This window comes from Anguilla anguilla, chromosome 2 (assembly GCF_013347855.1).
Source record: "Anguilla anguilla isolate fAngAng1 chromosome 2, fAngAng1.pri, whole genome shotgun sequence".
Classification (NCBI taxonomy): domain Eukaryota; kingdom Metazoa; phylum Chordata; class Actinopteri; order Anguilliformes; family Anguillidae; genus Anguilla; species Anguilla anguilla.
In genome coordinates, this window is record NC_049202.1 from 37751672 (window position 1) to 37873567 (window position 121896).

The 121896-nt window shown below is 46.7% G+C and overlaps 6 protein-coding genes and 3 non-coding genes across 16 annotated transcripts; 2 read left to right on the plus strand and 7 right to left on the minus strand.

The window, feature by feature from the left end:
- Positions 1-5477: 5477 nt before the first annotated feature.
- On the minus strand, positions 5478-12307 carry LOC118217587 (P43 5S RNA-binding protein-like). 2 transcript variants are annotated; one of them, XM_035399491.1, is made up of 9 exons: positions 12099-12307; positions 11586-11686; positions 11411-11507; positions 11058-11146; positions 9932-10005; positions 9312-9395; positions 8657-8886; positions 7355-7408; positions 5478-5974 (listed from the first exon to the last, which is right to left on the minus strand). In XM_035399491.1, exons 1-9 carry the CDS (start codon positions 12231-12233, stop codon positions 5705-5707), a joined length of 1134 nt encoding a protein of 377 aa, XP_035255382.1. In that variant the 5' UTR covers positions 12234-12307; the 3' UTR covers positions 5478-5704. The 2 variants fall into 2 exon arrangements, with proteins under 2 accessions (XP_035255382.1, XP_035255376.1); XM_035399485.1 differs by having other exon boundaries at positions 5478-5977.
- A 9335-nt stretch (positions 12308-21642) lies between these two features.
- On the minus strand, positions 21643-31567 carry LOC118221506 (alpha-2,8-sialyltransferase 8F-like). The gene is made up of 7 exons (XM_035406631.1): positions 31040-31567; positions 29284-29373; positions 28622-28708; positions 27126-27270; positions 24821-24933; positions 24523-24615; positions 21643-24327 (listed from the first exon to the last, which is right to left on the minus strand). Exons 1-7 carry the CDS (start codon positions 31123-31125, stop codon positions 23853-23855), a joined length of 1089 nt encoding a protein of 362 aa, XP_035262522.1. The 5' UTR covers positions 31126-31567; the 3' UTR covers positions 21643-23852.
- Positions 31568-38077: 6510 nt separating this feature from the next.
- LOC118221507 (60S ribosomal protein L19) lies at positions 38078-41853 on the minus strand. The gene is made up of 6 exons (XM_035406632.1): positions 41800-41853; positions 40575-40681; positions 39885-40007; positions 39353-39473; positions 38747-38857; positions 38078-38256 (listed from the first exon to the last, which is right to left on the minus strand). The coding sequence occupies exons 1-6, from the start codon at positions 41802-41804 to the stop codon at positions 38133-38135; spliced, it is 591 nt and encodes a 196-aa protein (XP_035262523.1). The 5' UTR covers positions 41805-41853; the 3' UTR covers positions 38078-38132.
- Positions 41854-44180: 2327 nt separating this feature from the next.
- LOC118221569 (voltage-dependent L-type calcium channel subunit beta-1-like) lies at positions 44181-93952 on the plus strand. 7 transcript variants are annotated; one of them, XM_035406765.1, is made up of 15 exons: positions 44181-44441; positions 49502-49588; positions 73873-73992; positions 74800-74922; positions 75315-75451; positions 77396-77472; positions 79239-79399; positions 81878-81958; positions 82862-82920; positions 83121-83230; positions 85562-85570; positions 89378-89529; positions 89970-90065; positions 90697-90882; positions 93298-93952. In XM_035406765.1, the coding sequence occupies exons 1-15, from the start codon at positions 44355-44357 to the stop codon at positions 93829-93831; spliced, it is 2019 nt and encodes a 672-aa protein (XP_035262656.1). In that variant the 5' UTR covers positions 44181-44354; the 3' UTR covers positions 93832-93952. The 7 variants fall into 7 exon arrangements, with proteins under 7 accessions (XP_035262656.1, XP_035262658.1, XP_035262657.1 ...); XM_035406767.1 differs by lacking the exon at positions 79239-79399 and adding an exon at positions 80033-80061; XM_035406766.1 differs by lacking the exon at positions 85562-85570.
- A 7225-nt stretch (positions 93953-101177) lies between these two features.
- Positions 101178-106341, plus strand: LOC118219683 (ADP-ribosylation factor-like protein 5B). The gene is made up of 6 exons (XM_035403017.1): positions 101178-101694; positions 103019-103079; positions 103270-103417; positions 104805-104888; positions 105347-105498; positions 105591-106341. Exons 1-6 carry the CDS (start codon positions 101649-101651, stop codon positions 105637-105639), a joined length of 540 nt encoding a protein of 179 aa, XP_035258908.1. The 5' UTR covers positions 101178-101648; the 3' UTR covers positions 105640-106341.
- Positions 106342-107440: 1099 nt separating this feature from the next.
- trnac-gca lies at positions 107441-107512 on the minus strand. Its single transcript has one exon. It is a non-coding gene; the product is annotated as a tRNA-Cys (tRNA).
- A 3760-nt stretch (positions 107513-111272) lies between these two features.
- On the minus strand, positions 111273-113218 carry LOC118220362 (dickkopf-related protein 3-like). The gene is made up of 3 exons (XM_035404230.1): positions 113045-113218; positions 112083-112257; positions 111273-111478 (listed from the first exon to the last, which is right to left on the minus strand). The coding sequence occupies exons 1-3, from the start codon at positions 113216-113218 to the stop codon at positions 111273-111275; spliced, it is 555 nt and encodes a 184-aa protein (XP_035260121.1).
- Positions 113219-120041: 6823 nt separating this feature from the next.
- trnac-gca lies at positions 120042-120113 on the minus strand. The gene has a single exon. It is a non-coding gene; the product is annotated as a tRNA-Cys (tRNA).
- Positions 120114-120743: 630 nt separating this feature from the next.
- Positions 120744-120815, minus strand: trnac-gca. Its single transcript has one exon. It is a non-coding gene; the product is annotated as a tRNA-Cys (tRNA).
- Between the last annotated feature and the right edge of the window lie 1081 nt (positions 120816-121896).

Genomic DNA, 121896 nt, shown 5'->3' on the forward strand with positions numbered 1-121896 from the left:
GTCACAATTATCCATACCTAAATAATGAAACTTAAAAAAAAAAAACTGAACTAACATGATATTTTAATGGTACACTCAATCCCATGGCTTCCTGTTTCACTGGGGTACAAAGATGAGGAAACAACACATACATAAAATCCGCACACTTGCCTTCTATTGAGTGTACAAGTCCTATACAAGTTGATGACAACTTGTATGCTCAATAGCCTTATATTTCTTAATGCAATCCAGGTTAAGCACTTCACTCCAAGGCACAGCAGCAGGGCTTCCTTTTTTATTCAAACCTGCAACCCTCTGATCATTCCCTAAACTGCTCCCCACACTTAAATTGGCTGTTGCAGCGAATTAAACACTGTACAGAGAAATCGTCCGACGTTGAGTTCCACATTTTTGCTCTGACACTCATAAGAGAGGGAGATGAAACTGTGCAGGGCTCTCTGTGTGTAAGCTGCTGCAGGTCAGCAGTGAGTGCTTAGCACTGATAGTCTGAGTGGAGGTTTGCAGCTTTCAGATGAAATCCAACAAAACGGCAGTTCTGTGGTCCTCCAGAGGAGGTGGGACAGGTTGGGGCGGGGTGGGAGCAGATGCCTCTCCTGTCAGGGTAAAATAAATGAGCAGTGCGGGAGACAGCTCTGGCCCCGAGCCTCGCCAGGAGTCTCAGGGCTCAGTCAGCCGTGCCTCAAAACCACCGTGTTATTGGAAAAGATTTTAAATGCCCCCAGGTCAGCTGAAATAGCGGATAATTGCAACAAGCAGGCCACGCACCTGCCAGCGACGACCAATAATTGAGAGAAATCAGCATTTTTGTGAGATTAAATATCTTGGCAAGAAAACGGACAGACAAGAAAATGGACAGAGTGAAGAAGAAATGGTTCGCTCTCTATTAAGGGCTGAACTGCAGATAACCATGGTGATTACAGCGCCCACCCACCACCCCCACCTGCCCCACCCTCCACTCAAACCAACCTGAATCTGCAAATGCCCACAGAGAACCACCTTATAACAATAAATCATTCATTGCCAAAACACTCCCCACAACTGCTTAGTTCAGTGAGGTTTTATGCTGGCTATTGTGTTTTCTTTTGCTGAGATGCACTTATTGCTTGAGCACTCTGCTCCTACCGCGATTATTTGCACACACCTACTGTGCGTACGCGTTCATACTCACGTACAGAGCCGTGCAAAGGCAGTTCACTAAGTGTACACTTCGTCCATCCAACCAAAAGCTTTTCTAGGATTTGTACGTTTTCTATTTAGCCTTTTTTTTCAGAGGAACTTGAATTAATCCCGATGACCAGTTAAATAAATCCATTAACGTGAACAGCCAAGTCAAGGACAGTTTTCTTTTAAAGACGAAACTCGGCGTCCTTTCCTTTATCCCTGGACTCCACTGAAAGGCAATAAACGCTGCCTGAAAGAACATGGGCTAACATGAATGACGCAAGGGAGCCACGAGGACAACAGTCCCGTTCTCAGCTTTGTGAGACGGGATTTAATTGTCAACAAACAGGAGCTGCAGTTTTTTATCATCTGGATTCAGGAGGGTGGTAGCTGGGGACCTTAAACTGAGGACAGGAAGCTCGACAGAAAAGAACGACACCGAGAATAATAACGGCAATAAAATACGCGCTGACAGGCTGAAGCCGCACGTCCGAGAGGATAGTGCAGCTCTGCGGTAGCTTCCAAATGTCAAACGCTGTCTAATCCCATTAGAGCACCAGAGAGCGGCGGCGAGCGAAAACAGTTGCCTTCGATGAAACTGCAAAATCAAACACCAGGAATCTTAACTTTTCTTAGCCCGGTTTTACACCTCTCAGCAAGTTTTAGCCTGTGGGTCTTCTGTCTGATATGCCCGATGAATTCATCAATATGAAACGGCCGAACCATGCAGAGACACAAAAATAATCACTAGGGTTTTCAGTCAAAATAGTCTCTTTGAAATGAGCTGGTCTGTCAATCCAGAGCCTGAATACGAAGGAAATATACTTCAAAGAATCTGAGATTGCTTCTCACACTGATAGACAAGACAACACATCAATCCACGTCACCCCAAGGATATCCTATTGGGCTCATTGAATTATTAATGTAATTTCCATAGACCATGTTTTTTTTTTTTACTTTTTAATACTTAAACACTCATTGATGTGCATGCTTGTTATGTTTACAGTATCTTTTGACAAATGAATTAACACCAGATAACAGTTGAGCTTTGGGATAGGCACCCCTGCAGTCAGGAAGTCAAGTGGACTAGTCACCAAATTACTTTTAATGAAATATATTAGCCACATTCAATCTTCACATTTTTCCAATGACCTCAATCATCAATACAATTGACCCAATTCAAAATATTTTTGGCATGCAAAATGTGGTACTGAAATTGTAAAGTTTGCATTATAAATATGACCTTAACCCTTACTGGCAAATGTTTATTTACATTTTGTTTTCCTTCCATAGGTACTATTTGTGAATTGTTGGTGAAGTGTTTTGTGTAGCACAGTTATGTTACTGCACATATGTTTTGAGTGTCATTACTCTGATTCTTCACACCTGTTCACAATGCGGACATGTGGCGAAGAGCCAGAGACGCTGATTAGCAAGGGGTACAGCCAAACGGGAGAGGAACACTTCATCATTCACGACATCATCATCCATGCCACGCCATGACGCTGCACTTGGCACCGTCAATGAGCAGATGCTTGAAGGGTGCTGGCACTAGCATCAAACAGACCCACGAGCGCCAACTATGGTCTGAACATGGAGACAGAAGGGGGGGGGGGGGGGGACAGTGTTCAGATGAGTGAATGTCAAGGTGAAGAAAAGGGAATGGAAGTTGCACACGTCTGCAGGGCCACCCAAACGAGAACACACACCTGCCGAGGAGCAGCAGGCCCAGCACATGGTACTGCTAAGCAGGTCAAACACCAGGTGTCAGACATACGCGTACAGAGTCTAATGCAGTAACAAGCGGGGGGGAGGAGTATGATTCGTGGTACTGTTGTGCAACCACACGTGTTTTGGTGGCTCCTGTCCGAACCACCGTGACTCAGGAAATCGAGTGTGGTGACGCACATTCGGTAAAATACGCTGCTTCATAGCTCTTCTTTTGCAATTTAAAAAAAGGCTGTATTCACTGAACCATGAAAGCATTTGAGATGCGGTCAAAAACTGTACCGCCTCCCACTTTCAGAATGATTTACGAACAGCTGGTGATATTTTATCTATTTCCCAGTGCGGTCATCGATGTGCACTGAACGTCGAAGGTGGTGCTACTCAGGGGAATAGCTATTTAGGTATGTTTTTTCTCACAGGTTTTCTTTTAACAGGTAGGTAAGCATAAAAGTACAAAAATGAACAATGAACTTAAATCATTATTCTTTTCTTAAATTTGATAGCACAGCATCTCTGAGGTAACATCATAACTGTAATGTCACAAGCCCCCATGCAGGTAAAATAGTGCACAATCTCCAACAAGAAGAAAATAAAAATCCCAATGGAGTATGAGTATAACCGAAACAAGGAAACTAGCAAAAAAAATCTGACTGCAGTCTCAGGATTTTGGATCAAAATGCATGTTTGCTTACTGACAAATCATTTGAGCCTGCTATGCAAACACCAAATTACAGTACCTTTGACATTTATACTTTTCTAAAAGGCTGTCAGAGCCGGATTCTACAGTCCGTGCAAGGCCTGTGCAAGGAATGTGAATGACTAACCAAAACCCCCTCAAGTATTCTTTCTCCACAATGGGAATGAAAGGCCAAATTTCACAGCTTCGCTTTGCAATTAAATGAGGGATAGAACAGGAGGGCCTCAATTTCACTTCAAGGAGTGAAATATCAGGGCACGGCATCTTTACACAAATTTAGCGGAGGTGTTGAGTGGCCACTAGGCCACCTTGTCCAATTCACCTTGTGGGGAAAAAACGGAACCTTAGGCCCACGACTCCTCAGCGAACCACCGCCGCCAGCGCCGCGTTCACTGTTATTACCCAGGAGCCCTGGGCAAACAGGCAACAGCGACAATTGAAATTGACAGTTACCAGGCGCGGCAAACCGGGCGGATTATTTGATCAGTCACAGATGAGGGGCAGCGAGGCTAAACAAGGCCGGTCTCGGGTCACGCCGCACACACACACACACGCGCGCGCACGCCACAGCTACGAGTGTGACTGGCGGGGGGGGGGGGGGGGGGGGGTTAGTTAGGATGATTCCAAGGGCCCTGACTGACAGGGACCCATAGAAAATATTAGAACATAATATTAGATTTTCTGGGGTGGAGGGGACCCAATGAGAGTTCTTTTCATGGGGCCCAGAATCCCTGGCGGCGCCCCTGGTGACTGGGACTGCAGCCTGTGTGCCAGAGTCGGGGAAAACAGAGTGTGTATGGCTTAGAGAACTTAAACCAAACGGGGCAGGCCTCAATGTGAACTTAACCTGGAAGCGGAATGAAGGGAGCACAGCAGTCCCTGGCACAGCCGCATTTCGCGTCGCGTTAGCCAGCGTGCGGCGTTCCAAATTCTGATGTCAACATTTTTTAAGTTTGGGATGTAAAATGAAGGAGTGCTGCATTCTCAACTACTTGGTCAGAGCCACACCTCCTTTTGCGTTGACTGAGCACTATCCCCTATTGTTCCATTTAGTGGCTATTCAGGACTATGTGCAGGTTTGCAGTTAGAAGCACTTTTTGTGGAATCGGTATTGTGTCAACCTCAGATTGCTGACTTGGGCTTCTACCACACAAAATCAAGGCGAAGCGTGCTTCAATAACAAGGAGGCAGCACTTGATTTAGCCGGCCAAGACAACACCATATGCAGAATTCCAACATCGGAAGCAAGCAGATTCACTGTTTTTGCATTAATGATGCGGCTTAAAGCGTGACTTGACACATTTATTGCAATGAGCTCTAGGGGTTTGGCCATTGCAAAAGCCACCTTTAAAATGTCCAGAACAAAAAAAAAACGTAAGTACTTCCACCCTGGTGTTTCATCCAATTGTTTAATAAGGGACAGGGAAGTTGCCCAAGGTGAAAACCCCATCCTCCGATCACAATAGTAATTACACTGCACTAAAGTCGGGCATGAAGAAAGAAGGAAAAAAAATAATAAATAAACTGCGTGAGTCCAGTTCTCCGACCCCTGCCTCTCCGCAAACTGCAGAATGTAGGCGCTTGGCAACCATTTCTACCGCAGTGCACACTCCACATCCTGCTGGTACTGGATTAGCTTGACTCTGCATTTCTATTTCGATTTAATGACTTGGAAAGCCATTGGGATTATAGCTCTGGAGGCCAAGAACTGTGAAGCCAAGGCAGAGTTATACACACAACACAGCTGCTTCGGCTGCCCCTTTAACTACAGCACAGAAACTATTCAGACCGACGCGTGTTCACACGCCCAAAACAAGCGCCTCCAATGAGTGAATGGCTAAAGATCCTCAAAACATACACAAGCCAAAAGACTGAGAATGACCACAAGAAATGAAATGCTGTACATTCTTTTAATATATTCACTTAACAAATGACCAAGCAAGGAATCTTACTCAAATTGACACAAATTGATTTGATACAGAAATGCTGTACAGCAAATTAAACAGATTTTCATCCTTGCAATTGTAAAACAAACTCAAGTCCTTTTCAAATGTACCTTACATTAACAAATGATAGTCCAAAAGGTACATTTATAGAATGAATGTGGCCATTTTGAGTTTAACACGTGGGCAGAGGGATCAGCGCTTCGGACCGCAGCGGGCGGGGCGGCTTGAGGCTGAAGAGGTCGCGCAGGTTGACCTCGGGGTCCACGTGGCGCGGGATCTTGCGCTCGTTGAAGAGGCAGGAGAGGTTCGCCTCCAGCTTCCCCCGGCGAGGGAAACTCATCTGCTGGGTGAAGAGGCGCCGCAGGTCGTCCTCCACCAGGGGGGGCTGGTGCCGCCTCTCCAGGCGCTTCTGCCAACTCTTACTGGACCGCTGCCGTTTCTGCTGCTGGGACCAATCACAACTTAGCATTTCTCCGCAGTAATGGCAACCGAGCCCATTGCCTACAACTTGCACGAAGGGCCATTACAGCAACTGCCAAGTTCAGTTCATTCAAAGCACACATATACACTTTAGGACCCAATCGGTATTGCAGACCACGGCACATTTGAACTGCAGCCTCAATCTCTGGACAGCACACAACAGCACAGGAAAACCATTTTTAAAAAGTACAAGTCAACTGAAAAATACCCAGTACCTACAGTAAATGCAATGGGTTTTAGAGTACTGTGGACTCCAGTGCAAAAAACAGTTTGATTCAATTGGTACTTAAAAAAAAAACAAAGGATCAGTTGTCGGTGGCAACCATTTCAAACGGAATGCTTTGGAAGGAGTTTGCAGCGACATTCACAGCTGATGTGAGACTTTAAAACTGCAAGCTTATCTTAAACACTTTAACCGTGTACCCACCTTTTTCCCTGAGAGAAAGCAGGTCAAATTAGTGCACAAGGACTTGCAAAGGAACAGAACACCATTTACTGATGCAATCGACAAAAAATGGACTCTATGGGACCTTTAAGCTGCGGGGAAATTAAGAGTTGCCCTCAGCATATTGCCAAAGAGCCTTTAAGGAAAGCACTGGGAATAAGCACAACGTGCTGAAGAATCTTCTGGAACAGCACATTGAGCAGTGGGGTATGTACACCGGGACGAATCTACCATATCTGAACACCCAGTCACCACCTCCCTGCAGTGGATTAGGGATTAAGGATCAAGGACCCAAACCCAATTTTCAGATCATTCCAGAGGCCAATCAAAACATTGAATTAAAGCTGAAATGTTGAAATTTGGTCATGTAGTCTGGGGTGTGAAAGGCCTCTCCCAGGCAGACTATTGCCGTCCTACGTTGCCCACAACTCCTGCAGGAAGAGAAACCGCTGTAGGCCCACGGGTGATTGAGAAACCATTCAGCTGTGCTCGGGGGTCGACGGACCGCAGCTGGGGCACGGGTTCGGGTGCGGCGTCAGCCCCCCGACACGATTTAGCGCCATGCTCCGCTTGACCCGCAGACGTGTCCGATTTTGAAGGCGCACGCCATCGCGACCTTTCGCGAAATGCTAGCTTGTATGACACCGCATCGCGCTGGGTCATTACCTTTCAAAAAAAAAAAAAAAAAAAAAAAAATCCAGTTTCCACACGTCACGGACTGAGGCCACAGGGACCCAGAGCCGCTACTGCAAGCTGAAAGCGGGGAACCAAAATACACTGTAACCCCACAGGCCGACGTCCTCTCAAACTTCCCTTTCAATAGCTTCACGGCCCGCTTGCTCACCGAGCATTAGACCCGCCTTCATAAAAGATGCAGGACACTACTGTACTACTTACCTTTAACTTTCCTGCATCTGGACCGTGGTGCAGAATGTGCCTGTGCAGACTCTCCTGGGAGGGGGCAGGAGAGGAGAGCATTCTTGAAAGTGCTTTTGACAACATTCAGAAGGAGTTTTAAAACTCGTCAATAGAGTTCGTCCGCGTAAGGTCATGACTAGATGACAAAAATCAACATCAAATCCCACATGCAACATAATGGCATCTAATCAATAAGGAATGCCGCTACAAAAGCATGTGTGGTACTGAATCGCAGGAAACGGGGGAGTCAATGTTGTCTTCATGACTGAGAACAGTACGAATGAATCAGTCACAGGCATTGTGCCCTTTCAATGAGATCCTTTCACTAATTTGAAAGTGTAACCAAGGCCAAGTGATCAAGTCATCATAAAAGCACTTGGGATCAGCAATAACTGCTTTTGCTGTCCTTTCAAGGTGGAATGACCAGAAGCCAAACTTTTAATGTGCTTGTCCAAAGACCAGAGAGATTTACAGTTCAGCTCAATTCACCAGATACCTGCAGTATCACAAACCGCTGAAGTCAGCAATTTTACCTGAGCAAATGGTATTAACTCAAAGCCAATCAGAGCAGTGATGAAAAACTGCTCATATTCAATGTTGCATAAATTACAGTTGCACACAGAGCCAATATTGTATCCTGCTAAAGAAAAATGCCTTCCATATGTACAACCTGAACACACGACTTGGCCAAGGAGAGAAAGGCAAGAACAGAAGTGGTAGACCTGAATGAATCATGTTCTTAAACATACAAGATCAATACCCATAACACTGGCACAACTCTGTGGATTAGAAAAAGCACATTTTAATGAAGAATTACTACAGTGGTTTGTTCCCATTTTGCTTGCCAATTGGCAAATAAGCATTCCACTTGTGTAGGCCATTCAGTGCCCATGGGGATATTACCACATTTAACAGAAAAGCTGGGTCAGCCAAATACACCCAGTTTCAAAGGAACATGCTTTCTAGCAAGATACAGAGTAGAACAGGTGATTCTGAGTAAGCAAGCCTAACTTAGCCATTTAGCTTCAGGACAAAAATGGCTGCAAGGCTGTGATAAACGTGAGCTACCACACAACCAGGCTTGTCCATCGCAAACTAATTACGCTCTGGACTGAAGAACTTGACTCAGATCCAGCTGTGTGTATGGACACCGTGCAAACAAACGTAACAATGCACAAGCCATTCTGGATAAGTGGGCCTGCTAAACGCCAGTAGCGCAATCCAATGCAATCCAATGCAAAGCAAAGCAAAGCGGACGGCGCTCTGAGGACGGCCTCTCACCTGCATGGCAAAGGTGCGGGTGCAGCCGGGGAAGTAGCAGCGGTGCTTGAGCAGCTGCAGGTGCACCTTGCGGATGTGATGCTGCAGGTTGAAGGTGGTGGAGAAGCAGGCCTGGCATCCGTCGCTGGGGCACATGAGCACGGGCTTCTGCGCGGCGTGGGAGCGCCTGTGGGACCGCAGGGCTGCCCGGTTCTTGAACTTTTTCGGGCACTCTTTACAAGTGTGAGTGGCTGTGAAAGGAAGGGGGTACAACTTAGTGAATAATGCATGCAAGAAGCTCTAAATATGGAGGGGGAGGGGGGGAGGTAAGATGTGCAGGAGAGTGATGAGATTTCAGTACAAATCGTTCCCCTTGATCCCCTTCAGGTACGTGAACATTACATTTAACTACAATAGGACCCATGTAGGCGCAATAACTCCATTAGAAATGTTACCCTCGGTCCCAGTAAAACTTGAGGAACAGAACGGGAGACTAGCCAGGCAACAAGGCCTGTAGGCTTAATTGCTCTTTAAATAAAAGAGCCGTCTGATTGCCTGTCGATGCTAGAAGGGACAAAAGCTGGCCCGGTTCCTGCAATTCCCATCCGAATCTCAGTAAGGAACCGTGCCCTCCGGGCTTGCGTGCATGTGATCGGGTGCAGGGTGCCGCCATTACCGCTGGGGTGCTCCAGAAGGTGCTCCTGCAGTTTCCCCCAGGTGCGTGCCACCATCTGGCAGCCAGGCTGAGGACAGGGGTACCCTGCAGAGGAGAGAACAAACCAGCGTCAAAGGCAAGCCAACCACTTCACTGGCATTGCACAAAGACCACAGCGAGTGCAGACCATCAGCATTTGATTTTGAAGATTTAAAGAATGTCTAGCAGTGGTATCCACTCCAAGAGGCAAGCACGTGTGTAGCCACAGGCACCCCATTCTAATTCATTTGTCTCCAATTCCACCTTTTATTAACTAGCCTGGAACTACATATCCCAGCTGTATAGCCATCTGTTGAAGGAAAAACAGCTTCAATATTTAGGTATTCCATCACTGTCGTATACTATAAGACAATGGTACTAGCCATGGTGATAGACAGCCAGAAGGTCTATCAGTTAAGTCTATCAATACACCACAGGCCATATTTCTCTCCAGGACCAAGGCTGAAGACCACTTTCCACAAGAAAAGCAGGGTAACAAGTCTGGTTTCAAACAATACCACAAAGTCAACGTTCAAGTCAACTGGTAAATATTGGCCCCTTGCCTGATGTGCCAGGCCCAGCAAAGCCACCAAACTCCTCACCTGCATGGGTCTTCTCATGGGATCGGCGAGCCGCAGCAGTCTCAAACTTTGCTCCACACCCTTCCTTCAGGCACCTAAAAAGACAGATACTCAGACGAGCCAGATCACATAGCAACCATTTCACAACCAAGCACACATTTCAACCTTAAACTGGACTCATTTACTCAATTCAAGTGGTGTTCATTAAGTCCATCCCCTCAAACGGAACACCGATTCCCTCACTCTGGGCCTGCCTTCCACGTTGAATGTCAAATCTGAAACTATTCAGAAGAAAGTGAAGCCTCTTTCCGCAAAGTTAGCAAATCCAAATAGGGCAGCTATCAGCCTGAAAACCATCGAAAAGGCCAAATTCAGATTTAATTAGACTGTCACGAGTGAAAGTACTTCAAGTGAAACTGCTGCTAGCAGGTCAAATGAGGGTGCTGAAGAGGTGAGATAAGGTATAGTCCTGCCACAGGTGCTCTATCTCCAAGCCACAGGCATTACCACTCCAGTAAGCACCTTAAAACACCATTGGACAGACACTGTGCTTTCCCTCAACACTCTCACCCGCGTGGACAATGATCCAACATCCCTGCAGTCTTAAGACACTCAAGGTCCTGAACAATCACATAAGCCCGCAGCCAAGCAACTAGAGGAACAAGTAAAAACACTTTCTGGAAGATTGATTCAGACCAAAGCAGTAAAATAGAGGGCTTTGTTCATTTGATTACTTGGGTTAACAAAAACTCAAGCAGGCTGTAATTCTCTAATCTCAGCTGGGGCACTTTCTGCAGTAAGTTAAATTCCTCTGAAATGGTACCAATTTTTCACTCCTGAAAGCACCATCAACATAATGCTTACCTACTTTAAAAGCACCCTGGGTTGCGGAGATATTATATTACCTGGCTAAAAAAAAAAAAATACAGTTGCAAAACCAATCTCACAATTAAAATTTAATACGAACTCATTCGGTCAGATAAGAAAAAAAGCATGCCCTCTCATTCTTTAAGAGTCACTAATAAGGGAAATTGATCGGCTTAAACGGTTCATAAAAATCAGATCCAGAAATTAATAACAGGGAACCAGCCTACAGGAATGTGCGAACCTTCCCATTAGAGTTCCCCACAGGCCTCTTCCCACTCACTTGAAATTAGAAGCAATGCCGTGTGTAGCCAGGTGCGTCTTGTAAGCCTTGCGTTTCCGAAACGTCAGAGCGCAGTCTTGGAAATGACACTAGACAGGAGTGAACAAATAGAAAATTCTTAAATTGTTCTTCGAATCACTTTCAGGCAAAATTTAATGTTTAAAATCTCAGCACAACCGAATGTGTAACACAACCAATCTGGCCAACAGAAATGTTCACGGCACATTCGACAATCCGTGCAGATAACACCGTATTCTTATAGGTTATAAGCAAAAGCATAATATGCTACCAAGAGCTAAATGTTGAAAGGCGAGGAACAAAGTGCGGCCGAATACATCTCAAATTAGTCAAACCTTGAAGTACTTGTCCTTGTCATCGTGGTTATATCGGACGTGCCTCTTCAGGTTATCCTTACTGAAGAAACGTCTGGCACAATTCAGGTAGGTACATCTGTTGAAATTGAAGAAAATTCACATTAAAATATCTAAATAAATGCAGACGATAATCTAATGAAGATATGTAGCCTACCTGAGCGTTTTCTCCCCACGGTGGCTGAGTTTATGCCGGGTCAGATGGGATTTCCTGGAGAAACGGCGGCTACAACCTTGCTCCTGGCATTGTAGAGGCCGCTTAAAGATTAAAGACATTATTACAGATGAATGAAATGACATCAGCCCAGCTATCTCGTGTACCAGCATATTACTCACTATGTGCCATTCTAGTGGAAGAAAAACATATGGATATTTTAAATTATATTTCGTATCCTTTTAACGCAGCAATAAGTGGAAAATTTGTCATTAGGTGTAGCGTACGTATACAGAAGGCAAATGTCCATTGTTGCCCACCCAGAACCAGCAGTCATTGAAAGCGAATGCCATAGCAGGTCGTCATTAATCATTACATTTATTTAGCAGACGCTTTTATCCAAAGCGACGTTCAAAAGTTCATATCACGGCCATTGGAACAATTACAAAACACAGGTTAGTTGACACCACGGCGTGTAATACAAAGACGAATTAAGCTTTTTAAAAATTTATTTACCGCGCCAGTGTGTATGGTTTCGTGTTCTTTCAAACGCCATTCTCTGACGAAGGTTGCTGCGCAGTCTGGGTGAACGCAGTTGAACAGTTGTAAACTTGGAATGGCATCAGTCTTCGCGTAATTCCCATTATCCATTTGGAGGTTGTCACAAATTTAGCCCTTCTACCTCAGCAAATACACTATCCTTCTTAAAAGGAAATTCGCCGTCAACTGACTCATTTTTATACCTTTTTGGGTGGGCCGGGTCGTTAAATCCAGATGAAGCCACCTGTGCGTAATTAAAGTACTTAGTCCGTACCATGAGAATAGATTTTTTATTTATTTATTTTTTATTATGAATGTGCATTTGTCAAGTCTTCATCATAGCACTGATAGTTGTCACTGTGGGTCTAATGACAACAAATGTAACGAGCCAGTGTTTGACTGGCTGAACTTGTACGTACGCTCTCGCACCCTTATAAAAGTGACAAGTCAAAATAGTGTAGAATTCAGAAGCATTTTAAAACATAACTGGCTTCAGGTGGTCAGCATCGACCTGGAGTCCTGCACAGGATGAACGAAGGATCACACACATGCTTTTTTTCTTATAAACACATCTAGTGTAAAGCTAAAGGAGTAATGAACAATTACAAACAAGGGTCCTGTATTGGGTTGCCAAGGTGGTGAAAACACCCCCAAACAAAATGATATAATTTGTATTTCAAAGGAGCCACAACCAAAACGTTGTAAAGCCAAAACAAATGTAAATGCCATTTGTTTTGGTAAAAGGTAACTAATAAAAGGACTACACTTGTCTCACACATTGTTACGTTCAGAGTAAGGACCCACACGCAGACCAGGGAAATCCAAGAAAACGTTGTCTTTATTCCGTGCGAAGTTCGAAGCCAGGTGATCAGAGATAGTGCGGTACAGAATCGAGTTTCCAGAAGAAAAGTAAAAAGACAGGCAAAAAGTCAAAAACCAGGAGATCAGAGATAGCGAAGGTACAAAGGGGCAGGCAAAAGAGAAGTCAAAGAAAAGCGAAGGTCGAACCAGATCAAACAAAACCAAAAGGGGCAGGCAAACTCGAAGTCGGGCAAAGGGGTGTCGCAAGAATCTCAAAATACAAAGGCTTACAAATAATCGGCACAATGAATCTGATCAACGTTCTGACAAGAAACAAGTGGAAAAGACTGACATTTATACACTGGGGAAGATAACAATCAAGGAGGGGTTAAGTGAGTGAGGGCGGAGTAACAAACAACATCCAGGTGAAGAACATTAGGATAACTAATTAAATGACAGGGGACTGACAAAACGCGGACTGGAATCACATAGACAACAATGATAACAGACGGCCTGGGTTTAGCAGGTAAAACACGTGCAGAGAGAGAGAGGTGCAGTTAGAGCAAGAGACAGGTGCAGGCAATTGCAGAACTCAGCGTTAGAGCAGGCTAGAAAGAAAAGGGGCGGAGCTACAGCGCAGCATGGAAAAGGGGAGACTGGTTAATGTATTAGTATAGTGATCTAAACTATCAAAAACCCAAAACTAGTGTGTGTTAGTCCATTAGTAATATTCACATGTTAGTATATTAGTGAGGTTAGTACTTTACAATCTATAAGTTAGTAGGAATTAGTAGAAATTAGTAAAACTAGAAATCAGCAGGAAGAAAGTAAAGCGAGACTGGAAAGAAGGGGGGAAACCACGAAAACCCGGAACCACCCGAATAGTGAAATCACACAAGTACAGGGGAGTGAAGCAGCTCAGGGAACACAGACACAGAGACAGTACTGGGGAGACAAGTGACCGGAAATACAGACTACAACAGTACCCCCCCCCCTAGGAAACGCCTCTTGGCGTTTTCACCGGTGGCACAGGGTGTTTAACATGAAAGTCCTTAACAATCTGCTTATCCAAAATGAAGCGAGAGGGGATCCAGCTTCTTTCCTCGGGGCCGTAGCCTTCCCAGTCCACCAGGTACTGAAGGCCGCGACCCCGACGACGAACATCCAGCAGTTTGTTCACGGTGTAGGCATCACCACCATCAATGAGTCGGGGGGGAGGGGGGGGCTCAGGGGCAGGGCAGAGGGGATGGGTAACAACGGGTTTTAAGCGGGAAACATGAAAAGTGGGGTGAATTCTGCGCATGGTGGAGGGTAACTTTAATATAACAGCAGTGGGGCTGAGGATTTTAACAATAGGAAAGGGGCCAATAAAACGAGGAGCTAATTTCTGGGACTCAACATGTAGGGGAATGTCTCTGGTGGTGAGCCAAACACGCTGTCCAACTCTGTAGGAGGGGGCTTTAGAGCGGCGGCGATCGGCCGTCACCTTCATCCTGGCGCTGGCGCGAAGCAAGTTGAAGCGAGCGGTCTTCCATGTCCTTCTGCAGCGCCGGATGAAGGCTTCCGCTGAGGGGACCCCCACCTCCTCCTCCTGACTAGGGAACAGAGGCGGCTGGTACCCTAGGCAGCACTCGAATGGAGAAAGTTTGGAAGAGGAGGTGTGAGAGTTTATGGCATACTCTGCCCAGGGTAGCTGATAAAACCATGAGGAGGGATTCTTGGAGCAGAGGCATCTAAGGACGGTTTCAATAACTTGATTGGCCCGCTCGGTCTGGCCATTGGTCTGGGGGTGAAATCCTGAGGATAGACTAATGGAGGAACCCAACAGTGAGCAGAAAGCTTTCCAGAAACGTGCAGTGAACTGGGGGCCTCTATCGGAAACTATGTTAGTGGGGATGCCGTGTAGTCTAATAACGTGATGAATGAGTAAGTTGGCGGTTTCTTTAGCAGAGGGAAGCTTGGTGAGGGGAACGAAGTGAACAGCTTTAGAGAACCTATCAACTATGGTGAGGATAGTGGTGAAAGTGTTGGATGGGGGTAGGCCTGTGATGAAATCTAACGCTATGTGAGACCAGGGGCGGTGTGGGATGGGTAGGGGTTGTAACAGACCTGAGGGTGGGTGGTGAGAGGGTTTGTTCTGGGCACAGACCAAGCAGGCAGCCACAAAGTCCAAGATCTCTTGTTTCATGGAGGGCCACCAAAAGCGTCTCTGAATAAAGGTCCTGGTTCTGGTGGCCCCCGGGTGGCATGAAAGTTGCGAAGCGTGGCCCCAAAGGAGAACTTGAGAGCGGACTTGGGCAGGAACGTAGAGACGATCCGCTGGGCAATTACTTGGACCAGCCTCATCCTCCTGGGCCTTACGAACCCTCTCCTCGATGTCCAAGTGGATGGCATTGATGAAACAGCTCCGCGGGAGGATGGTGTCAGGTGAGGGATCCTTGGTGGGTGGTTCAAACCGGCGGGAGAGGGCGTCAGGTTTGGTATTCTTCGACCCAGGGCGGTAAGCAAGGGTAAAGTCAAATCTGGAGAAGAAGAGTGCCCATCGGGCCTGGCGAGAGTTGAGGCGTTTGGCTGTGTGAAGGTACTCCAGGTTCTTGTGATCAGTCCACACCAGAAAAGGTGTTTGAGAGCCCTCCAGCCAGTGGCGCCACTCTCCCAAAGCCATCCTCACCGCCAACAGCTCACGGTTCCCAATGTCGTAGTTCTGTTCCGTGGGTGTCAGGCGGTGAGAAAAGTAGGCACAGGGATGGATCTTATTGTCTCTGGGTGAACGCTGAGAGAGAACGGCTCCCACCCCAATGTTGGAGGCATCAACCTCTACGATGAACTGGGCAGCAGAGTCAGGATGAACAAGGATGGGTGCAGAGGTGAAGTGGTTCTTGAGGGCTCGGAAGGCTGTTTCAGCCTGGGCGTTCCACTGGAATCGGGTCTTAATGGATGTGAGGGCGGTGAGTGGGGCTGCCAGAGAACTGTAATTACGGATGAAACGACGGTAGAAATTAGCGAAGCCCAGGAAACGTTGCAGTTCCCGACGACAGTCTGGCTGAGGCCATTCCACAACCGCCCGGATCTTCTGGGGGTCCATCTGAATGCTGCCGGCGGAGATGATGTACCCCAGGAAAGAAGTGGTGTTACAGCTAAACTCACATTTCTCCGCCTTGACGAATAAGCGGTTCTCCAAAAGTCTCTGGAGCACCTTGCGGACCTGGATGATATGTTCCTCCTTAGTTTTGGAAAAGATCAGGATATCATCCAGGTATACGAAAACAAACTTATTTATCCAATCCCTCAGAACATCATTGACCAGTGTCTGGAAAACAGCTGGTGCGTTTGTGAGCCCGAAGGGCATCACCAGATACTCCCAGTGTCCGGTAGGGGTGTTGAAGGCTGTCTTCCATTCGTCGCCCTCTCGAATGCGCACCAGGTGATAGGCGTTGCGCAGGTCCAGCTTGGTGAATATCGTGGCTCCTTGCAGGAGTTCGAAGGCGGAAGCCATGAGGGGAAGTGGGTAACGGTTCTTGACCGTAATGTCATTGAGGGCACGGTAGTCGACGCACGGCCGGAGTGAGCCATCCTTCTTCCCCACGAAGAAGAATCCGGCCCCCGCTGGTGAGGATGAAGGACGGATGATGCCGGCAGTCACGGACTCCTGGAGGTATTTGTTCATTGCTTCCGTCTCCGGCCGAGACAGGGAGAACAATCGACCTCTGGTGGGAGTGGTGCCGGGCTTCAGGTCAATGGCGCAGTCGTAGGGGCGGTGAGGAGGCAGAGAGGTGGCTCGGGATTTGCTGAAGACCTCTTTAAGGTCCAGGTACTCGGGAGGAACCGCCGACAGATCCGTCGGCTTCTCGGGATGAGGTGACTCGGGAACAGAAGAATGGGCCTCTCGCAGACAAGATGCTAAACAGAATGGGCTCCAGCCCAAAATCTTGTGCGAGTTCCATTCCAAGGTGGGGTTGTGCTTCTCAAGCCAGGGGTGCCCGAGAATGATGGGTGAGTGGGGAGATTCAATGATGTGGAGCCGAAGCTCTTCTTGATGGTTACCGGAGAGCCGAACCTTGAGTGGAACGCTGGTGTGGGTGATGTTTGCCAACTTCTGACCATTGAGCGAGTTGGCCACTAGGGGGCATGATACCTTCTCCAAGGGGATTCCCCATCTCTCGGCGGCCCCAGCGTCCAGGAAGTTCTCCTCGGCCCCGGAGTCGATGAGAGCGGTGGTCCCTTTGGTTCGTCCCCCCCACTCAATGGTGACAGGCAGGCAAGTCCGGTGTTTTGAGGAGGATTCAGTCGGAATCATGCCCACTAGTGCTCCTCGATACACTAGCGGGCGTTGTCTTTTAACGGGCAGGCTGCGACATAGTGACCTGGTTTCCCACAGTAGAGGCAGGACCTGGTGTGCATCCTTCTATCCCTCTCCTCCTGGGTCAGGCGAGCACGGTTGACTTGCATGGGTTCCGGGTCCGGCATCATGACTGGAGGAGGTTTGGGGTTGGTAGGGGATGCAGCAGTGGTCCTGGACCTCTCAGTGACTGCTCGGTTGTAGACACCTTGACTGCGAGCCCGTTGGCGCTCCTGGATGCGTGAATCCACGCGGATAGCCAGGGCAATGAGATCGTTGAAGTCCTCGGGTAGGTCCCGAGTCAGCAGCTCGTCCTTCACGCGCTCAGACAGGCCATTGAGGAAGGTGTCGTATTGAGCCTTCTTCTCCCAGCCACTGGCGGTAGCCAGAGTACGAAAATCGATGGCGAAGTCCGACACCGTCATACCACCTTGGCGCATGTGCAGGAGTTCTTGCGCCGCATCGTGGCCGTGCTTGGAGCGGTCAAAGACCCGTTTCATCTCTTCTGCGAGCAGCGTGGAGGTCTGCACGCAGGGAAGCCCCTCCTCCCAGGCAGCCGTTCCCCACTTCCTAGCTCGCCCGGTGAGTTGCGTGATTATGTAGGCAACTCGGGCCTGCTCAGTGGGGAAGGTAGCTGGCTGTAGCTGGAAGATCAGCCGGCACTGGGTAAGGAATGGGCGGCAGCCACCAGGTTCTCCGTCGTACTTCTCCGGAGGAGGAAGGTGGGGTTCACGAGCACGTGCAGGTGGGATGTCAGGCGTAGCGGGAGCCGCAGGTTGCTGGGGAGCGAAGCCAGGCGAGGAGGCCCGGAGTGCAGATGTCAGCTCTGCCACGCAGGAGGTTAGAGTCTGCAGCTGGTGAGAGACCGACTCCAAGTGGGACTGGTGGCGTCCCAACATGGCTCCCTGCTGCCCAAGTACAAATTGTACCTGGGCAGGGTCCGCTGGGTCCATCCTGGTCAGAACGTACTGTTACGTTCAGAGTAAGGACCCACACGCAGACCAGGGAAATCCAAGAAAACGTTGTCTTTATTCCGTGCGAAGTTCGAAGCCAGGTGATCAGAGATAGTGCGGTACAGAATCGAGTTTCCAGAAGAAAAGTAAAAAGACAGGCAAAAAGTCAAAAACCAGGAGATCAGAGATAGCAAAGGTACAAAGGGGCAGGCAAAAGAGAAGTCAAAGAAAAGCGAAGGTCGAACCAGATCAAACAAAACCAAAAGGGGCAGGCAAACTCGAAGTCGGGCAAAGGGGTGTCGCAAGAATCTCAAAATACAAAGGCTTACAAATAATCGGCACAATGAATCTGATCAACGTTCTGACAAGAAACAAGTGGAAAAGACTGACATTTATACACTGGGGAAGATAACAATCAAGGAGGGGTTAAGTGAGTGAGGGCGGAGTAACAAACAACATCCAGGTGAAGAACATTAGGATAACTAATTAAATGACAGGGGACTGACAAAACGCGGACTGGAATCACATAGACAACAATGATAACAGACGGCCTGGGTTTAGCAGGTAAAACACGTGCAGAGAGAGAGAGGTGCAGTTAGAGCAAGAGACAGGTGCAGGCAATTGCAGAACTCAGCGTTAGAGCAGGCTAGAAAGAAAAGGGGCGGAGCTACAGCGCAGCATGGAAAAGGGGAGACTGGTTAATGTATTAGTATAGTGATCTAAACTATCAAAAACCCAAAACTAGTGTGTGTTAGTCCATTAGTAATATTCACATGTTAGTATATTAGTGAGGTTAGTACTTTACAATCTATAAGTTAGTAGGAATTAGTAGAAATTAGTAAAACTAGAAATCAGCAGGAAGAAAGTAAAGCGAGACTGGAAAGAAGGGGGGAAACCACGAAAACCCGGAACCACCCGAATAGTGAAATCACACAAGTACAGGGGAGTGAAGCAGCTCAGGGAACACAGACACAGAGACAGTACTGGGGAGACAAGTGACCGGAAATACAGACTACAACACACATATATACAGATATGGCTACTGCTGCTTATAATCCATCTTTCTGTTTATCTCAGCTGCATGCTTCTTTAAAAAAAAATATTAGGAAACAAAATGCCAGCTGGCTTGTCAGACCTACAAATCATCCTGAAAAATCTATAGCTGACATTGCTGGGTATAGGGTAGGGTGTCCAATCTTATCCAAAAATGGCCGTTGTGGTTGCAGGTTTTCTTTTTTTTTAACCCAGCACCATAACACCTGATTCAATTAATTAACTAATCATGGCCTTCAAACAAGACCTTGATAAGTAGACTATGTGTGTCTTGTAGTGCTGGGTTAAAACAAAAACCTTGGTTTTCATTCCAACAATAGTTGCAACCCCAGAATTTTGACTAATTTTCTAATTAGGCGCTTTTCGTGTTTAGAGGGATTATTTTCCCTCGTAAGCATCATTATGTCAGAAATAGCTATGGATGATATGAAGAATAAAAATCCAGTGTTCACATTGTGCTTATTGTGTTTTTTTTGTGTGTGCTAATAATTGTATAAAAAGAGGTAAATTTTTTAAACTGGTCCCAGTAAAGACCAGAGGTCACTGCAGCTCTCCAGGACAGGATTCTGATACCTGCGCAGTAGCCAGCTCAGAGCCAAGAAACCAGGTGGGGTGAGTTAATTGTGTAATCAGCTGCTTTAATTGATCTAATTAGTGCTGAGGAACAAGAAAAAACTGCAGAAATTGCAGTTATCCAGCGTCAGGTTTGACAACAACTCAACCGATTGTATCTTCAGCATGTACTCGGAACCAAGTGTTCTTTGTGTCAAGTGGATGTAATTTTACCGTGAGGTATAGATACTGTTATACTGCTGGGTATGTTTCCAGAGGAAGCAGGGGTATCAGAGGCGATTCTTAAGAGCCAGAGTGTAAAAACAGCAAAAAATCTCTGAGTAAACTAGTGTAATTCACAGTTGACATCTTGGATAGTATCAGTATTATGCTATTAAACTGTCAGAAGCTGACAGTGTGCTGAATGCACATGCGTTTGCAGGATATTACGTGCCATTCGTGTAATGTAGCAATTGGTACACGCTGGAATAGCCCCGGGTCAGGTAACTTCAGTGTTTGAGTTCTGTCTTGTGTGGTGATTCTGCTTTAAATGCCCCCACCCCCTTTTTCCGTTTTCCTCAACCCCAGGTACCTGAGCGGCCTGGCGCGGTTTTCTGTACATTCCCAATTGGATCCCCAGCACTTGTGCAGCAAGCATGGCAGCTAATCCTCCAATAATAACCTCCAATTGCAGTGGTTATTTTGCATTCTGTGTGCTTCCACAGAGCTGGTACTGATCAGTGGAGTTTTGTATGTTTACTGATGACAGCTCTTGGCTTTTGGTTCCTGGCATGAAGAACATTGGCAGACTAAAACCAGGGGTGTGAAAAACAGATGCTGGTGGGCTGCAGTGTCTTTTTGTATTTGTGGTTTCTTTTCAATCGCCAGCAAATACAGGCCATGAGAACAGTGTGTGGAGTCAGTCAATACCAAACCATCAATAACATTTATAAAGACTCGAGGATGGGCAACGATAGTCCTGGAGTGTCAGTAATGCTGATTTTTTGTTCCATCCAAGCTTGATTGCAAGAGTTTAATGGATTATTAAGACCCAGAGCCTCAGCCTGACTCAGTACCTTGAACACAATATAGTAATCCTTATGTAATTATAGGCTTGGGTGGAGCAAAAACCAGGACCGTCTCTAGCACTCCTTCCCCCGTAATAGCTACTGGGTGGGTCTTTCTGTGAAAGCAGGCAGTGCACAACTCCGGTCCTGGATAGTAGGTCTGTAAGCTGGTTTTTGTTCCAACCAATTACCTTAGTTTTAGTTTCCTGACAGCTCTGTAAACTATGCTGGTTCACTCCTGTACTTAAGCACAGGGAAACCCTTTAGGATACATTTGCAGTAAGCGGCTGTAGCTGTTGCTTATGCAAATGTCAGGTCAAGATATTATTGAGCTAATTGAATAATTGAGAGCAGAGGTTGGTGCATAGTCCTGAAACGGATCATGCTTTGTCACACACCCCTGTGCCAAAACAATGCAGTGGCAGACCTAACAAACTAGTACCCAATCCGTACTATGCCCATGCTGACTGTGGCTGGTAGCCCCACATTTTATTGGTCATAACAGTGCCCAGTGCCCAGGGTGGATGGGTTTTTCTCTACAGGCGTATCCTCCTTTCACCATGCAAGAGTGACCCCTCTGTTTGATCCGGTATAGCAGCTACGCTGAATTGCCCTTCTCCAAGGCGATATTTATGCAGCTCAGCCGGCAGGCTAAACTGCGGAATGTGTTTCAGAGGAGAGAGATGTCTCCGGAATTGAGAAAAGCTGTTAGCAGTGATTGGACAGGTCTGCAAATGAAACATGGAATTCAGAACAGGTAGAACATCTTTTTAAAAAATAGGACAAAATATTTTTCGTTTACTAAAAAAAAAAAGACATTGTGGTTTGTCCCAAAGTCTGGATTTTATATGAGAGGGCTTGTCATGTTCATGATTATAGCAAGCTTCAACCAAACATTTTAATTAACATGAAAGCTTTGCGTGGATTCAGGACTTGAATATAGGGTACCATTTGTACACAGTGAACTGGTGACCTCTAGTGTATAAAGTTGGTATTGCTGTGTAAGCTTACGACCTGGCCACTTTTGGAGATTCACTTCACCTGTGTGGGGTCAGTACAAACTGGCATAACTGGGAGAAGAAACCATGCAGGGAGGGGACAGCCGGTTGCCTCAAGGCTGTGGAATTGAGAGGTCTACCTAGGGTGTAACATTTGAAGATTGAGTTATGGTGGAGCTGTTCCATTTGCTCGGCTAGTACCTACAGGGCAGTGAACTTGATGTGGGCTGGAGGAAATAGTCAGGGAAGTAAAATAAGGAGGGGTGTGGCATAAGTCAGCTTAGGAAGTGTTTTGCATTAGTTACAGGGGCTTTGTGGTGCAAGCAGAGAGACTGACGAGAAAGTTATGACTTTTGTTAAGGTGTGAGAGCACGCTGTGTTAAGTAGGTTGAGCAAGATACATAAAATATTGTTTAGAAAAAATATACACTTACTGCTGTTACGTGCAGAGAATGAAGAGAAACTAGTCATCTATGGTTACCCCAAGGTTTCTTGCAGTAGTAGAGCTCTGAGAAAGATTCCCTGTAGCACCTAGATTAAAGATGTTTAGCAGAGGTGAGGCTTTGGAGGGAATGTATAGCACGACAGTCTTTGCCAGGATGAGCTTTAGACAACAGTTTGCTGTTGCTTGTTAAACAGGTCAGAGCTTTTGCTGTCGGTCAAATTATTTGTACAAGTTTGGTCCAGTGACGCACATAACCAGATAAAATGATAGTGTTGAGCAGCCAGCTCAGACTAACCCAGTGACCTCTGTGTTCACAGAGAGTCAGATTCTCTTACTTGAATGAGTTGGTGACAGCACAGTGACAGAACCCTCAAATGCCTGTTGATGTCGAACGTCAAGCAAAAGCCCAGTCGGATGTACAGTAACAAGGTGTGCCCTTTTCACGCTAGGATAACAAAGGGAATCAGTTGGACAGCATGGCCCTTTTAAATTGTAATTAATTTACTGCTGTGAAAGATCTACGGCTGCCTTTTAGTACATTTTCATCCATATGGGTTTTCTGTTTTGTGAAACCCAGGGCTAACCCAGTGGCACAGCCAGTAAAGTTTTATGCAGTGCTGACTGGTCTTGTGCAGATTTGAACCTCTATGGATCATTTGTTGCCTAGGGACAGGGCACCCCATGGACATAATTGGCCATGTCCCCACATGGGGGATATTAGATTGAGGTACAGTAGTCCTCTCCCTGAAATTGCGCTCCGGCGACACCTACTGGACATACGGTGCCTTTTTCAGCTGTGTCTGTAACTAGTAAAATATCCTTTGAGACTGGGGCAGTTGTTGTTGGTGAAATGAAGTACAACTAGGATTAGGAATATGCAATGCCTATAAACTGAGGAGAGAACAGGGTGAAATTGTAAAAAAAGAAATGGGAAACTCCAATTTTGTTTGGACACTAAAGAAAAAACATAATTTTCTCCAGTATGATTCAATAAGAAAGATCTTCTTAAATATCACAGAACCTGACCGGTTTCACACTTTAGGATGTGGCAGATCAGAAAGATGTCAGCCCTGCATTAGCTCTGCCTGGCTGTTTCCAGATACAGTCAGAACAAACGGTATTTTTCATTTGCATCGTTATAAAAAAAATGATCCAGGTTCCCACTGTCACCCCTCCCCACAGACAATAAATATAAAAGTATTTGTATACAAACATACTAAAACAGTATATGTTTGTATTTTTACAATCTAGTGAAAATAGCTTGATTGAGGTTAATACTGGTCAGACGACACCAGTGGTTGCCAACCTGAGCAAAGTCTCGCCCAGTTCCAGTGAACAGACTTCAGTCTTATACAGGAGAAAGCCCATGTCTGTGTGTGCACAAGTACAGAAGGTTTGGACAGTCCTATGTGTCCGTCCCCCAAAGTGAAATCCCATTTCCAGCACTGCGGGTAGGGGCAGCCGGCTGATTGGCTGGTGTCTCCCAGCGTGCTTGTATAGGTGGGGAAAGAGAGCTGATTGGTTACCTTGGGTCAGTCTGACACTCTCCCAGGTGCACCTTCAGCACTCCCTCCTTGTGGAGGCTCAGCAGGCGCTCGAACTCGGCGTCCATTTTGTGCACCTTCTTGCCCAGCCGGTTGTCGTAGTAGTGGTTGGCGAGCGGGTGGCAGCCGCTCGGGTGCAGGGGGAAGGGCCAGAAGCCGTAGAGGCGCACGTCGGAGCACAGCTCCAGCGCCAGGCTGGCCGCGATGAAGCCGGTGCTGAGCCGCGCCACCGCCAGGCCCCGGGAATTCCAGAACCGCGCCAGGCAGCTCAGGTACCTGGGGTTGAGGAAAACGGGCCGGGCGGGGCTCCCGAACTCCTGCAGGGTGTAGAGAGCGCGCAGCGACAGGGGCATGTTGGGAATGTAGGAGAAGGCGGGCAGCAGCAGCAAGGAGTCGCCGTAGTTACTCATTGTTTCCAGGAAGGGGCGGCGCCACTCCGTCAGTCCCTGGAACCTGAGGAGTTATGAAATGGAGACAGGCGGGACGGGGCTGGAGCACGGCTGACAAAGCTCCGCAGGCAGCGACTGTGGCTCATCCCACTGGAGGGCTTTGAGCACAGTATTATAAGCATAAGCGTGTGGAACTGGATCCTAGACTGCACGCTAAGGCGAAATGCCATTTTGAATGCCAACCAAAACCTTGACTCACTTTTCCAAGAGGATGCTGGGATTTGCTGTCACAAGGTCTGTCTTGTTGCCTACATCTTCATTATAGCTGTCTCCCAAAGGAGGGAGATTACATCTGGACCAAAGAGAGAAAGTGAATTTTTTTTATTTATTAGTTGCTCGTGTTGCTGGGCGTCGCTCAGCTACATAGAGAATGAATGGACTTCCGGCAACTCGGCTGACGAGTTGCTCGCTGTGTGAATGCACCGCCAGTGACAAGCCACGAGATGACTGGATGGATTTGCTATTCTTGTCCTGGTTATTCTGTACTGTCGACATACCTGATGACAATCTGGGCAGAGTTTATCTCCTCTCCACAGCTGCTATTGACCAGGATCCCTCCATTCCCCACAACAGCGCATGTCTTCCGGATAAAGATCTTTAATGGCTGCTCCTGCACCACACACACACACTTACCAAACTCACAGAACCATGATAAGCTGATAAGACTAGACAGTCACATTATTACACACAGTTACAGAACTGCTAATTGCCGAATCCAGCTAAAGTATTGAACCTTACTGTGGTATATTTGAATCCTGACTGAGTCTGCATGCATTAGCAACTCTTCTGGGTTCATCAGAAGCCTACAGTCTCTCTACGGCCACCGCACAGGGTCTGCAGTCCCCCTGACTGCACAGCTCAACTGATGGACTGCAGAGTGGAAAGTAGCAGTGTTACAATGCTAGTAGCAGGGTCTGTCTGTGTGAGGACATGTATGCTAGTAGCACTGTCTGTCTGTGATTATGTGTATGCTAGTAGCAGTGTCTGTCTGTGTGGGAGGATATATATGCTAGTAGCAGTGTCTGTCTGTGTGTGAGGATGTGTATGCCAGTAGCAGTGTCTGTCTGTGATTATGTGTATGCTAGTAGCAGTGTCTGTCTGTGTGGGAGGATATATATGCTAGTAGCAGTGTCTGTCTGGCTGTGTGAGGATGTGTATGTTAGTAGCAGTGTCTGTCTGTGTGAGGATGTGTATGTTAGTAGCAGTGTCTGTCTGTGTGAGGATGTGTATGTTAGTACCAGTGTCTTTCTGTGTGTGAGGATGTGTATGTTAGTACCAGTGTCTGTCTGTGTGAGGATGTGTATGTTAGTACCAGTGTCTGTCTGTGTGAGGATGTGTATGTTAGTACCAGTGTCTGGCTGTGTGAGGATGTGTATGTTAGTACCAGTGTCTGACTGTGTGAGGATGTGTATGCTAGTAGCAGTGTCTGGCTGTGTGAGGATGTGTATGCTAGTAGCAGTGTCTGTCTGTGTGAGGATGTGTATGTTAGTACCAGTGTCTGACTGTGTGAGGATGTGTATGCTAGTAACAGGGTCTGTCTATGTGTGAGGATGTGTATGCTAGTAGCAGTGTCTGGCTGTGTGAGGATGTGTATGTTAGTACCAGTGTCTTTCTGTGTGTGAGGATGTGTATGCTAGTAACAGGGTCTGTCTATGTGTGAGGATGTGTATGCTAGTAGCAGTGTCTGTGTGTGAGGATGTGTATGTTAGTACCAGTGTCTTTCTGTGTGTGAGGATGTGTATGCTGGTTGCAGTGTCTGTATGTGTGTGAGGACGTGTATGCTAGTAGCAGTGTCTGTGTGAGGATGTGTATGCTAGTACCAGTGTCTTTCTGTGTGTGAGGATGTGTATGCTAGTAACAGGGTCTGTCTATGTGTGAGGATGTGTATGCTAGTAGCAGTGTCTGTGTGTGAGGATGTGTATGTTAGTACCAGTGTCTTTCTGTGTGTGAGGATGTGTATGCTAGTAACAGGGTCTGTCTATGTGTGAGGATGTGTATGCTAGTAGCAGTGTCTGGCTGTGTGAGGATGTGTATGCTAGTACCAGTGTCTTTCTGTGTGAGGATGTGTATGCTAGTAGCAGTGTCTGGCTGTGTGAGGATGTGTATGCTAGTACCAGTGTCTTTCTGTGTGAGGATGTGTATGCTAGTACCAGTGTCTTTCTGTGTGAGGATGTGTATGTTAGTACCAGTGTCTTTCTGTGTGTGAGGATGTGTATGCTAGTAACAGGGTCTGTCTATGTGTGAGGATGTGTATGCTAGTAGCAGTGTCTGGCTGTGTGAGGATGTGTATGCTAGTAGCAGTGTCTGGCTGTGTGAGGATGTGTATGCTAGTACCAGTGTCTTTCTGTGTGAGGATGTGTATGCTAGTACCAGTGTCTTTCTGTGTGAGGATGTGTATGTTAGTACCAGTGTCTTTCTGTGTGTGAGGATGTGTATGCTAGTAACAGGGTCTGTCTATGTGTGAGGATGTGTATGCTAGTAGCAGTGTCTGACTGTGTGAGGATGTGTATGCTAGTAACAGGGTCTGTCTATGTGTGAGGATGTGTATGCTAGTAGCAGTGTCTGGCTGTGTGAGGATGTGTATGCTAGTAGCAGTGTCTGGCTGTGTGAGGATGTGTATGCTAGTACCAGTGTCTTTCTGTGTGTGAGGATGTGTATGCTAGTAACAGGGTCTGTCTATGTGTGAGGATGTGTATGCTAGTAGCAGTGTCTGGCTGTGTGAGGATGTGTATGCTAGTAGCAGTGTCTCTGAAACTGGATATATTCAGTGTTTCAGGCGAAGGTTTATGGGAAGGAGCATACCTTACTGAATGTGCTGAACAGATTTGGGGTCACCTTACGGAGCTTATTCTTTTCACCATCGTACTTAATCTGCGTCCCCACCGGTGTGTTGTCTTGTGTGATGATGGCTTCAGATATTCCCTGGCAACTGTTGTTCAGCTCAGACCTGCAATCACAGTGTTACAACTGAACCCCTTCTTGTCAAATGTCCCCATGCATACAATGTATGGTGCCATTATGTACATTGGGTACAAGTTTTGAGAACCTTGTTATGATTTCCTTGCAGTATTGACCTTTCCAAATCACACCCTAGCACCTGAACACCCTCCTGAAGTTGATAACATAAGCTGACCTCACTAAAACCCAGACCTCTCCATCAGAGCTGTCCTCTCCTCACTTAAAGATGAAGCTATCTGACTGCTGGTTTATGATGGTGGCAATGTCATTAATAGGACTTGGAATGACTAGCTAGACAAACATTGATGAATACTATGAAACATAAACTAAAGCCAAATCATTGTAGATGAATGTGGTCTCCTGTGTTAAAATACTGTGAATTCTGTGTGTGTATGCATACTAGCGACAATACCTTGTACAATTGAATAATTGAAAATATGTGTATAGATTTTTTCACATAAAATATTTGCTATATACTTCTTAGTTTAGTTTGTTTATTTTATTTGCACATAGGCAAGCAGATTAAGAACAAAACATTTACAAAATTGACATGATGGATGTGCAGGGATGTCCGTAAAAACCTAATAAGGGCTTGTTGTGGGACTCGATGTATAATATTACATCAAGTAAAAATAATCAGGTAAATCTGATAAAAACATACAGAAGTGATACCAGAAATAAAAATATAATAAAAAAATGTGTATCCAATATAGATCAATATAACTCATAATGGCATAATCTTAGTACAAAACAATTTTTACATGAATGGCCCAAGTTAAAACATGACGTGTAAAAGATTATTCCTGCAGTCCCCATTGTAAACTTGAGTGTGCCATAATGCTGTGAAAATCAGGAGAAGGAAATGTAGTCAGGAGCCTGCAGCATTACTTTGTGAGGAATATTCTGGGATTTTGTTTGGATTTATTTTGGTGAAACTACTGCATTTGTCAAAGGAAGTTACTCTGAAGCACCTGCTGGTACAGACAGAGTTCTGTCTTTCACTAAGATAAAGCTGTTAACACGGTCAAAAAAAAAAAAGATTTCCAGGATTTCAGCAGATGGTTCAGCAGAATTTTCGTTTGTTTTCGTTTATTCCCTGCTGCGTTATTTCAGCTGAAGGCGCGGCAAGACAGTGATGTCACAGCCAGAATTCCCAGGAGTCACTGCGGGGATCAGTCCGTTATCAGATGCTCCACTTCCGATCTGTGCGTGGGAACGCGTGTTCCCTGTGATGCTGGACACGGTCAAAAGCCGCCGTGCGGACCCGTCCCATCCTGCACTGCGGTCACAGTTCTGAATGTGTTGCGTATGGCACCTGTTTTTGTGGAGGCTGTCCTTACCTCAGCCTGTTCATGTTGTCCTCCTGCTTTTTCCACTTTTCATTATATCGCTCCATCACCTGCTTTAGGACTTTTGTGTTTTTATTCCTAAAATAGACAAAACAGAGATATTAGGTATGCTCACTCTTCCACCCTTGAAGGAGGCATCCAACCTTAACTTCTTCATTGAGCTAATTAAGGTTGGCTAAAAAAAAATGCTATGTAAGATGTTATGCATGAGGACATATCCCAACAATACAAACCTGTTCTAACTTATTATAACTCTCCTGCTAGTCCCTGTACTGGGGAAATGTACTGTGTAATGTTACATACTGTCCCTTGAATTCTAGCTACCCTTGAGAATCTGCTCATGTGCTATGATCACACCAGAGAACTTTGCTGTATAATCCTTATATTTTTTCCTGATATTCTTGCAATGATTGTCCCCCTATGAATGCTAAAAACACATGTCTGACTGGTCAGTACAGACTGACAGAGGCTCGTGTAAGTCCGAGTGACAAAATCGGCCATCCCGTAAACACAAAAACACTCCTCTCTCTTTATCACACCAGCCAATGTAAGATTAAATGACAGATGCAGCCACTTCAGGGTTTAGGCAGTGCTGTCATTTACTTTTCTGAGTTCATGGAAGATTGAAGGTTTTTTGGTGTTTCACTTCTCACCCAGTGTTGAAGCAAGTCCTAGATGAGTTGGGGAAGGACTTCTTCAAATGCAGACGTGAGATCCTGTGTGATATCACTGGTGTGACATTTCTGCATGGAACCATACGTATAAAAAAATTAGGTATGTCAGCCAGGTGCCACATACAGGGGTCAGATACAGGCAGGAGCATTCAGGCTGAATACTTTTAACTTCAATAAAACTTACTCATAACTGCTGTGGGCTTAAGATAAAGTGGGTTTAAGCATGCTACTGCAGGAATGCAGACCACCCAGCCAGAGCTACTGTGAGCTTATATGCAATTAACCAAAACAACCATGAGCAAAAAATACAACTAACTCAACAACTATGAGCCACAACACTGTGAGGTAATTAGTCTGAGGGTTGGATTCGATCAAATATAAGGGCATTTGCAATTCTGTGAAACTCTGGATGAACCTGGTGTCTTATTTCAACAAAGACTAAATTGCTTGCACTAATTAAATGTGGTGACCAGAAGTAGAAGGTTTTCATGGAATGACCTGTGTTATGGTGGACTCTGAACTACATGAACGACATGAACTAAGTCATTTTACGTCTGCCTAAGAATCTCATTGTGAGGGGCCATCTTTTATTTAAGTACTGTGGTGCTGAGGTATGGAATACACATCAACACCTGGTGAAAAATTCTCCTTTGCCTATTTTCAAAAACTATTTGAAACAATGTCTGATTTCTTTATACTCAAAGTACATTTTACTCTTTCATACTATGGGTATTGATATACTTGATGTTGATGTTGAGGCATTACTGCCTTTATTTTGTATAGAAATTGTTTTTGCAGTATAAATGATACAATTCCATGTTGGACAAGTTGTTATTTGGAATGTATCGCAAATACCACATAAGCATGATGAGGGGGAAAATTTGTTATGTTAACTTTTGAGGGATTTGATATAAGGCCAGCTTGGTTTTCTACCTGATCTGCACATTTATTCATTATCATTATTATTATTATTATTATTATTATTATTATTATCATTATTATTATTATTATTATTATTATTATTATTATTTTGTATAAAACTCCTGTTTTACTTATGTGCAAATAAATACATTTAACAGAGCTTTAAAATACCCATCTTTTAATACTAAATGCTCTGCTTGGGTCATGCATTTTTTTAGCATGGTAAATGTAGCTGAGAGTCCTCTGCAGCACAGGAAGATATCAAACCACATTAAAACAGACTGTTGCTACTTCAAGGCTTTATACTGGAGATTTAGGAGATTTATAATTAAGGAGATAATTTGTTTTGTTACATTTGATTACATAAGAATCTCCAGGTCAAGGTCAACACCCACTTGTGTTTGTTACAAATTCAAGGAAAATGAATATTTGAATATGAAAATATACTGATTCCTCAAAGGGACAAGTTATTTGACACATCCCTTTCATTACTAATTCTTAGCCTAGTTAAATTTCCTTCACATTCAGCTTGCTGACCCACCAAAAATGAGGTAACAGGATTTTATCTAAAAGGTTTACCACAGCTTTTCCCCAAGCTTCTGGCTGATCACATGAATTGTAGCACTCTATTCTCTGTGTTGAATGTAGAATACAGACTGTATTAATTCCTCACATATTTGTTCCGGAGAACAGACGCTGATGTTCTGTCCAATTTGTTGCCTTTCTTGGACAAAACCTTCCTGAAGCGTCGGTGTTCCGGAACTCTCCATTTCGTGTCAGATTGAGTGGCGGGGCACACCTGTGGCAGACTCACCCATGGCTGTAGATGTACCAGACGCACACTATCATGCTGGTCAGCCAGATGAAGATTAATAACATTTTAAGCAGCAGGCACTTCATCCCTCCTGCCTTGTGTTTTCTCCCTTCCCGACAGCTCTCAATTCCTCCGTTCTCCTTTCCGTGAATCTCTCTTCTTCATCGTCTCTCACCCCCTCTCTCTTCTACTTTCTTCTCCTTGTCTCTGTCCTTTCGCCTTGTCCTACACCTTCTTCCTTAAGTTCATTGCATGTCCATCTTCATTTTAGCCCCCTTAATAAACCCCTTTCCCCCTACTTTTTGACTCTTCTCCTTCTAAAGGAAGGAAGGTGTCCTCACCCTCTTAATATTATACGTGCTGTTGGATCCCTTTTCCCTTCATACGCTCCCGTACTTCCTTTCTTTGACGGACCCTACCACATTCCATATTTCTGCCCGAATCCCAAAATCAAAGCGGCTACTGCTTGTACATTCTGGACCTCCCCACGCCCATCCTTTTTCCTCCTGCAACTTTTTCCTCTCCTGCCTCCCCCCTCCCACTATTGAGACATCCCTGCCTATATCGTATTCTAGCACAGGCAGTAAAACGGCAGCTGGGTCCGGATTACGCCTGTTTGCTTCATTGCTTGTGTACGAGAGTGTGTCCACGAGTGTGTGTGTGACAGGGAACACAGTCAAGGCATGGAGCTCAGCGTATCCTATCAGTTAATCTCTTTCTCTTTCTCTCCCCCATGCACTCTCTTTCTCTCTCCATCTCTCCTTCTCTTTCTCTCCCCCTCCTTTTCAATCCCTCTCCCTCCCTCTCTCCCTCTCTTTCATTGTTCCTGTTGAAGCAAAGTTAAGCAAAACTTACGAAAAACCAGTGCAAGCTCTTGAAGGGTTTCTGCTCTACTACTGTGTAGTACCAGTTGCAATCATTTGAAAACCTTTGTGTTTTGTGCTTTGCATCTGAGACAACAGCACTGCATTTGAGGCTTTCATATTCTTGTCCCCCGCTGCTACCATGTCTGCTTGGTCCATGGGAGCTCTGTGAGGTAAAGCAGCGTTTTTCAGTAGTGCATCTGTGTGCCCGCTCCGCCTCCTCTCCTGCTGAACTGGAAGTGCTCGGCTTGCTTGGCTGTCCAGCTGATTTACTTCCGCGTAGCACTACAAAGCACGGTGTTCTGCAGGTCTTGTACTCCGCTAATTTACCTAATCCTCTCATGCAAAGGGCTTCTTGCAAATGGGAAGACAACTATTCAAATCTTTTGACACTACTGAATTTCTTGTGGAGAGATGTATCATGATTCACAAAGACACGGACCAGATTGAAACCATGACTGGCGGGAGATCAAAGTTAGCAGTGCCACAAATTTAGATAACTAACAAAGGAAGTGGCTATTTTGACCATTCGCAGCACCTCCCAGACGGGTCTTTGCTATCCATTCAGTCCAATATGCGGATACAGAATAGTTGAGTAGTTCATCTTCATCATTAAGGGGCTTGAGTCGAATGCAGTATTTTGTAAATGGCAGTACAGATTTATAGCTAGGTATTTGCGGGCTCAGCCAAATCGACAGAGATAAACAGGCCTACATTTACAAATTCCAAATTAAGAGATAAAATTAAAATTGGTGACAAAAAGGTTGTTGGAAATTGAAAGCTTGGCTTGAACCAAAGGCAGCATACTTAACATTCCCTCAGGACAAAGGGTGAAGAATGACCCTGAACATTAGGACCGTCTTTATTAGAAGTTTGGCTCCATAACTGAATACAATTTCAGCAGTGGACTAAAAACGGAATGAACTCCTTGACTTAACACTGACTGGTTCTTGTGTCTCACTACCAATATGTTTTATTAAGCACTTCTTTCCAATGATGGATCGCCATGTACATAGAAGAGGACTTTCAGGGAATGATATCTCCCAAACATTAAAACTACCCAGATACTCACATGTATACAACCTGGAAAGTGAATTTTTCTGGGTAACTCCCACAGTTCCCAGACAGTTATGGAGGAGGAGGTTGATCTGGAGGAGTAAGACACAAGATTCAGAAAGAATTTATACTTGTATTCATAAATCAGATAATGCATATTCCCATTCCCGTTGATGCAAAAACAAACGAACAAAAAAACATTAATGACATCGATGGCCATGATCTGTTGCGGCGTTATCTGATTTTGAGTTTTTTTTCATTAACAGGAGGATAACGAGCCTCAAACTTTCACAAACTCAGCTTCATTCCATTTCCAAAAGTATGTGGACACCTGAACATCACACCCATGTGTACTTGTTGAACACCTCATTCCAAAACCATGGGCATTAATACGGAGTTGGATCCCCCCCCTTTGCTGCTGTAACAGCCTCCGCTCTTCTGGGAAGGCTTTCCAGTGGATTTTGGAACATGGTTGCAGGGATTCACTTCCATTCAGCCACAAGAGCATTAATGAGGTTGGGCACTGATGTTGTTCAGCATGAACCATTCTCCTTCCGACATTTGTCAATGGAGATTGCATGGCTGTGTGCTTGATTTTATGCACCTGATAGCAACGGGTGTGGCTAAAATAGCTGAAACCACTAATTAGAAGGGGTGCCCAGATACCTTTGGAAATGTAATGTATGTGTGACTTGAGGGCCACAAGTAGAGAGCCACTACTACCATTACCTATTTTGTGGATCAAACCCTTGAAAGTTTGCCTAAAATACTAAAAATGTTCAAAACAAATCAGTCTAAAATGGTATACTCACACATAAGAACTTGTGAGTGTGCGTGTGTGTGAGAAAGAGGGAGAACGAGCGTGAGAAAGAGAAAGAGAATTTAATCGAAATGTATCTCTTCCAGTTAATCTTGACAGGATGGGAGTTGAGTTGGCATCCATAAAGGGGGCTTCGCCCATGAGATCATGAGTTTGTGTGGCACAAAGTAAACACTTTCCCATTCCCTGCCTCATCCTCCCCTGACCGGCCTGCAAATGACCTCAGAGGACCTGGACTGCAGCAGCTTGATACAGGCCAAGTCTGGTCACACCGCTATTTCCTTTCTGGGGGGAAGGCACATACAGAAAAATACTAATGACAAAATACCACGACACACCCTTTTGGCATATCTCAAAACAGAATGAATCTTTTGGGTGGGCCAGTCAGACTGTGTAAAGTGGCGCTATCATGTTCAAGTTCCAGTGTTTATTCTCACATACACCGTTTACCCAAATATAAAAGCAGAGAATTTCTTAAAGTGTACAACAACTTTGTCCTGTGTTCTGTCTCCGCCCACTTCACAGTTTTGAAAGACACAAATTGGGGTCGTGAGTGAAAGCACAGAGGGGAGGGGGGAGGGTGACAGAATCAGTCGATAACGTGTCATTGGCATGTAGGTGGAGCCAGCGAGAAGAAAAACCAAAGGATCCCACGTATGTAAAAAAAGAAAACAAAACAAAACAAAAAAGAAAAAAAAGTCCTGTCTGTCACTTTTTTGAATAGGAGCCTACCATAGATCAGGCTAGCTGTAATTGCTTTTTTTTATTATAATGTCAGCAAATTTGAATCATTGTTTCCTAAAGACCAGCAATGGTATTTTAGAAAAATAAACCAAATAATACTCCTGTGCTGTCCTTATGCAGTTACAAGGTAGGCAAAATAATTATCCAACTCATTCATTTAGCTACTCTGTAACTGTGTAAGGACAGCACTGTCCTATTTGGTTCATTTTTCTAAAATACCTTTGCTGGTCTTTAGGAAATAATTATTCAAATTTGCTGACATTATAACAGTAGCACAGTAGCACTGATAACACATTCCCTGATATCTTCTATCTATTTACTCCGCCAGTAAGGAACCACATCAACTGAATTATGATCCATGACCATGGAAAGTAGATAAATCTTAGCTAGCTGAACAGTTTCACTCCAGGTGAAACGAAACAAAACTTTTCACCTTTGGGTGGCAGTGCATGGCTTTTTTTTTGTTTGTTTTTTTTACTTTTGTTTTGCATAAAATATGGTGGCAGGGCTTAATTTGATTTTTGTTTTTCTTTACGATTGGATTAATGTTATGAATCAAATGGAGACAGGATACTCGGCTTTAGAACTCAAAAAATGTGATTTAGTGTTTATTACCCCTTTAAGTGTAGGACTCCTCAGCAAAGCAGTAGCAGCGCCATCAAATGAACTAGAATAAAAATAGATAGCATCAGGACTTATTAAACATCAGCAGGATGAATTGACATCAACAGTAGCCCTGTCAACTCATAAAAAATAAGCAGTGTGTCAGTACAGATGGCACTATAAGTGTTGTTTAAGAGCAAAAGGCGCAGGGAGTTTGGAGTGGTCAGGCCATAGGGTTGTGCAGTCTACAGCTGGTCATCTATTTAACAGACTGATGGCCCGGGGTCTATTTGTGCAGAATTGGATAATATTTTCAAATGAATAGTGTCTTCCCATTTAGTGTTTCCAAATGAATAGTCTCTTCCTATTCAGTATTTACAAATGAAGTCTTTTTTTAATTTAGGCATTTCCAATTAATAGTGCTGTCCAATTAATTGTCTTGTCAATAGTGTTTTATGTCATAGCAGATGCAATAGCATGTGCCAGGTTGTGAGCCCCTGATGCATTGTGCACTTTAATAATGTTGAACTGTAGCCACGGGTGTGACTGCCCTTTGTACAATTAGCTTGTCCCATTAACCTTTTTCTATCCAGTCTTTGTAATAAAGTTTACCATTGGTTGGAATAGAAGCAGGCCTATGTGCCTCAGTCTGTTTACCTCAACGAGGTCCAGGACCTTCTCTCTGTAACTATGTAGTCTCTGGTGTTACAATATTACTATTTTTTTAATTTATTTATTTTGCAAGCCATGAAGCCAACATGTTGCAAGAGTAGTACCTGCACTCCTTCTAGTGTTTATCATAGGGAGGGGCACGTGGAGAGACACATGTAACTGTGCACATGCAGGCTCTCAGGAAGAAGGAAAAAGCCAAACAGGCAATTTACAGTTAGGCGATGCGATATTTTCATCGTGGTACATCTTAGTCCTTCTCATTCATGAATTGTCTGGGACATTTCTTGTAGGTCAACAGTTCACCAATACAAATATTCTATTCTTATTAATAATCATATGACCAATGACATGAAATCTCAAATGAATACCAACTGTAAATGGAGTCGAATGATGTAGCAGCACGGAATTGCGGTTAGCGAACCGGGCCAGAAGGTTAAGGGTTCTAATCCAGTGTAGAGCCACGTTATTGTGAGATGGAGAGTGTGTCAGCCTCAGTAACGAGCAGTCTTTGTGGTATGTGCCAGGCTGGAGCGCAGTCTTGTCAGTCTCACCATGGAGCAGGTGGCCGGTCGGAAAAAGACAGCAGCCGGCACACACCACAGGACAGGAGGGAGGCGATGGGTTCAAATGGAGTTGAGTTCATGTCACTGCTTCATCTCGGTGCTTGGCTCAGATTGGTTGGAATGAAGGATCAAGTTGAGTCAGACTGCTAGCTGCTAGTTTCCATTTGCCAGTGAGCTCACTGTCCAAATTATGTGGAATTGGTCCTTAGTTTCATTTATACAAAAAGAAAATATTTGAATCTTGCTATTTCCAGTCATTATTTTGTTACTAGACTTTACTTCACTGCCTTCTGGTACAGGAACAGGCAATATTATCCTCTCCTTTACTTATGAGAAGAATGAAGATGAAAATAGCCAGAAAAACATGGTTTTTCCTGTTTGTGGGAACCTGATGTCCATTTAAATTCTGACAAAGATACAGTTTGCAAATGTTTCAAACCTTTGATTGGTGTGGTGACCTGGAATTTTCCACAGTACTTTATCCACAGGTTCTTCACTATGATAAAATTTCAGCTTCTCTTGCTGGTTCCAAAATAACCCCTAGGAGGCCATGATGTCCAGGAGCAGCTGTCTGTGGAACATACTCCTGTCAGAGCTCTCGCTAATGAAACTGCCCCACTGTTTGTTCCAAGCTTGCTTAAATATGTTTTTTCCAGTGAAATATTTTTGCATGTATCTGTGAAATCATGAATTGCATCCATTACTTTGAGCTGCTACTCAAAGCTCTCTTTTCCCATTGATGAGTTCACCTCAGTGTTGAACTCATTGTTTTTAATTGCCTCACTTTTTTATATCAAAAGCTGTAAATGCAAATGTGTGTGCATTTTACTAGGCACAATCACTATTGATCACAGAGCTGTATTGTTTATAGAGGTTTAAGATGAACAAATAGCATATAGTGACATGATAGACCAAGAGCAAATAGGTCAAAAACCAAAACGGTATTAATTCAACAAATCAAACGTCATTAGTGGCACTTTTCAATATTATATAAAGAAATTGGTTACAAAGCACCATTTATATTTAAGACCAGTTAAAACATAATGGAGTTGGTCATATGTGCTGGAATTTCCAACATCTCAGCGATGCCACAAAATGAAATTGGGAGAGGATGTCCAAATCCTTATGAAAGGTTTCCTCACCTCCTTTCTCCTTACTATAGGCTCAAAATGAATCAAGGAAAAGAAACTAGGCAAAGAAGCCCAAGTTAGATTCAAACACAGCCTAAGACAGGCCTAGACAGAGTACAAGTGCCACCACAGGATGGTGACAAATTTCACATCACAGCAGTACACTATTCATACTCTGGTATTTCTTTATTTTTTTTTTTTATAGACTACATCAGACATCTCTAGTTTTACTCATCCCAGAACTGTTATTCTGGATAGGTTATACTATAATATAAAGCAGAAAAGGTCCCACTCCAACTGCTACTTCACTGAACAAATTGTCCCAATTGTGAAGCAACCCCAGATTTATTTGAAAATTAAAGGGAAGTAACAATCTGGTGCTACTTCACCGAGCTATCCAAGTGCACAAAATGTAACAGTAGCAACAAGGAGAGAAATTCCAGCTATTTTGAAAGATCTCCCAAAAAAAAAAATCAGCCAGTATCCTTTGCCAATATAAAAAATTACTTCCATTTAATGAAAAAATGAAAAGACCACATTACGTGGACCAAGCCGGAGGGTGAAAGCAAGACTCGGGGAAGCAGGCACCTTGTCTTTCTGTACATTTTATTAGCACTGAAAATAGGGCCGGGGGAAAGCTGCTCATTTCTTGGTCTCCTCCTCCTTGGACAGAGTCTTGATGATCTCCTCCTTCTTGGCCTGGAGACGCTCCTCGCGGCGCTTGCGGGCCTCCTTTGTCTTGGAGCGGCGGGCTTCGGCCTGGTCACTGCAGGGGGGGGTGGGGGGCAGGGAAGAGAGCGAGAGAGTTCAGAAAACCAGCCCGAGGTAGAATAATAATGTCAGAATAATGTTCACTGCGTAAACTGAACTGTGTTCTTGGCTATAAAATAAATACTGGTACGAAATGAGTATTGGACCTTTTTGAACCTGTGCTTTGTAGTTGTCCAATGACCATGATATGCACTTTATACATCGCTTTGGATAAAAGTGTCTGCTATATAAATGTAATGAGGTAAAGACTGAAAACACTGAGAACCTCAACACCCTTCCTTATACCCTTTTGACACATTAAACCATTAGCCTGGTTTGTGGACAGGTTTCCTGCCTAAACCCGTGAAGACTAACGGGATGGACTTTCCAAGTGAAAGTATACGAAAGAGTATCAACCACCAACCAGACTGAGGCTCTGAGGTAGGAGCCAGGCTTGACTGGAGGCCTTATTTTGGGTGTCTGACGAGCACCGCAGGAAGACTTACGCCAGGAGCTTCTTGCGAGCCTTGTCTGCCTTCAGTTTGTGGATGTGCTCCATCAGGATGCGCTTGTTCTTGAAGACATTACCCTTCACTTTCAGGTACAGGCTGTGGTACCTGGAGGGCAGAAAGAGGCGAGGTCAGATAGGACAGAAAGTCTGCTTGGAGGGCAAGGTGGTCAAAATTGAACAAGCCTGTTGACTCGTAGCCAGGGTGACCCCCGTCTCATTTCCAGCCAGCAACCCCCAGTCTACTAGCTTAACTGGGTGTCCTCCTCAGACTCATGCCTGTACAAGCCCAAATCATGGACCACTGTCCAAGATACACCTTGACATCATGCGTTTCGAGAGCCTGTGCTCGTCTGTGCTCTCCAGAATTGACAGTTGAAGTTGGAACAGTGAGTGACGGGGATACCCGACTGCACATTCAAACTTGGGAGAAACAAGGTGGGGTGAAGCATTTATTAAACGTAAAATAAGCAAACGTGCCAATCGCCGCTCTTAGATGTCAATCATCAGGCATGGTGGATGGGAAGGTACGAGGGAACAAATCCAGTGAACATTAATCTTGCTTCAGTACGAGGCATCTATAGGAATACACGCCCGGGCTTACATGTGCCTGTCGATCTTCTTTGACTCCCTGTAGCGACGGAGCAGACGGCGCAGGATTCTCATGCGTCGCATCCAGGACAGCTTCTCCGGCATACGGGCGTTGGCCGTACCCTTCCTCTTACCTGGGGTGGAAAAAGCAACGTCAACACGGCGCAGGGTCAAATTTAACCCCTCTGCATCTCGGAATCTGCCGAACCGAATCCATTTTAAACACCTAGCGAATGGGAGGGGGGTTCCGCGGCGTCCTGGCTAAATTCCCAGCCTGGCTCACTCTCAATCCAGGCCAAAAACACCAACTCAGTGATTTATATTCCTCCTTCGCTGTGTTACGAAACTAAGCAAATATTTCTGCCCACCTTTTCTTTTTTTTTTTTGTAAAGTTAAGTCTTTTTTGTTACTTTGTAAATTTCCATATAAATTCACGTGTTCTCTTTTCCTCCATTTTATCCAACCGGTTCAGTTTTCGTTAACGGCGAGCGGTATGTCTGGACCCTCCGGCTGGCATTTCGGTCACGGAATCTGGCGGGACTTACCGACGCCCATGTGACGCCCCTTGCGGCGTGCCAGCGTGTTCTTGCGGCAGCGGGCACGGGAGTGAACGGTCACGGGCTTCCTGATGATCAGGCCATCCTTCACCAGCTTGCGGATCTGCTGGCCTGAGAGAGATGGGGTAGGGGCAGAGGAGTCAGGCTGGCTCAGCTAACATTAAGACCGATGACAATAAACTGTGACTGCTCTGTGCTGTTAGGTATAATGCTGGCCATTAGAAATGGGGGGATAAAAGTCACAAAACTATTGCTTAAAGAGAAATGCCAGTCAAAGCCTACAGCCTTGCAACCAATCAAATCTGACCAGGTTAAACATGACACCATTGGTTATGTATTAACTTCTGTATTAACTCAGTCTGGCATATACAAAGCCTGAAGCCAGGCATGTTCAGACATGCCCAGCATCTAAATCACTTACACTTCCTCCAACAATAATCCTCAGCCGTTGCCAGTTAAGAGCAGGACTCCAGTAAAGCAGCACACACAAAAATCCTGCCTTGAGTTTAGCACATCTGCAGCTACTCCAGTGGCATACCACTTAATTACAGTGTATTTACCTGATCACTGCAGGTCTAATGTTTACCAAATCTTAGTTCAGACTGAGCCAGGTTTTAAGAACTTTGCAGCTGTTATGCCCATTTAACTCTGTGTAATAACACAAACTGTTACACTCACGCGAGTTGGCATTGGCGATCTCATTGGTCTCGTTGGGGTCAAGCCACACCTTCTTTTTGCCACAGCGCAGGACGCTGGACGCCAGCCGCTTCTGAAGCCTGAGCATGCTGAGAAAGTGAACATTTTCAGTCACAGAACGAGCAAATCCACCAAACCACCATTTAACAGCAACTTCCCCACTTTCATCCTATCTGACAAATTGCATGTAGTTCTGATTTCTTTATATCATGTAACCAAATCACTGTACTACACTTCACAGTGTGCAAGGTAAAGTTGGTTACGTTGTAGTTGGTGCAATTTTGTTGTTTACACGCAAATGTTGAACTTTGTAGGAGTAATTGTAGGAGTAACGTTTCTTTAGTAACTAGAACTGTTCCCATGGGTTAACATGTAACATTAAAACACATTTATAATATTAACATGCAACATTGTTAAAACAAAGATACCATTATAGTTATAATGGTGCCAAGGAAAGTAAATTACTTCAACACATTTAAAACACAAAGAGGTGGACACAAGCGTGGTTGTTTTTGAGAATAACTTTACATATGCCTTTACAATTTCTATTAAAGGAGTGTCCGGCTCCAAATGTAAAAACAGCGAACACAGGCAAGGATTAGCTGCATTAAAGGCGACATAACTAGAACACTTGGTGGTGGCCAAAGTGTTCATTTTACAGATTGAATGACAAGTATGACAGCACTAGCTAGTTTTCTCATTAAAAGATGACACGTCTAACTAGCGAAGCACCACGGGATCCACTGCAAGAACAGCAGCAGGTAAGTTAGCTGGACAGCCAGTGATCTGCAACCAGACCGCGATTCGCGGCCTGCACATGCTGATGACACAGATACACCGCTATCTGTAATACACCCCCTGAACATTGATATTTTAAAAATAAGATTTTATCCATGGTAATGATGCGCATATAAAACTTATCGCCTAAATGCCACAGGAACGGAAGTGATAAGGCGATCGATTTCAGGTCTGCGTGATAGACGATGGACCACGCGAATATGTATTTCCGACCATAGACTGACAACATGGCCACCACGTTTGGCACAGAGAACATTTTTGTCCACATTCAATAGTTTCCCAACATGATTTAGTCGATACGAATGATGGATTCTCATAATGACCCCTTCACATGTAATCCAGATTAGACATTAACAGTTATATCATTCTTTTTTATTATTTTTTGCCAGAGCAACGCCACTACCCTTACCTCATGGCTGCTGCAGAATGAGAAAAAGGAAAGATCAAGGGCCGAGAAGGAAACTACCATTATCACAAAGAGGAGGTTCCATCGTCTACAGTAATACAGGAGTGGCTCTAAATGCATTTATCTCCACATAACAAAATCATTGAGCATGTATAATTTACAATCATAATATATTTTATTGTTTTGTCGTTCAGCATAGACGATGAAATATATAATACTACAGAAAACTCAAAGGCTAACTACATTGTCTCCATAGCCATACTTATAATAGTACATTCCAAAATGACGTCTGCTGCGGTGAATTATGGGAAATTCTGTCCTTAGTGTAAAATACTAATTTCTGCCGCAAGTGGGCAGTATTGTAAAAGTCAGTGCATAGAGTCATCGGGTGGAAATCTCGATTGATGGTTGTGAATCCTGGTCCAGGATTTCGCCAAGGATATGCAATATATTTGACGATGAATGATAATCATGAATTTCTGCGAGCATTTATATTGTCCATTTATGGGTGACACCATACTGAATATGAGAAATATACGTAAAAGCTGGATGATCAATATCTTTTTACCATTCTATGCAAATTAAAGTCTCTCTCTCTCCCAGCTGCGAAAAGGACAACTAACAATCTGTGTTAAAATGCAATCTTCTCAAGTAAAGATTTTTTTTGCGATTACCCATTTTATAATACCTAGTTTTTGATTGTCGGTTAATATGTTTTGTTTTACTCAAGTATATTCCATAAATCTACTAATTAAAACCTACTTCAGAAATCAGTTGAGATAAATACATTAGCTGGGTGTTTAACTAGTTGTCCTTTGAAGCAGAATATATGCAAAGCCATGTATGTTCCCTATGCACAAATGGTTTTTGCTAAAACAGCATACTTAACAGATAATTCTTTAATTGCCTGCTAAGTAGCCATGCCGAATAAATCAGCTCTAAGCACAAGGGTGCACTTGACAATGGTTCTCTTTATTGCAATGTATTTTAGCACATGCTGCTTCTGAATATTTTCGGAATGGAAAATATTATTTAAAGTTCAGAATATTAGAATGTGGACTATTTCACTGTATTATGTTCCCTGTATTCCCTGGTGTTCCCTTCCCAATCAGAGAGAGCTGAGTCATAAATTTAAAGAATGAGATTAAAACCTTTAATTGATTTTGTCAGCATGGTTTGAAGAACAGAAAAAATGATGCACATTCACTACAGAAATTTATTTTTAAATAACACACACAATCACATACACACATGCACGCACACATTTAAATTTTAAAAATTGATCTGCATTCACTACAAAAAATGTGTTTTTAATCAAGCCTTGTATATATCTTGAGAGGGTTGGCTCACATTTTCAGTCCAAACCCTGAGTGCACCATAACAATGTGGTAGCTTTTAGTTTAGCTCCTGACAGTCTGTTGAAAAGGTCAATTCTGTACTGGGACAGTGGGCAAGGCAGACTGTTTATCACAATTCCATCTAAGGATCTTTTTTCAAATTTAATTATTTTGTGTTCGGGTCAAGACAAAAAAAGTGCTTTAGACTGGAGCTGCCTACCTGCCTTACTTGCTGCAGGGAGCACTATAGATAGTTGGTTAATATGTACACACACACAAAGGTATTTTCACTGACAAACACAATAACTTTTTATGAATTATTATTATTTGTTCTAATTTTGGGTTTTTATTGGTTCTTTGATATAGTTATAAGGTCTTTGTTTGGGCATAATTTATTCTGCTGCTGAAGCACTTTTCTTCACAGTCAGGTAAGTGTTTAACGAGTGTGCTAGACTCCATTTCCAACCGCCCAACCACTTCACCATCAAATGCACTCAACGCACCATCTAAACTTTTGGAATAAACAACCTCAAACAACAGTTGTTGTTGGATCCTGGATTTACTGGTGTCCTTGTAACCGCTACCCATCGCAGTAGTTAAGTGAATTTGAACAGTAAATAAGGCAGCTCTCCAGAATTTGTATTCCGGTTGCAACTTTCTCATCGATGTGGGACAGCGGCCGGTCTGTCGGTACAGTTAAATAATTCCTATTTAGGAGCATTAGCCCATAGATAAAAATAATAATAATAATAAGTACGAGCTTTATTTATCGTAAAGAGCATGCTGAGTTTATCATTAAGAATGTGGATATCATGACTTCAAACAAATGGAGTACTGATATGATTTCCCTAGAAGTGACACGTGTCGATCATTCATATTTGATCACTGACAGTGAAGAACTGATAAGGCAATCTCCCAAATATGAATATTTTAATCAGTGAAGTATTCCATCCAATTACACGAAGATAATACGTGATTGGCTCTGGCGTGGTGCGTTGTGTTGGGCTTGAAGGGTGTGGCCTAGAGAAAGAGGCGGGGTTCATCCTTCCGCAGCTGGAATCGCGAGCTCATTGTCTGCGCTTGAGGAAAGGAGAGGTGACTGATCAGGGTGGGCGCAAAGGACAGAGTACTGGGAAAGAACATCTATAGTTTATCCTCAATGGCATACGTTGAGAGTAGAAAAAAATACGTAAAGTAATCATTTGGCTTTAAGGAAAATCAATGGTACAGAAAAGTACTATGTCCAGGACGCCTTCTACTTCGACCCAGGAGATCCAAATGGACATTTTTGATAATCCTACTTCACAGGTAAGGAAAGGACATAATAGGCTACGTACAGTACAAAATCGTCAAGGAAAAACAATTCTCAGCGTAAAGATAATGGAAAATTAGAATTATGCTTTCTGAAATATGGATCGAGAGTGCGTGGTAGCCAGCTTGTTGATTTTTCAAGAAAATAGCTACCTTGTTCACCACTTATTGATTACGAAAATGAGAGTAATTTGGAAAACGAGGACAAAAACAGTTAAAAGAAATGGTTGCCATTGAATCTTGGATAATTGCTGCAAGCCAACTAACGGGCAAACATGAAATGTTCTTATTTCCCAGGATTTTCAGGATTTGGCTACTAAAAATGTTCAAATGACCATCGCGATCTACATCTCTGGACAATCAGGGCGGTGATAGCCTATAGAAAATCTGTTTTTTTCATATTCGGTGTAACATTCTGGATGATATTTATCGTGTCCCTATTAATGTTTTAGGCGACTAAATAACGGGAGCCTATATTTTTACGTAGTCCTCTTGTTCTTTCAATAGACTACGCGAACGCTATATGGCATAAAGTTTATTTCTTATTAAAATGACACAAATTTACAATTTCACTAACAAGCAAAGTCATATTTTTGTGATTTATTTTGTTTGTAAGTGTTAGTTATGGAAATTCCGTTGTGTATTTTGGAATATAGGATATAGGAGTGGCCTGAACGTATCGCAGTTGACAGCTGGGACGTAGCTAGCTCACCCAGTTACGCCTGTTTGTTTTGTGTCGCTTTTCTCCCTTTTGCTTTGAAGAGTCCTTTCCGATTCCAGCTAACGTTGAAAAAAGTAGGCCTACATTGCTTATCAAAAGCATAACTGCTGCACCTATCAGTTAGTCATCTGAAAATACGTTGTGTTCTCTTTAGAATGTATAAATCTAAACATATAGGATAAAAATAAATAGCTGTTATTCTCGTGTCCATATTGTTTCACTTTAACCCGTAGTAATTGAACTAGAAGCAATTCGTGTTTTTTGCGGTGTAACCACAACAGGATGTCAAGATGACCGCGTACTGTTCTCATCCAGACAAGAGCTGGAAAACCTGACTGAAAGTCGAGAAACGCTCCCATTCATTGCATCCATAGTGTTGAAAGAAGGTCCAGGTTAGTTACGGGCCTAAGTCAGCGGTATTAGCTACCGCAGTGGGGCACAGTGACGCATTCGACTAGCACAACATACCTGTAAAACATTTCGAGGTAGTCCGAAGTACACTGAAAAATTTCTGTGAGCATTTAACTCTAACAGAGTACACATGAGTGCAAGAGGGGTCAAATCTGCATGAAATGTACTCTATCAGAGTTGATTATACAGCAGATATACATTTCTGTATTATTTCTGTTGCAAATATGTTAAATTCTTTGTGTATAATAATAATAATAATAATAATAATTATTATTATTATTATAGTCGACTGTACCAGAGATCACGGTTGCATGGTTAACATACACTGGTTAACATTCACAATGAAAAGAAAAGCAGTGTAGAAAAATTGCCAGCTATGTTTAGCTTACATTAACTCAGCTGTGGGGGTAATTTTGATTCCTGTACACATCGATGTGTCATCACTTTGATGTTTATAAAATGCACATACCGCAGATACCCAAGTAAAAGTTCTCTGGGCTTACATTCCTTTCAGTTAAGTGTTGCAGTTATTCATCAAGTGCTGTGGTCCTGATAAAATAATTTTCTTTACGTAGTCTGTTCTTCTTTTGTTTGTTTTCCATCTTACGCACAAGGTGTTAAAACTGTAATGCCTGAATAGAACAGAAATGATGCTCACACACACACCCACACACACACACAAACATACACACGTACAGTCTCCATTTTTCTTCCTCTTTGTAAACCACCTCATCAAAGAGAGAAACAAATCCAAACATAGAATGCGGCTCCGGAGTGCCTTTTGAAATTGATTTGACCATTTGCGTTCATGCTGAACGGCCCAGGACAGATGGGCCTGTGTGGGGAGCTGATCAATAATGTATAGTAAGTCCACAAGCCCTCTGTGGGTTTATATTGGCACATTTTGGAATTGTTGTGCCACCTGTAATGGACCTCTCCAGTATCCTGCTGCAAGATCTTCCTCATTCACACATGCTCACTCCCCCCGGTCACATGATTGTAAACCTCATTAAGGACCTGGCCAATGAGAACCCTTTAAGTGAGGGGGCAGCTGCAGTCAGTCACCATTATGGGAGCATCATATGCTCTGGATTGAAAGTAATAAGCAAGAAGAGTACCTTCACTTCAAAAAAAAAAAAAAAGAAGATGGCTGCAAAGAGAAATTTGCCACTGCAGTGATGCTTTTTTAAATACCCCCCCCCCCCCTTTTTCCCTCAGTTTGTAATGCCCACTTATGCTCAAACCGCAACACTCATGACAGCCTCCGTAGCTGATTTTGGAAAGTGCGGCGAAGTAAGTGCTCTCCTCTGTAGCATGTGACGTCAGCCGCCTCTTCTTTCCGCATCGCAGTTCGTCAGTCGTGCTCGCGCAGACGTGGGTCGGAGGAAGGCGCTTCCAGCGCAGCTCAACTGATGGACTAGCGGGTGCCCAATCAACGGTCGACGTTGCTGGTGGTTGCTGAGACTCGGTTGTCCCAGTCGACTGAAAATCTCCCACCCTTGGGCCCCGCTAGAGCCAACTGCTTCTCCTAATGGGGCTGCTGTGCCACAGTCGACACTGGGCCCAGTGCAGGTTCGGTAGTGGGGCCCATTCATGCGCTAGAGCAGTGCCTTAACAGGATGAGCCACCCAGCAGCCCCACTGTAATCATCCTTATATTGTTCACGCTGTGTATTTGATGTCTGACGCCTGACTCTTCCATGTACGTCAAACATCTGTCGTGTCATTGGCCCAAAAGCACAGACGGAACCCCGTGAGCCAATCGGGAGAGAAACTGGACACAAGTGCGCAGTACGAATGTGCTTATCAGTCGTTTCCCTCTTCTCTGGGTGGGCGTTTGTTGAGGCCTTATTTAGCAGGTCTTGCAGCAGCGTCCTGCGCTCGCTGAGAAGAGCACCGATTAGCGCTCGCCGCGGAGCTGCTCCCAGCCGGCCCGGAGTCCGTCGTTTGCGCCGCCGCCGACGAAGCGAGGGGTCCTGTTTAATGGGCCAGTTTGCTTCTGGAGAGGCGTCTTTTCAGCAGCCGGGCCGCTGCCTCGGTGTTTCCGCGAATTTCGCCGGCTCACTGATGGCTCTCCTCAGAGACTCTGTTTCTTTTTTTGGGAGGGCGGGGTTAGAATTCCTGGTGCATCTTCAAAGCAAACTGGACTGTCCATCCTGGGGAAAAAAAGTAGAAGCGGTGGTTTTTAGAAAGGGATTAGTGGGAGTCGCGGGAGCTGGTGTCTCAATCACTCTCTCTGCCAGCTGTCTCGCTCTGCTTTTTGTACCTGTGAGCTGTGAAGTTAGCTGCTGAGAGCAACCTGGCTTTCAGCCAGAGCTAAGCAGGCTCCCTCGGGGAGGGGGAGAGAGGGGGAGGACGATGGGTGAGGTGTGGAGAGAGGGGGCTGCTCAGCTAAAGCACTGAAATGCCTGCAAAAAGCCCCCGCAGACATCTGAGTGATTCAACAATAAAAGTGCAGAGAGAGAGAGAGAGAGAGAGACAGAGAGACAGAAAGACAGAGAGAGACAGACAGAGATAGAGCAATGGGCCAGAACTTAAAGAGAGAACCTTTTAGACCCACGGAGGCTGCCCCTTTCTGAGCAGGATTGTCCAGTGAGAAATGGACCACAGGAGGGAAAGCACACGGTTCACTGCTTAAATAAGCCTGGATGGGGTGTGAAGCGTGGGTGCAGGTGCGAGAGAATAATCGAGACAGCGTCTGTGTTCCTGTGGCTTTGTGTATACACAGAGCATTTGTGTGTGTGTGTGTGTATTTGTGCTGGCATTTGTGTGTGTTTGTGTATTAGTGTATGTTTTGAATGTGTGTGTGTTTGCGTGTTTGTGTCTGTATGTGTGTGTGTGTATTTGTGCAGGCATTTATGTGTGTTTGTGTATTTGTGTATGTTTTGTATGTGTGTGTGTGTATGTGTTAGTGTGAGTGTGTGTTTGTGTACTTATTAGTGTGTGTGACTCCGTGGTTATGTATGTATTTGTGAGTACGTGAGTGTCCTACATGCAGAGGATTACACTGGTGTGGTCCTGGCATTAATGGGCCCTTGTGCCTGATCATATAAAGCCAACATGAGGACAGATCATCTTATCCATCAGGGTCCTGATAGGCACCAAATGTAATTTGTGGACAGTGTGTCTCCATGGCAACATGGCCACAGTGGGGCCTTAATTCAATGGAAGGCCCTGCCTGGGCCAAGCAAGCCATTTGCCAGGATCTGAACAATCAGATTATAGCGTTCCAGACCACGACAAGTCATTAATACAGTCTCAAAAACAAGTAGGCTAAACGCCTGCTTAGCACCTGTGCTTTGTGTGCAAGAAGATGAACTTGACTAAGCTAACTTTGAATTTCACATCTCCCTGCATCCAACATGGCGGTTTGGCAGGATCACACCATACAGAGAGCACACTGCCGTATGATATTGCGTATAAAGTGTAGGTTCGGGTAGAGGAGGAGTAGCTTTATTTTCAGTACTGTAACTTTGTTTGCTTCGGCTGTGACTGTGTGCAGTGATGTCATATAGCTGAAATGCTGGGCTAATGCAGTGTGTGTGTGTGTGTGTGTGTACATGAATGTGCAATGACTAGTACCACTCTTTCTGCAGTATGGTGTTTGATTTCATACCAGCTTCCTGACTTGTCTCTCAGGGGCATCCTGGGGGCGCTCTGTAAACAGAGTGTTCACTGTTCATGCCGGGGTTCTCATAACCATAGATATCAGTGCTGCTAGCTCACCCTGCGCTGCCTTACCTCTTCTGCGTTGGTCTATGAATGCTTATTGGGCACCTGAAGGTTCAACCTGTTTTCGGTTGGCGGGTTGGCGGGTCGCAAGCGTGCGTGCGCCTCCGCTCCGGGGCCTGGCTCTCCGCCGGGCCTCCCGTCACCTCTCGCGCCCCCTCCTCCTCACTGCCATGTGTCTCTCCTCCTCTCCGTAGGGCAAGTACGCCAAGCGGAAGAGCCGCTTCAAACGCTCCGACGGCAGCACCTCCTCCGACACCACCTCCAACAGCTTCGTCCGGCAGGTAGGCTTCCGGTCTCGCCCCAACGCCATTTTCCGGAGTCTGCCTTTTTTTCCTCACGTGGCCTGTGGTAAGACAACATGGCTGCCATAGCAGCAGAGGGTAGCAAAATCCCTTTGTCCCACAATCCCTTGCCCCACGCATGATTAGCGAGACGCAGTCCTCCAACCTTCCTCCTCCTAGTCTACGTCCCGCTCTCCCTTTCCCCCGTCCTTGTTGCTCAGCTGTGGCTTTTGTTTTTTATTTTCCTTTCCCTCTGTTAGTCCCTTACCTCCCCCTCTCCCAAATTCTTGCTCTTATCGTAAACGTTGTTTATTTCCTTGGCAGCCACCCGCGGCCGAGTGGACTTGTTGCTTTTATGCTCGGCTCTCTTCATATTCTTGGACGCATTCGGCAGGAACAGCAACAGCAACGCAGTTTGCGCTAATATGGAAGCCGACCGTACGAATTAGGGATTAAATGCCTTAGCTCTTTGCTCGGTCTGCTATTAATGCCTTCAGGAAGTCCATGCATGTTACGAAGAAACACCCCCTGCTTTGAGATTCTTATCTACGATTTGCCAGATGTCTTCCACTAGTAAATCCGTATCTAGCAATTACGTAACAGGTTTGTTTCAGACCATAAACGCGAATAATCGCTCCTCGTGAGTTCCCCACAGCGGTCGTAGGCTACCCTGACCGCGTACGTGACGCTGAGGGAACGTGCCGGAACGAAGTCGACCGCGGAGAGCGCGCGGCACCGCACCGCACCGGCGCCGACCTCTTCGGCATCGCCGCGCGGCCCCCCCGGAGCCGAAACATCCGGGAAGTGAGATAACCAAACTCGTTTCAGACCGATGTCCTTCAGGGCTGATTCGTTTGAAGAAGACAAGCCTGCCAATAAGAAATGCTTCTTGCGCGAGTTTAATTGAATTGCGGAGGCCTCTGTAGAAACGAGCGGCCCCCGGGGGCGTGCGGTCGTGGCCACGCCCGGTCGGAGGGGAGGCACTCCTGCAGGAAACCTCTGGAGACTTCTTAATGGGGCTTTCCCGGAAGGGTACCAGGCACATCCGAAGGGCGTCTCCCATGGCAGAGTCAAATAGCTAACGTGAGTGCGTGTAGGGAGTCAAATTAACGCTACATACAAATGAAAAATGTATTGGCAGATTAGCTACATTTTCAGAGGAAGTAAAGGACTTTACCACACTGTCCAGTGGTAATTTCATCCGTAACAGAGTACACTCTACATTTTGTGCATATTTGTGATATTTTCAGGTGCGTATACACACTCCACATCTAGTACACATCTATTACACATTTGTGATATTTTCAGGAGCGTATACACACTCCACATCTAGTACACATCTATTACACATTTGCGATATTTTCAGGAGCGTATACACACTCCACATCTAGTACACATCTGTTACACATTTGTGATATTTTCAGGAGTATACACACTCCACATCTAGTACACATCTATTACACATTTGTGATATTTTCAGGAGCGTATACACACTCCACATCTAGTACACATCTATTGCACATTTGTGATATTTTCAGGAGCGTATACACACTCCACATCTAGTACACATCTATTACACATTTGTGATATTTTCAGGAGCGTATACACACTCCACATCTAGTACACATCTATTACACATTTGTGATATTTTCAGGAGCGTATACACACTCCACATCTAGTACACATCTATTACACATTTGCGATATTTTCAGGAGTGTATACACACTCCACATCTAGTACACATCTGTTACACATTTGTGATATTTTCAGGAGCGTATACACACTCCACATCTAGTACACATCTGTTACACATTTGTGGTATTTTCAGGAGCGTATAGACACTCCACATCTAGTACACATCTATTACACATTTGTGATATTTTCAGGAGCGTATACACACTTCACATCTAGTACACATCTGTTACGCATTTGTGATATTTTCAGGAATGTATACACACTCCACATCTAGTACACATCTGTTACACATTTGTGATATTTTCAGGAGCGTATACACACTCCACATCTAGTACACCTCTGTTACACATTTGTGATATTTTCAGGAGCATATAGACACTCCACATCTAGTACACATCTATTACACATTTGTGATATTTTCAGGAGCGTATACACACTCCACATCTAGTACACATCTATTACACATTTGTGATATTTTCAGGTGTATATATGCACTCTACATGCAGCTCACATCTGTTCCATTTCTACCACGCATCTCTGGTGCAATCAGGAATTGCCGTGTTGTTTTAGCTCTACCCCATATCTATCTATCTATATGCACCTTTAAAAAACAGCAGAACAGCTGAGCTCAGAAAGCTGCTTTTAAATCGTGTTCACTTTTTAACCTGGATTTGCATTGAGATTGCAAATCTCTTTCAGCGACCTGGCTAAGCAACAACACTTTTCAAAGCACAAAACAAATACACTATACAAGTACAAGTATTATACAATCATCTAACTACAACAAATGAAATGTCTTCTGAAGAGATGGATTCAGTACACAGTGTTCTCCTCTGTTACTGCACATAATCATAAATCTTACTGTATGACACTCACTGAATTTCAGTTTACCTGACACAGTGTAACGTTTCATTGACTGACTTGACCGCTGAATATTGTTGAGGAGGTGAGAGAATTGACAGAATCCAGGAGAGGACACCTCCACCTTAATTAGCCATTCCAGGCACCACTGCCTTTGTGACTTCACACTGTCTGTAGTACTCAAGTGAACCATTTAGCATATTCAGGCCTTGGCAAGGACAGTGGAAAGAAGGAGTCAATCTGTCTTTAGAAAGCGGACAAATTCCGGGGTCGTTTGTTGCTAACATTAATTACTTGATTTAATCTGAATGCAGTTTTGGTAATCCAGCCGTTTGGATGTTTTTTGTGTTGTTTGTGCGCAGTGTCACCCAAGATTACACGTTGCACACCCCTGAACAGTTAGTGTGTGTGTGGAACCCCTAATTTACCTTGTAAAAGAATAACATTGATTCTGAACGTCTTCTTGTTTTTGTTCAAGAATAAGCAAAGAGGCGTTGTCTGAGACTGACTGATAACAAAAGAAAATAAATACTGTGATAGGAAGCATTTGTTATGTGTTGATGCACATTTTTATTGTGAAAGTAAAAAAGTTGCTTCACTGCCCACTGCTGGAGGATTGGTGGTTGAAGGTGATTTGCATAACTTTTTTTTTTTAACCAATCAGCAGTAATGAAAATCCCGCTCATTAAACGAATGTTTTGGAGTGCCAGCTCGTCGCTTTAGCAGTACTGACTGTACCATAGGAGCTGCACAAGCATCATGGCTTGTTGTATAAGAGACTGCGTGGGCTAAGAGTGATATAAGAGTAAAATATAGCTGTGCAGGGAGGAACACGCTGTTGCTCAGATGGAATAACTCTCCATGTCAGCTGACTAACGCCAAGCTGTGGAAATGCTGGGCGAGTAGCGGAATAACGTCACAAAGGTTAAAAACGAGGATAGGGTATGAAATTGTAATCGGACAGATGGAATTAAATTAGGTAGCGAGCTACTTCTCTTGGTCATTTAACAGCAGAAACTTGGTAGAAGGCTTGATGACAAACTGAGTTGCCAGATATTGATGGCTTGCTAACCTTAATAGCATGATACCCAGACAGTGAATATTAGTCACCAGTCTGATTCCCCCAGCTGACCTTAAGATCCCCCTCCGGAGTGTAAGTTTATGTTGCTTTGGTTAAAAACATCTACTAAACAACAAAATGCTATGAAATGTACATTTGCTGTCCAGCTTAACAACCTGATTACATGCAGTCAGTAGTTTTGACTTTAAGGAAGTGGGCTCATTGTCACATTATAAACCTTGTCACATGGTGTCTTACTGTGTGTTTAGCTACTGGTCAGTTACAGTTTGAAATAAACTTACTATTTGCATAATCATTGCTACTGTAATATCTTAATAGTACACTTAATGATATTCAGACTCCAGGATATCCCAGCCTCTGATCCAAAGGCCGTTGCGGATGCTTGACCTTTTAAACCAGTGGCATTTCGCTCGCACAAACCTCTCGTGAACGCAGCGAGGACGTGTGCTCGCCTGAGGGGAAGGTTCCGGAAAGGGCTCCTGAAATCTGAGGTGAAGCTCTTCCCCTCTCTGTGTGGAAGCCATTTCTGGATCTTAGTGTGAATCCACGTTGGAAGTACTGGTACAGAGAATTGTGCCCGAACGTTCCGTGGGCTTGCCTCAGCTGTCTCTGAGCAGACATTTTCTCTTTCTCTGTGGTGAAATTGCTCTTCTCTACACTTAAACTGTCATTTTAGTTCTTTGTTACTGTCACTCATTTCGTTGGTTGACATCCCCAAGAGATGTATTTTCATTGTTTGTTAGAAGATGGCTGTCTTCTGAGAAGCCTGTAATAAACTTGCTTTTGACATTTGTGAGAGTTAAATCTCTCTAAGTGTTATTAAAATCCCAACAATGGACTTTTCAGTAGCAAATCCACATATTGCTGTTATACAGTTAATAATTAACCAGTGGAAAAGGTCTTTTTAATGGATATGTGTAACAGTTACTTTATCCATTGCTTTTAATGTGGCAATGATAAATAGGGTTTATTTATATCCGTCACCCTCTAAAGTGCACTGTACTGAACTATACCATTTGGTCTTCTGTTATTCCTGTTAGCTTTCACCTCAGAAGGTGCCTGCTTAACCCATTCTATTTGCTATGATAGATCCCTTGTAGCATTTCTGTCACATTCCATTCTACTGCTACTGTACACCAGGCTGGCCAGTGGAGCACGGACTCTCCCTCTGTAGCAGGGTTCCTCTCGAGATTTCTTCCCATTGGAGAGTTTTCTCTCACCACCGTTTTAGGGTTTTCTCTCCACTGGGAGTTTTTACCTGATGTGCTTTCTATTAGGGGTTCGGGTCTGGTAGTTGCTCTCTCTGCTCTTTTTGCTCTGTTTCTTGCCTTGCTCTGTGAAGCATCTTTGTGACAGTTCTCTGTAAAAAGCGTCATACAAATAAAATTCAATCGAATGTATATGGCTGGTGTTCAGAGCAGTAGCGTATGTAGAAGTAACAGTGGTAAATCTTGCTGGAATTGGCTGGCTTTGTGATCTCCAGGAGATTCTCACAGTTTAATATTTCTCTTTGGCCAGACATCCTTTGAGCACCATTTGCAGTTGAGAAGCCAGCTGAAATGCCTTTCTTAGGGGGAAGAGCAGCGGCTTCCTCGTTTAGAATCCTCAGTTCCCTGCCCAAAGGTGTGAGGCCGCGACCACACACTCCTTCCGTCTTCAGAAGGCTTCTCTGGCCCAGCGAGGACGTCACCGCCGGCTACTCCACTGTAATTTGCATGTTTCGCGCATGTGTGGTGCTCAACAAGAGCTGGAGACAAGGGTTTCCTGCGCTACGGCACATTTTATGAAGAGTCCTGATGATGCGTTGTCCATTGCCACAGTATTACCACTGACCACGCCCACTCATGAATATTCATAGGTGCGTGTCTCAGCTTCTTCGGAACTTTCGAGATTAAGAATGCGAAGGTGTGCGCCTGGTCAGCCTGTGGGATCTGTAGGACACCGCCCTCCAGACACGGTACCGCACACGCCCAAGCGGTCCCTTCTCCGAGGCGCTTAAACGGAGAGCCCTTTGTCGGCGAAAGCGAGGACGGAGCCCGTGCTGAGGGCTGACATTTCGGGGGGCCCCGTCTGGGTCGTCTCGCCGGAACGGCTCCCTCCCCGGGCCGCAAGACGGCAGGGGGAGTGCCGCCCTCTCGCGGGTCCGAAAGGTCAGGCAGCCCCCCTCCCTCCTCCCGCCTTCCCGCTCCAGCCGCGTCCCTCATTAGCTCCTCTCCGCGCGACGGGCGGGAGGGGGCGGGCGGGGGCGGGCGGGGACCCGCGGCGGGGTTGCGCCGCCGGCCGCTAACGGAAGCGCTCCGTGGCCGTGAGCTCGGTTACCGCCAGCGCTGGCCCCTGCGGTCGCGCCGGTCTCCAAGCTTTTAATTGCTTAATTAGTCACGGAGGCTCGTTTGATCTCCGCTGACGGGCAGGCGGACTTGCGGGTGGGGGGCGGGTGGGGGGCGGGTGGGGGGGGGGGGGGGGCGGCGGCTTTCGGGGGGTGGGGGGAGGGGACACTGGGGGGCTGAAGGTGGGGATGGGAGATGTTTATGAGAAAGACAGACAGCTGCATGTACTGACAGAGAGCAACTAATTTTCCTTCTTTGAAAAAGGGAGCGTCTCTCAATTGTAGCCTTTTTATTCATGAATCTGGGGGATGTTTGCCAAACACTTGGCATATTTATTTAAATACGCTCCCACCACATCTTTTCACATAAGTGTGTATACATTCTGTCTCTTCTTTCTCACATACACTTATTTTGGTCTCCTGCACACACACACACACACACACACACACACAAGCGCACGCGCCCCCACAGCCAGCCTCAGCCAACCGTGGAAGTGGTACACTGGCCTGGTTTCCATGGAGACTGAGCCCCTCAGCACACAGGCGCAGTGGGAAGGGCGGAGGGGGGGGGGGGGGTGAGGGCTGCGTGGGGACGTGTGCGCGCTCGCGTATGCACACATCCGCGTGTGTGTCAGTGCGCGGGTAGCGGTAAGCCCCGCCTCGGTTACCAGAGGAGAAACAGACGCAGGATGTTGTCATCGCTCCGATGATGCTGCTGTTAAGTGGTGGGCTGTTTAAGGGAGGCATGTAAGATGAGCAGCAGTGCACCTGGCACGGTCAGGTGGTTTCACACACACGCACACACACGCACACGTATGCGCACGCACGCACACAGGCATGCGCACGCACACACGCACGAAAAAACACACACACACGTGCACACACGAACGCACACACACACACACACACACACACACACACATATACACAGCTGCACACACATACACACATACACACGAACACGCACACATACACGCACACACACACACACACGCACACACTGAATCAAGGCTTCTGTTATTTTGGCTTGTGTACGTTTTTGCCCTGTGACTGACCTGTAATCTGTGGGACCTTGTGACTGTATTTCCGTCTGGTCGCTCTCAGACTAGATCAATCCCTACTTCCCCGCGTGGTTCACAGCGTACTAAAATCATAGTTCATGGTCTCCTGTGAAAAGCTGACGGTAATAATTAATTTGCAAGGCGTTTCAACCTGAAGATGGATGGGGAACTTTCTACCCTCTCTAAGAACTTCAGATTTGTTGTGTGGTCAGGCTACAGGTTACAGCTCCAAAACCAGCGCTTACCTTGGGGGCAGATTCTTTTCATTCTCATTTTAGAAATCGCCTCCCATCAGTCTTGATCTCCTTCCAGAAAAGATGGAGCGGGGTGGACGGTCTCACCAGCGCGACTGCCGCCCTCTAGTGGCAGAATCAAAATTGACACCCGCCGTTGTGTTCATATATATGTGTAACAATATATACGTGGTCAAATAATTCTGACCGTATATTTCTGTGCACTTCACTTAAAAGATGTGATTTCAGGGAGGCGCTGCAAACTCAACAGTATGTGAGGTGTGTAGAATCGGCTGGCCGCCTCGCCCCGCCCCGCCCCTCCCCCACGCGTCTGTGGGATCAGCCCGGCACGCGCTGTGCTCGCCTTCGCCTCTGTTTATCGCTCTTAATGAGTGTTTGCCGTGAGCTCAGAGAGGGACGAGGGGGATTGTGTGCAAATGTGGTGCAGCAACTGTGTGGAAGCAAACAGCACTGTTGACTCAAGTCTGGAAAATGAAAAAGGTGAGCACTCTGAGTCCTGATTTCTACCGCTCTGCAGAGTTTACGAGTTTCGAAGCTATGTGAAACCATAGTTTAACTATGTTCCTTTTTATACTTTTAGTCCACCATTTTGTTTCCAAATGCGGAATTCCCGCTTGTGTAAAACCATGTAAACAAACCTATGCTCTCTCCTGAATCACGCAATGTTGCCAGCTGCTTCATTTCACACCGCAGCCCACTGACCAAGCTCGCACAGACATGAGTTGGCGGAAGACACTTTGTATGTAGCTTTAGCATACAGATCATGGGCACCCAGTCAGCCTGCAGGGGTCATGATTACATTGCATTACAGGCATTTAGCAGACGCTCTTATCCAGAGTGACTTACACAACTTTTTACATAGCATTGCATCCATTTATACAGCTGGATATATACTGCAGCAATGCAGGTACCTTGCTCAAGGGTACAGCGGCAGTGTCCAACCCAGGAATCGAACCTATGACCTTTCGGTTACAAGCCCAGTTCCTTACCCACTATGCTACACTGCCACCCCATGAGAGAGCCCTGAGATCCTGGCCAAATGAGCCCTCCCTAACCCGGGGCAATGCTGCCAGCAGTTAGGCCTTATCCCGCCAGCCACAGCTGGCGATGGCACAGTTGGGATCTGATCCTGGACCGTGGGGCCCATTCCTGCACTAGAACAGTGCCTTAACAGGATAAGTCACCCAGCAGCGCCTTTAAACAATGCACTGGGCATGTCATGTGTTACATCAGCTGGGTTTGTAGTACTTAAGTATGCATACTGTAGGAGCCTCTGTCTTTTCCACTGTGTAGGCTGTATTTGAGTCGTGTACAGACCAGCAGTATTAGGTAAGGCTTGCTGGATCTTATCCACTTGTTGCTCATCTTTCTCATGGAGAGACTATATTGAAGCTCTCAAAGCCAATCTGTGAGACCAAACTGTTCTGTGCTCTGACGGACTGAATCTGGCAAAACTGTGCTGTTGGTAATTCACTGAACTGAACTGAACTTATCTGTGCTTTTCTCTGTGTATGTCTGTTATTATAAACACTAAGTGTAACTATATTTCTAGGTTAAGTAAATAAAACAAAGGTCCATAGTTCTTTACTGAAATGCAAATGTTGATACATATTTTTTTATAAATCCATACATCCATATTGGGTGATCTGTGTAGGAATTACAGCTCTTCATATATAACTTTTGCTTTAGTCAGGCTTATTTGAAATAATGAGCAAATTACAACATTGAACATTCATTTTTAATGTAACATATGCTAACGTAACACCTTCAGTGACCACATTATAATAACATAGCCACAGCAGGCATGAAAAGTGGCTATATTATTATATCTTACCATTGACTGCAGAGAAGGTTCTTTATATGGATGACAACATTACCACAGTACTGTGAGCCTTTTTTCCATGAGCAGAACCTTTTTTGATGTTCCAGATTTTTGATTGGCCACGATACAATGATGACACACAATGAAGACAAACAAATCAAAAGGCATTATCTCTAAAAAGCTAGCTAGAGCATGTAACATCTCATTTTTGACTTTTCATTTAAATCAAGCCCTTTCTCTTTGAACCTGGAAATGCTACCAACAGTTGTGTAAATATAATGATCAATAAGAAAAACCAATGTCAGACGCCGAAATGTGATTGGCTCAAACAGGCAGGAGCAATTGTGTTGTGGTTCAAGTCTGGGATCATTAGCCTGTTGTAATCTTTAAAAGAAATACCGGCATTTATAGAATGCTGTATATTTTCTTTCCTACATTTTGGCTCATTTTTCTGCATAAAAGAATCCTATGTTAACGTGACCTCTATGTAAATCTGTCCTGTTAGTTAATATTCAATTAAGGCTGATGAGGGGCACATACAGGAAAGCTGACTTAAAAAAAAAAAAAAAGTAAATCTATTTAATCAAAGGCTGTTACCGTATTTAATCTTACTCATATACACTTCTGGTTATACGCTTAGTCATTTCCTCATTCCTTTTGCTCTTCTCTTCTCCCTCCCCATAAATCCCGAATTACAGGAAGAGCGTTTTAAAAACGATGACCTCACTTGCAGTTTCACAGTCATCAGGGAACGCGTAGACCGACTGAACATCGGTCTGGGGGCCGATGTTGTGTCAGGAAGTAGAATTACTGCAGGTGGCACAGGATTAAAGATCAAAGTGACCATGCCACAAATTAGACCTTCATAGTTTTCACCAAAGCCATTATGCCTTGACTGAATAGCACTGAGGGGAAGCAACAGCTGAGGTCCTCATTGAAACACACACACACACACACACACACACACAGACACACGCACACAAACACACACAGACACACACACAACACGCACACACACACGCACAGTCTGATCTGCTCTTTGTAATAACAGTTTTTCATCTGTTTCATAGTGGAGCAAATCTTGGTACGTAACAAACTACAGGGGATTCATTAAGATCTCAGTTAATTTAATTAGTCGTGGTATTTATTCATATGGTCATATGTTCCTGACAGCCAGATTCTCAGTTGTGCTACAGTCTAGACTGAAACAGATAGTAGGAGGTAAAGCTGTGAAACTCTTATCTTAATTAGATGAGCTTCAATAAAAACTGGGCTTCGAATTGTATGCACTCACCAGTTTAATTCAGGATGAAAAAAGGATATTAACCAGGGTTTTTCAACCTTTTCTGATGCCCCCATCATGACGCCTCGACCCCTCATTGCAATAAAAACACGTAAATATTCTTTACAGTTTTCATATTTTGAATTTTTTTCCCAAATCTATGTATAGTCATTACATGTCAAGTCTGGCCAGGGACCCCTTAAAGTTCCTTCAGGCAATGTGAGATTTAACCAGCGCAATCCCATAGTCATGGCTGTGCACTTGGCTATAATACAATAATTTTTGTGAAGATGGTAATCTGTTGCCTTCTTGTCAATCATAAGGTTCTTAAAGAAATATCGTTGTTGCCAGGCCTTGTTTACATTGATGATGTGTTAAAGTGGGATTTCTCTACAAAAAGGGAACACTGTCTCTGAAAGTGCATCTCCTCAACCTGCTGTTGCTGAACCCCCCACAACCCCCCCCCCCCCCCCCCCCCCCCCCCCTCCCCCCGGCTGGGGGGGCTCCTACGTCAGGGGGGCAGCATACTGAACGGCTGACGGACGCATACCAGGCCTCCTTCTGGAGCGGATTTTATTCGAGGCCCGTATCCGCCCTGCCAGGGCTAAATATACGACACCAGTTTGCAAATGTAGCACAAGTCCCGCAACCTGACCCCTCGTCTCTCTCTCTCTCTCTCTCTCTCTCTCTCTCTCTCTCATATGCGCTCCTCTCTCTTTGCTCTGGTCTGCGGGGTGGAGATAGGGGATTAGGGGTTAGGAGAGTACCTACGCACGTACCGCTCCGCTCCCCTTTCTCTCTCTCTCCGGTGCTTTCGCCTAGTCGCTCGTTCGCCCTCGCTGACCGCCTCTTCTTCCTGCCCCCACCCCCACCCCCACCCCCCTCCCCGGTTTTGCCGTCGCGCGGCGAGCGAATGGACGCGGCTGAGACGACCCAGAGTCCCCACGCGGTAAGCCGGGCTCCCGAGGGAACCTTTCTGCACTTTAAAAGCGTCCGGGCGCGGGCTGGGGGGGGGGGGGGGGGGCGAACGTCGGTGGTATCGGCAGGGGGCTTTCGTGTTTCTCTGGCTTGGCCTCTCCAGCTCTCCCTTCCCGGAGGTCCATTTTGGGGCTTGGCCACAGCTGCTGCCGGTGGGGTTTTAATTAGCCTTCCCTGCCCCACCGTCCTCTCCGTTCTGTTTACACCCAGTCCGCCCTACCGGCCTACTACGGCCTCAGTACCTGCAGGTTTGGGTTTTTATGAATTATTATGAATCAACTGCTCGGTTAGCAACGTAGTGGTAAATAAAAGGAGTCACACGCAGAAGTAACAAATTATACGTTTTAATTAAACATTGAAAACATTGCTTTGTTACTTTGTGTGCTACCTCTGTTTTACTTTTAGTTCACTCATTGCATAGAATTAGATTGGGTTTAATTATCTTGATGCGGGATCTTCTCGTTTTCCGTTGGTTGCAGTGCAGCGATGTGAACAGTTATTCTTGGTGACTTCGCAGCGAAGTTTGCAGCTGGGTTATCTGTCGCTTCCCTCGGTTTCCAGACCTTTGCCGCGTTTGGGAATCAACGCGTATTGTAAACTGGTGACCGGTGGAATCGAGTGTAGGTCGTTTCCGCAAATAGTTTCCGTGGCTCTTTCCCGCGTTTGTCCCTCTCTTACCGCAGGTTCCACCGCCGACTGGAGCCGTTGTGCAGGTATTGGCTGGGAGCCCCCGACGATCGCGAAACGTTAGCGGTCTCGCCGCGGTTAAAATTAGCGTAGCGCGGCTCCGGGTGACACGCCGTAGTTTCGCGCGTCTGCGACGGCCCAGTTCCGCCGATGCGGTCCTGCTGAATCGGGGGAACATCGCGGCGGTGACTCACAGGTGTCCGCGCAGCAGGTGTTCGGGGGAGGGGGGGGGCGGGCTTCCGTCGTCATGCACACGTTTCCCGAACCCAGAATTCGCCCACGACGATCGGTTTGTGACAGGAATCAGTCGAGTCGGTCGACGGGAACCAAAGCGAGCTGAGTGGTTATGCGGCGGGGTGGATAGACAGGTGGCTGACAGCTAGCAGCATCCCAGCTAGCGCGAAACGTTCTCACAATGTTGCTGCAAAGTTGTGGCAACGTTGACAGAACATTCCAGTGACATTGTGAGAACACGTCGTGTTAGCTAGGATACAGCAAAAACATCATTTATTTTTAAAACCCTGCAAAAATGGGGCAAGCACGTGGAAGGTTTGGGGGGTCTCCTATCTGAAGCTCGGTCACTAATCACAGCCCAACCAATGACTGGTGAGGGCAAAGTTCAGAAAGACCATGACCCGGTCTAACCCTTGTCATGTTGCGGGTGCACTTTCTCCCACCCTGTACCAGCTTCCGATCTGAGAGTTTGGATGAATAGGATCCTGTACAAGCGAATCGAGAATTTACTTGGAGGTCATTTTAGTGCACTAACTAGTTCGGGCGAAAAGTTTGTTGATTTTTAATCCACCCATTTATGCGCAGGTTGTGTAAGAAACCTAAAATAATGAACTAATTACCTGGATTCACCAGAAACCGGGCACAGAGCAGGTGGTGAGTGCCTCTAAGCCCTCCATCGTACAGATGATAATTGATACATTAAAGCTGAGGGGGTTGGAATGAACCACTGAACTGTTGATTGGAATGAACCACTGAACTGTTGATTGGAATGAACCACTGAACTGTTGATTGGAATGAACCACTGAACTGTTGATTGGAATGAACCACTGAACTGTTGATTGGAATGAACCACTGAACTGTTGATTGGAATGAACTCATGGTGGGCATTCTTGTTGGCCCTGAGAAGAAGCACGGGATTGTGTTTCGTGGCTCCTCGTCCCAAGCTGGGAGGACTCTCGGGGTCAGAGCTTGTTTCCGATTTCCGCGGCGTCGAGCTGTAGTTTGTAAAAGTACACCTCCCCGAGCCGGGCCGGTGCCCCGCGCATATTTCTTGTCCCTGTTTTATTTATATCTCCTGAATTTGCTCTGGCTTCGGCTGCAGCGCGGCGCGAGGTAGCGCCGCTGAGAGAGTAAACAGCTGAACACGTTAGACGCAAGCAGTCTGCGGTCGGCTTATGAGCATTCTGCAGTTAGCATGCAGTTAGTGCTTCATTGTATTCAGGTTTAGGTTTGGCCTACGTTTGCTGGGCGTTGTGTTTCATTACAAGGTTTAATCCACAGTTGTTTGGGTGTCGTGTTCAGTTTTTTGGACTGTTGTTTTAGTGTGAATTGACTATTGTTTGTTTGAGTGTGACTCGACTGTTGTTTGCGTGTGAATCGACTGTTGTTTGAGTGTGAATCGACTGTTGTTTGTATGTGAATCGACTGTTGTTTGCGTGTGAATCGACTGTTGTTTGCGTGTGAATCAACTGTTGTTTCAGTGTGACTCGACTGTTGTTTGTATGTGAATCGACTGTTGTTTTAGTGTGAATCGACTGTTGTTTTAGTGTGAATCAACTGTTGTTTTAGTGTGAATCGACTGTTGTTTGAGTGTGACTCGACTGTTGTTTGTATGTGAATCGACTGTTGTTTTAGTGTGACTCGACTGTTGTTTGTATGTGAATCGACTGTTGTTTGAGTGTGACTCGACTGCTGTTTGAGTGTGACTCGACTGCTGTTTGCGTGTGAATCGACTGTTGTTTGCGTGTGAATCGACTGTTGTTTGTATGTGAATCGACTGTTGTTTGAGTGTGAATCGACAGTTGTTTGAGTGTGACTCGACTGTTGTTTGTATGTGAATCGACTGTTGTTTTAGTGTGACTCGACTGTTGTTTGTATGTGAATCGACTGTTGTTTGAGTGTGAATCGACAGTTGTTTGAGTGTGACTCGACTGTTGTTTGTATGTGAATCGACTGTTGTTTTAGTGTGACTCGACTGTTGTTTGTATGTGAATCGACTGTTGTTTGCGTGTGAATTGACAGTTGTTTTAGTGTGACTCGACTGCTGTTTGAGTTCTGCTGAATTGTAAGTCTTATCTGCGGCGGTTTGAGTGCCGCGCGGGGTTCCAGGCTTAGTCTCCATTTGTCCGAGCGTCGCGTTCGCTCGCGGGCGTTATCTGGCTAATGAATCGGCGCCTGTCCCAGGGACCTGATTTCCTGCTCTGTCTTCATTACCGCGGTCGCTGCAACCCAGGGCTTCAGAGCGAGTTTCCAGAATGAAAACGGAACAAAAGAGTCGAGCCACACCGCCGGAGGAGGAAGGCGCCAGATGAAAAGATTCACATATTAAAAAAGACCGGTTCAGTGTTCAGAGTTCATTTCATCCCCCCCCCTGACTGGGTTACGGCTAAGGTCTGATTTTTGAGGAGTATTTTTGAAGACAGTGAACCATAGACTCAATTTGAGATAGAAGAGATTTGTTTATATTGATATTATTCGTGCTGTCGTTTGTTTACCCATAACTACTGAACACAGATAGGCCTGCGCTGAATAATGGCGTTCAGCCAGCGTGAGAAAAGAAAGGAGAAAAGTCAGACCCCGAGGCGTCGTTAGAGGCTGACAGCCGCATTGGTGTCTCACCCTTCCTCCCTCTTCCCTCCTCACCATCCCTCGCTCCATCACTCCTTCCTCGTGCGCGTCTTCTTCTCGATCTCGGCAGCCCGCCCCCTGTGTCCGCGGAGCAGGAGAACATCACGATCGCTGGCGCTCCTCGTGCCGCGCGCGCCTGCGCTTGGACGCGCTCGTGCAAACACGCTCGCACCCACGCGCACACACTCGTGGCCTGTGCTAGCAGACTCCGCTGAGGACGGTGTATACGAGAGTGCGTTTGAAGAGCACGGCGGCGTGTGTGTACGCTAACAAGCAATCGGTAACATTACATTACATTACATTACATTACAGGCATTTGGCAGACGCTCTTATCCAGAGCGACGTACAACAAAGCGTATAACCATAACCAGGAACAAGTATGACGAAACCCCTAGAGAGAAGTACCGGTCCAAGTACAGGGAACAACCGCATAGTTCAACTTGGACCCTGATGGTTAAACTGATTAACACTAACAACGAGAACGGCAACAACGCAATCTATGGAAAAATAAAAATAAATAAAAATACAAGTAGTCGTTAAGACAGTTGATGCGCCTAAGTCACCTAACTGCACGTGAACGTCTGCCATGAATGTCACAGCCAGTATTGGGGCTGTGGTGGGCGCTGGCTTGGGGTTCTGTGGCTCGGGGAAGGGACGGGTGTCTGTGGCAGTCAGGGGCAACGTGTGTGTCAGCACAGCTACATCTGAAACCTAGCTGCTGTGTAACCATCGAGTCTCTGTAACGGTGCTGTCACCGGAGCGTCATGCCCGTACGATGTTTTAGCGACATTACGAGAGCCCTACGCCCTTGCGCTGATCTTCCGCCGTCGCGGGCGTCGCTTCCGTAGCCCGGGGCGCACGGAGACGGAGCACGCCACTCCAGCCTCGCCCTCCACGCGGCGAGCGGCCAGCTGTCGACCCGCACGTGCCGGTCACGCCACCCGGGGCGGATGACGGCTCACTCGCTGCATCGCCGCCGGGCGCTAGCCGGGAAACGCGATTAGCTTAATGGCCCCGTCCGACTGCAGATAACCGCGTCAGCCCCCGCCTTCCCGTCCGGCCTATTCTAGACAGGGCTTTGCACGAGGCATGGTCTGGTCTCTCTTCTCTTTAGATATGTGAGATTGAGCATGACGCGCGCGCACGTGTGTTTGCGAATGTGAGTGTGTGTGTTCACTTTTGTATTTCGCTTTGGATAAAAGCGTCTGCTGAATAAATGTAATGTAATGTGTGTGTGTGCGTGTGTGTATGCACAAAATTAATATCTCTGTTTTTAAACGAGTCATAAAAGTAAAAAGTTTGAAAGGCAGTTTTTAATAGTCAAAATTCAATTTGAAGACAGCAAAAAACGGAAATATTGGAAGACATCTTCACCGTAGGTCAACCAGGCATCTGTAAGGGCTCTTAGACCGAGGCTTCCGGAGCCTTCCCAGAGGGTTACAGCAGTGCCTCAGAGCTGCCTCACTTCTGCTCATGGCATTAGGGCGGGGCTAACGGACCACAGAAAGCGTCGTCCTCTCATCCGCGTAACGTTCCATGCGTATAATTCAAAAGAACCAGTTCTGGATTTCTGCCGGTTACGTAAAGAGCAAAATTCTCCATTAACAAAGGTCATTTGTGGACACTGGTAATAATGGAGTAAACACAAGGGCCTGAAAGGCTATGATGCAATTTCCTGTTTATTCCGTGTGTTAAAAAACGTCCTACATCTGCTTTGCTCCAGTGGGTGTTCATTCTCTCCCCAGAAGCATAAATTTCTGTCTGTGCTGGCACAGTATTCGGCATCCTTTATCCACTTTGTACCTTTGAACATTGCGTCCGCAATTGTGCTTCTCTTAAAGCACAGCCGCACACAACATATCGCCGTACGTATTTTGAAACTTGAAAATTGAAAAACCTCCATTAGGCTGTAAAGGGGGGTTTGTAAATTTATGCGGAAAAATAGCTGCTCTCGAAAAAAAAATTAAACGGTCCTTTAGATCTGGCGCAGATGTTGTTTTCCAGATAAGCTTGATTACATTTTGCAAGCACAATGCTGCCAATTTGTCTTCGTATTTATGTGCGGTCGGCGTTCTTCCTGACGGGGAAGCAGGGTGGCAGGCTCGAACAACACCAAGCTCCGATTTCAGATGCTGTGGGTCGTGCTGTGCTTTGCGTGGTGTCTCCAGAACGTCGTGTCCGGTGCTGCGTGCGTCCGTATTAGTCCCGTTTCGCGAAGCCACCGCATTTATTCCGCATATTCTGTTATCTGTGCTCGCCCCCCCCCCCCCCCCCCCCCCGTTGTGCCTTCGAGCGTTATAGACGGGTCCTCTGTGTTCCGGGCTTTTGGTTCGACGTTATTTTACGCTCCTGCGTTTTATTTTACTCCTCATTTGTAACGGCGCAGTTGAATTTTTTTTTCACCTGTCGTATTGCTGCGAAGCCCAATTCCTGGTCCTTCCGCGTCTCAGTTTCTGAGGGTCTGCTTACGGTCAGCGAGGCAGGCTACGTAACGTACCTGCGCGCGGGGTTCCAGAGTATCACATGCTCTCCGTGGCCCAATCCCAGCAGGCCTTGCTTTCATCTGCTCCTCCGAGGCCGTGTCAGTCACTCGGTCGCCTGACCTAAAGACGAAACTCAGACAGGAGGGGAGACGACGGCCCTTAAAGGTGCTCAGAACGTTCCGGAAGACTGCCTCAGAAACGTCCTCCTGAGAGCGTTCCCCAGACGTGCGGAAGCGTCTTGTTCCTCCGTTCCTTATGGGCGTGTCCTCCTCATTCAGTCCCAGCGGCTCCAAACCCCACACTTTTCCCGCCGCGGTACCTGCCTCTTACTCATCCCTTACCCTCGGTTTCTCTCGCGGGTCTGTTCCTCCATGTTTAACTTCGCATCAGTCATTATTACACGCCTGATTACCTCCCATTGGCTCAGCTGCCTTCCGCGTCATTATGAACCGCTGGTGGGATTATGATCGAGGGTCGGGTTGTACATTTTCTCAATCGCCTTCGCTGATTAGGAAGAGTTCCAGCGGGTGCTAGCGGCTTTGGGGAGAGGACTGACTCGGTAGAGCTCCCGCAGCGCATTGCAGCCTCTCCATGTCCCCCTTTGTTCCAGAAGGAGCTGCCTGGCCATCGGACTCTGCCTCCTGTACAATTCCGCGAGCTTCTCAACTGGAAACTGCTGAAAACATTATAAGACAGTGAAGGAAAGGGCAAAAAGACGGGCTTGCAGGTCTAAAGATACGTCAGGTGGAGATAAACAAGTGCAGGTGGACAGGGTAGACAAATGCAGGCGAAGGATGAACATTTCCTGCATGGATTAGTGACACCGGGGTGGCTGAAAGACTGACTGCAGCGCGTGGTGCAGCAGGTTCGCTTGCCTTGGGTTGATTTTGAGAGGGCTTTTCATCGCCCACATTTAAGACCCTTCGAGAAATTGTGGGAAATGGAATTTGGAGGTTTGCCAGTAAATTGGCATTTTCAACAAGAAAAGAATGTATTTAAATCCTCGATTCTCCTAAATTTAGACTCTCCTGGTGGTTTCTCTGAAGTCTGTGATTTGAGTGCATTTGCCTAAGGGAATCAGCAAATTATCTTTTTACTGTTTTGGGGGTGTGGAAAGCCTTGTAAAGGAGAGGCAGTGTGAAAGGGGCGGGGTTTCCGCTGGGCATGCTCAGAAGCTCTCTCCCTGGACTGAATAGAATGCGTCTGCTTCCTGGAGCTCATCGCAGATAAAACCATGAGGTTTTCAGAACGGTGAACAAGGAGAGGAGCGTCTCTGCTAACTGACAGCAGCCCCATTCCCCCCCGCCCCCCCCCCCCCCCCCACCCTCCCCCAGGTCAGTGTGGGGGCAGGGCATTAGTGTGGAAGCCAAATGCCCATTCATGACTGCGTCAGCTGACACCACTGGCAAGCGTTCAGCTCAGCCCTTTCACCTGCTGAGACGCACCCAGCAGGTCTGGCAGAAAACAGACATCTCAGCCCAGGCTCCGCCTTCACCCACCATATGGCGGTTAGCAGCAGAGACGGGAAGAGCTTTGCGTCGGCGCCGCTAATTATGCGCTGCGCTGAAGGGCTGCCGGCCGCTGTTGACGCTAGCGTGCTTCAGGCCCCGCCCGTGCGCTGGAACGGCGTCTTAGCGGGGTGAGCCGTCCAGCAGCCCCTCCCGCCGGACGCTTTCTGAGTGCGGTAAACCCGGGCCAGAATTCTCCAGGGGCGCACGGGTGCGGCGCGAGAGGGGATTGGCGGCGAGTTTTCGGCAGACGGCGCGAGGGGCGTGCCGGAGAGGGTGAGGACGGCGGGGGCCCCTCCGCCGGGGGGGCCCGACCCCAGAGACGCGCAGCGGAGCCCGCGTTCCGCAAGCTCGCGGCCTCCCAGCCGCCGCCGGGGATCCGGTCCCGCCCCCTCTGCGTGATTCATCTCCCCGTTTCTGTCCCTAATCTCTCCCCTCCGCGCTCGTTCGCTTTGCTCCCCGTGCAGAAACAGGCCCTTCCCTTTAAACGATCGCTGCCAGTCGCGCTGGTAATGGATGCCTTTTTTTTTGGCTCCTATTCAATTTCCTTTAACCTTTATTTACACACTCTTCATATTACCAGTGATACTGTCTCTCAGCTCTTTTCACATCTTTACTGTGCATCTCACCCCCACACGCTCTCTCTCTCTCTCTCTGTCTCTCTCTCTCTCTCTCTGTACTAGAGGTTCTGTACTAGGGCTGGTTACTATGACACTGCCTGGGTCCTTTGGCTACGCCAGCCAATGGGAGAGCAGGGATGGAATCAGCTGGTTGGGTGCTATTTTGAACAGGAGCTGTGAAGTGAAGCAAGCAGCCAAACTAGCGACAGATCCCATTGACAGAGAGAGAACAAGAGAGAGAGACAAAGCGAGAGAGAGAGAGATACAGAGACAGAGAGAGAGAGAGCCAGAAGGAGAGAGAGAGAGAGAGAGAGAGAGACAGAGACAGAGAGAGAGAGAGCCAGAAGGAGAAAGAGAGAGAGAGAGAGAGACCTCTCTGCCAGGTTGGCCTCCTCCCAGTTCGGCTCTCTCCTGTTGTTCTCGTAGTTGCTCAGCCCGGTGCAGGTGAAGCATCCTCTCGCGCTCTGCAGTCCCTCACGCCGCCTCCTCCCCCCCCCCCCCCGTTGTTCGGGCGCGCTCGTCCGCGCGTTTCATAAAACGATCGATTTCCTCCCTCCGCTCGCGCATCGCGGCCAGACCGAGGCGTGCTTTCTCTTCTCCGCTTCGGTCGCTGCGCTCCGAACCTGCGGGGAGCGGCTCTGTAGTGGCGGCCGGGCTCCTTCCCGCCGCTCCTGCGCCCGCCCCGAGGGCTCTCTCCGCGCAGACCGCGCCCGCCGCCGCCACCGCCGCCGCCCGTGCGGGGATGTACCTGTACGGGTTAGATGACTCAGAGCCGGTAAGTGGCTGTCATTGCCGTGTGCCTGCATGCGCTCCGCCTCCTGACGGGCGGCTAACTTTGAAAGCGGGAGGGCCGGCGGCGGCGGCGGCGGCGCTAGCCGCACGTAATGCTTTCTGAATGGAAGCGAAGTGGGGAGGGGGGGTCTTTAGCGCTAGCGCCACTTCCGCTAGGCGCCGCGCGCGGGCCTGGGGTGCGCGTCCGGTCGCGGCCGCGATGGGGTTTGCGCGAGGGAGGCGGAAGCCGGGAACCGGCTCCCTTCCTGGCCGCCGCCGGGCTGGAATGCGCCGCCGCTCTACTCTGCTAGCGCTGCGCTAGCCCGGCTGCCGGAGGGAGCGCCCCCCCCCCCCGGCTCTTCCCTGCGGCGGCGCTCGCGGCTGCCAGCTCCGTCGTATTTTTAGCCCGCCGCGCTCCTCGCGACCGGGGCGGGTCTCTGTTCCGCCGTCGAGGACTTTACCGCTGACCTCTGACCTCTTAAGTGACAGGTACATGTGGCCGCATGCACGCTGCAGCCCGGCGGTAAGACGAACCGCCACCCTCCCGTAGCTTTCCACCTGGTGGATGAACCAGATCCAGGATCCTGCTCACGCACAATACGTACAGGATTCGTTCACCGCTATTTTCATTTGTAGAAAAATCCCGTCCTGATGTATTAATAACGCTCAGCCTCGCCGCGAGCCGGTTCGGTGTGTGTGTGCGTGCGCGCTGGGGTGGGCTCGTTCGCTCGCGAGCGCGTGAGCGTGTGAATCATCTGACTCCATGACATCTGTTGTGAGACATCCTCGCAACTTTTCCGACCGAAAAAGATTCTCGCTTCTGTTTAAAAAAAACACACACACACACACACCTAATGACTCACTCCTTCTATTTTGCGCAGTCAGCTGTCAGCATCTCTTGTCTGCACTCGACGCTGTGAAGGGGATGCATGAAACCGGTGGGAAAAAAAAACCCAGAGTACCGTTACATAAAGTCCAGAGAACAGCGCCGCTGACTGCCAGGTCATTTTAACTCTTCCGTAATAGACTGTTTGCGGAGTTAAAACCGACAGCGGACTCAGAATTACGGGCTCGTTCTTCTTGACTGGATCAGTGCCATTTTAAACTTGAGATGGGTCTGTGTCTTAGAACCACAGGACCACGTTTCAGACACGCGTGTGCTTAGCCGCGTGTCGATACGGTCCGACGTACTTTTTAACGATTCTTAGAATGCAAGGGAAAAGTTGTTAAGAACATGAAAGTGGTGTTGAAGTCATAAAATGGGCTTCATAGCCAAGGCGTGCAATACTTTACCTGCCATATTTACTTTGCTGTATTATCGTAGGAGCCTAGATGTAAAACCAGTTCCACACCTGTCCAGTTATTTTAGTGCTAATGCTAGGACTGCTAATTGTCTCTGATGGCAGGTGTGGCTTTGGAGGCCAGTATTTAGGGCCGCGAGGATGGGTGATATAGCATATAAGCACTATGATACTGTCTATAACTTGATGAGATACTATGTACTTGTTTATCTTTAAGTGTGGAAGTCTTGAAGAAAAAGCATTTTAAAAACAAGTGTAATAAAAGTGCTACAATGAATTCCTCAGAGCTGAAGACAAAGCACTTGTCGTAAATGTCCCCATAAAAAGGTTTATCCCTGACTGGCCAATTTATCCTGAGTTCCAGGAAAAAAAATGGCCTTCCTGGAACTGAGGAACTCCAACTAAATCATTCCAGAGTCGTTGCTGCTGTGTTTCGGTCCAGCAGTGGTGCACAATGCATATTCAGGGGCTTACGGTAGCTTTGGAAGCGTGTTCGCAGAAAAGATGTCAGTGCCATAACTTTATTTGACATCTGATAGTGTTTCTGTACACTAGGAAGCCGCTGTGCGAGTGCTCATTGGCTAACACGACCTGCGTCGGACGCGCATTGCGATGCGGCGAGCGCGCTGTCTGGGGCGCGTACGCCAGCTGCGTAAATGGTGAGGGAGAGAGGAGTGTGAAGAGTGACGCCCCCACCCGCCCCACCCGGGCCCGTGGCTGGGATAATCCCCTCATTTCGTCCGCCTCGGGGGGGGGGGGGGTCCTTTCCCCCCCGACCGCTGCCGCCGCCGCGGAACGCCGTCCACCCCCGCCGTGGGAATCTGTCTCCCGCGAGCCCCGCGCGTCACCGCCCCTTAATCCGCCTCCAGCGCCGCCGGGCTTCTTATTGGCCGAGCCTTCCCGGGCACGACCACGCCTCTCGGCCAGGCTGGTACCCGCGTGCCGAGCGGGAAGAATGACGGCGGTATGGCGGGAATGCGTGGCACCGCCCCCCCCCGCCCCCTCCCCCCTCCATTCCCGCCCCTCTACCGGGCGGCAGTGGCGGCGGCGGCTCGGCGCTATTGCCCGTGAGCCGGGTCCTCGTTTGCCGCGGGCCGAGGGAGGAGGCCGAAAGGGGGATGAGTTTAATTAAAGCCAGCGGCTTCCCGTATCCCAGAGTCCCTCGCTGGCTTCCCAGGCGGCGAGGGTCTGGTCCTGCTGTCCGCCTCCATCTGTCGTCCCGCGGAGCAGCAGCAGCGCCGCAGCTGAGCACGCTCGTTTCGGGGCCGTGGGCCAGCCTGGCGGATTTGGGGCGGTGGGGGTTTCTCGTGGAGTGGGCCTTGTACGGGTTACGGCTGTTGATGAAGATGTAGAACTTTTATCATTTGCTGACCTGCACTCCTGCAACCCAGTAACAGAACCGATAGCGGATTTCTCAGTGAATTTTCATGTTATATTACATAATAGTAATTTAGCAGAAGCGAGGAGTACCAGAAGCACGTTCATCTGCTTAAAATGAGCCTGAAATCGGGAGAGAAAAAAAAAGCAGGAGCTAGCGCCAGTGGCACGGGGATGGAAGGGAAACCGAGAGGCGACCTGGAGAGGTGGGTCTTTAGTCTGTGCCAGAGGATAGCCAGTGATTCTGTGGGGCCAGTGCAGATCGTTTTTTTTTTTTACTGCAAGAAGCACAGACAGAGAGGACAGAGAGACGCATTTTCCTTGAGGGTCAAGACAATTTCCAGTTTCTACTTTTTGGAGCCAGTGAAGAATTACAAGGGTTATTTATCAAGATATCAAGAAATTATAAATAATACAAAATAACAATTTTAAAAATAACGTTAGATTGGTAACATAGAAGAACGTACATACTTTTTATCTTTAGTTTTTGCTTTTAATACATCTTCGAAAACAGAGATGCCATCTGTTGAGCTAGCTGGGTAAATGAATGGCTGAATGTGTGTCCGCTAACTTGTAACAACGGCTGATATAAACAACGAAAGTTAGAGTTATGGCTTCATGCTTTTAAGTCTATTGAGTTTCAATGGATCAACAACTTTAAACAATGTTTAAATGAGCCTCTTTGCTAGCGAGATTATGTTAGCTTGAATACTTCAGGGTAGTCTGTTGTGGAAGGATAAATAATTCATACTGTATGCTTGCCGTGCTCAATCCATTAAACATTTTTTCAATGTTTAGTGGCTAGTCTGTTGCTCTTTTTCTCTCCAGTCACGCTGGCTTTTTTCACATAGCCTGTCTCTACCAATATGTTATATGAACAAGCTCTATTAATTTCAGCTAATTATAGTAGCATGTATTTTTTACTTACAACACACCAATTCTTGGGGTTACAAGTGCATCAGTGGTGAGTGCTCTTAGTCTATAGTAACAATACAAGCATGTGTGCTGTATGATTGTCCTTGCAAATCATTATGTTTGAAATGGGTGGTAGGCATAAAGGTGGGATTATAGTGGACCACTGGACATTGAACAGCAGATCATTGACCACCTTTTTGGCCCTACATTTACACACACACACATGCACACACATACAGTTTTACAGACGCACGTGCACGCACACAGAAGCACGCACACACAGATCCACAGGCGTGCACGTGTTAACGGGTTTGAAATCAGCAGCACTCGGTGACGCATTTGTGACACGTCACTCTCTCCACCCCCCCACCCCCCTATTTGTCCCCCCCCCCCCCCCCAGGGCTCTGCGGACTCCTACACCAGCCGGCCGTCTGACTCAGACGTGTCCCTGGAGGAAGACCACGAGGCGCTGAGGAAGGAGGCGGACAGACAGGCCCTCGCCACGCTCGAGAAGGCCAAGGTGAGCGAGAGCGCGAGTCCCCCTGCGGTCTCCCCGCCCCCAGCGTAAGAACGTCCCCAGCGCTCGCCGCCGCCGCCGCGCAGCATTATCTGAGACCGATACGAGCGCCCGCGCGGATAAGGGCCTCTCTGTCACTGCGCTCGCATCGCCGCCAGTCATCCTCCCCCGCCCGTCGCATCGATTCCCCGCCTTCTGATGCACTGGATGCCTGACGCTGTGTCGATGCGTGCTTAATGAAAGCTCCCCACGTCTACGAGAGATTTGTCTCTCTCTGTCCCCTGCCCCCCTCTCTCTCCCTCTCCTGTTCTTCTCTCTCACTTTCACTCTCCCTCTCTCTCTCCTGCCCCTCTCTCCTTCTCCTCTCCCTATCTCTCACTCACTCTCTCTCTCCCCCATTCCTTTTCTCTCTCCTGTTCCTCTCTCTCACTTTCACTCTCCCTCTCTCTCTCCTGCCCCTCTCTCCTTCTCCTCTCCCTCTCTCTCACTCTGTCTCTCTCCCCCACTCCTTTTCTCTCTCTCCTGTTCCTCTCTCTCACTTTCACTCTCCCTTTCCCTCTCTCTGTCTCCCTTGCCCCCTCTCTCTCCCTCTCATCTCCCTCTCCTTCACTCCCGCTATCCCCCACCCTTTTTCTCTCTCTCCTCTCCTCTTTCTCATTCTCGTTCTTCTCTCCTCTGTCTCACTCTCTCTTTCCCCTCACCCCTCTCTGTCTCTTTTTGTCTCTCTCCCGTCCCCTCCCCTGTCTCTCTCTCTTTCTCTCTCTCTCTCCCTCTCTTGCTCACCCTCTCACTCTTCATTCTTCGTTCAAGACCAAGCCAGTGGCCTTCGCTGTGAGGACTAACGTGGGCTACAACTCGGGCCCCAGCGATGACGTCCCGGTGCAGGGCATGGCCATCTCCTTCGAGGCCAAAGACTTCCTGCACATCAAAGAGGTCAGGGCCCCGCCCCCTCCACCCTGTTCCCCGGGTGACACGTGTTTCTCAATGCAGGTGACATGCACGTCAGTGCAGTAGCCTGAGACATGGCGAGGTACATATACAGTATACGTATGTGTTTTGAGCATTCAAATGATTTTTACAGACTCTCTCTCTCTCTCTGTCTCTCTCTCTCTCCTTCACACACTCTCTGTCTCTGAAGGAGTCAGACCAGCTGCTGCGTATTAACACATTCACCCTCTGGAGTTGGAAAAGCATTATTAGACATGAACATATGGGACTAACTCTCCATCCCCTGCACCTTTCCAAAACAAGACAGCGTAAGCAGAGAAAATGATGACAGTGAAAATGGATGAATTTCAGGTTGTTTTGTCTCTGTCTCTCCGCAGAAGTACAATAACGACTGGTGGATCGGGCGTCTGGTGAAGGAGGGCTGTGAGGTGGGCTTCATCCCCAGCCCCGTGAAGCTGGAGAACACTCGCCTGCAGCAGGAGCAGAGGATGAGACAGAGCCGGCTCAGCTCCAGGTGGCCCACCGTTTCCCCTCCACTCACCTCCCCGCACTGCCTAACCCTCGTCACATGATCAGGGTGTCCGCCTCTACTGACCTCCACTCACTGCCTAACCCCCATCACATGGTCAGGGTGTCCGCCTCTACTGACCTCCCCGCACTGCCTAACCCTCGTCACATGATCAGGGTGTCCACCTCTACTCACTTTCGCTCACTGCCTAACCTGCATCACATGGTCAGGGTGTGCGCCTCTACTGACCTCCACTCACTGCCTAACCCCCATCACATGGTCAGGTAGTCTGCCTCTACTGACCTCCACACACTGCCTAACCCACATCACATGATCAAGGGTGTCTTCCTCTACTTGACTCCACTCATGGCTTAACACCCGTCACATGGCCAGGGTGTCTACCTCTACTGACCTCCAGTCACTGCCTAACCCCCATCACATGATCAGGGTGTCAACCTATACTTGCATCTAATCACTCCATAACCCATGTTACATGTTTCCCTCTACTTATATCCTCTCACTGTGTAACCCATGTCACATGATCAGGGGTGTCCTCTATTTATCTCCACTCTCTGCATAGCCTGTGTTAGATGGTTGTTGGATGCATCCCATTATTTTTCACTCCTCACCTACTTTCATCCAGAAGTATGTGGAGGAAAGGAGGGGAGGAGACAAGTGGAGGAAAGGCTTATCTGGTCTCGTCATCAAAGTTGAAGTCAACCATTGATAAAATAGCTCTATATTAAGCGTTGTCTTTTTGCCAAGCCCACAAATAGCTAATCACCGATCTTACTCATGATCAACCCATTTAAAGCTGCAAAATAGCTTGTAAGTTTCAAGTACAAATAGTTGCATATTCAGTAGCCTGTACAAACATGAACCTCACATTGTGATTCACGTAGGTTAGTGAAACAGATATGTCGCTTCATATTATCTAAGTTATTGTTTCCCAATATTCAGTGTTCACATGGAAAAACAGTCATTTCCATCTGTAATCTGATTTGTTGGTAATAAATATGTCCATTGGAAATGGTTGGCTGAATAAATTCAGTCATGCTTATTCACTCACTAAAATAATGGTAACCGGTTTATGTTTAGATTCACATTTATTTAGGCAACATTCACGCACAAGCAAATAAGTAAACCTACTTCCTTAATTTTCTGAAATTGTTGGATATGAGCCACAAAAACAAACTGACATTTTGTTATCCGTTGTAGGCAATCTAGCCTTTGGGTAGGATGCTGTGTGCGATAACCTACTGAACCACACTCAGATTTGGCTAAATGTCTTGCATAATTGGGGGTCATTTAAGTTGTCTACCATTTCAGCTTTCTGAAGTTTGGATAATGATTCTGTGGGATGGTCTTTCAAGCTTGTGAGCGTGATGATGTCATCCAGAAATGGGAAAAGACTTCTGAGGTAGCGTACGTCAGTGTAAGCGTGGAGTTGAGTTTGAAACCGCTTCACTCGCCTCCTCCATTGTTGGAACACTGGAGGGAGGGAGGACTCAAAGGTCGGTTTCCAGGGCACGGAGGAAATGAGGTGGTAGTGGAGGAAAGGAGGATGCATTTTTTGGGACACGGCCCTCTACTCACTGCCTAACCCCCATCACATGGTCAGGGTGTCTCCCTCAACTTACTGGCTAAACCCCATCACATGGTCTGGGTGTCTCCCTCAACTTACTGGCTAAACCCCATCACATGGTCTGGGTGTCTGCCTCAACTTACTGGCTAAACCCCATCACATGGTCTGGGTGTCTGCCTCAACTTACTGGCTAAACCCCATCACATGGTCTGGGTGTCTGCCTCAACTTGCTGGCTAACCCCCTCACATGCTCCGAGTGTTCCTCTCCATTCTCTGTGGAACCCCCATCACATGAACCCCCATTCTCATTGGCAGTGCACAGCGAAGATTCCTGATGTCTGCTCACTGCCCTCTCATCATTACAGTAAATCAGGAGGAAACTCCAGCTCCAGCCTGGGGGACGTTGCCACGGGAACACGTAGACCCACCCCACCTGGCACAGGTAAGGATGACGTCAGCTTGGGAGAGGGATGTACATTTATTTTCCCTACAAATGACCTTTATGCTCCTAACTCTTTTGAATATGTAGTCTTAAGTGCAATCACTTGACTATTTATATATTTAGTGTTAATGTTTATTCCAGTTGGCACCTCCTGCTAAAACGCTGTTTTCAGTTTTTTGACATGCCCCGTGGTCAGCTATGAAAGAATCCTGACCAATGCCGGTGCTGTGACTGGCAGTCCCACAGGCCCGGGATGTGATTGGCTGGGACGGAGTGTCAGTCAGCGGGGTTCTCCCCGCCTCATTGCACGCATTCGGCCCCTGTGTTCGCTCGAGCGCCTGCGGTCTGCCTGCGCAGCTGCTCGCAAAAAACTGCGCTCCTCTGTCGCAGCGACTGCGCAGCTCGGCCGGAGGCCTGCAGATCCGAAATGATTGGCGGCTGGCAGGACGCTCTTCGCTCAGAGCTGCTGTCTGGTCTCCCCGGAAACGACAGGGGACGCTGCTGTCACGAGACCGGGCCCCGGGACTGCGGATAGACGGGGAGAAAAAAAAAGATCAGGGATCAAATTGGCTTAATTAAAAATGAACCAGCGCTGAAGCAGTTCCCCCGCGAATGGGAGTTTTAATGTCGTTGTAATCAGCGCGCATAATGGGGTGAGCGATGACTAATCGTTTCATTCCGAGCGCCGCGGACCGCCGTCGCTCCGAGCCCGCTAATGGCTCCGTCACGCCCGGGCGCGGCGGCCGTGTTAAAAATAGCCCGGCGTTGACCCCACCGGCGGTGCGTCACAGCCCGAAGGCCCTCTGCCTGAGCGCCCACTCGCCATAGGGACGCCTCACCACACCGCCATGACCCGCCAGCGCATCCAAGAGGAGATGGGTTTGAATGACAGCGAGACCTATGTTCAAGAACAACAAAAAGAGGGTTTATCATATTCAAGGTTTGTAAATGACTGCAGTGTAAAGTTGTTGGTGGTGACAGGATGGGTGTTGCAAAAGAGGCTCGACGGCCAATATGGTTTCGACTCGAACATGAGTGCGGCTCTGACTTCGTACGACGGGAGCACGCTCTCGTCCTGCTCGAAAGCTGTTAGAACATTGTGTGGGCTGCAGAGTGGAAAGTTGATATCCCCCCCCCCCCCCCCCCCCCCCACACTCCCAGTTCCCCTGTCCCGCACCACTAGCTTGAAGATCACTTTTTTCCTTCTCCAACCCCACCTGACCCCGCCCCCGAAAACAGCCCGCCCCCGTCCCACGCCTCCGCGCTTCACGAGCCCTTCACGCCTCTCCCCGCAGCGCGCCGCCTCTCGCGCCGTCTCCGCTTCCATCCTGCGGTGTGCGTCATCCGTCTTCATTCGACCGCGGATCGCGGGCTTCTGTGGATGCCTGCACTGCGGTTCCTGTAGCCGCGCTCTCACTGTCAGCCCTCACCTTTGACCTCCTGCATGGTTCCAAACGAGTCTCTGCATTTTTATCTGTCCCGCTGTCCCTGATCCTGACCCACACCTCTCCTTTCCTCCCTTCTCCTATCTTCTCCTCTCTTCTCATCTCTTTCCTTGTTCTTCCTCCTCTTTTGTTTGGTTTTGGCCCTCATTTTTACCGCTCGTTCTCTCCCTCCTCCGCTCCTCTGTCCGTCCCTCCTCTTTTCTCCCTCCTCCTCTGTCTCATTCCTTTGACCTCTGACCCATTCCGGCCCTCTTCCCTGTCCTTCCCCGGACGCCACCCCGCCCCCCCCATCTCCCCCACTGGCTCCCTGGCCCCGCCCAGCTCCTATGGAGATGTCCACAGTGGCTTTTGACCTTGACCCCCTCGACCTGGAGGCGGAGGAGGCCGCAGAGCCCCCGGCAGACCCCCACTCCCCCAGGGCCAGCGCGGGCAGCGTCACGTCCCCCCAGGCTAACGCTCACCGCCTCCCTTTCTTTAAGAAGGTAACGGCAGGGACCCCAGCGCTGAGGCTGCTGCTTCTACGTCCCCCCACCCCCCCCCACCCCCCCTGCCTCCGCCCAACCTCCGTGCGCTAACACCCATCCTCAAATTAACCTCCCCCGGCACCTCACCTCCCGTCCTCTAACCCCCTCGGCCGGCCTCTGTCTCTGGTCACTATGGTAACGGTGAGCTGGGCCCGTGTGTGTGTGTGTTTATTGGGAGGGTTGAGCTGGCTGGTTGGCACTCAGTCTACACACCTCCACATACCTCCACAGTGCAGCGGTGTGGCGGTAGAATAAATAATGTTTACGGGAGCGAGCGTAAAAGATGGAGGCTGTATTTCCTACGACAGCCTCGTCTCCATCGCGTTAGCAGCACTGCGAATCGCTCGAAACGCCACTCGAGCGAGAGGAACGGAGCTCGGAGGGTGACAGGCTCCTCCCCTCTGCTCCTGGCTCCGCCCACGCTCCCTAGTTCCCGCTGCGTCTCTGTGGGGCTCCTGCCACCAGCTCACCCCTTTCCCGATGCCCCTGGTCCTGACCTGTCAATAACAAACGTGCTCTGTGTTCTTGTGTTTTTTTTGTTGTTGTTTTCTTTTGCGCCCTCTCGCTGGGGTTTTGTGTGCCGGGTGATAGGTGGCCCAGCTAAACAGAAACAGAAGTCGGTGAGTGCCTGCGGTTTATTCTTTTACGAGTTCCGAGCCCTCGCGCCGTTTCCGACGGGGGGGGGGGGGGGGGGGGGGGGGGGGGGGGGGGTCTCACGCTGGCGGGTGAAAGCCAATGAGAGGGCGCCGGGTCGCCGTTAGGGCGGGGGAAGAGCGAGAGGCGCACACGCTCACTGAAACGTTTCCGCGGCGGCGGATTTAGCTTACCGCCGGACGGCCTTGGGCAGACACGCTGGCACAATACGGGTGCTGCCGGGGGCCGGCTTTATCCAGAACGTGCAGAGCCCTCCCTCTCGTCTGCAGTACCATCACATAAACTAAAAACTGAACACAAAAAAAACCTCAAAAAATACACCCGCAAAGCTTCCTTTCTCCTAACCTGCCAGCGAGCAAATCAGAAAGGAAGAGCATGGAGACAGTCTCCCCTGTGCACTTATTCATACTAAACGCTACCATAAAACCAAGGTAGCTGTTTTATATTGTATATAAAAAAACTAGAATTTAAACACTGCGAGGCATTGAAAGTGCCAGAGATTATTCTTTTGAATACGAGGCCAGAATACAGAACAATTCATTTCGTAGTCGGGAAAAACGGACCGCATATAGTTATGACACTCATGCCGCATCAATCTCTGAACCCGTATTCAAATGAGGAGAGATGCGATTGTGAAGGGGTTCATTTTTCACTGGTTCGGCTCAGTGCCTCGCGAGTCCCTTCCTGTGTTAGTGTACCTGACGCAGTGTGAGGAATGGGCTCTAAATTGTCTCCTGAGCACCGTCTCGTTGGCTTTCACCCCCCCCCCCCCCCAACTCGCTGAGATATGAGAGGGTAGATGTCTGTGTGAAATATGGCGAGACTCAAATCAGACAGACTAGAATCTCATCTGCTGTACTAGAATCTCATCTGCTGCTAGCGTTAGGGACAGATGGAGCAGTAGCCGCATATATTATTGTTTGTGCTATCGCTATTGTTTGGTTATGCTATCGTTTCATTTAAATGTTGCTCTTAACAATCGACTTCACGTACTGCAGACATATGTAGGTCAGACTGGGGTCAAATACGTAATATTTGTTTTGGATTCAAATACTTTTCTACGCTTTCCTGATCTCGTCTGGTGTTTTGGAACCAATGAAATACTCTCAAAAAGTGCAAACCCCCGCCTTCTGGTCATATTGGCAGGTTTAATTACGCCAGGCAAGATCAATAGAGCACGGAAAAGTATCTGAATCTAAAACAAATACGTATTTGACCCAGGTCTGATGCAGTCATTGTGATGTGTCAGTCACAGCCAGGTGTCTTAACAGTGCCTGGTTTCCTATTTGAGGTATATAAAATTGAATGCTGGGATAGCTCAGTACAGCGGCTCGGCGTGCTCCTGCTTTCAGAGCCAGGCTGTGGAACTGCGGCCAGGAACATTGTGATGTAAGGCTCTGGCCGGACAGGGGGAGGGTACGCGCGCGTTAATAACTCTGCCGTTCCGCTGCACCGCGCTGCGGCATCGCCATCGACCTTAATTATGACTGCAGAGAAATCGAGCCCGGTTCCGCACAAGCTGGACCCCTGAGCTTTTAACGAGCAGGCGGATGAGAAACGCGACAGACCGAAGCCCAGCAGTTTGCCTACTGTGAAAGGGGGGGAGTGGTCGTCAGTTTAACGTTAGTTTAACGTTAGCTTAACGCTACGGCTACAGCAGCACGCCCAGTGTACCGTAGCGTTCCTGCATGTGTCTTCCCTTCTCTCTCCGCCCTGGTGTCTCACCCTCTCCTCCTTCCCCCTCCTCCCCTCCTCCGCTGTCTTTCCGTGTCCCGGGCCCAGATGGAGCATGTCCCCCCCTACGACGTGGTGCCTTCCATGAGACCCATCATCCTGGTGGGGCCTTCACTCAAGGGCTATGAGGTAACCGACCCCCGCGCCGCTCCGCCGGGCCTCTGGGTGACTCAGCGGTATACGCGGCTCATGGACGTCCAGCACATCGCTGTAGTGTGGATTTTTGTCTTATTTCCCTCCCTCCGGTATCCCTCCTTTCCACCCGTCCCTCTGCTTTCTCACCTGCTTCACCTGAGGCGGCTTGGTCTTGTAAATGATGAATACCAGTAGACCTTCTGAACGGTCACTTTCCAGTAGAATGCTGACGAGGGTAGTAAGGAGTGGGCTTCGCTAAAGGATAATTGACAGAAAAAAAACATTTGAATCACACAAATTGGTGGCGTTACCTTTAACAACCTTAAACATACAGTCTTGTAGAATATCATTTCTTTTCTCTCATATCGGTGCTGTGCTAGGTAATATGGAGAGGCTAGGTGACATAGAATCATAGCTTTTTGACAGGAGTTCTCCAAGGGTCTGTTTTTAACGCCCTCCCGATTTCCCTGTACACAGCATGGCTTGGGTCTGTTTATTCTCAGGATGTCAGGAGGATGCCAAAACACTTTTTCTTCTTTCCTCCCTCTGACAGAGGATATGATTGCGCATCACAGACCGCCTCAACTCAAATGAAAAATGCTCAAATTAAAATGGCACCCGGAACCCAGCCTCTCCATAGCCGAGCCGCGTCGTATTTCTGTACGCAAAGATTTCATTTCCATTGTCTCGCAGACTGTTTTGATCTACGCGGCTGTCTGCCCAGTCTCTTTGTTCTGACTAATCTGTAAATCTGTGAGCCGCCCTGGAAAAAAGAGTGAATATGAATTTGAATGAACGTGCCATGTTTCCTTCAGTGTAAATTATCTCCAGACTGCTGTCAGGCTGTGCTAGCTAACGGTGTTCTCTTTGAACCCCCCCCCCCCCCTCCCCTTCCAGGTCACTGACATGATGCAGAAGGCACTCTTCGATTTTCTCAAACACAAATTCGAGGGCAGGTGAGACACTCCGGCTCCGGAAACGCTAACGTTAACCGCGCTCGTTTTGCCGAACGTAACGGCGGGGAAGAGGCGAAGCCGAGGAGCCGATAATGAAATCCTCGCGCTTCTGACGCGGCCCGACCGTCGCCGCGGTTGTGACGTGCGTGCGAGCGCTGAAGCAGATGCTGTGTTTTTTTTTGGTTTTTTTGCGGCGGCAGGATATCCATCACGCGGGTGACGGCGGACATCTCCCTGGCCAAGCGCTCCGTCCTCAACAACCCCAGCAAGCACACCATCATCGAGCGCTCCAGCACCCGATCCAGCCTGGGTAAGAGAGACGGCCGCAGGGACACACGCCGGCTGGACCGTGAAACGCACGCGTACACACACGCGTACACACACGCGTACACACACGCGCACACACACGCACGCACGCTCACACACACACACGTATACACACACAGACACACACGCTCACGCACACCAGGGCAGGAACTCAAACCCACAGTGTGTCCCCTTTGTCTTTGTTCCTGTCCGTCAGTTTGTCTGTCCCCATCAGGAAGCGAAGACCTTTAACGCCTCACACGTATTCTGTGTCCCTTTTATATCTCCTCTTGGACTTCTAGCAGATTAATGCAAATAAGCTACTTAGCCCAGTGGTTAATGAGCAGTGCTAATGAACGCTGACCTTTTGGTCCCTTGTCAAGTTGTGAGGGTATATCCAATCAGAAAAAACTCAAAACTCAGAGGCAGCTTATGAAAGTTCAAAAAGGGGTTTTATTGGCCCAAATCCAAAGTACATTTACAGTGTGTCCAAAAATGCTAATGCAATCAAAAAGGAAGAAAAAGATAAATGGGGGAAAAGAGCGAAAACTAGGACGCTAAAGGTTCTTAGCATCTCAGCAGCATTGCCTGTGCACCAGCAGAACTAAAAAATATAGGACTCCCTGTATGTTATGTAGAACGTTTCCAAATTTTCAAAGATTCCTGAAATTACTGCCATGTTTCTGAAATGCTACGCTATAATGCCTATAACATCAGAAAAATGATTTTAATGGCATTTGTATAAACCTTATACTCTACCCCCTTCTACTTGCCAACAACTCCTTGTAAGCTCCTACATGTCCCATAATTCCTGGGCTCTGGTGAAAGTGCATATCAGCATCCATACATTTTGTGCTGGTACCATACATTTTCACATCGCGAGAGTCGTGCTGTTTACCGGTGCACGTCTGGCAAACGGCAATCTAACGAGGAAGTGCCGTGCCAGTTAGCCCAGGCCTCACGAGCACACCTGCCAGTGTGCCATGAGAGTATGACTTTATTGATCCACTATTTATATTGGATGGATATCCTTGTAAGGACAGAGAAGGCATTCATTAGGACAATGCGTTAAGAACACATACGTATGCGTACATTTTAACAGATGCATGCAAGCCACAAAATCCCCATGCTAACAGATCGCTGATTTAGGTATGTGTGCATATGAATATGTGCAGTTATTTACTGGACCGTAAAACAAGTGTGAAAACCATTACAGCAGATGATGTCCTAATCTGCACTTAAATACTTAGAGTTATATAGAGTTTTCCCCTCTTATTTTATATTCCCATTTTTCTAAGTAAAAAACATATTTGCTGAAATTCAGTAAAAGTGTTTAACGTCACTTCTTTTCTGTCACTCTGTGAAACTTCATTCCAAATGGTTCTGTTTCTCTTTTTAGCGCGGCGGCGTTAGCTAGTACATTTGCTTTGTGTCCCTGTGTCTGTGAAGAGCTGTTTAGAAGGAGAGTCCTGTATTTGGGGTGAGGTAAAACGAGGGCAGGGTCTGCTTTGTGCAGCCTCTGTGGCTGAGTGTAGGCTGTGCTTGTGTGCGGGAGGGTACTGGTACATCGTGTCCTGGCTCCCCCGAGCCTCGTACGCGGGCCCCAGCGTTAGCTGTGTCTCCGATCTGCTCACAGAACCGGCGGCTAAGGCTACGTCACGAGCGTCGCTCACTCGTCCGTCAGCCTCGTTTAAAACAAAACTGCCGCTAAAGTAAAAAAAGTGCAAAATTCTGGATATCCTCAGCCAATTACGGTAGGAGGTATTCGCGGCTTGTGCAATTAGATCCTGAAATAGGTAACGGGTAAGAGGCGTTAATGACTGCTCCTTTCCTAGCGTCATGTTTGCGTGCATCGTCGTATTCACCGGAGACGGTCACGGGCTATGAAAGGATAGTTGATTTCATTAGCGTAGCGGCACGTCCCTGATTACCGCCATTGAGCAGATCCCCTGACGTCAGATGGAATAAGGGGCCGGCGGTTACGTTCTGGAGCAGGTTCGGCGGGAGAGGTTTCCGTGGCAGCAGACTGCCGTTTATGCCGAATCGATACGTCCCCTTTGGCGTTCATTGATCCCTCCCTGTATCCGGGTTTGTTGCTGCTGTTAAGTGCTGGGGTCAGCGTCTCGTACAGCCCGGTCGCTGGCGGTAAAGGTAAAACAAATAGCAGGACCGCGTAGCCAGATAGGGAAGGATAGGTCAGTGAGTTCAGCTGGCGTCTGGACCTTCTCTCTCTGACTGTCTTGAGTCTGATATGGCCTCTTGTCTTTCTTTCATTCTGTCTTTCCCTTTCCGGCTCCTCCCTCCTTCCATGCTCTCCCTCACTGTCTTGACTCAGACGTACTGGGTACGTATCTCTTCCACTTGCAAGAACTCGAGCCCCTCTTCTTTCCCCTTGACCGCAACCCAACCGCCCGTCCCGTCTGTCTGTCCCATCCGTCCGCCGGTCCCTCTGTCTGCTTGCCTGTCCCGACTCATCTCTCTGTCCACTTGCTTGTGTGAGAGCTCTAATATGCCTGTTGCTTGCCAAACAAATGAAAGCAAATAACCAGAGTAACGTGTGGCTCCATAGTCGTCTGGTGTCCGTGGTTCAGAAGGCGCAGGTTGCTAGGTGACGACGGCGGAGAGCGCCGCAGAAACTGGGCTGGTCTGCACTGTCCGCGGTGCGGGGAGGGGCTGGTCACATGACCGCGGCCTGTGACCCAGAATCCCTTTCCCAGTGAGGACCAGGCCAATTTCTTCCCGAGCGCTGGCTGCTTCTGCCTCCCCGGTAATAACGGTTGTTAAAATCGCATTCAGTGCCCATGCAGGAAGGCGCTCATTCAGCCCAGGCACTCTAATGCTTTCTACATGAGCACTGACCGTAGAGAACAGAATGTTCCGAGGCTTCAGAGTGCCAGGCAGAGATGCCTGCCGTCGTGACCGCCATCGCGGCCCAAAAAACCTAGAGCTGTCAAAGCCAGAGTTATCGATGACTGAACCACGCGGTAACTACATCCATAATGGAAGAACCAGATACTCAAATACATATTTTCATACCACGCTGTTTTCTGAATTGTACTGTTCTGAAGAAGGTTGAGATGACCTGCATGATTCATTTGAAGCCATTGGTATTTGCTATCAGAAAGCTTCCGGTATGCTCTGTCATGGAGCTGCCAATAGTCTTTGTCATGACAGTGAGTGAAGTTATACACCACAATGAGGCAAGAAGTGTACATTATCATGAAGCTGCTGGTATACTATATCATGGAGCTGCCAATGTTCTTTGTCACAATTATAAAGGTATACTTTGCCATGATGAAGCAGCTAGTGTACATTATCATGAAGCTGCTGGTATACTATATCATGGACTTTTATTGTGACATTGCAGTTCTGCACGTTGTTATGAGGTCCTTTATGTAAAAGTGGTATGCCCAGCTGTATTGTGTATCTGGTGGTTCTGTTTGGGTCTGACCATGCTAGAGTTGTGTGTGAACCCACGAACGGCTTTCGTCGTGACTGGTTTCCTCTCCCAACACCCCTGTAAAAAGCCACCAGCCAGGCCCGACCCTGCTGATCATTGGGAATTTAATAGCTCGCACTGCCCGGACAGCAGATTCCAAAAAGCGATCCCCCGGCTTGTCGAGACCCAGCCCCCAAAACAGGACGCACTCCGCGGCGGGCTGTGCCTCGTTCAGGTTCCGGGACGGACTCTGCTTCGGAAATCTCCGGAAGGGGCTTCCTGTGAGCCGCAGGGAGTTCGAGTGAAGAAACTGAACGCGGAGAAGCGAACGATTGTGTGGGGAGGACACAGCGCATCCCTGTCACTTGGTTGATGTTCATTTGCAGGCGCTCGACGTGTTCAGAAAGATTCACACTCAAAAGAGCTATTGAAGGGAGGGGCGATAGCCTTGCACGCTGATACGCATCAGTGACTTCCCTAGAACAGTGCTTCTGCTGTCCGCAGTAAAGGGCCTGTCATGGTGGGCATTGAGTTGCCTATTTCATGTGGAAATATGCAAGCTGGTTTTAAAAGATGTCTGTGAAGGCTTCAAAAAGATAAAAGAATAAAAACTGTAGTTACAATCAAAGTAGTTTATTAAGTTGTTGTCCTTAATTGTTCAATCAGTGTTGTACATCTCTTCTGACCAGGACTTTAATATGGCAGCAGAGGTAAAGATTTTTCACAGTTCTACTTAGTAACTTTATTTCTTTCAGGTCCAAAATAAACTCGCGTATCAACAGAACATACATTTTCACACACAATGTGTGCATTAATGGTGCAGAAAAAAAAATCATTTCCGGGTGGTTAAATAGCAGCTCGGCCGGGCAGAACAGCTCTGTTCTCTCGCTGACAGAGCCGACACTCTGGTGAAGCTGAAATCGGCCATTACATTAAATGCAGTTGTTACTCATAATGTTCCAACCGTGCAGCTAAACGATATTACTGTTGACACTATTTCCCTCTTCCATTCTGAGAAGAGATTTCGTGAATAGCAGCAGATTGTTCTGAAAGGTATATATTTAACCCATATGGCCAACAATTTTCACTGTTGTCAATTCAGACGTTAATGTACGTGTTCAGGCTCGTGGTTTTGGAATCATGTTAATATATCGAAAATGGCAATTTAAAAATGAATCTTCATCGTAATATTTTCTGAATGTGTGTGATGATGAATGCATCTTTATTTTTACATACGTAAAATTGCGCAAAGTAGAAGTGCGAGGCTGAGTGTATCTCAAATGATTAATGAGCCCCCAGTGCCTCGTGCAGTGCGCTACTCCAGTGTCTTAAGCTGTGCTATAAGGAGGCAAAGTGCAGGCTGATTTATATTCAGCCAACTCCATCCCGGAGAATCAAATCAATGATCTGCAGATGAATGACGAGCCGCGACTACGATGGACTCGTACTCTGCCCACAGATTGGAACTGAGGCGCGGATCGTGGTTCGCCAAGGGAGACCAGCTTCCCGTAGGCTGATGAGCGGCGCTGTGCCGGTTAGCGCGTAACGTTACCGCATAGATACCGGAAGAAATTTGTGCTCCCGAGCCGGTCAGGCTGCAGCAACGATACCGCGCTCGTTTTGGTATTCCCCGTCAGTGCAAGTCTGAGGTTCTCCCATGTCAGGGTTGTTTTCTCGCCAGCTTGCTCCCCCTGCGTGACTCCGGTCGCTAGCTGCTGTCGCTGCAGTTCCGTTTTGGGCTCGGATTTATCCATGTGAGCGCAGGCTGCAATGGCCCATTTAAAATGTTTTCTCCCCGCTTCTCTCAAGCTCTTGGCATTCCGCGCGAAGTGCAATCTCCTAAAGCAGATATAGCTGCGGAATGCTTTAAGAAATGCGCGTCATGTGATAAATAAATCGCTTTCAGGTTTTTTGCTTCATTTCTGAGTTTACCCATTTAAAACAGAACAGATTCTCACACTGGTCATATTTACTTCTCTCCTTTGATGTATGATTGTGTGGATTTGTGTTCGTTAACGAGTTAGCAGACCCGTGGCTGCTGCTAACATCTGGGAATGTTGAGCCTTTGTAGCAATAGGGCATGAGACAGAATCTGAATGCTTAGAATGTGATTCTTTTAAAAATTAATTTTGGATGCAGATACATTTTTGGTTCATCTCGCTTTGCTGTGCCATGAAGCTAATTTATACTAACTGATTTTGGATTGTGTTCGCATAAGAGATTGCTGCGTTTGACATATTATGATGATAGGCCACTCCACAAAGGAATAGCCTATCATATTCTGAAAATCATTCAAAGATGATTTTGAATGATTTCGACAATATGAAGATTTTTTTTTTTAAATCCACGCTCATCAGAATGCTCACAAAGTGATGGTGGTAAGCTTCCCTCAAGGAGATAATGAGTCTCTTTGGATGAGGATTTTGATTTGGGACCATTTTCTTGTCGGCCCCTGTGGCAGGCTCTGCCCTGAGGTCCACTGTTTCCCATCTTAGACTCATTGACAAAGAGGGAAGATTGCTGCTTCTCTGCAGACCAGACCCCAAACTCGGCAGCATGCCACGGACGCCGGCAGCAGGCTGGTGTGTGGGTTTACCTCAGTGTTCAGGACCCATCCCCCGAAACCCCGAAACCCCAGTCACCCCCCCCCCCCCCCCCCCGCCAGAGTTAACCTCCTCTCCGCCCGGTGTCACCCCCCCCCCCCCCCCACAGCCGAGGTTCAGAGCGAGATCGAGCGCATCTTCGAGCTGGCGCGCACCCTGCAGCTGGTGGCCCTGGACGCCGACACCATCAACCACCCGTCCCAGCTGACGAAAACCTCGCTGGCCCCCATCATCGTCTACATCAAGATCGCCTCCCCCAAGGTAATGCCCTCTCGCCTCGCCCTGCCGGTCGTGAGGGGTGGGTGCATCCCGGGTTTTCGCTGTCTCGGGCTTCAGCTCTTCCGTTACTCGTTCGTGTGTTTATCCGCCTCAGCTGTGCTTCCTAAGCACAGCTGCCACTTTCATGTTACATGTACCTCCATCCAGCACTTACATTGTACTTTGTATCATTATCTTGATCTAACTTGTCATGTCTCCTTGTCTGACTTGGCACAGGTTAGGTCAGAATAATGTTTACTGCGTGAACTGGACTTAATGTGTTCATGGCTACGAATAACTGAGTATTGTGCCTTATCTGACCTGTGTTTTGCAGTTTTTCCAATGACCTTCGGGATGCGCTTATTGTACTTATTGCTTTGGATAAAAGCGTCTGCCAAATAAATGTGATGTAATGTAAAAGAGTACCTCCTCCTCCTCTCCAGGTTCTCCAGAGGCTCATCAAGTCTCGGGGAAAGTCTCAGGCCAAGCACCTCAATGTCCAGATGGTGGCTGCTGATAAACTGGCCCAGTGCCCCCCGGTGAGTTCTCACTCCACTCCACAAGAGACCCCACTCCACATTTGTGACCAAACAACAAAACTATGTATGCCATCGGTGACCAAAACTGTTCCTGGAGATTCACGGTCCTGTAGGTTTTCACTCCAACCCTAGAAAAGCCACTCCTCACTCCTCAACAGCGAGAGTTTGTCCCAAAAGTAATCCCAAGTTAGGGTTGAAATGAAATCCTACAGGATGGTAGATCTCCAGGAACAGGGTTGTTTACCTCTGAAGTATACTGATAAGTCTTAACAGACTGATCGCTAACTCGAGTACTGAGCAACTGAAGACCTGGACAGAGAACATAATCACATTTTGGAGCCATGAAGTATCATCAGATGCAACCACTCAGATCAAACAACAGATAAATATTGAATAAAATCTAAACAAGTGAAGGACTTGTTTATGGCTTCTTTCACAAACCATGAGCAGTAGTTTGTCTTTGTTTGTAGTGTGTGGCATGTCCAGAGAATATCTAAGCAACATTAATCTGAGCCTCGCTGTAGACATAGGACATACTCTACATGAATATGCAGAAATATACTTTATATTCTAGATCATTCTGCACCCAGTTATTGAGCCTTTTGGGTGTTCCTTTGTCTCAACGTTCCAGGAGCTCTTTGACATCATACTGGATGAGAACCAGCTGGAGGACGCCTGCGAGCACCTGGCCGACTACCTGGAGGCCTACTGGAAAGCCACCCACCCGCCCAGCAGCAACCCCCCCAACCCGCTGCTCAACCGCACCATGGCGACGGCCGCCCTGGCCGCCTCCCCCGAGCCCGTCTCCAACCTGCAGGTACAGGTGCTCACCTCGCTGCGCCGCAACCTGGAGCTGTGGCCCGGCCTGGAGGGGCCCGAGGGCCCCAGCGACAAGGCGAGGGAGGCGGAGCACGCCCTGTAGAGGCGGGGCCCAAACGGACGGGCTGCCCCCGCTCGGCTGCCCGGGCCCCGGAGCCTCCCGCCCCGGTGAGCAGCTGGGCTCAGCGAAAGAGGAGGGTGCGGACGCGTTGGGACAGGAAGACGTGCTCAGACTGTCGGGTCACAGAGCGGTGCGACGGCTCACCGTGGACTCACAGCATACAAAACAGCCGCGTGTGCACCCATAACACCTGCTCATTAAGACCCGCCGGACTTGCATCGTTACAATAAAAGCTTGCTGCATTCATTCACTCACACATACACACGCGCTCATGCGGAAACATAAACTCCTAGTTCCTTCGGACAATTTGCCTGGCTTCTCCGTAAGTGGGAGCGGCTGGTTCCCTTGGAGCCGGTGCCAATCAGCAGTACCTGAGGCACCTTGTGACGGTTTTCAGGATGATAAATTGCGTTTGCCTTGTAATTCATCTTGGACTCTTAAAAATCCCAGGGCCTGCTCATTATCAGTGGATTTGGCCCGGTTTCAGCCAGCTCCCCCTATTTACCGCGACAGAGAAGGAGACACAGGCGCCCTTGATCCAGTCCGGCCGCGCCTTCCCCCCCCCCCCCCCCCCAGTCTTTTTTCGGCTGGGCCGCGTTGCCGAAGCGGCTTCCCTCCCCCGTGTCACCGTGGCGCCTGTCCCCAGTAACGGAGGGAGCCGGCTCAGCCGCCGCGCGGACGTACGCGGCGTCGAGGCCGCGCTTCCTCTCCGTCGGACCGCGGAAAGGCGGGGCATGACTAACAAGAATGTCCTGTTTAATTAATTCCACGTCGCCAAGCTAAACAGGAAGAGGCGGACGATCCGAGATGTTGTCTGCGCGATCTTAGGCAGCTCGGTAATCTGCCAAATGCGCTCAGATTAAATCAGGCAAAGGGAGTGCCGAGCATCTGAAGGTTAAGCATTTGGCTTTATGCTAATTCACTGTAAACCAGCAATTACTTACCCCCAGCTTCATTGTATTTTGTGTATTTTATGTATTTTCATCAGAACTGCAAAGTTAGAACTTAACTGAACTTTTTATAACTAAATGAAGGGCACACGGTCTCTCAATAGCGAGGCGTGGGCTGTAGTCTTTAAATTGAAAGTGCACTTTCGCCATTTTGGAATATAAAATAGTCTCACTTACTGTCAGAATGAGTTTTATTATGTAAAACACCTCAGAACTGTACTGTGTTGTAAGTAGTTCTGATGTTAAAAATCTTTGCTGTTCACATCAGACTTTGGGGTTCACATCTACCTCAACAGATATGATGTGTGCAGCTTCAATTCACTAACCCCTGTAATGACCTTTGACCTTTTATCAGTTCAGTGTGGCCGTCTTTGTTTACTTGTTGGATAATGTCTTCCTTCAGGCATTTATTTATTTATTGGCTTGATTAATAGGTATGCCCTCGACATCTTAAACAAAGAACGTACAGAAATTATGTTCCGTGTTTTAGGTAGTTGGGGTTTTGTTTTCGGACTTGCTGAAATAGGAGAATTGCCTGCGGGTTGCTGCTGAGTTCCTTTAACGGCTGCATGTCTCACTTTGTGTGCGGAGTGCCATGCATCTTCCGGAACAGTTTCATGATTGCCCCGGGCGTTTTCACGCTAACAAATGGGGAAACTGCAGACGTAACATTTGTAATTCAGCTTGGTTGCAAGCTGGCGAGATTTCAATTGAGCCCATGCCTTGCAATAGAAGTTGAGCCCAAGATGTTGACGTGTTTAGTGAATGGAAGGAGCAGTGCCCTTCTTTTAGGGGGGGGGGGGGTTCTCCCTGTCTAAGGGGCTTCTGACTGTCCCCTCGGCATATGGTGGGGGGCACATGCATGGGGACGCTGGGGGGAGGAGCTTTTCCCTCTCAGAGCTTTTATTCACCTGCACGCCAGACCCCTCTGAGGAAGTCACGGCGAAGGTTTCGTGACAGCGAGTGGCCTTTCAGCCCTTAAAGCCACGCGGGCCTCGTGCTTGTTTTTAATCCTCTGTCCTGTCCCTTGTTCGCTTTGGGACCACAGTGTGTAGTTCTGTATTTCAGTGCCACAGCCCAGCTAAAACATCACGTCCCCTTTGCTCTAAATCAGCTATGGTGAAGCGTCTCTGCTCCCTTCTGCACTGGCACACGAACTCTCGTCTGAAATGGGTGCTCGCATGAAGGGCGGATTGGTTTGATTGGTTTGTGTTCAGAGTTTGACGTGTGTTTTTTTAAATGTGTAACCCGTTAGCCGACGCTAACCCCCTGACTAACCGCCTGCGCCCGGCCTGTCGCTTGTGTCTTTGCATGGTGTGTGACGCGGCGCGGCGGGGGACAGGGGCCGTACCTGGCGCACGGGGAGCAGAAGCGGGACGGGCCGCTGTCGGAGCGCACCGGGCTCCAGGACTACCAGAGCGACCTGGACGGGAAGCAGCAGCAGCAGCAGCAGCTACAGCAGCAGCAGCAGCAGCAGCAGCAGGTCTACCTGCGAGCCTCGAGGGGCGGGTCCCGCGGGGGGCGGGGCCTCTCCCGCCAGGACACCTTCGACTCGGAGACGCAGGGCAGCCGGGACTCGGCCTACACGGAGGCGGGCGACTCCTGCATGGACATCGAGACGGACCCCTACGAGGAGCCCGAGCCCTACCGCGGCGGGGGCAGCCGCCTGCACCTGAGCCACGCCCACGGGCGCCAGGCGTCCTGGGAGGACGAGGGGGCGGAGCCGGACCAGGAGAACCTCAACCGCCCGCCCACGCAGGAGCAGCACGCCCGGACCAGGCAGAGAGAGAGGTACTGCCCGGACCCCGGCGACACTAGCTCCGCCCTGGGCCGCAACAAGAACCAGGAGGACTGGGGGAACGTCTACATCCGCTGAACGCGCCGTCGGCTGAGAGGCTAACTGACAGACAAAGAGTGTGTGTGTATGTGTGTATGTGTGTGTGTGTGTGTGTGTCTGGGTTGGTGAAGTTTAGTTTACGGTGGAAGTGTGGCTTAAAGAGAAAAAAAAAACAATTTCAACAGTTACACAATTAGACTAAAATTTAATGTCAGTATCCATTCTTTTATAAACACACAGAACTACTGCCAGACACCAATGCTATTAAGATATTTGATGGATTGATATAGTCCATTTTAGAGACATCTGAAAGCATTGAGTCACAAGCCTTTTAGCGCTGCTTGAGTCCTTTCCCTGGCACAGAGGCCCATGGCAGGTAGTCACTTCGGCAGCATTAGCACCTGTAGTTCCTGCTTTATTAGCATTAGCACCCGTACTGCTGCAGTTCCTGCTTTATTAGCATTAGCACCCGTACTGCTGCAGTTCCTGCTTTATTAGCATTAGCACCCGTACTGCTGCAGTTCCTGCTTTATTAGCATTAGCACCCCTACTGCTGCAGTTCCTGCTTTATTAGCATTAGCACCCCCACTGCTGTAGTTCCTGCTTTATTAGCATTAGCACCCCCACTGCTGCAGTTCCTGCTTTATTAGCATTAGCACCCCCACTGCTGCAGTTCCTGCTTTATTAGCATTAGCACCTGTACCGTTGCAGTAGCCCTCTGTGGTAGATTGCAAAAATGGTTGCAGCTGTAGGGAAAGGGGTGTGTGTCTGTCAGCTCCTGACAGGGTTGACTGTCCTGCGTACAGTGACAGGATTCATTCAGCACCTACAGGCCCCTTCTGCTGCCCTTAGACTCCCTTAAAGTCAGTCTTATTTAGCGAATGCATTTTTATCTTAAACCTCACAGTTGTTTGCTCTCCTTTGACCTGTCAACCAGCTCAATAGCTTATATAGCAGGTGCTGTCCTGGTTGGTCGTCATTGGTACCTGCCTGTGCCAGTCCATCCCTGCCTTCTGCTCGCTTGGAGCGTGACGTGCGCGTGCCAAAGGCTCGGTTTAACCGCACGGGCGCCGCTCTCGGGGGAGCGTCCTATTTAAGCCCCGCCCACAGCCTCTAATCTCCACCCAGTCCCGAGTGACGAAACGTTCTCACCCTCCTGCGCCCCCGCGCTGCTTCCGCTCTTCGGCCTGCACCGAGGTCGCGGGGGGTCGGCGTTCCAGGCCGGATCACACCAGCCCCCCCCCCTCCCCCCGCGCCACCCGCCTCCGTGCCTGCCGCGTAGCCCGAGCGCCGGGCCCCTCCGATGACTCCCGGCTCTGCCCTTCTTTGCCAGCTTTACGACTCCCTCCATCTTTTAATTCAGCGCCGAGCTACAGGGAACAGAAAACATGACACCCCTGACTTTTTTTTTTCTTTTTAACGACAGTAAACATGTGAATGTCATTGGTTGACAGCCCCCCCCCCCGCTCGTACGTTCCTTTTGAGCCCAGTCTACTTCTGTCAGTGCCTGCCTGTACAGGGGTTTCGCTTTCTTTATGCCTTTGAGTTTTTTTTTTTTTTAAACTAATTTATTTTGTCTTCTAATGAAATGTTTAGCTCCGGCCCCAGTTAGGGGCAACGAGAACTTTTTTTTTTCTGTTGGATAAGCTGAAAACTGTCTTTTGCGTGTTTTAAGAAGCAGAACAGGAAGTGTGTTCTGCGCCGCCCAGCTTGGAGAACACGGGAGGAGGGGGTCTACTCTTTGTGCCAACTTTTCGATGATGGTGATACAGGTGCCAACTTCACAGTGCCTCCGCGCCACACAGGGTAACCCAGCCGACACACAGGGAGCGGGCTTTCGACTCCACAGCCAGAGTACCCCACTACCCAAGAGCCCCATAGCCAGATTACAAGCAACCAGTGACTGCTTTCAAAGGGCTGTGCTAAAGCAGATTTTCATCACAGGGATACGATTGAAATGAACTTTGTGTGAACCAGGAGAAAACATAGGTAAATCTCGACAGGTTCTGTCCGCATGCATGTCTCTGAAATGTAATTAATTGATATTTTATGACTACATGGGGTCGTGTGACCTACAGTCCCTGGAATCTCCAGATGGGTTGCCTTTCATTACAGGCATTTGGCAGACGCTCTTATCCAGAGCAACGTACAGCAAAGTGTATAACCATACCCAGGAACCAGGAACCAAACCTTTCGGTTTGCGGTGAGCTGATTGGAGATGTTTTGTTGAGAAGTTTCAGCCGAAGTGGAAGCTTGCCTGCTGTGCTTCGAACAACCCTGTCAGAATGTAAATGGCAGCCGTCTCTTGTTATGTGAGCCTGGACGACCATCAGCAAGCGATGAAAACGTGAATGTTCACTCCAGCGCTCAAGGGCCTTCTACTTTACACTGATGGTTTGGTTTTAATGTATAATGCATCGTTCCTGAGGAGCTTCCTTACTGGTAGCCACCTCAAGCACCTCAGGATTCAAGGCTTTTAAATTCCTTATTGCGTTACGATCCACTCTCAACAATACACACTAATGACACGGGCAGTAACTAATGGGGACTAGGCATTAATGATGCCACAGGCACTAATGGGGACCTCTCTCATGGCAATGCGATTCCGCTTTATCTGTGTTGCTAATGTGATCTCAATTTGTATGAATGTGTGCCACTGCAGATATCTGTGAGTGGTGGTGTGGGATTGTATAAGCGGTGTGTGGGTGTGCGGTTAGCAGCCATGAGAGAAGGGGAGGGACGGGGGGGGGTAAGCAAGCCTCTGTATGAGAGTGGATTCCAGCTGCCATTCTGAAGGGTTTTTAAAAAAAAAAATGAGGTACAGCCACTGTAAAGCTACAAAGAAAGAAACAGTTCATGTTCATTTGGAAATGAGCTTTTTAGCTACATCTGATACAATGCATCAGATTTCTATTTTCTGAAATTTATGTGGAAAATTTTACATTGTCCCCAACAAATGAACTGAATGAAGACAGACCTAGAAATAACAGAAAACAGCAAGACCTGTCTGCGGTTGAAGATTCCAGGGTCTGTAGTATAGTGAAATGGGACGTACAAAGTGTGATGACGTATATCCCTGTGCTGTGGTGAGCAGGTTTCGAGAGCTCTGCGCCCACCTCCATTGAGGTCGCCCATCATAAACTCGGGCGCCAACTCCTCCCTCATCCTCTGTCTCCATGACAACTGCCCTATAGGCCCCTCTCATTTTGAACTACAGTGGGCGGGGTTTAGCGTGAGCTCTCCCCCGTCCCCGCCCTTAAGATTCCTGCCTCGGCTCCCGAGACCTGCGTGCATAGCCTGTCAGTCACTTTATCTTTGATTGGATAAATCTAATTAGTGTTAAATATCCAAATGATTTTATTTGAAGATGTTTGGAGTGGAGTTATTGCTTTTTCCTTTTTCGACATTTCGACACTCTTAATCAGTAACATGGTGGTGTATAGAAAAAAAAAAAGCCAAGCCTTTCGATGGCCCTGTGTGTTTTGTATCGTGTCTTAACTGTTTCAGTGTGCGCATAGGCAGATGTTGCTTTTCTTAAGATTAGTACTGTACGCAGTCGGTTGAATAAGTGCCTGTATTTGTGGTGATGACTTAAAGATAGAGGCCAGTGGTCATTATGTTTACTGCTCTTTAATTCAGACACTCTCCCACTGACAGAACTTTCCACCCCTGGCTGTGCGGCCCCATTAATTTTGGCAGATTTAATTATTCTGCGATAGCGCAGAGGAACAAAGTGCAGGATAAGCGGAGAGTGGGACGATTTCATGTTTCGGTGGTCGAACTTGGGAGTCTTAAGGCGTAGGTTTAGTTTTGCTTGTTTAATTTGCGACGGGCACATCTTACAGCTGTCCACAGTGCTGGGCACATCTTACAGCTGTCCACAGTGCTGGGTACATCTTACAGCTGTCCACAGTGCTGGGTACATCTTACAGCTGTCCACAGTGCTGGGTACATCTTACAGCTGTCCACAGTGCTGGGCACATCTTACAGCTGTCCACAGTGCTGGGTACATCTTACAGCTGTCCACAGTGCTGGGTACATCTTACAGCTGTCCACAGTGCTGGGTACATCTTACAGCTGTCCACAGTGCTGGGTACATCTTACAGCTGTCCACAGTGCTGGGCACATCTTACAGCTGTCCACAGTGCTGGGTACATCTTACAGCTGTCCACAGTGCTGGGTACATCTTACAGCTGTCCACAGTGCTGGGTACATCTTACAGCTGTCCACAGTGCTGGGTACATCTTACAGCTGTCCACAGTGCTGGGTACATCTTACAGCTGTCCACAGTGCTGGGTACATCTTACAGCTGTCCACAGTGCTGTTCGCTAGACCGGGCTGCACAGACGTGTGAACGCCTGACGTGTTTTAGGCATTTCCCTGCGTTCGGGCAGGTCAGGCGTAGTGCACATGCATGCAGATGTAAGCACTTACCATCCCATTCAGTCTCCTTGTGAGTACTTACCTCTGCATGCAAGTGCATTACACCTGACCCGTTTTGGGCGTTTCCCTGTTTGTACGGTTCAGGCGCGGTGCACATGCGTACAGGTGTCAGTAATTATCCGCCGTCACCACTCTCAGGCTCACCCACCCCGGTGTCAGTCGCTCCCGAGCGGGAGAAACCCGTCAGTTGCTCGGCCTGCGCCTTGTCTTTCCGTTTCTGCGTGTTTCTCAGAAGCTCCAGCGGTCTCCTTGTGCCAACATCGCCAACGGCGCCACGCCACCGCTGGCGTGCCCCCTTGTGCCAACTCCTCTCGCGCATCCTCCGCGCAAATTCTCTTGAAATGCAGAAGATCGGCCTCGTCTTGCGCAGCGTGTCTTCCGAAAGGTACCTGGTTTTTAATGAGCTTCTCAGTGCGCTGTCGTCGAGGAGTAAGACGAGGGAAGGCGAAGCGGGGTGTCTGCAGATTTTAATGAGCTTCTTCGTGGCACGAGGAGCGCTTTTCTTAAATATGGCAAGAACATTTTTGATAGGCTACACAGAAAGCAGGCCCACGGGTTAGATGGAAAGAAGATGACTTTGTTCTTTTGACAGAAAACATTTTCCCTCACTTGCTAGCCAGGATTGGCCTTAAGTGATTGTATTGCTCTGGTTGCAAAATTTACATTTTCTTATGTACTACTGATCTGAAATAATGTACAGGAGTTGGTGTATTTCACTTTTTTGTAAGTAAAAAAAAAAATATATATATTTGTGCCTGATTGAAATCAAAATGGTTTTCAAAGCTGTACTGGCACCACATTATTATTTATGTATCTTTGTTATGTCACTTAATTTTTAAAGCATAAATGTGAACAGTTGCCTGGCCACATATAGCATATGACGTCATTATTATTATTATTATTATTATTATTATTATTATTATTATTATTATTATTATTAATGCTAGTTCTGTGGATTTAATGATTTTTTTTTTACTTTATTTTTTTTTTTTAATTGGGGCTACAGCAAACAGCTGCCTTGTGGTTTACAGCTCAGCCTGCCTCGCTCTCTGTCCTTCTCTTAACTCATCGAGGTTCATCTTCGCTCGTGCCAGTTTTGTCTGCCTGCTGCTGTAACTTTGCACACTGGAGAAAAGACGTGCTTCAGCTGACGCTGAGGGGCTGGGGCAGACCTCAGATCAGTCCTGCAGGCCTGCACACTGTCAGGAGACGTCTCTCACCCCTGACCTCAGATCAGTCCCGCAGGCCTGCACACTGTCTGGAGACGTCTCTCACCCCTGACCTCAGATCAGTCCCGCAGGCCTGCACACTGTCAGGAGACGTCTCTCACCCCTGACCTCAGATCAGTCCTGCAGGCCTGCACACTGTCTGGCCAGTTGCTGCCCACCTGCAGCTAATAGATTGAACACCTTTATTTACCTTTTGCTTACCATTTTAAGGTAAGTTACCAGGATGCAGAATGTCTGGCTCCCTTCTATCTTTCCTGTGTGGTCCTCTGTGAGGCCAGTTTATTAAGTTCATTTGCCCACACAGCATGCATCATACCTTGCTGTTTGCTCACCCACATTTATTTCTTCTGGAATTATGTAATTCTTAATATTTTGTGCTCTTATTCATCCTGAGTGATTTATTTATTTTTATCCAGGGCACTCTGGGTTTTTTTTATTTGAGAGCATGTACTCCCTTTGCTGTCTCATTGGACAGAGACAGAACTGGTCTGAGGTCACCGCCCAGCCCCTTACCAAATGCTCGGGGACAAGATTTTACAAGAAAATAACGTCTATGTTTTACATCCTGTGACTTTATTATTGCTGGTGTAAACTACTGAGTCACATATATAAATATGAATATATATAAATACAAAAAATATGGTTTTATTTAAATGAAAAATATGAATGATTGCTTTTATGATGCTATTCGGTTTTCTTTGGGAATGTTAGAAAAAGCTTCAGTGTTTGTACAATATTCCTAATTTATTGAAATGGTAACTGTATAAAACATGGTAATAGATATTTTCTGATTGTATAAAAGAAAAAAAGTAGCATGTTTTCAGTCTGTCTCTTGCAGGGAAGTTCAGGAACAAAATCCAACTATTTATGATAATGTTTTTTAAGACATATATACAGAGAGAGAGATAGAGAGAGAGAGAGATCAGCGTGACCACTCTAACCCTGTTTGAAAAAATGTTGATCAAAAAATTATTGTGTCCTTTTATTAAAAATGTGACGTTTGAGTAAACTTCCTCTGCGTGCAAGGCTGTCTCATTTTTTGTCTCACAACAGCGTTCTCACGCCTCTCTGCACAATGATATCTGTTAACACAATGCATCATAGTTTCATATTCGTCATGTGAAACGAGTGTGTGGAATGTTTCTTAATTGATATCTCTTTTTAAAAAAACCTTGCCACGGACCTTTTACATTACAGGTGGATTCACAGAAGAAACTGATGGGAAGGTTCCAGCCGTAGTTGGGTCCTAATTTTTTTGTCTTGCAAGCTAAACCGTTTAAATGTTAGTTTTTCCCCTTTATAAATTCAGATATCTGAAAATACCGTAGACAATGTTTGTCCACTTGGAAACATTGCATATTACTTTTAAATAGTCAAAGCACTGACACTGGAACGTGATAAATTGAAGGTAGCCCGCATTCCAACATGATATTTGCTATGCATCTAATCATACGGTGAATTTAAACAACACAGCATTTTTCAATCGAGATTGCCCCCGAGATGATTTTATTTTGTTGTTATTTCTGGCACAGCAAAGGCATGGCATTGCGGTAGAATTTTTCTGAATTTAAATTAGCTACAAGGCTGTATACAGAACTGCGAACGCACTACTGAGACATACCTAGGTCTAGGATTGCCGGAAAGGACCTGGTCCCTTACGTCATTTCAACGTCATTATTCACGTTCTAAAAAGTATCAGTTGCGTTCCAAATGAATTCTATTGATCTGCCTTGTTCTCTTACGTGAGCGTTTGGAATCTCTGAACAAGAAAGTGCTTGACAAGCTTATACGTTCCTGCCGCTCCCTCAATTGTTTCTTTTGTTTTGATCACACACCCCTTGCTAATTTAGTAATGCTTTGCCATTTAGCCAGCTAGTACTTGTAGTACTTTACTTTAGAAACAGGAGCAAAATGGGAGTGTGACGTTAGTGAGCGAGTTAGCTTAATTTTCATAAGTATTTTTTTAAAGCGTTTTAGAAAACTTTATATTTTAAATTATATTTCGTATTCGTTTCTCGCAGACATAAACATCTGGATACTGGAAAATACCCAAGCCTCAAAACATTCTGTACTGGATACGGTCAACCATCGGACACCGTTGCTCAGTTATCAAGCCTCTTACTTGGCTTGATTACTACCTGGCTTTGTTAGTCGCATTTGACATCAGCTTCACCGCTGCTGGGAATGGGGTTGCTCTTCGCGAAGCTAATGACAGTTTTCGGTGACAGGCGTAAGAGTTTTTTCCTCTTTGTTCCTTTCTTTTTATTCAGTCATTTGTGTTCCACGACATGGTGTGCCTTGAATAGCTCATAGGCTTGCTATCTGCAAAGGATAACCGATTTGAATCCTTGCTCAGAATATACGTTATTGTTGACGGTTCTACTGGAAATTAAGCTTGCGAGTTAACGTTAGCTAGCTAACTCGTTGTGCTATTGTGCTAAAGAACACACAGGTTAGCTTGCGAGCTGTTGGTAACGGTGCGTGTATTTCTGCTGCAAGCTAACTAACGTAGCTACCGTATTAAGTTATATTCATGCCATTAGCTAACGTTGAGTTAGCTTGTATAATTGAATTATACGTACAACGTTACTGGCCGCCGAGTGTTTGCCTAATTGTTGCCCAGCAAGTTCAGAAAGCTTGTCACTGTTGTTTTCGTTATCTCCACGAGTGAACGGAATAGTTACTTTTTATTGTAAATTTTATTATTGGTGTTAAAAAAAATGTTTTTAACTGTCCCTTAATGTCCCTTAAAGCTGTGGCTTGCCTTGGGGTGTTAAGGATGAATGCGTTCTGAAGAAACTTCTCTTCCAGTTACGCACGTTTCCTGTACAATCGGGTGCGCAATCGGGTGTCATTTCAGTATTATAGTTAATTGACAGAGCTGAGCATCCTGCACTCTGATTTGTTATAATAGAAACCGCAAGAGTTGGAAACAACAAAACATTGCAAAACATTTCATGTTTCATGTAATCATGTAAGTGGACAAAAATAAAATACTTGGTCTTGTATATTTGTTCTAGAATATTTCATTTAATACTTTTACCATGGTATTAAATAAGAACTGCATTAGTGTACTCTTAAGGGTCAAAATGTATCAAGTGTGTAGGTGAACATTGGCGATGAACTGTCAGAGAAATTGTGGAGATTGCCATTGGAATCCTTTTTTGGTCTGTAAGGTGGGAAGCAAGTGCTCTCTGTGTTTGTGATTCGGAGCACAGGACAATGAAGTGTGGATGAATGTTTGTTGCAGCGCTCCATTTGCTGTGTGATCCCTTTTCTCAAAACCTAAGCCTTGCAGATGGTGCCGTTTTGTAATGGCATGATGGAGGTGGGGTCAAGGGTCAAGTGTCACAGTTCCAGAGTGACCTCTGACTGAGACTCAGCTGCCTACAGCAGTAACAGAAGGTGCTCCAGGGCTTCTGCGCATGCTGAATGCATTGTGCAGCCTTCACTCTCTCCATCTGTCCAAAGTTCATGCAGAGAACGGAATGGGAGGCATCCTTTCCCATGGGCCTCCTTGTGTGCGTTCATATCCTTTCTTCCTCTTTCCACAGAGCACAAGGTCATCATTGTGGGCCTGGACAATGCGGGGAAGACCACCATCCTCTACCAATTGTAAGTGTTCTGCACAAGTGTTCTCCCAGGCAGTGCCATCAGATAAGAGCATGGCTGTCGACTGAACAGAGAAAAAATTATTTTTAAAAGTCCATTAAAAAATGACCGTGTGAGCTCCCGGAAGGACGCCTTTAAAATCCACAGCTTGCTACGTTCGGGCTGGACTGTTCACCGTGTTCTTCCCATGCAGCCTGGCGAAGGAGGCAGTGCACACGTCCCCCACCGTCGGCAGCAACGTGGAGGAGATCTCCGTGCGGAAGACCCGCTTTCTGGTGTGGGATATCGGCGGGCAGGAGAGTCTGAGGGCCAGCTGGAACTCCTATTACTGCGACACCGAGGTGCCGTTTTCCCGTCCCGCTCGTATATCTATCGTGTCCCGCCTCACCCAGTCGAGTTTCGGATTTCAATTGCAAACCGCGTTCGAGGCGCTCTCAATTTTCCGAGTTCTGTGCAGTTTCGCCGACCTGTGTATCCCGCCGGTTTTCTCATGCGACGGGACTGAGCTCTCGAAGTTACCATCGCGATCGGTGTGTGCCGTTCAGCGATGTGTTTCTTTCTTCAAAAACGGATGTCATTTCTCACCATTGTTTATCAGCTGCTTTACCGCAGAAAGTTGTTGATGAAAATGAGGCTATTTGTGGACTTCTAAGAAAACTACATAATTTCCTCTGTTGCCTACGTCCAACAGTGTGTTCTGAATGCCAGGGAATTGGCTTAATGTTATTTTATATGCATATTATTTTAATGACCTTAAACTTAAACATTTTTGAGGCTTGGGCCTGTCCAAAGTGGGAATAAGTTGTATTGCGCACACGCTTGGATACTGTATATCTGGTTCAGTGTTTATGGAGGGTTAAACTGGACATTTTAATGACTCTGTTGAGGTTAGTTTCCTTAGGAAACGTGAATGCAGTGGCTTGTTCTCGGGGAAGGGAAGGCATATACCGTATTTTAAGATTGTTGTATACCTTCTGCTTCTTGCAGACGTGGTGGAGTTAGGTTAGGTAATGGTGAACAGCTTGGTATATGGCGCGTGGTAAACACGGTTGAGCAATGCGTATCGGCAGGCAGAGAGACAGGAAGCACCTGGGCCAGCTTGTGGTGAAAGGGGCGCCAAGGCAGGCTGTGATGTCACCTCTGATCACACGCTTTGCAGCATGCTGTGAATGTACGTCAGAGCATGGCATGGGGCATTATGAATTGCTGTTAATTGTTCTCTCTGCATAATTCTGCAGTTCCTGTTTAGCCGTATGTTTCACTAAAACTAACACATTTGTTTGTTTTTTTCTCCATTTTACTGATGTGTTATTTTGCCTTGGTTCCAAAGGCTGAGCATAGTCAGTTGGCCTCAGTAGCATTCAGTGTTCTCAGTTCCCCCTTTGTGACTGGTTTTGTTTTATTTTTTATTTTTTGGAACCATATTTTTCAATGAATCAAATCTTGGAGCTAAGCAGGGGAAATTAAATAAAATGTAAAAAATGATTTCCTTGTCGGCATAAAATACTGTGGAATGTAACTGTACATTTAAAACATGTACAAAATGGTGTGATAAGCATTTCATTGTTGGCTGACATCTGCTAACAAGCTGTACTGTTACTGGACATATGACAAATCTACTTTAATTCGATTTGATTTGTGTAGGATCAGTATTTGATTAGCAGTACTTTTTTTTGTATTTGCCTGGTTTCTCTTGGCTCTGGTTTTCTCACGTTGCCTGTCTCCCAGATTGTGATTCTTGTGGTGGACAGCACCGACCGGGAGCGCCTCACGTTGACCAGAGAGGAGCTGCATCGCATGCTGGCTCACGAGGTGACCACCAGAGGGCGCTAATAGTCAGCCATCTACACAGCGTATCTGATGGGCATACTTGAATGTACACACATTGAAATATGCTAGAATCACTTCCTGTTCCTGGTGCTGTTTTAATGCATTAACTGCCTATTTGCTCTTACACAGTACATTACATAAGGATATGAAGGAATGTAGACCTACGCATGTCAAAACATATGAATGTTTTTGTGCATTGCTTTTTTATTGCTTAATTGTGAGGAGGATACAGTTAAACATAATTAATGAGTTATAATATTGCACTTTGATGTGTTTCTTGAAATTATTGGGCGGTGTTACCAGCTTAAAATCTTTTTGTCCAGCACTTCTTGTATGGATTGCTGCCCATTTGCATGTTGATGTGTAAAATATATAGCCTGCACAAACTGTTGTGGGGATATATGTAAGCATATATATATGTTGTTGTGTGGACCCAACAGGACCTGCAGAATGCGGCAGTCCTGGTCCTGGCTAACAAGCAGGATGTAAAGGACTCCATGACAGCGGCAGAGATTTCCCAGTGCCTGACGCTGAGCTCCATCACAGGCCACCCCTGGCACATCCAGGCGTGCTGCGCCCTCACCGGGGAGGGGTGAGTGTCCCTGCGCCCCCGCGCTGGGCTTTCATTGGCTCCGGATGAGCGCCGCGGAGCGCTAACGGCCGTGTCCCGTTTCCTCCCTCCAGCCTCCCCGCCAGTCTCGACTGGATGAGGTCTCACGTGCTGGCCAGCTGAGGCCCCTCCTCCTGACCATGCGGATGCAGACGGGGCTTGCCGGCACTACTTTCCGCAGCCTCGTCACAACCGCTCGGAAGGCAGCACTGCGGTCCATGAGCAAGACCAGCTAACTTGGGGGCACCACCTTCTCCAGTTTTCAGGCCCTGAGCTGCGCTGGCTCCCAGGGCGCTCCCAGCTCCCTGCAGCCCGGGGGCACTCCCAGCTCAGCTGTTGGCCCGACACCCAGTTTGGCGCGGAGGAGAGGGAAGGACTGGTCGAGGATCCCTTGCGTCCACAGCCTTAACTACACCTGTGTGTCGCCACTCTGTCAGCCCTCATCTGTCTGCCAGCCCTGTACAACCCTGTCTGGGTGCCACATGCAGCAGCAGACATGCCTTAGCAACAGCGATAGCAACAGCAGTGCCTATCTGCCTGGGTGGCTGGCAGGAACTGGTCCGCGCAGCATTTTTTAAAAACCTGTCGTACTTTTTCGCATGCAAACCAGCAGCATTCCAACTGCTTACCTCCTCTCTCTCTCTCTTTCTCTCTCTCTCTCTCTCACTCTCAAAGTTAGTGATGGAAATTTACTTGAACTATTTGTAACAGAAAAAACTAACTGAAAGTCATTTGATACAATGTTTGTGGTAACTTGTAAAAATCTGGATATTTTATTTTTGAACTACCTAATGTATTTTTATATGAAAATAAACTATTAATATGTTTTTACAACAAAAGAAGAAAAAGTTTGTCCTTTGTACTTCTGCAAAGGTTATACTAGCGCAAGTTGTTTTTACATTGCCACCACTTGCAGATAAACCATTGTGTATTAACACAAAAATCACTGTCCATATTAATACCTATTCAACCAACTACATCTCCATGCACCAAATACATTTGAAAAGAGTTTTAGAATAGGCGGTGCATTTGCCCCTAAGATGTTTTTTATCTTGGGCTTAAAGCCTGGGGATGGGATTGCACCTAGACACTGACCCCTAGTCACTCCAATGTTAAGACATAGGGACAGAAGTTCTAATCCAGGTACTGACAATCATTTTTGATCACTTTTTTTTTACTGTGGAAACTACATTGAGCATACTTCACAGGCAGCCTCCCATTGGTTAGGTCTATTGTGGCATTCGGTCATCTCGTAATGTCGAAAAAAATGCTGCCTTCGGTAGGTCTGGTGAAGTTGGGAAATAATAGCACGTGACTAAGTCGTATATACATTTGTTTGTTTTGTTTTGTTTTTTTTTTGGTTTTTTTTTTTCGAGTTGTCATCAGCGGCTAGTAAGTTCATCGTGTGAATAATACATATGTCCGCTGAGATGTCAAGAACCCGGACCAATGAGACCGCCCACTGCAAGACGTAAATAATGGAAGCCAGGCATGACCTCTACTGTGTCTTGACATACAAAGAGACATAAACCACCCGAAAACGGAATAGGTCTCATGCCCTCGCCAAACTTGGCAACTCTGCTTAAACACATTACGATGTATTTAAAAAAGTAGTATGGATAAATTTACCATTAACTTGGTAGATTGTTGCTCATGTTTAGCAATAGTTAATAGGAAGCTGATGTCAGTGATACGTCACACCTGGTAACTTGCGCGAGTTTACGCGGATATATCCGGCTTGAGGAGTTGACGAGAACCGGCCGAACGCACCATATCTTCCAGCGGAAATCCAGTGGATACTGGCTGATCTTGGCTTGCTCATACATACATTCCTTCTTGTTTTCCATTTTCCAGAAGATTTTCTACGGTTGATCGACTGTTAATACAAGTATGCAGAATTTAAAATGGTCGGCTGCAAGGCCTGAGGGGGCACCCGGATTTGAACCGAGGACCTCTTGATCTGCAGTCAAATGCTCTACCACTGAGCTATACCCCCGTCGTCTGGATTTGCAGATGCTCTGTTTGAAGATCCTCATCACCTGCCAATGACTCATACAACTTGTGAACATCATGAGCTAACTATAGTATTGGATTACTTTAGTTGATTTGAATTTCTCTCTTTGTTCCTTGCAAACAACTTTGGTTTTTATCTGCTATTCTCTCTGCTCCTTATACCAGATCAGAGGCTCTGTGAGGGAGGATTTCAATTTGTCTGTGAAACTGTCACATTATTTAGTGATTGCCTCTCCTACAGTGACCTGTCCATTGCTATTTATTAACATTATTCAAAATACATTGGCTTCTCCTTTGTGTATTTTAATTAAATACATCATCAAGTATGTTTGTGGAATGACAACTTCAGTTAGTGTTTCATCATCTTACCTTGCTGGTGTGATTCACTTAAATCTGAGTGAAATATTCAACTAGAAGCACATTTGTTTTCTGAGAAAGCAAAACCAACCAAAGGTTTTGGGGTGAATCTGCTGTACTAAGTACATAAGTAATTTTTTAAAAAATGAACTTTATATGAAATATATTTGGACACAATCTTAAAGATTCATGAAGCAGCATACAAATTCTGTTTTGTAAATATGTGTTCTAACTACATCTAATCAGTTGTCAGTACCAAAATGCATGATGTGCCATTACTAATTTATTTTATTTTTATAATTTTACTATATCTGACCTGTATTACTCTCATATATACCTTCCTTGGCCAGTAGGCGGCAGTAAGACAATGGTGAATGTTCATTCAATCACCCTCAGCTGCAAATGGTAATAAGAATATCTTTAAATTAATAATATTATCAATACAGTTACGGGGTGCTTAACTTCGATTTTCTGTATCAAACATCAAAGTTAAGAATACTCTTTTGTATATTTCATTTTTTCCCTTCAATTTGACTTTAATTATGCTTACCATCTGATGGGTCAAATTACATCATGTGTAATTGCCAAAGTCACTTGAATGTATTGTTTCATGGTCAGTTGAATTATTAATTTATCAAACCAAAATGAGTTTGAACTTTTAAAATCACATGTTTTATTTAAATATTTTTTTTTAAGTGCACGGATGGGTATTTTTTATTCTTAGATATAAAATTCAAGGCAGAGCCACCATGATGATGTAAAACTTCACTGGTAATTGCATGAATCCCCTATGCTTCCTGTTTAATGCTATGTGCACATTACAGGCTTTAAAAAAAACTACCATTGGAGAGAGATTTTCAAAAACTGTGATTCCCAATGCAATATTTGAGGAGTCCAAGTATTTACAGTCCTTGGACACTAAATGGTAAATGGACTGCATTTATATAGCGCTTTTATCCAAATTGCTTTACAATTGATGTCTTTCATTCACCCACACACCAATGGTGAAAGGGTGCCATGCAAGGTACCAATCAGCTCGTTGGGAGCAATCAGTGTTCAGGTGTCTTGCTCAGGGACACTTCGACACACCCAGCGCTGGGGCTCAAACTGGCAACCCTCTAACTGCCAAGCCACTGCTCTTACCTCCTGAGCTATGTCAGAACTAGACTTGGCATGAAAAAAAACCTTCCTGTCTTTGTCTCTCTACAGATTGTTCTAGATTGGCCACTACCACAATAAACCAAATAATACAGGTATAGGTTTTCATGGGCCGTGTTGTTTTTGGCAACAGCTCTGCGATAATTAGGACAGCAATGAGGAATCAATCATAATTCCATAGGAAAAATACATGACTTCATCTGCACTTGAAGAATTGTCCTCTTGGTGTTTTCGTAAATTCGTTTTTTTTTTCTTTCACTGTAATATTCATTAGAACATTTCCATGATATAATACGAAAAAAAAACAGTCATGAAAGCTATGAAAGAATTTTTTCCACGAAGTTCAGTCAAGCTGTCATTTTCTGAGCATTATGGAATTTTTTCTTGAACATGATAACAGTTCAAATGCACTGCTGGTAAGTTTTCTGCTGGTAAACAGTGAAGGGACAGCTGAAACAACTGCAAAAGCATGTGGAAAAACCAACTTAAAACATTCAGGATTTGGTGCATAAAGCACAATAAGATCAGCAGAACATGCATCATATCATATACCATAAGCGTAGATTGTGTGGGGGGGTGGGGGGAGGGGGGCACAGGGGATACGTCTCCCTCAATATTTAGAACATGTGCATTTGTCCCCCCCCCAATAAAAACATGAAAGAAGAAGAGGACTTTTAAATTGATGCAGAAAATGCACAAATTGGTGCATAAAAATTCACCAGAATGCAGGAAATGAAGTGTTTTATGCTCAAAATTTCCAGGGGGAGGACCCCCAGACCCCCGCTTAATGTGTTCCCCCCAATGTTCAAACAAAACCTACGCCACTGTCATATAAATAAAACAGATTATGGATTTTTTTAAAACAATGTTTTGGGGTGGCAGTCTAGTATAATGGCTAAGGAGTTGGTCTTGTAACCTAAAACTGCTGTTATGCTCATTGTACGTGAAGCAATGCAAGGTACTTAAACTGCATGGCTTCAGTATATATCCAGCTGTGTAAATGGATGCAATGCTAGATGCAATGCTATGTAAAAAGTTATGTAAGTCGCTCTGGATAAGAGCATCTGCTAAATGCCTGTAATGTAATGTTCTCTCTGATAACCAATGCGTAATGTTGTTTGAAGGCAAATTTCCAGAGCTGAAATAGCTCATGGGTAGGCCCACTGGGAGGAAATTCGAGTTCGCTTGACCTGCAGTCAAATTCTACACCAAATAGCCCCACTGTTAAACCATTAGAACGAAGTAAATATCGTCTTTTGACCTGCCTGTGACTCTTGGCCAACAGGGATCCCATAGAACATAAAACGTTGTGCCTCCATTGATTTGTAACCTGTAAGACTGTAGTTTTTAGACTTTAGTTTGAGACTGTAAGTTTTTAACACGCGGCCTATATTATCTGTTCACCTGATCTGTGCTTTGGAACGTTATCGTTTACAGATGGCGATTTATACGTCCGGCTATACTATACCATAAGATGGAATCAATCTTTCACCACAGTATGAAGGTAAACTTTACAGCAATAAAATCAAATAAATTGAAATGCGATATCAGCAGTTTTCATTTTGTTAGGTTTAGCGTTTTAGCCTACTTCGGCTGCATGTCCACAGAATGGTTGATGACCGTAAGTTAACTGCGAAAAAGCTTCTAAATTCCAAAGTCCGTTTGTTCCTATTAATCTTAAAACATAAACAACGGCGGAGTGTTATAAGGTAGGCTTAATAGGCCAAACTTTATTGTGAATTAAGCAAACGACAATATGCATACAAATAATATACTCTATATATTTCAAACTTCACATTCGCTATCAACTATGGCCTACATAGCAACATTTATAAAACAGCCTGTAACGCCTCGTTTTCAGTAGCTAACCGAGTAGTTGTTTACAAATGTTACTGTATTACCATTTACAAATATATAATCTTTTATCAAAATAACCTATATGCTCTCATACCGTATTTACACGACATTTACAGAATAAATTAAATTAAATTGGCTTGGAAGCACTCTTCAGGGCCGTTGTGTTTGGCACGTCCAACTCGTCGCGTCATGGCGGTATACGAACTCCTTCCTGGACAAAACAAAGTCATGGCACTTAGTTATGTTCATTTATAACTGAAAGGCCTGAGCTCACACGTGAAGAGTGCACGGCTGGAGCACAAGTAGTCTACTAACACGAGATGATTGGTGTGACTGAAATAAATTGACGTTGTAGGTACGAGGGAATGTACTCACTCTCTGCGGGGCGTCTCGGCGCTGCTGCGGCACAGGAGCCCCTCGTCGCAAGGGCAGATCTGGTTGATGCTGAATGCCAGGCCGCCGTCGGGCACGAAGCAGCTCTCTCCACGCTCCAGCCGCCGTTTGCACACTTGTTCGCCGTGGTGTCGAGCACAGCACATCGAGCCCTCGCAGTCCCGGTCAACCTTGCACCTGGCTCCTGAACGAGACAACGCAGACACATTTCTGTCAAACAGCATCCCCAATCTGCGTGCATCCCATACTCCCGTACGCGTCAGGGCGTGACAGGGAGATAAGTCATAACCGATATTTTCATAAGAATAAAATGTTGGACTAGCTAGTATGTTTCTAAAGCTTGAGTTTGACGAGATGAGACTAGGTTGTCCAGCAATATGTCTCTCCCAAAGCTGAAATTAAACCTACACCTATGCACACTCCACTCCAAAAGCAAAACACATTAAAACTTGTGTGGCCATTTTCTTGTGAAATTTCTTTTCTTACTGTGGTTTTTATTTGGTGTCTTAAGCTATTAATCTTGTGAACAGTTGAACTGGATATGTTGAACAGGAGTTGTAATACAAGATTCTGAGATATTTGGTAAGCGTTGCAGTAGGAGATCTCTCCAACCTGTCCTCAGTTTATAGTGTAGTTAAGTTGAACATAAATATAGGCTACAAAATAATGTGATGATTTATCTTTGTCTCATATTTTTGCAGGGGCCCTGTCAAGAGTTATCCCCAACATGACTGGCTGTCAGCTTTGTTGAGAGCACCGGGTCTAGCGGGTGAGTAGATATGCCCTACCTTCCTGTCCTTCGGGAATACTGCGGTGACACTTTCCGAACATGCAGCTGAGACCGCGCACACACTGGGCGTCCCGTCGGCAGTATTGTCCCGCCTGCTTGAGGGGCACACATAGCCCAAAGTGGCGGTCACAGGAGAGCCCCCTTCCACAAGCGCGGTCATGGTCACAAACCACCTGACAAAGGATGACATTACAACAGGTCAACTTAAGACACTTGATTTGTTACCTGCAGCTGGTGAATATTGGCTAGAGCCTGCCTTGCAGCTCAGACATGTTGGATGCAGTGTCCAGTTAAGGGTGGGGAAATGCTTAAACAATGATACACTGGGAACACTTGGAAAATCCCCAGTTTCCTTTGCCAGCAAGTTTGTGGAACAGCAGAGTCTCCAAATTGAAACATTTAGAACAAACAGTGCCTGTTAATGGGGCAGCACCCTCTCCATCCCAATATCAACATTTGCACACCATCAACATGTAACCCTGTCTGTTGCTGTCTGTGACGTGTTGAAATCCATGTCCAGCCTGACAGAGGATTCTTAAAGATCATTTTAAAAGTCTGTGCTGTTGCTGGCGAGTGGTTTTTGGATTATGTGGTAAGGACTTTGGTTTCATTCTTGCCATTCTCTGTTCCAACATGGATACTGTGAACAGTCTGTACAGCAGGATTAATCTAATGAAAACCAGAGACTTTCAAACAGGACATTTACAGCCACATATTAAAATGTTCACTGTTAAATCAATGTCGATTGAGTACATTTGATCCCCCTTGCCCTGATATGAACTCTGTTAGAGTTAATTCACAACGAGCAGTCGACCATGCACACAGTAAATCCCAGTTAAACAGGAGCAGATAAGGGAAGAAGCTAAAGCAGCTTTCAGACTGTTTGCTGTAAAGAACTTGCCCCGAGTCCAGTCCGCAGCAGGAGGGCGGAAGGGGTTTCAGAGTTTGAGACGGACTCACCGACGATCCCCGGGCGGCGGCGGGTGACGCTGTGTCCCGGGCGGCAGGGGGCACGTCCTCGGGGGGGCTGTAGGGGATGGAGAGCATCCACGCCCAAATGCGTCCCTCCGCCGGGCCAACGGACAGACCCAGGCACAGCAGCGCCAGAGGGAGGAGCCGCAGGGTGACGGACATCTCCACGCGTCGGTCCGAGGGCGAGAGGGATGCGAGGGAAAAGGGGGTCCCAAAATAAAAAAGACAGGAGGGTGGAAAGGTCGCTCGCTGCGGGGCGAGGTCCAGCCGGTCTTAGGAGGGGCGAGAGAGCGAGTGGTGATGCTCAGCAGTGGGAGACGATGTTCGATCAGATGTTCCAGGAAGTGCAGCGTCCCTTTGCTCCTCTGTAGTCAGGCAGCAGTGGCCGGCTCCTCTCTGGCCTCGTGCTCTTATAGAGAGCCGGGCCCTCTGCTTCGTCCCCTGTGCTGTTTGCCCAAGCCGCAGGGTGGGAGGAGACAATTAGTAGTTAATGGATTAGCTTAATTGCCTGCGCAACTCCCTGGAAAACGATGAGCGAAGTTATCAGCCGAGGAGAAAAGGGGTAGGGGTGGGGGTGGGGGTGGGGGGGGGGGGTGGAGGGTAGCACGGAGACAACAGGTCCACACAATGGGAGGAGACGAGCCCCCTCTCGGGCTTATCTCATTTTGGACAAACAGGGCCTAGGTAATGGCCGGGACAAAAGCCGGCAAACAAGCCTGAATGTCGGAGGCCGCTGAAAGGCGTCCGCGGGCCCGGCGCTGTTGACCCTGGCCCTCTCGCTATACAAACAGCACTCCGCCCCACGCTGGGAGCAATTTGCAGAAGCAGCGTTCCGCAGGCAACCCCGGGCTCTCATTAAACGTAATTACGGTGAGTGATTATCTCTCGGTGAATGTAGACAAGGGGCAGCGGGTCACGGGGGGTCGGGGGGGGGGGAGTTCAACATGTGGAACAGGTGAACACACGACTTGGTGTTTTTGCAAACTTGCAAAACCGTCTTACGTTTTCCTACAAATGATAGGTAAGCAGATAAAGAATCGTGAAACAAGTTATGCTCTTCCTGATCTTCACAGCTAGAATTAAGTCTTATTGTATGAACACCTAAACCCGTTAGCAAAATGTGACCTTTTTAATATGTGAACTATAGGTAAACTGTCCAAATGGCAGCGCTTCCCTGTTGCGAGCAGAGCCAAAAACCACGAGAAGCTGTTGGCTTGTGCAGGATCCCACTGAAACGGCCAGTATGAAAGCAAAATGCCCCCCCACCCCCACTGTGGCACGAGCCCTGTGGCCACGTCATTTGGCGTCTCATTGAGATGGTTTATGTGTGCATTTGGGGAAAATCACTTCCGCGGTAGCGGAAAGGAAGTAACTATCGATGTAAAATGTTGCAAATCTAGTGCTTGGAGAGTAGAATCAGTGAGTGAGGCTTCTTTTCAGAATAATTTTAATGACTGTAATAATGTATCTGTGCAGTCTACACATTATCAATGATTACTCTCCAATTTTCCTTGATGTATTGCGCAATCGCCTTTTTCTTCATGCATATGCATAACAATGGGCTAGATGAATTTTAGTGAGGAATTGTCTCCTGCACTTTGATAATAAAACATACAATAAAAAATGTGCTTTCTCTTCTTCGCAAATAGCCATGGCCATATTCTGGAGATAGATTTCACCTTATGGCTTGTCTTTAATATTGGTTTTTGAAATATGGGCATAGAGGCCTCAGAAAATAGTTCTGCTCAAAATGGGGTCTTCAGCCAAGGCTATTCTGGTGTTTACCTGGTTTCATTTATCCATGAAATATCAGCAGAGGAGATGTGTCGGGCGCACCGGAGGGCATTCTGGGCCGCGCCTGTCTGCAGATCAGTTCTTTGCGATAGAACAGCCATACGCAGGCTGCATTTTGATCTGTGCCTTTTTCATCCATTTTGCTGCTTCCAGTATGATTTCTCACACACATCATATGCTTTGCTTTAATCCTAATGATTTGAATAACATGATACTGGTGACGCATGTGTGTCTGTTGCATTTGTCCTTAATCATTGCAAATGTTGCAATTTCTTAATAAAAATTTACGTGGAGGGCTGCTTAACCTAGGAACTGATCATTCAGAGGGTGCTTTTTGTTTCCATCAGCCCCAGCGTCCTGCACACACCCCGTGTTGTTAGCTGGAGAGAACTGAAGTGATGTCGCAAGGACGAAAGCAGAAATCTCTAAAACAGCCACCCGGACTAGAAGTTTGTGTCTCCCTCTGCTGCAGTTATGATTTTATAAAGCTCCTCTCTTCCCTCCTCTCATGTGTCCATAAACCACAGAAACAGCTCTACCCCACCAGACATGTCATCTAGCTGGCGCATAGATTTGGAATACGTGAATAATGCATAAAGCACATATTTACTATGCTTTTGAGCATGGTAAAATTTAAAAATATATTTTTTTACTTATTTTTATTGAAAACGACCATGATGAAACCAGTCACCATGGTGAAAAACATTTTCGGATATGTCAGTGGCTCTCTCGCCTGTGGTGACTAATGGCCGATGTGGTGCGTAATTGTCAGCGTTACCTGTTTTCTAATTAGAGTTACGGAATTGCTAGCAAAACGTTAAGTATCCCCCATTTGCTGGGCGTGCAGCCACGTGCTATGCAAGCCAAGCAAGAGTCTGAAAACGTCCATAAATAAAGCAGCAAACTTACAAAAAAGAAGCAGAGGAACGATTTGCCAACCCCTGCACAAATAGAAAATCATGTCAGGTTGACCCGGCGCTGTCTGTTCAGCAGGTAGCAATCCGTGGGAGCCGGTTCGCTCGTGTTTGTTAATGAAGCGCAATGCAATTAAGCCTGAATGGATAACATCTCCAAATCCCCCACCGGCCACTTGCTGCCTGATAGTCGCTGTGTGTTCAAGCTTGCTAATGCACGGGACCCATGAGCAGTGTCCTTCAGAGTGCACACGGAACGGCTGAGCCGCTATTGTCTGCCTCCTCCCTCCCTCCCTCTCCCCTGCCTCGTTTAGCATTCAATTAGAACCTTTTTATCAAGTACGACCGCGCCACTGATAACGAGGGCAGACGGAGGGAGGGATGGGGAGAGGGAGAGACGTGTGTCTGAAAGTTCTGGCTCGGCTGTGCCCTCAGCTTCACTTAGAGGGACAGTAACTGCTGTTGTACCTTTGAGCAAGGTGCTTAACCTGCATTGCTTCAGTATATATCCAGCTGTATAAATGGATGCAATGTAAATCCTATGTTATAAAATCCTGTGTAAGTCGCTCTGGAAAAGAGCGTCAACTAAATGCCTATAATGTGATGTAAGGGACACGCCTCACGGAAGCGCCGTACTTGTTACCTTTATTTGGGTGAGGGACAGGGCCTTCCTTTTACCCTTCAGAAAGGGCCTATTGGCTCTGGGCGACAAGATTGTCATTGGCAGCCCTGAGTCTCGGACCACAATGGATTGCCACTGCTGGGTTGCAGCGTTTCCCAAGGGGATAAATCTCTTAACTGGAAAATAAACAGACCAGGCTCCCCCTGCAGAGGACACGGAGGACCGGCTCCATCAGCGTGGAGGCGCAAACTGGCACACAGGTGCTGATGTGCTCATACTGTGTGTGTGTGTGTGTGTGTGTATGTGTATGTATGTGTGTGTGTGGGCATGTTTTACTATCTTTGTGAGAACTGAAAGATGAGGAAAACTACGCAAGGTGGGGACCTTTTGCTGGTCCCCACAAGTTCAAGAGGCTGTTTTAGGGTTAGGACTTAGGGTTAGGGTTAGGGTTACAATTAGGTTAAGGTCAGGGTTAAGGTTAGGCATGTAGTGGTTGGGGTTAGGGTTAGGGTTAGGGTTAGAGGTTACGGAATGAATGTAAGTCAATGGGAAGTCCTCACAAGTATAGCAATACCAACGTGTGTGTGTGTGTGTGTGTGTGTGTGTGTATATGTGTATGTGTGTGTGTGTGTGTACTGTATATGTGTGCATTTTATAAGTGTTTTTATAAAGCAGCACCAGCATACTCTTCTTCTCATTCATTGCTGCTGTCTTCTGTCTAGTCAGATTATTTTATTTGTCAGTTATCTTGTCTTGCTTTCCAGCACCGCTGTTATCTTTAATATTCTGAGATGTAAAAAGAGAAATATTGATGTAATATAAACTGTGTAAATAGGGAGATATCAGACAGCGTTCTCGTAAAGTCTGCAGAGCACTCAGCCATCACCTGTTCTGTGATTCGGACTGCATTCATAAACAGGACTTTGATTACGACAACTGACCGGAGAAGAAGAGATAACTGCTTTCACTGTCACTGTTATCTGCAGCAGGGACTGGAGAAGTTTCATGCGTATATTGATATTCCATGTGTAGCTTTTAACTGGCCCTCAAGTATTAGCTGTTATGGGCTCTACATACTGAAAGCAGTCCTTATCACAATTCTGAAGCATTTACTAATGGTTGCTGCTCCACCCCCAGTGTTAGGTCGACTGTCGTTGATAATTGTTTGCTGTCAATCCGTCAGCTTGTAATACAGCAGTTAGTCTTGCAATTAGCGACTAACAGATAGTTGACAAATTGACCCATTGTAACAGACCTACCCCCCCCCCGGGGTGACCTCTTAGCACTGTGTGTGTATTCAGCGCTGGCAGCGGTAGAGAACGCATTGTTGCAGCTCTGCTTTTTATAACTGCTGTTATCTTTAATATTCTGAGATAAAAAAAGAGAGAAACACTGGTGTAATATAAACTGAATAAATAGGGAGATATCAAATGGCGTTCCGTACGTCGCTTTGGATAGAAACATCTGCCAAATAAATGCCATGTAATGCAACCAGCGCGCTGTGGAGAAAATGGCAGACTGTGCAAAGTGCAAATTCAGATGCAGACCCAGTAACACTTTGCACTTGTGAAGCGAGGTGAGGGGAAATGCAGGTGATTTCTCAGTGAGGCTCACTTGTACATTACAGATTAGGGAATAAAGAGGGGTAAAATTCTAATTAAAACGAAGCATTTTTGGCGTGACTTCCAAAAGTACAGGATTTCCAACAGCAGCATCACAACAAAGGTTAACCTGTTTCCCACAATGCAGCTGTGATTCATAAAGATTCATAAAGTAAAGCTGCCCCTCTCCTCCAGGCTGTTTGCATGAGACAAGCCTCATTTCCTCAGGGCACGACGGTGCTAGGACGTGTCCCTGAATGTGGGCTGTGTGTGGCAGGCTGGTCCCCCCTCCCACCCCCCCTTTTGAGCTGGTCTCCGTGAGGTCTAATGAGCTGCAAATTGGTGCCTGTTTGCGGACAGGTCCCGGGCTGATGTTATCAGTGTGCTGGTTGTCGCACAAATGCACGGCTCGACAATTACACCTGCGAATGTAAGGAAACACAAGCCTTGCTGCCCAATCTGTCTCACACACATACACACACACACACACACACACACACGCATACACAGCCAGAGAGACAGAACTGAAGAACTGGTGCCAGTAAGCAAGGAAATTCTTGTGCATGATGCTGACATTGCATCAAAAATGGAAGTAACTGGGCTTGGGGCAATCGGTTTATGGCATAGAGGAGAGGTATCAAAGGCAGCAGACTGGGAAAGTGAACAGGTACCGAACAGGCAAAGTAGCAACAGATGGAAACCAATCTTTATATTGCAAAACAGAAAATCAGACAGTACATGTATGATTGTGGTTGTTCCATTTATGAACTTAACTTAACTTAAACTCAGTGTTAACCCACTCCCATCTCTGTTATAGTGCATTGGTATGTTTAAAATAGCCTTTTACACAAGCCGATTACGTTGCTAATCTGTTGACCAAATGCACCCCATGGGTTATTGTAGCTGCTGTTTGCAGTGTTTTGCTATCAGTCAGTCAGATCGTAATGCTGAAGTTTATTCTTGCAATTAGCGATTAACAAATAGTTGACAAATTGACCCATTGTAACAGACCTACCCCCCCCCCCCAGTGTGACCTCTTAGCACTGTTTGTGTATTCAGCACTGGCAGCGGGACAGAACGCATTGTTGCAGCGCTGCTTTTCTTACCAGCTCACTGTGGAGACAATTCTGCATTCGCCTACTCTAGATTAGGCAGGCGGAGGGTTGCCTGGTAGTTTACCGCTCTACCCAAACACACAGCCGCCTAATTTTAAATAATCAGAGTATTTACGATGCTGTAACTCTTTACCTTGATGCATATGCGTCCCAGAGAATGAATGAACCTGCTTTCATTTCCCACTTATATTAAGTAAATTATTTATTTGAATGAAAGTTATTCTATTCTATTCCATTATGCCAATAGTGGTAAAGGGTATGGTAGAAGATTTTACTAGAGCCATACACCATACAGCCTACATTGTGACATAAGCACTGTCACAGCGTATTATATCTCATGACAAGTTATATCGCTGCCATAATGTATACAGAGTGAACTGAGTATACATTATGTCAGTGTAATGACATCTATTGCAAGCTGTAATTCACTTAACCATCCCGACCAGTTATTACAGGTGTTGTTCCATGCGCATGACAATGTTGGATTTTAGCTGTTGTATAATTGAAGTGTTGCCTAATATATCATGTACCCAGTCATGGCTGTGTGCAAGTATTTGTGAGGGTGTGATCCACCCCAACAGTCAACATTGCTGATGGTAACAATGCACTGGTTGAATGTTATTTTTATGGCACTGTCTTTCTTAAGTATAACTGGTTAGAAACTGTATCAAAAAGAGAAGAAATGAATAATGTTTTTAATAAAAAACAAAATATATGGACAGGGACAGGTTAAACAAGCTCAATGATGCAGTACACACCAGAATGTTAGGTGTATGTTTTCTTAATTTGACAGTGTGCTCCACAATTTCACTTATACATTTTGGTTTCACCATATGGAAAGTACAGCACTTTTTATACATAATCCCATGCCCAATGGGTTTGGAGGCATTTTGATTTATTATTTTGAGCATGCAGAATTTAAAATGCACGGTCCATTTGAGGGGGCACCCGGACTTGAACCAGGGACCTCTTGATCTGCAGTCAAATGCTCTACCACTGAGCTATACCCCCTACCTGCTGTCACAGCTCCTCATGAAGTTCATTTTCCTAATTAACTGTAATAGATTTCCTTTTCAAAAGATGGCGGGCACCCAGGTTTGGTCCAAATCAGAGCCTTATCTACTGTGTCCTGCATACTGTGTACTAATATAATGTGTACTGTTTTCTGCACTGTTCAATATGCGACATTCAGCATGCAAAAAATATCATCCATCCTATTTTCCAGCTGTACCGTGGAAGTATCTAGAGATGTTCTGCTTTGCGTGGCCATGCTCACTTGTGCTCATCCGTGGAGCTGCATGTCATATTTATGGGAACAAAATGTTAATTTACATCCTGAAAAGTATGCTTCCGAATATAATCAGTGAAACCCCAGAAATAAGTATATCATTCTAGGATTTTAAGTACTGTACATTCAAATTTCGCCAACTTAACGACTTTCTCATCCAGTGTGCTCAGCAGCTATATTCAGTAATTGGCAAGTGCGCTGATTCGGACACGGCCACTCAGTGAAACCATGGAAATAAGTATATTTAAATGCAGTGCATTTAGAGAATGCTTTGCTTACTTAACCTTCTCATCTAGTGTACCAGTGGGAAAGCGCAGATGTGTAGATTTTATTTTGTTAAACATCTAAAAGACAGGGGGCACCCGGATTTGAACCGGGGACCTCTTGATCTGCAGTCAAATGCTCTACCACTGAGCTATACCCCCGAGTGAATGCATGTGTGAGTCCTTTGTGTCAGATTGTTTACTAATTAGGAGTGTACCTGTGTATCAGCACCTGTGCCTTTAGCTGTGTTATATCCAGAGACTTCTAGGGGAGTTTTACTGATTGTACTGATGCACCAGCTAGGATTTGGCTGTTCAGTCCTGAAAAAGTTAGAGCTCTCTTGTCCTTATCAAGAAGTTGGAAAATTAAAAAAAATATATGAAAAAAAAACACTATAAGAAACAATGCCAAATGTCATTTTTGTGGAAAATGAGGCCAGAAGTGAATCAACTCCAAATTTTACAACGGGCTCTAAGCATTTACGAAGGAAGTTCGGTGCCGTGAATATGGTGTCAATAATAGTTACCCTGGCTCCAGGTCAATATTTACCCAGCTGGCCCAAGAGCAGGGTGTTTCAAACAAAGTGCGTCTCTGATTCTTGCGCAAAGACCGGCCAGAGAGAGTTGACGAGTGAGTCAGCGAGAGAGAAAGACAAAGAGAAGGATGCAGAGGGAGAAGGGGAAGTGAAACAAACATGGGGGAACTAACCCTAACAGCCCAGCTGTGGCTCCCCCAGTCCTCTTTCACAAGCACTTTCAGAGCAGCCATGAAAACTCTGCTGGTGATTAAACTTTTCCAGTAACGTGCCGTGTCAACCCCGAGCCCAGCTGCAGTGAGCTGACAGACAATGCCTCTCTCCAGCAAAGGGGCTGTGCTCTGGTTTGCTTAAACCTGTGGCTCCATTTGTTCGGCCTGTGCTCTGCTTCACTGATGTCACATTTCTGTCATCACGGCCCTTACAGCCTGTGTGCTTCAGCAGTGCTTCTGAGATTAATAATCTCATTTACACCTGAGAGTGTGTGTGAGAGAGAGAGAGGGAGAGAGTGTGTGTGTGTGTGTTTGAAAATCATAATGACAAAGTATTTGTTGTGTAAGTATATGGCTGACCAGTTTTAATGTAGTTTTAACTATGGTTACAGTGTTTATATTTCTGACACTGTTCAGTTGATATCAAATACAAACTAAATCATATGCAAACAACAGATTCATCAGTTGGTTATAGGCCAAGCATCTGCCTTATTT

Coding starts and splice junctions, on each gene's coding strand:
- LOC118217587 (XM_035399485.1), bottom strand. CDS start 12,233: ATGGATAATGGGAATTACGCGAAGACTGATGCCATTCCAAGTTTACAA. Junction 11,687..12,098: donor AAACCATACACACTGGCGCG/GTAAATAAATTT, acceptor TTAATCTTTAAG/CGGCCTCTACAATGCCAGGA. Junction 8,887..9,311: donor CCTTCTGGAGCACCCCAGCG/GTAATGGCGGCA, acceptor TTCCTTTCACAG/CCACTCACACTTGTAAAGAG.
- LOC118219683 (XM_035403017.1), top strand. CDS start 101,649: ATGGGGTTGCTCTTCGCGAAGCTAATGACAGTTTTCGGTGACAGGC. Junction 104,889..105,346: donor ATCGCATGCTGGCTCACGAG/GTGACCACCAGA, acceptor TGGACCCAACAG/GACCTGCAGAATGCGGCAGT. Junction 105,499..105,590: donor TGCGCCCTCACCGGGGAGGG/GTGAGTGTCCCT, acceptor TCCTCCCTCCAG/CCTCCCCGCCAGTCTCGACT.
- LOC118221569 (XM_035406765.1), top strand. CDS start 44,355: ATGGTACAGAAAAGTACTATGTCCAGGACGCCTTCTACTTCGACCCAG. Junction 74,923..75,314: donor ACTTCCTGCACATCAAAGAG/GTCAGGGCCCCG, acceptor GTCTCTCCGCAG/AAGTACAATAACGACTGGTG. Junction 82,921..83,120: donor AAACACAAATTCGAGGGCAG/GTGAGACACTCC, acceptor TTGCGGCGGCAG/GATATCCATCACGCGGGTGA.
- LOC118221507 (XM_035406632.1), bottom strand. Junction 40,008..40,574: donor GATCGCCAATGCCAACTCGC/GTGAGTGTAACA, acceptor CATCTCTCTCAG/GCCAGCAGATCCGCAAGCTG. Junction 38,858..39,352: donor AAGAAGATCGACAGGCACAT/GTAAGCCCGGGC, acceptor TCTGCCCTCCAG/GTACCACAGCCTGTACCTGA.
- LOC118221506 (XM_035406631.1), bottom strand. CDS start 31,125: ATGAAGTGCCTGCTGCTTAAAATGTTATTAATCTTCATCTGGCTGACC. Junction 29,374..31,039: donor TGGTACATCTACAGCCATGG/GTGAGTCTGCCA, acceptor GGTTCCATGCAG/AAATGTCACACCAGTGATAT. Junction 24,616..24,820: donor TCTGCCCAGATTGTCATCAG/GTATGTCGACAG, acceptor TCTTTGGTCCAG/ATGTAATCTCCCTCCTTTGG.
- LOC118220362 (XM_035404230.1), bottom strand. CDS start 113,218: ATGTCCGTCACCCTGCGGCTCCTCCCTCTGGCGCTGCTGTGCCTGGGT. Junction 112,258..113,044: donor CCGCCGCCCGGGGATCGTCG/GTGAGTCCGTCT, acceptor ATCCTTTGTCAG/GTGGTTTGTGACCATGACCG. Junction 111,479..112,082: donor TATTCCCGAAGGACAGGAAG/GTAGGGCATATC, acceptor TGTCTCGTTCAG/GAGCCAGGTGCAAGGTTGAC.